At 42.2% G+C, this 144,179-nt stretch overlaps 6 protein-coding genes across 11 annotated transcripts in view; 1 reads left to right on the forward strand and 5 right to left on the reverse strand.

The window, feature by feature from the left end:
* The window catches only part of LOC121527127 (histone-lysine N-methyltransferase 2C-like), a 119,937-nt gene extending 79,643 nt beyond the window's left edge, over window positions 1-40,294 (reverse strand). For 5 of the 6 annotated variants that reach the window (XM_041813858.1, XM_041813859.1, XM_041813857.1 and 2 more), the window contains exons 1-22: window positions 40,159-40,294; window positions 32,392-32,613; window positions 25,719-25,798; window positions 23,887-24,532; window positions 23,234-23,410; window positions 23,078-23,100; window positions 20,179-20,268; window positions 19,972-20,081; window positions 19,732-19,882; window positions 19,013-19,184; window positions 18,815-18,929; window positions 18,561-18,724; window positions 13,917-18,340; window positions 12,948-13,127; window positions 11,666-12,585; window positions 11,220-11,327; window positions 5,515-5,640; window positions 2,257-2,379; window positions 2,067-2,168; window positions 1,820-1,924; window positions 334-515; window positions 1-151 (exon numbers count right to left, since the gene is read on the reverse strand). The exon at window positions 1-151 is cut by the window's left edge and continues 14 nt beyond it. In XM_041813858.1, the coding sequence (XP_041669792.1) occupies window positions 1-151; window positions 334-515; window positions 1,820-1,924; window positions 2,067-2,168; window positions 2,257-2,379; window positions 5,515-5,640; window positions 11,220-11,327; window positions 11,666-12,585; window positions 12,948-13,127; window positions 13,917-18,340; window positions 18,561-18,724; window positions 18,815-18,929; window positions 19,013-19,184; window positions 19,732-19,882; window positions 19,972-20,081; window positions 20,179-20,268; window positions 23,078-23,100; window positions 23,234-23,410; window positions 23,887-24,532; window positions 25,719-25,798; window positions 32,392-32,612 (8,370 nt within the window). In that variant the 5' untranslated portion in view covers window position 32,613; window positions 40,159-40,294. The remainder of the gene's footprint in view (window positions 152-333; window positions 516-1,819; window positions 1,925-2,066; window positions 2,169-2,256; window positions 2,380-5,514; window positions 5,641-11,219; window positions 11,328-11,665; window positions 12,586-12,947; window positions 13,128-13,916; window positions 18,341-18,560; window positions 18,725-18,814; window positions 18,930-19,012; window positions 19,185-19,731; window positions 19,883-19,971; window positions 20,082-20,178; window positions 20,269-23,077; window positions 23,101-23,233; window positions 23,411-23,886; window positions 24,533-25,718; window positions 25,799-32,391; window positions 32,614-40,158) is intronic. The other variant, XM_041813861.1, reaches the window with a different exon arrangement.
* Window positions 40,295-42,169: 1,875 nt separating this feature from the next.
* xrcc2 (X-ray repair complementing defective repair in Chinese hamster cells 2) lies at window positions 42,170-47,561 on the reverse strand. The gene is made up of 6 exons (XM_041814260.1): window positions 47,454-47,561; window positions 45,240-45,321; window positions 45,098-45,133; window positions 44,848-44,997; window positions 44,491-44,767; window positions 42,170-42,624 (listed from the first exon to the last, which is right to left on the reverse strand). Exons 1-6 carry the CDS (start codon window positions 47,472-47,474, stop codon window positions 42,318-42,320), a joined length of 873 nt encoding a protein of 290 aa, XP_041670194.1. The 5' UTR covers window positions 47,475-47,561; the 3' UTR covers window positions 42,170-42,317.
* Window positions 47,562-51,938: 4,377 nt separating this feature from the next.
* On the reverse strand, window positions 51,939-63,391 carry LOC121527453. Its single transcript, XM_041814416.1, has 4 exons — window positions 62,946-63,391; window positions 58,377-58,914; window positions 55,316-55,896; window positions 51,939-55,151 (listed from the first exon to the last, which is right to left on the reverse strand). The coding sequence occupies exons 1-4, from the start codon at window positions 62,952-62,954 to the stop codon at window positions 53,631-53,633; spliced, it is 2,649 nt and encodes an 882-aa protein (XP_041670350.1). The 5' UTR covers window positions 62,955-63,391; the 3' UTR covers window positions 51,939-53,630.
* Window positions 63,392-65,671: 2,280 nt separating this feature from the next.
* actr3b (actin related protein 3B) lies at window positions 65,672-104,116 on the reverse strand. The gene is made up of 12 exons (XM_041813978.1): window positions 103,808-104,116; window positions 79,596-79,651; window positions 75,788-75,912; window positions 75,515-75,625; window positions 74,772-74,867; window positions 74,590-74,697; window positions 74,013-74,156; window positions 73,686-73,859; window positions 72,886-72,978; window positions 72,675-72,800; window positions 72,471-72,554; window positions 65,672-71,008 (listed from the first exon to the last, which is right to left on the reverse strand). The coding sequence occupies exons 1-12, from the start codon at window positions 103,849-103,851 to the stop codon at window positions 70,913-70,915; spliced, it is 1,257 nt and encodes a 418-aa protein (XP_041669912.1). The 5' UTR covers window positions 103,852-104,116; the 3' UTR covers window positions 65,672-70,912.
* Window positions 104,117-106,098: 1,982 nt separating this feature from the next.
* On the forward strand, window positions 106,099-116,052 carry LOC121526981 (zinc finger protein 436-like). The gene is made up of 4 exons (XM_041813599.1): window positions 106,099-106,194; window positions 111,495-111,727; window positions 113,299-113,643; window positions 113,896-116,052. Exons 1-4 carry the CDS (start codon window positions 106,136-106,138, stop codon window positions 115,323-115,325), a joined length of 2,067 nt encoding a protein of 688 aa, XP_041669533.1. The 5' UTR covers window positions 106,099-106,135; the 3' UTR covers window positions 115,326-116,052.
* Window positions 116,053-121,656: 5,604 nt separating this feature from the next.
* chodl (chondrolectin) lies at window positions 121,657-134,159 on the reverse strand. Its single transcript, XM_041814667.1, has 8 exons — window positions 134,078-134,159; window positions 123,986-124,161; window positions 123,724-123,911; window positions 123,480-123,637; window positions 123,123-123,173; window positions 122,905-122,982; window positions 122,730-122,826; window positions 121,657-121,738 (listed from the first exon to the last, which is right to left on the reverse strand). The coding sequence occupies exons 1-8, from the start codon at window positions 134,157-134,159 to the stop codon at window positions 121,657-121,659; spliced, it is 912 nt and encodes a 303-aa protein (XP_041670601.1).
* Window positions 134,160-144,179: the final 10,020 nt, after the last annotated feature.

Below are 144,179 nucleotides of genomic sequence, written 5' to 3' on the forward strand. Positions count from 1 at the left end.
ACACAGCAGGATCAGGTCTTCCTGCGTGTACGCTCTCTGACAGGCGGGACAGCGGCTCAGACTGGCACATGGCCCACACAGACTGTAATTACTCTGCCAATCACAGCGCAGCCCAGGGGAGGTGGAGCCACACTGCACGCACCACACACACCTGAAAAACACACACACACAGGTCATTGACATAAAGATGCTGATCTCTTTTTCCTCTGCCGTTCTGTTCCATGCAGGATGAATCGTATTCATTCATTCATTCCTAAGTAAGGTCAGCTGACTGACAGCTGTATAAATTACAGCTGTATGACTGACAGCCATATGACTGACAACCCGACTCACCACTTGCACTTCCAGGCTCCTTTGGGTACGGTATGAAGGGGCGGGTCCAGGCAGTAGGTGTGGTAGCTGATGTCACAGTCGTCACAGAGCAACAGCCGCCCAGGGTCACTGGCCTCGCCGCACGCCTCACACACCGTACACTCCAGGCAGCGCCACCCTTTGGTCAGGATGACCCGGGTGATCTGAACAGGACATCAGAGGAAGTAAGAGCGTCAGAAGGGCAGAAACATAAGACTAACAAAACACATGGTTTTCAAACAATTTTAAAGACAGGGGAGACCAAAGTCACGTGGACAGTTTCAAAAGATCTTCAATCACAGCTAGAACCTGGGTAATATCCTGTCTGAGCTGTGTTTACATTTGTGAGCTGGAAAATTACACAACATCCGGTGGGTGATGCTACCCAGTCTGCTCATTCTCACTGGTGGTTGTGGGTATTTTGTGGAAGGAACTAGGACCTACAATCCTAAATATCAAAAATCAGACTCAGCCTGCGTAGTTTGTGGCTGTTATTTCTATGACATGCTCTTTATCTTCATCTTTCTGTCAAAGTTCCTACCTAAGCCGACCTCCTCTAGCTTTAATCAACACCTGTACAGGTGAAACCTGACAAGGTGTATTTTGCATAATATGTGACCTCAAAGAGCTTCAAATCAGTCCATGCCTAACTTTGAAGATGTTATCCTTATAAATCTTTTATGGTCTTTGGAAACATTATATCATCCTTTAGAGTTTATAAAACATTCCATCCCTGCCATTGATGATGTCATCTTTTGAAGTCTTTAGAAAAATTATATCATCCTTTAGAGTTTATAAAACATTCCATCCCTGCCATTGATGATGTCATCTTTTGAAGTCTTTAGAAAAATTATATCATCCTTTAGAGTTTATAAAACATTCCATCCCTGCCATTGATGATGTCATCTTTTGAAGTCTTTAGAAACATTATATCATCCTTTAGAGTTTCTAAAACATTCCATCCCTGCCATTGATGACATCATTTTATAAATTCTTTAACAGTCCTTTAAAGATTAGATCCTTATCCTGACAAGTCTTCAGGAAGATAATTTCATCCTTTTAAGCTTGGAAAACATTCCATCTTAGCCTTGTGCATTCTGGCCAGTCTGGGCCCTGCCTTCTTTCATTGTGAAGCTATGCTGTTGTAACTTGTGTAGCATGTGTTTTAGCACTGTCAGTAAGATTGTAGATATTACCCCGGTCATTGCCTTCCATCCCTAGTCTGAAATCATAATTTTACTTTAACTGAACCAGTCACTAAAAACTTGCCAATTTCATGTTTGTACAATAATTAAAGTGTTAGACATGGACCGACAGATCCAGTGGTGTAACAGCTGCAGATAAACATTACATAAAAAGTCAAAGACAAGTACTGAGGCTATGGTACCCATCCCTAGATAAACCAGTGACAGTATTTAGTGATTTTCAGTGGTTACTGATGACTGGGTGGGTGTGTTTTCATTCTTACCTTGACATTGACGCAGTAGGGATGGTAACACTGACCGCACTGGGAACACGCCAACAGTCGGCCTTCAGCACCCTGACCGAAGCTTCCACACACCACACACATGTCCTACACAGAAACACAGCCTCAGTAATAGAGTCAATAATTAAATGGTCCTACCGGTCAGCCGATTTATTCCCTCAACTAAAAACTGAGAAGTAAAAGCACTGACCCCAGGAAGGCGAGTGATTTCTGAGTGGATGAGGCATACCTGTCTGAGGGTGAAGTGGTCCGAGGTGGAGAACATGACCACCGTGTTGTGCATGGAGTTCTCCTCCTCCTCCTTTGGCTGGAACGGCTCCACGTACACAGACTGACAGAGAGAGACCACAGTCTTCAGTACCACTACATCTGGTGTTATACTGGACTATCTATGAGTGTTTACATGTGCATCATCTTACTCCAGGGGAGACAGGAAAACTATCCTGAGTCTTCAGACGACTCCTTCCTCTGCCTCCACGCCCTCCTCCGACGCCACCTCCTCCTCTGGACCTCCTCCTGCCTGGAAACCCTGAACCTCGACCCTGATGGAGAGGGAGAGAGAGCGGAGGGAGGACAGAGGGAGAGGGAAGGAGGAGGAGGAGAGGAGGGATGGAAGAATATTAAAGGTGGAAAGAGGAGGAAAATAAGAACTAGCAACAAACTACATGTCCACTTTACTGACAGGCCTTACATTATAAACTGTGTGTTACCAACAGTGTAGATCAGTGCATGTCTACTTTAAACAGATCTACCCTATCTGAGTCTGTGAGTCCCCCTCACTTTGGTTCAGGAAAAACCAGCGCTATCGCCCACCTGCTAACTGACGAAAAGAAATCTAACTCATGAGCGTGTAGAGAGAGACAAAGCCATAACAGATTGCAGTATTTGTTCATCCAAAGGTGAATGGTCAGATACTGTGCAGCTGCAGACTTGGACATGTTGCAAATGTGAGAATGGATGGGCTGTAACAGTCAGAAATTGAGTGGTAGTGGGCAGAAGAAACAAACTGGATCTTACATAGAGATTTAAAGCATAAGAAAAACATTGGACGAAAAATCCCACCCTTGCTTTTGATGATGACGTCATCCTTTGAAGTCTATTAAAAACCCCACCCCTGCTTTTGATGATTACATCATCCTTTGAAGTCTATTAAAAATCTCACCCTTGCGCTTGATGATGATGTCATCCTTTGAAGTCTATTAAAAACCCCACCCTTGCTTTTGATGATGACGTCATCCTTTGAAATCTATTAAAAACCCCACCCTTAATTTTGATGATGATGTCATCCTTTGAAGTCCATTAAAAATCCCACCCCTGCTTTTGATGATGATGTCATCCTTTGAAATCTATTAAAAACCCCACCCTTGCTTTTGATGATGACGTCATCCTTTGAGGTCTATTAAAAACCCAACCCTTGCTTTTGATGATGACGTCATCCTTTGAAGTCTATTAAAAATCCAACCCTTGCTTTGGATGATGATGTCATCCTTTGAAGTCTATTAAATATCCCACCCCTGCTTTTGATGATGACGTCATCCTTTGAAGTCTATTAAAAACCCCACCCTTGCTTTTGATGATGATGTCATCCTTTGAAGTCTATCAAAAATCCCACCCTTGCTTTTAATGATGATTTCATCCTTTGAAGTCTATTAAATATCCCACCCTTGCTTTTGATGATGATGTCATCCTTTGAAGTCTATTAAAAATCCCACCCCTGCTTTTGATGATGATGTCATCCTTTGAAGTCTATTAAAAATCCTACCCTTGCTTTTAATGATGATTTCATCCTTTAAAGTCTATTAAATATCCCACCCCTGCTTTTGATGATGATGTCATCCTTTGAAGTCTATTAAAAACCCCACCCTTAATTTTGATGATGATGTCATCCTTTGAAGTCCATTAAAAATCCCACCCCTGCTTTTGATGATGATGTCATCCTTTGAAATCTATTAAAAACCCCACCCTTGCTTTTGATGATGATGTCATCCTTTGAAGTCTATTAAAAACCCCACCCTTGCTTTTGATGATGACGTCATCCTTTGAAATCTATTAAAAACCCCACCCTTAATTTTGATGATGATGTCATCCTTTGAAGTCCATTAAAAATCCCACCCCTGCTTTTGATGATGATGTCATCCTTTGAGGTCTATTAAAAACCCAACCCTTGCTTTTGATGATGATGTCATCCTTTGAAGTCTATTAAAAATCCAACCCTTGCTTTGGATGATGATGTCATCCTTTGAAGTCTATTAAAAATCCAACCCTTGCTTTGGATGATGATGTCATCCTTTGAAGTCTATTAAATATCCCACCCCTGCTTTTGATGATGACATCATCCTTTGAAGTCTATTAAAAACCCCACCCTTGCTTTTGATGATGATGTCATCCTTTGAAGTCTATTAAATATCCCACCCTTGCTTTTGATGATGATGTCATCCTTTGAAGACTATTAAAAATCCCACCCCTGCTTTTGATGATGATGTCATCCTTTGAAGTCTATTAAAAATCCTACCCTTGCTTTTAATGATGATTTCATCCTTTGAAGTCTATTAAATATCCCACCCCTGCTTTTGATGATGATGTCATCCTTTGAAGTCTATTAAAAACCCCACCCTTAATTTTGATGATGATGTCATCCTTTGAAGTCCATTAAAAATCCCACCCCTGCTTTTGATGATGATGTCATCCTTTGAAATCTATTAAATATCCCACCCCTGCTTTTGATGATGACGTCATCCTTTGAAGTCTATTAAAAACCCAACCCTTGCTTTTGATGATGATGTCATCCTTTGAAGTCTATCAAAAATCCCACCCTTGCTTTTAATGATGATTTCATCCTTTGAAGTCTATTAAAAATCCCACCCCTGCTTTTAATGATGATGTCATCCTTTGAAGTCTATTAAAAATCCTACCCTTGCTTTTAATGATGATTTCATCCTTTGAAGTCTATTAAATATCCCACCCCTGCTTTTGATGATGATGTCATTCTTTGAAGTCCATTAAAAATCCCACCCTTGCTTTTGATAATGATTTCATCCTTTGAAGTCTATTAAAAATCCCACCCCTGCCTTTGATGATTACGTCATCCTTTGGAGACAATAAAACGCAACACCTTGCATTCTGCATTCAAGCTTGCTTGTGGCAATAACAGCCACCCCCTTATTGCATAAAACTTGTATCCTTCTTCACACCAGATCAGATGAGTTATAACCCCCACCCCCATCCAGTGTGTGTCCATAAAGACACAAGCTATCCTGACTAAAACAGTTTTCAGAACCAAACAGTACATCTGTTTATTTCTGCTGTAAAGATGGACATTTTAACATGGGGTGGATGGCACTAATGCTGCGTCTGAAGACAGCCTCTAGTGGACATGAGATGAAATGCTCTTTTTCAATAGAGGTTGCAGTTTGGTCAGGATTGGAGGATTTTCACTGGTTCGACGGTGGTCTACGTGGTCTGTGGTGGTTGACAGTGGTCAACGGTGGTAGTTAAGGCAGAGGGGCATAGTGCACACAGATGTAAACAGTACGCTGAGGTTAGTAACTGATGCTGTAGCATACAGAGAGGCAAGCTGACTTCAGGGGATGCTTGTTTCTGACACAGTTACGTCCCTGAGGAGAGGGTGGGAGAAAACACAGTACTAGTTGGTTAGTCGTCGGATTTTGCTTCTTTACCACTTTCAGGCTCCAGAGAGGGAAGTCCTGTTGGGGGGGTTTAGGGCTGTCCCACCCTCCCTCCCCCATGGAATCCTGGGAGGACGAGGGGGGGCTCACTGCCCTGCGATTACTCCACCACGAACCCTGAGTGAGGGAGGAGCAGGAGGAGGAGGAGAAAGGTGGGTGAAATGAGGGTGGAGAAATGGTGACGGGGGAAAGTAAGAAGAGGAGGAGGGGGAGGTGGGGGACAAAATGCAGTAACATAAATGCAACAGCCACAAAATAAAATAATTCAAACAGAAACTGGAGAGAATAAATCAGGAAAACCAAAGAGAGTCTTCATGAGACACCAGCATGCAGTCAAACAAGCATTCGTACTGGAAAACACAGACCAGGAGGAGCCAACAAGCGTCATGCTGAAACATGCCAATGACACGTGCTGACCAAAAAGGCTGACAGCACATCCAGTCACTCTATGAGGAGTTTAAACTGTTGATGTGATGTAAGATACATGAGGAAGAGTAGTGGGACCTGTGCATGGTTAAATTTGTAGGGATGTCGGATATGATAGTCTTAACATAATAATCAATAGAGATAAAACCTTTACCATCAAGACTTACGATCAATTTATCTGTTATAAACATGTTTATCAGCTGTAAATATGGGCCTACATCAGTTGTAAATATGGGCCTACATCAGCTGTAAACATGGGCCTACATCATCGGTAAACATGGGCCTACATCATCGGTAAACATGGGCCTACATCAGCTGTAAACATGGGCCTACATCAGTTGTAAATATGGGCCTACATCAGCTGTAAATATGGGCCTACATCATCGGTAAACATGGGCCTACATCATCGGTAAACATGGGCCTACATCATCGGTAAACATGGGCCTACATCAGCTGTAAACATGGGCCTACATCAGCTGTAAACATGGGCCTACATCAGTTGTAAACATGGGCCTACATCAGCCGTAAACATGGGCCTACATCATCGGTAAACATGGGCCTACATCAGCTGTAAACATGGGCCTACATCATCGGTAAACATGGGCCTACATCAGTTGTAAATATGGGCCTACACCAGCTGTAAATATGGGCCTACATCAGCTGTAAACATGGGCCTACATCAGGTGTAAACATGGGCCTACATCAGGTGTAAATATGGGCCTACATCAGGCGTAAACATGGGCCTACATCAGCTGTAAATATGGGCCTACATCAGCTGTAAACATGGGCCTACATCAGCTGTAAACATGGGCCTACATCAGGTGTAAACATGGGCCTACATCAGGCGTAAACATGGGCCTACATCAGCTGTAAATATGGGCCTACATCAGCTGTAAACATGGGCCTACATCAGCTGTAAATATGGGCCTACATCATCGGTAAACATGGGCCTACATCAGTTGTAAATATGGGCCTACATCAATTGTAAATATGGGCCTACATCAGCTGTAAATATGGGCCTAAATCAGCTGTAAATATGGGCCTACATCAGTTGTAAATATGGGCCTACATCAGCTGTAAACATGGGCCTACATCATCGGTAAACATGGGCCTACATCAGCTGTAAACATGGGCCTACATCAGTTGTAAATATGGGCCTACATCAGCTGTAAATATGGGCCTACATCAGCTGTAAATATGGGCCTACATCATCGGTAAACATGGGCCTACATCATCGGTAAACATGGGCCTACATCAGCTGTAAACATGGGCCTACATCAGCTGTAAACATGGGCCTACATCAGTTGTAAATATGGGCCTACATCAGCCGTAAACATGGGCCTACATCATCGGTAAACATGGGCCTACATCAGCTGTAAACATGGGCCTACATCATCGGTAAACATGGGCCTACATCAGTTGTAAATATGGGCCTACACCAGCTGTAAATATGGGCCTACATCAGTTGTAAACATGGGCCTACATCAGGTGTAAACATGGGCCTACATCAGGTGTAAACATGGGCCTACATCAGGCGTAAACATGGGCCTACATCAGCTGTAAATATGGGCCTACATCAGCTGTAAACATGGGCCTACATCAGCTGTAAACATGGGCCTACATCAGGTGTAAACATGGGCCTACATCAGGTGTAAACATGGGCCTACATCAGCTGTAAATATGGGCCTACATCAGCTGTAAACATGGGCCTACATCAGCTGTAAACATGGGCCTACATCAGGTGTAAACATGGGCCTACATCAGGCGTAAACATGGGCCTACATCAGCTGTAAATATGGGCCTAAATCAGCTGTAAATATGGGCCTACATCAGTTGTAAACATGGGCCTACATCAGCTGTAAACATGGGCCTACATCATCGGTAAACATGGGCCTACATCATCGGTAAACATGGGCCTACATCAGTTGTAAACATGGGCCTACATCAGCTGTAAATATGGGCCTACATCATCGGTAAACATGGGCCTACATCATCGGTAAACATGGGCCTACATCATCGGTAAACATGGGCCTACATCAGCTGTAAATATGGGCCTACATCAGCTGTAAACATGGGCCTACATCAGTTGTAAATATGGGCCTACATCAGTTGTAAATATGGGCCTACATCATCGGTAAACATGGGCCTACATCAGCTGTAAACATGGGCCTACATCATCGGTAAACATGGGCCTACATCAGTTGTAAATATGGGCCTACACCAGCTGTAAACATGGGCCTACATCAGCTGTAAACATGGGCCTACATCAGCTGTAAACATGGGCCTACATCAGCTGTAAACATGGGCCTACATCAGGCGTAAACATGGGCCTACATCAGCTGTAAATATGGGCCTACATCAGCTGTAAACATGGGCCTACATCAGCTGTAAACATGGGCCTACATCAGGTGTAAACATGGGCCTACATCAGGTGTAAACATGGGCCTACATCAGCTGTAAATATGGGCCTACATCAGCTGTAAACATGGGCCTACATCAGCTGTAAACATGGGCCTACATCAGGTGTAAACATGGGCCTACATCAGGCGTAAACATGGGCCTACATCAGCTGTAAACATGGGCCTACATCAGCTGTAAACATGGGCCTACATCATCGGTAAACATGGGCCTACATCAGTTGTAAATATGGGCCTACATCAATTGTAAATATGGGCCTACATCAGCTGTAAATATGGGCCTACATCAGCTGTAAATATGGGCCTACATCAGTTGTAAATATGGGCCTACATCAACTGTAAATATGGGCCTACATCAGTTGTAAATATGGGCCTACATCAGTTGTAAATATGGGCCTACATCAACTGTAAATATGGGCCTACATCATCGGTAAACATGGGCCTACATCAGCTGTAAATATAGGCCTACATCAGCTATAAACATGGGCCTACATCAGCTGTAAACATGGGCCTTCATCAGTCGTAAATATGGGCCTACATCAGCTGTAAATATTCTTTATTAGATATAAGCATCAGTCCTATGAACAAGCAAGTGTTTCAGTTATAGTAAGTACCAACAGACAAGGGTTGAAGTCATTTTCTTTGTTAAGGAATAAAGTTTAATTTCTGAACTTTATTTAAATAGCATTATCAGTGTGTATGATTGGAAATATCAGCATATTCAAAATCATTACAAATCAAGTATCACGTATTCCTAATCAATAGAAACATCACTTCAGACTCCTCCTGCTGCCTTCCAAAACATTCACACTTTCACTGACACACACAGAAAAAGAAACCGCTTCAGACAGCCCCATGCCATGACCTCCGTGTGCGTGTGTACTTTAGCGTGTTGTGTCCATGCTGAAGAATAGAGAGAATGGATGCAGCAGGTTCAGTGAGTGTCAGGTGAGGAGGAGGAGGGGAGGGTTCACAGGAACAACTCTATGATGTTTCACTGACTCCTAAACAAAGATGTTAAATATTTCCCATAATCCTCTTGGTGAGGGCTTAATCAGAGTGGGGTTTTACCATGGTTTTCATTAACACAGGTGGCATGTCATCTTTCCTGTCTACCATGCATGACTCTGCATGAATCGTACTGAGAATACCTCGCGGGCTCTGGAAACTGAGGAGTAGGGGTCAAAGTGCGAGATGTGTCTGAGCCTAAGTGAGTGACAGTACAGGAAGAATCTATTCAGAGATCGAGCTTCTTCTTAACCCCAAACAGCTGCTACATCTCTCCACAAACACCAAAATCAGACAATTTATCCCAGCGACACATGAGGCATTTGTCTGCAGCTTCCTTTATTCCTGTGGTTTAGGTGCTGAAAGAAGAGTAATCGTTTAACGCATCAGAGTTCCTTTAATATCCTCATGCATTTGCCATAAAAACTGCAATAAAAACTGAAAATATTATATTTTTTTCCACTTTAACCGAGTCAGTCTTTGAAAACTACTTTAGCCTGAAATACACGGACCGAATATTAATTATATTTTGGGGATTTTAACCCTCTAAAGGCCAGTATGTCTACACAACTCCACTGTTATAATAGAACAAAATCAGAAAACTAAAATAAATTACACATCCATACTTTTTTAAACACACACACCATTAGCCAACATCAGCAGTTACACACACTTATCATGTCAGTATTGAGGCACCCTTACAGAAAACAGCTGAAAGTGGGAAATTTTGCAGCATGCTTTGAAAAGGAAAAAGTAGCGCCATCTGGTGGACAAACATCAAAATTCAAAATAACAGCTAGTAGTCAAAAATGAAACCCTAACACAGTGTTACTTAACCCTACTCAACCAAAGAGCCAAACTGTTGAAAAATACCTTTGCAAGAGCTACAATCTAAGTAGGGAAGTGGCAAAAATGGCTTGACGTAGCAATACCAAAAAGTTAAAGGTGGCAAAAATGGTCAAAAAGCAAAAAAATGGGTGAAAATTGGCAAAATTGGGGAGGAAAAGGTGGAAAAGAGTGAGAAAGTAGCAAAAATGGGTGAGAAGTGACAAAAAAATGAGTTACAGGTAGCAAAAATGGTCCAAAAGTGGCAAAAACTTAGTAAAAAATAGGAAAGAAGTGGTATTAAATGGCAGAAGGTAGCTTAAATGGGTCAAAAGTGGTAAAAAAATGGTGAAAAGGGCAAAAATGGGATAAAAGTGGCAAAAAAGAAGTGGCTAAAATTGGCCAAAAACTAGGAAAAAAAGTGGTATTTAATGACAAAGGGTAAATTCAATGGGTTAAAAGGGGCAGGAACAAAAACTGTACAACCCCAAAAATGGGATAAAAGTGGGAAAAAGTAGGAAAAAAAAGTTGCAAAAATGGGCAAAAAAGTAAGAAAAAAGTGGTATTTAATGACAAAGGGTAAATTAAATGCATGAAAGGTGGCAAAATGGTCACTGCCCTAACATAAAGGAATGCATGAGTTCATGTTGTGGTAAATGTGGGATGAAAAATGTCATTTTCCATGGATAAATGTCGGTTTTTGTGTAGCTTAGCCATTTAAGGCTAACTAAGGAACGGAAAGGAAAATGCTTCACATTTTTAAAAATTAATGTCCTCTGGCATATATGAGCTATATTCATTCAACACAGCCAAACTGGCTTGACAATACAAAACTGAAAAAGATCTCTTAAGGGTTAAGTCCCACGATAACACAAAGTAAGAAGCTGAGGCCAGACCAACATCTCTGTGGGCTTAAATGCCCGTTTTTATCATCAGTGGTGTGGTCGTAGAGAGCGATGGAGTGGCTGTTTTTAGGTGGTCTGAATGGGTCAGGAGCAGAGGGGGTTAAAGGTCACACACCTGTTTGATCCTGGCTCTGCCCGGGGAGAACTTCCTCTTGGAGATGGCCGGTTTCCCCATGCCGATTTTAGGAGTGAGGGGCAGCACTGTGGTGAGCGGGGCCTGGGGCTGGGAAACAAAAAGGTCAGTTACAAAGAAGAGACGAGGAGGAGGGGAGATGCTGACCCTGTTTGCACCATCATTAACATCCATGCTGGCTAATCAGACACTGAGTCGTAAATCTTGATGCTCTGAGTGAATTGGAAATGGTTTGATATCTCAGAGCTCAGTCTGACAGAGGTGGTCTGCGATGTCTTTATTTCAACCTGATCAGTGGTGTGGATGCAAACATGTTAGCTGGCATGATCTGCAGTAGTCCACCAGCAGGTGTAAGTGTGGCACTGACAGCCCAGCACGGATGTTAATGACCCAGGTAAACAGGGTCACTGTGTTCTTCCTGTGTGTACCTTTGAGAGAGGAGGAGACTCCCTGGAGAGGGGGGAGGCTCGGTGAGCATGTGAGGGTGGGGACAGAGGAGGCGGCGTGATGGGCGTCCTGATGGGGGAGGTCTCTGGTGAGGCCTCCGTGGAGAAGGGAGACTGTCTCAGACGGATGGAGAGGTCATCTGAAGGTCTGGAGGAGCTGGGAGGAGCTCTGAGGGCCCGACCTTTACCCCGGCGGGAGAAAGGAGGAGGGCTGGGGGAGGTGAGGTGGAGGAGGGAGGGGGGGGGAGAGGAGGAGGCCATCAGCTCCATCACCTCCATGTCTAGAGACGGGTCCAGATCCAGGACAGGGCTCACTGGATCCTCCTCCTCTATGTCTGATTGATCCTCCTGATCAGCTCCCTTCATCACCTCCTCCTCCTCCTCCTCCTCACGCTGCTCCTCTTCTTCTGTAACCCTCTCCCCCTCCCCTATACTCTGCTGCTCTCTGATTGGCTGTTGATCTACCATCTCATTAACAGCCGATGCTGCTGGCTCTGATGTTTCAGTCGTCTCCTCCTGCTGCTCCTCTGAACGCTCAGCGTGTGATTGGTGCTTCTCTTTGGTGGGTTCAAACAGGCTCTCTGATTGGCTCCCATCATCACAGGGAAGAGTTTCCTCCTCCAGCATCGCTGTCCCAGCTGCTCCCTGATTGGCCAGCTCTTCCTCCAGTAGGCGGTCCTTCAGAGGAGAGGGGGGAGGAGGTGGCGTATGGGGGGAACAAGAGGGGAGTAAGGCAGTCCTGTGAGGAGAGGAGGGGGAGGGAGCTCTGTAGGGAGAAGGAGGAGGTAAAGGTGAAGGGGGGCAGGAGGGCTGCTGAGGGGGTGAGGCTGAGGGAACGGATGGTGGGAGGACGGGGGAGGCAGCGCGGGGGTGAGGAGGAGACTGATGTTCCTGCTGGACTCCTGCGAACAGAGGGAGAGAGTTCCCCTTTCTTAATCAACATCAGCAGCACTACATTACCCACAATCCTAGAGCACCACAGCGACGTCTCTGATTGGCTGATTCTGCCTTGACACGCCAAACTTCCATGTTTAGTTGCATTGTAATGCTGCTTTCTTCTGGACAAGAGTTTTAATGGGAAAATGAAGTACGACAACAACTCCAAAAAAGTTGGGGCGCTATGTAAAATGTTATTTAAACATAAGGCGGCGATTATCAAATCTCAAAAACCCGTGTTTTATTCACAACAGACATAATGATATGTTGTCTATCTTCTATTTTTCATAATTAAAAGACATTTAAAAATATTTCATGTGTTTCCTACCTGCAGACACACAGATGTCCTCCTCTCCTCTGACCTCTGTCCTCTCAGGACTCCTCTTTGTCATCTGATGCTCCTCCTGCTCCTCCTGCTGCAGCTGCGGAGCTTCATTGCCCTCCTCCTCTTCCTCCTCAGTCCTCCTCTCCTGCGCTGGCTGTTCCTGCTCATCCAACATGCTGACATCTAAATGAAAACAAAGAAATTCTAAAATCAGAAAAAACAAATCTTTGAATTCATCTCCATTCATAAAAAGGAGAGGAGACTTATCATGATACCAAAAATTTAACCTTTGACTTGTTTGTGGTCATGTCAATCTTGTATAATGCCACAGCAGCAAAAATACAAGTCCATGTCCAATATGAAGCAGTTCTAAGGCCTGAACGTTTACATTCACACCACCGGGTACACTCTAAGCTGCTCATACATGTTGATGCATGTCATGCTGGGGTTTGCCTGACTTCAACACTTTTTGAAACCTCAGAGTGACAGAAATTGTTATTTTAAAAGAAGGTTTTGAGAGTAAACAAACATTGTGATAACCTTAGACTGGCTAGACAACTGTAGACTGGATTTTATTGTATTGTTATTGTAATTGCATTTGTATTGTCTTCCTTATTCTTGTTTTAATCATGATTTTAAAATCTTGTGTGTTTTTCCTGTTTGGACTTTTATCATTGAAATCTACATGAATGTTTAGTGTCTTTCTTTGTGGACCCGAGAAAGAGTAGTTGCTACTTAGGTAGTGGCTAATGAGGATCCAAATTAATTAATTAATTAATTAATCAAAAAAATTTTGGGCCTGATGATTCCCAAGGCATTCTGGGAGATTTCCCATAGCACCTGGTTTGGAGTGTACCTCTGGAAATTCTCTGTTAAATGGGCTATGTAACCCTGAGACTAAAGTGAAAAATGTAGCAGTAGGGCTAAGTAGGAGTGCAAGGGTCATACTGGAACTGAGCCTTAGTCACTCACCCTGTGTGGCTGCAGACTCGCCCTCTGTTGGAGTGTCTTTTTGCAGTCTGGAGGGACCAGTATCAGCCTGCACGAGGCCAAGGGAACCAGTATTGGGACTGGTTTCATACTGCACAAAGGTGACAGGACCTGGACTTGTCTCACACTGCGTAGGACTAACGGGACCAGGACTAGGATAAGCTCTTGAGAGCACAGGACTTGCAATACATGGACTAGAACTTGCTTCAAACGATGTAGGGCCAGGACTAGTGCTGGCCTGTATGTCTCCTGAGTCCAAGGGGCCAGCTGGGCTACTGTACACAGAGCTAGCTTGTGAAGTAGGTGGGCAGGTTTGAGGAGGGCTGGTGTGTGAGAGGGCAGAGCTTGGGGGACTGGTAACAGTGAGGCTGGAGCTAGGCATTGTAGTGCTATCCTGATCCAGACCAGAAAGGGAAGGGCTAGCATGGCTCAGACTAGTCTGAGTGGAAGAAGTAGGGGTGCACGGTCTTTGACTGCAGGGGATTTCAAGGGCGGTGCTTGGTTGAGCTTCAGCTGCAGACCTGTCCATGGCCTGGGCAGGACTAGCTGGGGACTGGACAGCCTGGCAAAGATTAGCTTGGTTGGGACTACCAGAACAAGAATCCTCAACAAGAGGACTTGCAGATGTTGGACTCTGCAGCCTAATACTGTCTGGAGGTTCAGTCAGACCAGATCCCAGCTGGACCTCATCAGGAAGAACGGGGCTCTGGACTTGTGAGCTGGCCATGTTGTCCTCATGTAAAGCTGAACTGGCTAGAACAGGGCTGTGCTGTACCACAGGGAGACCAGGGCTGGTTCCAGTGTCAGGAGGTGGATTATAGTGGGGACTACCTGCAGGACTATGATACGTTTCACTGGCCTGAAGTGGACTGTGAGGTGGACTAACACAAGCAACAGGAGCATGTGCAGGGCTGCTGTTAGCTAATGAGGGTGATGCTCTTTGGACTTGGCCTGAGTAGGCACTACTAGAGGTGCAATGTATGTGAACAGGACTAGCTTGACCAGCAGGACTAGACCCAGGTGGACTATGGATGTCGCCAACATCAGGTATGCCAGCAGTGCAGGATTGTGTCTGGCCAATGTGGTCCAGACTGTGGCTAACAGAGCTCCAAGCCGGGCTAGTATCAGTCAAACTACAGTGTGAAGGACTAAAGCTAGCTGGACTTGGACGGGGGCTCAGCTGTACCGGAGGGGTCTGGGAAGGCCTACAGGTACTTTGGACCATTGAGGGGCTTGACTGACCAGTATGGGTGGGACTTATCTCTTGAACATCCACCGAGTCCATGGCATCGTGATCAACGTTAGCTTCTGCGTGGACTGTGCTAGTATGAGTAGGGCTAGAGGGAACAGAGTTTACTATGGACTGAGGAGGACTTGGGCAAGTCTCTGAATGAATAAAGGGACTACTGCTTTCCACAGCCTCCTCAGACTCCTGGCCTGAGATGGACTGGGCAGGTTCAGCCGGCGCTGTTGAGGGGCTCATCTCTGCAGTGACAGGGCTAGTCCCCGTGAGGCTAGAACAGGCCTGGAAAGAGTCAGCAGGGCTGGTAGGCATCTTACTGGCATGGCTGGGGCTAGCAGTAGCTGAGCTTTGATGGATATGTACCGGGCTACCTTCGTTGGCTTCTGTGCAGCGTGATTGGCTGTCACAAGAAGGACTCTGATGAACGCAGCTAGCTAGGGGAGGAAGTTCCTCCGGCTCATCAGGAGAAGGTGAGCATGTTAGGCTACTGTGTTCTGTTGAAGTGCTCATGTGAACAAGGCTTTCTGGTGCGGGAGTGAATGGGACACAAAGGGGGCTAGCCTGCTCTGGACTGAGGGTGGTAATCTGAGCAGGGTTAAGATTTGGGAGTTCAGCATCCATGCTATGCATCCTAGGGGTGAGCAGATCAGGGTCGGGGCTACTTTCCAGTGTTTGGCCTTTGAGGTTCAGACTCAGCTGCATGGTGCTCTGTTCCAAGGACTTCATCTCTGTGGATCTGGGTTGGTTGCATTCCTTGGCAACTCTTGGAAGAAGGCTAAGCTGTGAAGGCTCATCAGGCTGTGAAGAGTGCGCCTGTGCTGGACTCGCAGGCTGTGACAGACTACATGGTGCAGCTCTGAACGGGGACTGTGATGGGCTACATGGAGCTGAAACGGGACTCAGTGAGGCACGTCTTCTTGCTTTCTTGGTAGACCTGCAGTAGGCTGGTAAGAGGTCCTGGTCCAGTGTAGACTTGTCATGGGTAGCTCCAGGACACAGCTTTGCAGGGCTGCTCAATCCAGGGCTCTTCTGGTCCAGTGTAGGTTCAGTTTCCTGTGCAGGACTGTGTGAGTGTGAGGTGACTTGTGCAGGACTATGAGGCGTCTGACTATGAGGCGTCTGTGGGGGACTGAGTTGAGGCTGTGTGGTGATGTTTGTAGGACTACATGGTCTGTCTAGCTGGGTCTGTGGAGCGTCCTGCATAGGACTATGGGGTGGAGGGCTGTGCTGTGGCTCTGCAGGCACTGGCTGAAAGTGGACAGGACTCAGACCTACCCGTGTCGGACTGTGGTGTGGAGAGCTGTGAGTGGAATGTACATGGCTACAAGACATGGGACTACCTGGTGTGGGACTCAGCTCAGACTCTGTGGTCATAAGATGATCATGAGAGGAAATGTGGGTAGGGTTAGAGGAAGTGCAACTGATGGGGTCAGGACTATCCTGATCCTGTGCTGAAGTCACATGGGGAGAGCTTTGTTGCTGTTCAGCAGGACTAGGAGGGAGAGGCAGGGGACTTTTAGAGTGTTTTGTTGAATCAGTGTCAGTCTGCATGGGGCTTTGTGGAAGCTCTGCTGGACAAAGGTGAGACGGGATGTGGCTTTCCTGTTCTTCTTCAGCACCTGGGTCAAGTAGCCCAGTGGTTTCTTGGAGCCCTGGGGAGTCCAGATGAGATGGTGCTGGGCTTTGTGGTGGATCAATTTGGCCAGGGTGAGATACTACAGGACTTTCCTGGTGTCCTGCTTGGTCAGGGTTGGACTGGACAGGACTTTGCGGGGATTCTGTTGGATCAGAGAAAGAGGTCCCAGGACTCTCCTGGAGCTCTGGGTGACACTGGGCAGGACTCTGATGGAGCTCTGAAGGGGACTGGTAAGATTGGGGTGGACTTTGAGTGAGTTCTGAAGGATCTGGGTGAGACTGGGCAGGACTCTGCTGGAGTTCTACAGGTTCCTGGTGAGACTGGGCAGGACTAAGTTGGCATTCTGAGGGATCCAGATGAGACTGAGGGGGGCTTTGTTGGAGTTCTGAGGGATCCGGGTGAGATTGGGCAGGACTTCTCTGAAGTTCTGAAGGTTCCAGTTGAGATTGGGAAGGACTTTTGGGGGGCTCAGAGGGGTCAAGGTGAGCCTGGGGAGGACTTTTTTGGAGCTCTGATGGATCCAGGTGAGGCAAACCAGGGCTTTGTTGGATTTCAGGAGACTCCAGAGGAGATGGTGAAGGACATGTCTCAAGTTCTGTCTGATGGGGAGAAGACGGGGGTTGGCTTAGCTGCAGCTCTTTTCGATGAGAATGAGTTGGTGATGGAATTTGCTGGGGCTCTGAGATGGATGGAGCAGGACTTTGCTTGAGTTCTGTGGGATCAGGGTGAGATGGTGCAGGACTAGGTTGGTGCTCAATGGGATCAGAGTGAGATGGTGCAGGACTAGGCTGGCGCTCAATGGGATCAGAGTGAGATGGTGCAGGACTAGGCAGGCGCTCAATAGAATCGGGGTACGATAATCTAGGATCCTGTGGGAGCTCTGTGTGATCAGGTTGAGATGATCTAGGATCTTCTGTGAGCTCTTTATGTTCAGGATGCGATAGCACAGGACTTTGTTGGAGCTCAGTATGTTCATGTTGAGACTGTGCAGGACTTTGTGGGCAGGGTTGTGTAGGACTTTCTAAATGGGATTGCACAGGACTTTCCTGGAGTTCTGCCAGATCAGGAAGAGATGGTTCAGAACTCTCTGGAAGCTCTGTTTGATCAGCTAAAGACTCTGCAGAACTCTCCGTTCGATTGGGGCTAAGTGCAGGACTTTGGTGGGCCTCTTTGGGATCAGGATGAGATGGCTCAGGACTAAGCGGGGGCTGTGGTGAATCTGGTTGAGATGGCACAGGACTTGGATGCACTGGTTCACTGAAAGTCTTGGCAGGACTTTGTGGCAGCTCAGAACAGGTGAGCTGGACCGGGCTGCGAGCGGTACATGAGATGGGTGGAGCTTCTGTGTGATTTGGATTTGGTGGTTGTAAAATGCTAGTGGTCGGTGCCTCAGTGGGACTTTGCAAGGCCAGGGGAGGACTGTATGGGATTGGTTCTTCCTCCTGAGGTCTGCAGGTGGAGCAGATGTAATCTTCAGACCCTGCCCTGCCCTCCCCCGCCTGGACAATACACGCCGTGTGGACACACCTGAAAGGTTTAATTCAAGTCATTATTACAGAAGAAGAATGTGAGAGAAATTTCTGAGCCATAACTTTCCAGAAACCAACATTCTAACCACATTTCACTCCTGGATAATCATATTCCAGCATACGTTTCCATGAAAACATGTCCTGTGCATGCTACAGGCATACACTCAGCTCATATCATTGATTCATTTGATCATATGTATCCATAGAGGTGTGCGTACCTATAGCAGCAGATACATGTTAGATAGTCCTGTGGTGCGTAGAGATCAGGAGCGTGGTCACAGAGAAGGCAGGGCAGGGCCGGGTCACATAACGCGCACAGAAATGGGTGATTGGCCCACTGGCCTGACGACCTCACACCACAGCGGCGGCAGATTCTGCAGTTCTGGAGGAGAGAACAAGAGGTTTTAAAAACACAAACAAATAAAAACAAACATGAAGAAAGTTTGTTTGACATGGCAGGCATCTGTCTCACCCTGCAGCTCCAGCCACTGCCTGGCGTGTGATCCAGGGGGGGTGTGAGGCAGTGTGTGTGGTACGCTTTATCACAGCGTTCACACACCAGCAACACAACATCGTCTCCTCGTAGCCTAATGAACAGAGAGCAGGTTTACTAATCCCTCCACCAACAACCTCAGCAAATGTGGAAATTATCATGAGACACGCGTGTTACCTGCAGCCCTGACACACTCGACACTGAGGACACTGCCAGCCGGCTCGGCACAGGGGGGAGGGGGTCAGAGGGGGGTCCAAACAGCTGCCGTGGTAACAGTTTCCACAGCAACAACACATTAACAGACCGGTGACATCCTCACAGCCGGAGCACAACACGCACTGAGAGGACCCTGCAGAGCGAGAGAAAGTTACGATAACCTTAAAGGAGGAGTGTTCATAAAACCCACTTTTCTGTTCACATAGATGGATATCTGAAGGATCTATTGGCTCATGAAACATGACGTCATTAGAATAATCCCTCCCCCCGACCAGTTACCTCCGCCTACAGCTTCCCAGCTAAACTTAAGAAAATGTGTGCTACGTCTAAATTAAAGAGGGTCCTGTTCTTTAAAAATAAAGGCAAAGAAGCCCAAAGATCATTCTTAAAAAACATGTTTCTGTGATCCCATGCACAGACATGAATGAAGCATGCAGCACAGGCTCGTTCCAGGACAGAAGGAGGGAGCTAGAGTCTGATCATATCTTTTTATGTATTTACATTTGTTCTACTGTGATGAAAGACTGTCACAGCAGAGAGCAGGAGGAATATCAGTGTAAGGTCAAATCTCCCTGCTCTGTGGTTATGATCCTAACAGGAACCTCATCCTGAAGACTGATGATGATTTCAACAGGAAAGGTGTGAAACAGAGTGGGTGGGGCCTAACACAGGTGTAGTACCTATGTGAAAGTGTCGTGCACACAGCGTGTGTCTCTGGCTCCAATCCTGATACGCTCCAGCAGCAGCAGCACAAGGGAAGTGGTAGCTCCTTCCACAGCTCATCTCCCGGCAACGCAGCGACGCTCCAAGCCGTCGACAGAAGGCACACGCCTTGACAGGTGAGAAGAAGGCGGGGCTTTAGTGAGGCTACATTAATCCTGAACTAGCACCGTTATTGATCAGATAAAACCCGAACCCACCTGTGTGCTTCCGACGTCGATGGCTTTGTCAACGTAGAGCAGCGATTGGCCCTCGCCTTGACACACCCCCTCTGACCAAGCAGCACACTGCAGGTGAGCACAGAACTGACCTGTAGGGAAACAGAGATGTTCAGGGTTAGCTAACACACTCACACAGACGGGACAGAGGACAGGCAAGGATAAGGAGGAGGGAGGAGCCTCTTGTACCTGTGGGGTCAAACAGTGATTGGACACTGATGTCATGTGGGAGGCCGATGGGTCCAAGCTGCTCCAAAAACTCACAGGACTCCGACCCTTCTGAAACACAGAGAGACATTTAACACATGATCAAAACCCCTGAGAGGAGAGATGAAGATTGATCTGTTGCCAATCTCTCCGTACATGCAACCTGATATGTTAAAATATCATTAAGCATTTGAGGGGGACCTTTACCAAAGTGAGCTTCCTCATAGTGCTTGAGTAGCAGTAAAGTCACTTAAACTGACTATAATCGCAGACTTCTGACTTTGACCTTTAATTTTCAACTCTGATCTCAGATTTCCAACTCTGATCTCAGATTTCCAACTCTGATCTCAGATTTCCGACTCTGATTTCAGAGTTCTGACTCTGATCTCAGAGTTCTGACTCTAAATTAGGAGTTCTGACTCTGATCTCAGATTTCCAACTCTGATCTCAGATTTCCGACTCTGATTTCAGAGTTCTGACTCTGATCTCAGAGTTCTGACTCTGATCTCAGATTTCCAACTCTGATCTCAGATTTCCGACTCTGATCTCAGATTTCCGACTCTGATCTCAGAGTTCTGACTCTAAATTAGGAGTTCTGACTCTGATCTCAGATTTCCAACTCTGATCTCAGATTTCCGACTCTGATCTCAGATTTCCGACTCTGATCTCAGATTTCCGACTCTGATTTCAGAGTTCTGACTCTGATCTCAGATTTCTGACTCTGATTTCAGAGTTTTGTACACTAAATTAGGAGTTCTGACTCTGATCTCAGATTTCCGACTCTGATTTCAGAGTTCTGACTCTGATCTCAGAGTTCTGACTCTGATTTCAGAGTTTTGACACTAAATTAGGAGTTCTGACTCTGATCTCAGATTTCCGACTCTGATTTCAGAGTTCTGACTCTGATCTCAGATTTCCGACTCTGATCTCAGATTTCCAACTCTGATCTCAGATTTCCGACTCTGATTTCAAAGTTCTGACTCTGATTTCAAAGTTCTGACTCTGATTTCAGAGTTCTGACTCTAAATTAGGAGTTCTGACTCTGATCTCAGATTTCCGACTCTGATTTCAGAGTTCTGACTCTAAATTAGGAGTTCTGACTCTGATTCTTAGAGTTCTGACTCTAAATTAGGAGTTCTGACTCTGATCTCAGATTTCTGACTCTGATCTCAGATTTCCAACTCTGATCTCAGATTTCCGACTCTGATCTCAGATTTCCGACTCTGATTTCAGAGTTCTGACTCTGATTTCAGAGTTCTGACTCTAAATTAGCAGTTCTGACTCTAAATTAGGAGTTCTGACTCTGATCTCAGATTTCTGACTCTGATCTCAGATTTCCAACTCTGATCTCAGATTTCCAACTCTGATCTCAGATTTCCGACTCTGATTTCAGAGTTCTGACTCTGATCTCAGACTTCTGACTCTAAATTGGGAGTTCTGACTCTGACCTCAGATTTCTAACTCTGACCTCAGATTTCTGACTCTGATCTCAGATTTCTGACTCTGATCTCAGATTTCTGACTCTGACCTCAGATTTCTGACTCTGATCTCAGATTTCTGACTCTGACTTCAGATTTCTGACTCTGATTTTAGAGTTCTGACTCTGATCTCAGAGTTCTGACTCTAAATTGGGAGTTCTGACTCTGACCTCAGATTTCTGACTCTGATCTCAGATTTCTGACTCTGACCTCAGATTTCTGACTCTGATCTCAGATTTCTGACTCTGACCTCAGATTTCTGACTCTGACTTCAGATTTCTGACTCTGATCTCAGATATCTGACTCTGACCTCAGATTTCTGACTCTGACCTCAGATTTCTGACTCTGATCTTAGATTTCTGACTCTGATCTCAGATTTCTGACTCTGATCTCAGATTTCTGACTCTGATCTCAGATTTCCCAATCTGATTTCAGAGTTCTGACTCTAAATTAGGAGTTCCGACTCTAAATTAGGAGTTCTGACTCTGATCTCAGATTTCTGACTCTGATCTCAGATTTCTGACTCTGATCTCAGATTTCTGACTCTGACTTCAGATTTCTGACTCTGATTTTAGAGTTCTGACTCTGATCTCAGAGTTCTGACTCTAAATTGGGAGTTCTGACTCTGACCTCAGATTTCTGACTCTGATCTCAGATTTCTGACTCTGATCTCAGATTTCTGACTCTGACCTCAGATTTCTGACTCTGATCTCAGATTTCTGACTCTGACCTCAGATTTCTGACTCTGACTTCAGATTTCTGACTCTGATCTTAGATTTCTGACTCTGATCTCAGATTTCCGACTCTGACTTCAGATTTCTGACTCTGATCTTAGATTTCTGACTCTGATCTCAGATTTCTGACTCTGACCTCAGATTTCTGACTCTGACTTCAGATTTCTGACTCTGATCTTAGATTTCTGACTCTGATCTTAGATTTCTGACTCTGATCTCAGATTTCTGACTCTGATCTCAGATTTCTGACTCTGACTTCAGATTTCTGACTCTGATCTCAGATTTCTGACTCTGATCTCAGATTTCTGACTTCAATCTCAGATATCTTCAATCTTAGTTCACGAAGATTAAAGTTTTATCTCTCTTTTATTGGTCCTAATCCTCCTCTGTACAGCACTGAATCAGAAGCCAGTTTACTCCATTTTAACACAAGTTTTCCAACAGTAGATCGCTCTGTATGAGAAAGATGAGGTGAGTAACTTGAACGCACACTGAGTTTCCTGGTCCTTTTTAGATTGTAAGAGTCAATGAAATTCCATTAAATCCACAAACCTCATCAGCTGTTGTTTATAAAGTTACTCCCAGAAGACAAACAGAGAATGATAGTTCTGACTGTAATGGCTTTCTAACAATGAATCCTTTCTTTTAGTATGAACAAAGAGTACTCACCACACTGATCTGGACTGGAGCTCCTAAAAACACAAACACAGACAAGGTTTAACTGATTTGAGGAAAGTGGAACTAAGTGTCTGATGAAACAGCACTTCTAATCAACCGTCTGACTTTTACTTTGATAGGACATTAACAGGAAATGAAGTAACTAACGTAGGGGCCTGGTTGCCGTGGTAGCAGTGATCATGGCAGTCGTTGTCTCTGTCTGGGGTGGCGCGGTTGTTGAGGATGTGGAGTGGGATGTAGCCCGGTGTCGGGCCGAACACGACCAGGCGACCCTGACCCAGAGGAGGGTCAATGCCGAGGTAACAGAAGGCACACTGCTTCAGACTGTGGGGCGAGCGAGAGAAGGGGGGAGAGAGAGAGAGAGAATAGTGACCTCAATGTTGGTGATGAATCATTAACAGATAACTTTCGTTAAAAGCAGAAACCCCAAGACCAGCTTACCGTGAGGTGCCTAAAGCCCAGTTCAGAGATTTTACAGAGGCATACTGCAAACTGAGTGTTGTGGGAAATCTCCCAGAATGCCTTGTGAATCATCAGCTAGATCTTAGAATTACAAAACAATCTAAAATCATAATTTAAAGTTGTGTCAATGCATTAGGGTCCTTTTGATTTCAAGCAAGCATTTTTTTTTTTAAATCAGTCATAGTAGAAGTGTCCCATACTCTCTGCTCACATAAATGCTGCCGATGAGGCATCGGGAACTAGAAGGGTCGTCCCAATTCATAGGAGGAGATTTCACCACTAAACTTGTAGTTGCTTCAATGGGAAAAGCTAGAAAAGGGGCAGAGCCAAAGTCTCACCGTTCTTCGGTCTGTCCCAGGCTGGCGGTGGGCGACGCCCCCGAGTCCTCCGTCAGACATCTCTGGAGAAGAGGGGACAGCACGTCCTCGTCCTCCAGTTGGGGACACGGGGAGATCAGAGGACCTGAGCATGGACTCAAGATGAGGCTTTGCTCCATGGGACTTGCCCTGCCCTGTTCTGTCTCCAAAGCAACAGGGCTGGGACTGCAGTCCACTTCCATGGGGGCGGGGCTGTGGCTCAGGCTGGGTCGGTCCTCCAGTGCAGGATCGGAGACCGGTCTAGGGCCGAGGGCAGGGCTGGAGGCGGGGCTGTGGTCTGGGGACTGTGATGGAGAGGGGTGTAGTGGACTGACACGAGGGTCCTCCCCTGGACTGGGGGCAGGTGTGGGGCTAGGGGCTGAGGGCGGGGCAGGGGAAGGACCGGATTTCTCAATCTCTGCACTGGGAGCTGGTTCTAGACCAGGGGCGTCAGGGTCAGGGTCAGGGTCTGGGTCAGGGTCAGGGTCTGGGTCTGGATCTGGACTGAGGGGGGGCTCGTTGGGTTCAGGGTTTGTATTGGATTTTCTCCTCGTTGTAGATCGACGGCGTCCTGTTGTCTTCTCCTTCTCTTCTATTTTCTCTTTCTCCTCTTTATTCTCCCTCTCCTCTGTCAACGACACAAAAACGATCAATACCCAATACATCCAGATATAAGCAATACATGACCATAATCAATACCCAATACATCCAGATATAAGCAATACATGACCATAATCAATACCCAATACATCCAGATATAAGCAATACATCCAGATATAAGCAATACATGATGACCATCAATACCCAATACATCCAGATATAAGCAGTACATCCAGATATAAGCAATACATGATGACCATCAATACCCAATACATCCAGATATAATCAATACATGACCACAATCAATACCCAATACATCCAGATATAATCAATACATGACCACAATCAATACCCAGTACATCCAGATATAATCAATACATGACCATAATCAATACCCAGTACATCCAGATATAATCAATACATGACCACAATCAATACCCAGTACATCCAGATATAATCAATACATGACCATAATCAATACCCAGTACATCCAGATATAATCAATACAGATAGATCTAGACTATGGAGTCATTCTTGTCGCAAAACTCAAGATTGCATTGTAACATTCCGACACACATCCTCTCAGCCTGTAACTCCGCCCCAGCTCCTCCCTCTTCATTTAGGCTTTAAGCAGACGTATTACTCAGATATTCAAGCTGGATTCTTTTACTCTCTTTGATTTTTAATGACGACTGAATCTGAAGATGATATTTTTGGCTGGTGGACTTTCACCGTGTGTGTGTGTGTGTGTGTGTATGTGTGGGGGTGTGTGTGAGTGATAGAATGTTGGGACTCTCTCAGTGAGATCAAAGGAGAACAGCATGGCAACAACAGGCAGAGCTAACCTGATTGGTCCATCCTCTACCTATCTCCTATTGGTTGGTTCTTAAAAACTGAACGGGTTGTGTTCAGTTTCATCTGCGCTGGCAGAGAAAGATCAGTCTCAGATTAAAGAGCAGAATCAACCTGAATGAGAGAAGAATGTTGGAGCAGGAAAGTCTGAAGATTAGAGATCCAGCAGACATTTAGAGCACAAAGGAGGTTTGAATGGAAAGACTGAAGAAAGATCTGAGCCCCAAAATCAATGAGCTATGATCTTAAAACATTAAAATGTGTTCTTGAGTTTTGTAACAATAATGACTCCATACAGACGAACAACAAAGCAAAAACTCAGCAGGTCAGAAGCATGAACAAAGACTGGCCCTCATGCTCACCTGTTTTCTGTGGGGGGTTCTTCTCCGTGGCGTCCATGCTTTCTTCATCCTCCATCTGGGCTCGACCCCGACTCCGCCCCCTGCACACAGACGCACAGTTAACAGATCTGACACAAGGAGGTTCTAGAGCGTACATCCACAACAGCGCCACGATGAAGCTGGACGTGGAAAAAAAAATGGAAATCTTGAACAAAGTTAACGGTTCGTGTGCAAAAAGATGCATGAAATCACTGATCAACAGATATCGCTCTGGTCGCCACACTTCAACCTCTTCAGTTTGATTTTGTGACCGTCTGCCATGTTTACTTCCTCGACTTCTTGAGGCACGAGATTGCGTTACACCCCTACCTCCCAGAGCTGCTGTTTTGATGTGAACTGCCTCCCACCCTCATAGATCTTTAGCTTGAGGATGCTCCAAAGGTTCTCAACAGGGTTAAAGGTCAGGGGAGGATGGGGGCCACACCATGAGTTTCTCTCCTTTTATGCCCATAGCAGCCAATGACACAGAGGGATTCTTTGCAGCATGAGATGGTTCATTGTCATGCATGAAGATCATTTTGCTACAGAGGGCACGGTTCTTCTTTTTGTACCATGGAAGAAAGTGGTCAGTCAGAAACTCTATATACTTTGCCGAGGTCATTTTCACACCTTCAGGGATCCTAAAGGGGCTCACCAGATCTATCCTCATGAATCTGGCCCAAACATGACTCCGCCCCCTCCTCGTTGACGTCACAGCCTTGTTGGGACATGGTGGCCATCCGCCAACCAGCCACTACTCCTCCATCTGGACCATCCAGGGTTGCACGGCACTCATCAGTCAACAAGACTGTTTGAAAATGAGTCTTCATGTATTTCTGGGCCCACTGCAACCGTTTCTGCTTGTGAGCATTGGTTAGGGGGGGCTGAATAGTAGGTTTATACACGACTGCAAGCCTCTGGAGGATCCTACACCTTGAGGTTGGTGGGACTCCAGAGGCACCAGCAGCTTCAAATACCTGTTTGCTGCTTTGTAATGGTATTTTAGCATCTGCTCTCTTAATCTGATGAATTAGTCTGTCAGAAACCTTCCTCATTATGCCTTTATCTGCAGGAACCCGTCTGTGCTCTGAATCAGACACTGAAGTCTCCTATGTTAACATGAAACTTGTCCTGTTAAGATGTTTTTGATTGAAATAGCTTTGATTTCAGTAAATATGACCTAATGCTGCAGATTCAAAAAATGACAATTTTCAGTTCTTTACAACCTATAAAATATTCTAAAACTCTGTTTTGCATAATAATGTGGAACAGTGCATTTTGAGGTTTTTATATTTGTAAAAATTATGGTTATCATTATGAAGTTTGTTCAAAAACATTTGAATTATGCTCTCATGGCTGATGACTTGAAAAATATTCTGTCACTTGCATTAATATTTGGGAAAATAAGTGAAAAAAGTCATTTGCATAATAATGTAGAAAGCTGTGTATAGATAAATACATCTATTTATATAGTCATAGACCAAAGTCATGGCACCCCTGGAATTTTTCTAGAAAATTCACCATTTCTCCCAGAAATTGCTGCAATTACAAAGGTTTTTGGTATACACGTTTATTTCCTGTATGTGCATTGGAACAACACACAAAAAAAACAGAAGAAAAAAGACAGAATTGATATAAATTTACACAAAACTCAAAAAATGGGCCGGACAAAATTGTTGTCACCCTCAACTTAATATTTGGTTGCACACCCTTGGAAAAAAATAACTGAAACCAGTCACTTCACCAGTCACACATAACCATCAACAAGCTTCTTACCCCTCTCAACAGTCAAGGCACCCAGTGCCAGAGGCAGCAAAACAACCCCAAAACATCCTTGAAGCTCCACCATGTTTGACTGTAGGTACTGTGTTCTTCTCTTTAGCCGTGTTTCCATCAGGGGGTCCAGTTTGATTCAGTACGGTTTGGTATGGTTTGGTACGCTAAACCCCAAAACAGTTTGCGTTTCCACAGACACCCGTGCTCTCACTTGGTGGGCGGGGCTGTTAAAGCATGCATGTTAAGTCACAGACAGTGCGAGTCAGCTGTTCCAGCTGCAGAGTTATAGAAAGGATAAGTGACAGAAATCAGTCATGAATAACCAGTAAACAGCTTTATTTCAGCTGAAAGTGCTTTTAAAAAAATAACTACATCTTAATGATGTTAACAGCTGTCAGTAAAGATCCTCAGCAGAGACAGTTTGAGTCGTAACGCTACGTTAATATGTATATATATGTAGTCTAGAACAGTTTGTACGACAAAATATGAAAGTTTAGAGCTGTACTGTGAGAATTCGCCGCATTCAAAATAAAGTTAAAGTTCAGTTGGTGTTAAAATCAAACTAGATTAAGTCAGAAATCTGGGGTGCGCTGCTCTCTTATAAAAATAGTCTGCAGCTTGAAGTTTTACGAGCCTGTTAAACAACCACAGAGCGATGTTTTCACAGTTTATCTAACGTAAGACGTAGATTAATAACTAGTTACTGATGAGAATGAACTGTTAAGGCTTCATATTCACAAAACTTCAGCATTAATTTAGTTTCTCATCCATTGCGGATGGATCGGGCTGATGTGAGCCTTCAGGTTCTGCTTTGTGTTCTTAAAATCATCCAGATAAACGTCAGGAAACTTGATTTGTGGCCAGATACCAATATCTATAGACTAGGAAACAGTTTGGATCTCTGTCAAGTCCAGATATTTCCCATTTAGACAGATATTGGTCCATTTTTCTCCCGTTTTCGCCCACTTCTCACAGCAGACTTCCATCTTTGAAGCCCGGAGGCGAGCAGCTGAGTCGCGCGCTGACGTGACGTCAGTGCAGCCCCTATTGTTGTGTGTGTAGCTCCACCTTTTTGGTACGCTTAGATAAGATTTGCACCCCTACAGAAGGGTGCCGAAAAGTGGGATGGTACGGTTCACTTTTTTGGGACCCTTTCTCTATGGAAACGAAAAAAAAGCGTGCCGTCCTGCACCGAACTGAACCGAACTGCTCGGTGGAAACGACCTATTTGTAGGCCTCATTCTGTTTTCTGTAAACAGTAGAATGACGTGCTTTTCCAAAAAGCTCTACCTTAGTCTCATCTGTCCACTAACTGTTCTCCCAGAAGGATTGAGGCTTACTCAGGTACATTTTTGCAAACTCCAGTCTGGCTTTTTTATGTCTCTTTGTCAGCAGTGGGGTTCTCCTGGGTCTCCTGCCATAGCGCTTCATCTCATTCAGATGACCACATATGGTCCCAGCTGACACTTTTGCACCCTGAGTCTGCAGGACAGCCTGAATTTGTGTGGAAGTTGACTGAGGATGTTTATCCACCATTCCAACTATCCTGCATTCATTCTTTTGTCAATTTTTCTCTTCTGTCCACGTCCAGGGAGATTAGCCACAGCTCCATGGCTATAAACTTCTTGATTATATTACACACAGTGGACAAAGGAATATCAGGATCTCTGGAGATGGTCTTTAACCTTGAGATTGTTCAGATTTTTCTACAGTTTTGCTTCTTAAGTCCTCAGACAATCCTCGGCTCTTCTTTCTCTTCTTCATGCTTGGTGTGACACACACAGGCACACAACACAAAGGCTGAGTCAACTTTTAGACATTCTAACTGGCTTCAGCTGTGATTTCTAGATTGCAGCACCTGTTACTGCCACAGGTGAGTTTAAATGAGCATCACATGCTGGAAATAAAATGATTCACCCACAGTTTTAAAAGGGGGACAATCATTTTGTCCGGCCCATTTTTTGAGTTTTGTGTAAAATTATGTCAATTTTGTCTTTTTTTGTGTTTTTTGTGTTGTGTCAACATAAAGGAACTAAACGTGGATACCAAAACATTTGTAATTTCAACAATTTCTGGGAGAAATGGTGCATTATTCTGGAAAAATTTCAGGGGTGCCAATACTGTCGTCCATGACTGTATATAAAATTCTTCTAATCAACATCCCTATGGTGGTATAAAATAAAGCATGATGAGTTTTATCGACAGTGTTAAGAGGAGAATGAACGTCTGATTGAGTTTCATGTCACTGAATTAAACCAGAGGATAAATACTGACGGGATATAGAGAAGACTCTCAGACAAAATGATCTGTTAGCTGACCAAGCTCAACAACACTTTCACCTGAACTTTGACCAGGTGTTCAGGTAAACACGATGACATCACACATGGGGCTACTCCATCCATCAGCGTGTGTGTGTGTGTGTGTGCAGGAGGAGGTAAAACCTGGAGCAGACTCTGTCCAGCACACACTTCCTCCTCCTCTCATTACCCAGCATGCATCTTAACCACTTCCTCTCCACCACGTTTCTGTCAGACAGACACAGGGGCACAAGAGAAGGCTGGAAATCTGAGCTCTGACGCCGTGCAGAGATCGCCCTAGCTGCTGAGATAACGACACAGTGGCGTTGTTCCTGAGGGCCCTCAAAGCCTCAAACTCTGCATGGCCACATCTGACCACAACCACGAGAAATACCTGGCTCCTGGACTCCGCTGCACAGTCCTATAACAACATTGGTGCTCAACTTTGATTTATACAATATGAGCAAAAGAGTGGAGAAAAAGGTCCCTGCCCCTCCACCCCATTTATTTTATAATTCAATCAGGGCCAATGTCATTTGGATTTTTTGACACAAAAATCCCTCTCTAATGTCAAAGTGAAAACAGATTTCTACTCACTAATGTCAGTGAAATAAGTGATGTCATGTTAAATAAGTGACTGATCTAATCCAACAGAGATCCAGATAGTTGGTGCTAGTAGTCTCACAGTTAGGGACTGTAGTATAAGGACACCTGTGTCTGGAAAGTCCAGTCACTGGTTCATCAGTATTCACGTCTACCATTACACTATGAAGACAAAAGAACACTCAGAGAAAAGATTATTGAAAAGTCTAAGGCTGGCCACACTACAGGATTTTAAGTCCGATTCAAGGCAAGATTTGCCTCCCCTGACGATCGTGGGGGAGTATCCCGAGAGGAGCCTCATCACAAACGACTGTTTGTCTGAATAATCCTCGTGTGTGTGGTGTCAACAGGATGGTTTTACTGCTCCAAATCGCATTGTTGCCTCCAAAATCCCAAATCGTAAATATCAAACGGATTCTAGGTCGTAGTGCTGCTGGCGGAGTACCCACAACAACCAATGAGAGCGAGCAGACGGAGTAGCGGCACAGCCAGATCATACGTACTTTCACCACTGCTCACAACCATGAACACAACTTTAACTTAATTCCTGCCAGGGTTTTATCCTGAGTCTTTCTCTTGCTTTATGATTTTTGCTTCACCTGTAACGCACGCCAGGACGGCCTGTTGTGGAGGGACAGCAAGACGGTATCAACATCCCTGTTTTTTTTGTTTTTTTCTGAAGTCACGTGATCACGGGAGGTCGTAGGTAGGTCGGCAGGTGTGTGGTCTCCAGTGATCTGACAGTCTGGCTGAGTCGTCTAGTGTGTGGGTTCAGAAGATTAAAGATGAAAAATCTTTGGAAATTGTCCTGCAGTCTGTGGTCTCTCACGGTTTTAAAATCGTTTCAGATTAAAAAATCGTCTAGTGTGTGGCCAGCCTTAGTCAGTGGATGGAGACAGAAACATCTCCAAGTCTCTGAACATCCCCCAGAGTTCAGTTAAATCCATCATGAAGAAATGAAGGAATATGTGTAAATCTGCCTAGATCAGACCGTCCTCACAAACTGAGTGGGCGTGCAAGAAGGAGACTAGTGAGAGAGGCCACCAAGACACCTATGACTACTCTGAAGGAGCTCCAAGCTTCAGCAGCTGAGATGGAGAGACTCTGCAGACAACAACTGTTGGCCGGGTTCTTCACCAGTCAGAGCTTTATGGGAGAGTGGCAAAGAGAAAGACACTGTTGAAGAAAACTCAGATTCAATCTGGACTAGAGTTCACCAGAAGGACTGTGGGAGACTCCATGGTCAAGAGGAAGAAAGTTCTTTGGTCTGATGAGACCAGAATGGAGCTTTGAGACCATCAGACAAGACGCCAAACACTGACATCACCACAAACACACCATCCCCACTGTGGAGCATGCTGGTGGCAGCATCATGCTGTGGGGATGCTTCTCAGCAGCATCATGCTGTGGGGATGCTCCTCAGCAGCATCGTGCTGTGGGGATGCTTCTCAGCAGTAGGCCCTTGAAGGCCTGTAAAGGCAGAGGGTAACATGAATGTGGAAAACTGCTTAGAGAAGATTTTTTTCCAGTCAGACATAGAGCTGAAGCATCCAGAGAAAGCTACACAGAAATGGTTTAAAGACAACAAGGAGAATGTTCTGGAGTGGCCGAGTCAAAGCGCAGGCCTCAATCCAAGAAAGAACTAGTGTCTGTAAACCTGACCCCTGACCCCTGGCGGAGCTTGCCAAATGACACTGACCATGACTGACTTACAAAATCAGTAAAAGAAAATATCCAAGGTGGTGCAAAACATGAGGGAGAAAAGCTGTTAAAGAGGCACCACTAGCCTCTTAGCTTGGGGCTAACTGGCCCCCATTCATTCTTATCAGCATACAGGGATACCACGCCAGGGTTAGAGTCACAGAAATGATATATGGACTGTTGGTAGAATGGGAGGAGTTTGGTTCATGTGTGGATAAAGCGCTAGTTTTGTGTTTATTGTGCTGAGTTGTGCTTCCTGAACAGCTCGCTACACTTACTTCTTCCTTGATTTGGGAGCCGGAGGAGGAGGCGGAGGCGGAGGGGTGGGAGGCGCAGATCGGCCACTGCTCCCATCCTTCCGAGGACGCCCGCGAGGACGCTTTTCAAGTGCGGGGCTTGTAGCAGCGGCCTTGGCTAGCTGAGCGCTGCGTCCAGCCCGGGTGACGGGAGGGGCTGGTCCTCTGTCCCGAGGCTCCTGAGACTGAGCCTCTGAAGGCATTCTGGGTAATAAGACAGAAAGAAGGCAGGTTAAGTTTGGTCCAAAGGAAGAGGAACGGAGTGAGACATCATCTTAGTATCTTGTCTTTGAATCTGATTTAATATTCTTTAACTTTGAAGGATCTCCTCCCAGAGCTGGCTGAACTGCTGAATGTTTACGGGTTCTCTAAGGTTCTAAAAGAGCTTCTACTGCGTGTTCTCCCTACACTGTGCAGCACATCTTTGCATCAAAACCAAATCTACTAGTAGAGCCTAAATGTTCAATGCTTTGACACTTTTCCACTGATGTTTTCAAGACAAAACCATTTTTGTTTTCATGATCAACAGAATCAGAAAGTACCAAAGCTTCTGAATAATCTAGAGGTGCACAGATGCATCAGTTTAACACCAATATTCACTGATATCAGCCCTTTGGACAAACATCAGCCATCAGCAAAAAACATGGGCACGGACAAACGTCAGCAGCAGATATTTATCTGTTCAGATCAGTTTAATGCTGAAATTAAACACATCGCAGCAGAGCAGAGATGTATAACTGGGCTGAAGATGGGGCGAACTCTGATCTGTTTTTGTGGTCAAACATGAGAGAAAATGCTGGTAGTGTAGGGGTCTGATATTAAAAACCATCAGCCAAACTACAACTTTAAAAATCTCTAGATAAACCACAGATCCTGGGGCCCCGATGGAGAAGTGGTAAGGTAACACCCCAAATACAGAGGCCATCGTCTTCTAAGGCGAACTGTACCATGCCTGAGCTCGTTTGACCCACCCACAATTTCTGCACAGGATGACTGCGCCGCACACCAAAGCGCCGCGGGCTTGGTCCGACTGAAGGTGAGCGACCTTGCCCACTAGAAGTGAGTCTAGAGTGCTGCGCTGATCAGCAGGAAGAGATCACGGAAGAGCTGCTAGTTCACACAGGAATAGTATGTCAACAGAGGACTATTTTACCCTTAGGGGTTAATTTATCATCCTTTCCAGTATAAGTCCATGATATTATTGCTTTCTCCATTGGGTGAGTACATTAGGAAGTTAAAAGGTTAATGTTTGCTTAAAGGATCTGTGGTTTTATGTAAAATTCTTTGGCTAAATGTCCCAAAAAGTTAACTTTTCCTCGTCAATGGCACCGTTGTAGCTCTGTGACCCACTGACCTCTCTGTGACCCTTTGCTCTCGCTGCAGGATGCGACGTAATGTTGATATAGAGATGATTTACGATCAACAGTCCGTGCATTGTGTTTTATTTTGAAAGAACTGGATATTCTACGCTTGTGACTTCCTCTTCTGGAGCATTCTGATCTTCAGGTATTGAAGAGGTTTGGCCGGCGCTGACAATACACCTGCAGCGTATCTCGAATGAAGTGGAGCTAAGTGGCGCTCCAGGCACACGTCGCTGCCGGTCCAGAGCGCCAGCTGTGGAAATGCTCTGATAGACTAGAGAGGGAGCGATGTGCTCCGCAGTAGGATTCGCCAACGGTTCATGGCGTGTTGGCTGTATGTGGAAATTGGAGGCCACACAGTCCACCTGCCAGACTAGTCTAGCCCTCTGTGGACTTCCCAGTGTGGGAACTCATGCAATAGCACAAGCAAACCTGAGGCTGATGCAACCATTCCTCTCAACAATCATTGAGACTATGGTGGCAGACGCTTCCTGTTCTGTCCAGGGCAGGGGTGGTCATTTTTACTGGGACGACAGACATTCAGAGTCAGCTTTACTGAAGTAAACTTAGGGATGATACATGCTGATGTACAGCTGGTCATGATGACATAAGTACGAGAGGTGACCATGCTCGGGTGCGGCTTGAGCAGAAGCAGACCGGCGGAGGACCACCATGCTGCAGGCCGAGTGTTATAGATCTGTGCAGAGGTGCACCGACTGTACACATTAGGGCCCATACTGATGTTTTATTAATACTTCTTAGTGTGATACACACCATATCCTCAACTCCAGTTTCTACATCCTCAGCCTGCACCATGATCCAGGTGTACAGAGCTTTGTGCGAGCTCACTGCGCAGCTCAAGACTAGGCATCACAATATCATGGGAGAACAAGTTTTTGGCCTTTTGGAGTTGATCTGTCATTACTTTGACATGATTCTGTGATGTTTTTTCTTTCTGCCACGGGTGAGTACAGCAGGAAGTTAAAAGGTTTCTGATTTCTCCAGAGGATGTGTGGTTTCAAGTTAAATTTGTGGTAAATTTTTCCTCATCTATGGCACTGTTGTACACCGTGACCCACTGACCTCCTGATGACCTTTTGCTTGTGCCACAGGATGAGGCAGGATGTTGATGTAGTGGTGATTTACTATCAGAGGCTGTGGATTGAGTTGTATTTTGAAGATGACCGGATACTTGGCACATTTTTCTGCCCGTTTGGATTGATCTGCTCTACGTGGATTGATGCATTCAGCACCAGCCGGCACTGAAACAGACCTTGTGCTGCAAAGATTGACTAGAAAAGGAGCGATTTGTTCCGCAGGGTGCTTCATGAGCAGATCCCAGTGTAGGTGGAGTATGTGGAAAGTAAGGGTTAGCTTGTCTTCACCACCCACTCAACATTAGGGCTTAAAAGCGTCACGTCTTGTTTTAAACTGGGGAAAATTCACTCACTTTGCACACGCTACTAGGGTGGCAGTGTGTTTCTGGTATGTTTAGTGACTGGGGAGGGATGATTTTGTATATTTCTGACTGGGTAGAGTATTTGTGCGCCTGTTATCACTCTAATTCATGCTTGTTAAACTCATGTCAAGTCCAGACAGAGGTGCCAGATGCCTTAATGTAAACTAATGCTGGGTTAATTCTTTTTTAAATGAACATTCAGCACTTTACCACTACAATATGGACATTTTCAATAAAAAGGCACTTCCTCTCTACTGGGTCATTTCTATGGCTGTAGACAGAATTCACACCGACCAGTCGGCTGGTTGCAGTTAAAGAAAAAACAAAATCCTTTTATCTGTTGATGAACCTAATCAGTGAGAACTCTCATTTCACCCTCCTGGTAGCATAACTAACCCAAACAAGCATTTTGCAGCATAATAAAACACGTTGCACTGAAATTACACAGAGCCGACCATCGTGGACCTGCTTATATGCCTATGATGTTCCTATGAATATTCCTATGAACTCAGTAACTGCTGGTTTGGTCTCATCACTACAAATATCTATAGGAGCCACTTGTTCCAGCCCATAAGGTCTAATTAACAAAGAGACAGCATGCAGTGGTTATTTACAGAGATGAAGTGAAACTAAATCCATAGGTCGAGGTGTAAAGGAAAACTGTTAGGGACTAGGAGACATCGCTGTTTCTCTCTGCTGCTCTCTATCCATCTTAGCAGACGCCAAAGTTAACATCTGAATTTAGGGAGTAGATCGAGAGCCTAAATAAATCATACTTTATGCCAACTGGTGAATGACACAGGCAGAGGCTTTAACAGAAGGTGGAGCTGCCTCAAAACAAAGGTCGCTGAGCTTCCTGCACGTTTGTGTAGAGTTGTTGATGTATTTCTGAGCCCTTTAGCTCTGCTTTTCAAACATTTTTGGCAAAGGTAAACCTCAAATCAAGCCAAAATTCAAACAGCCTCTTTGACACGTTACAGTCCCTCTAGTTGTTGTAGGCTGGAGTAATAATGTTTGATTGTAACTTCCCCCGGCACACCTCGACTCACCCAAAGTTAATGCTAATCTCTACAGCTCTTGTTTTTGGTAATGTACAGCAGTTTTGTTCTTTAAATTGTTTGTTATTTGTTGTTGTCCTCTGTATTGTTGGGCTGACGGATGGATGTGGTCTAAAAACGTTAGTTTTAGTGCGGACTAAGAACCAAACTGCCCTTTACAGCAATAATAAAGACAACCTAGAAGCCGTGGTTTTTCACCAAAATATCCCATTCTCTAAAGTACTATGTTTCAAAATGATCAAATCTCCATTAAATCACAGGGTATAAAAGTACTAATGACCTTCAGTCATATGTATGATCTAATCAGTGAGCCCTGTTGAAATTTGCATCAGCAACATGTTCCAGCAATTCATATCTAGTTTGTGATACAACTCCAAATAAAAGCATTCTTATTTTAAATCATTCAGGCCTGGTTGAATCTGTCAACTATTGTGTTGGTTATAATACAGATGATTTATTGCTTATGTTTGTTGAAAGCTACAGAAAAAGAGATTAAAAACAATTGTATATTATAAGCTAATGCAATACATGAAAAAAATATTTCCCAATTAGATTATTTTCCCAAATCATTTGGCCCTAAATGAGAAAACTTTCAAGAGTTTGCCTGCAATTTTTGATAAAAATCATAAACTTCCCCATTTCTGGCATCTAGGACTTATTTTGTTTCCATAGATACAAACTAGTATCAATATTATCCCATATTGATTAACAATACAAATTCTACTTAAATAAAATGATGATTCCCAAACATTTGAAAAAAAAAAAAAAATAAAAAAAAACGACTTAGTGATGCACATTTTATTTTAGCAAACTGCAATGACCGGCTGTGCAATAATAACCTTAGTGTCAGTAGTACTTTCAAGGTTTGCAGAAAGGCCTTTACATCGACAACAGTGCCACTGCTGTATAGGTATCGTTGTTTTCAGAAAAGGGAGACTTGCTCTTTAGAGCCTTGGTTCCCAACCTGGGGTCCGGGACCCCCCAGGGGGGGCGCCAAAGATCTCAAGGGGGGCGTGAGGCTTTGTCTGCTTTGAGGCTGCCAAAAATAGATGTGCAAATATTGACTAAAACCATGATAAAACAGTTAGTAAGTAGTTTATGCAAAGGTCTTTAGATAATAAAAGCATTCGTAGACCTCTTTTAGGGTTTTATCATTGAAACAATTCAAATCCTTGTTGATTTTTGGTGTCAGTGTGTCACTTTTTTCTTCACTCTTGGGTCCTGGGGGGGCTCCGCTTTTCTTAGGTGCATGTAGGGGGGGCTTCAAGGAAAAATGGTTGGGAAACACTGCTTTAGAGAATATTTTCTTATTATTTTTAAAGCTGTACTGTTAAAACTTCAGGTTGTGTGTTTTTTATGCTACTTAGTATTTGTTTGTTTGATAATGAAGCAAGCAGACTCATGATACTGTTTATGGACTGAATTATTAACACAACTGCAAAATGCAATATTGTCCAGTATAATTACAGCCCCACATTAACACCACATCCTGCTGCATTAATGTGGTTGCCGTACTTTCAGCAGATACTGGAGACAGAAAATGTCCAAATACTAAATTATGGAATAAAGTTTTTTTGCTAAGTATGTTTTGACATTTAAATGTAGAAATAAGACGAAGGCTCATTTGATAGGACTCATAATGTCTGCAGCATTGGCTGTAGCTAGAGATGCACTGATTGTAACAAACGGGGCTGATAGGCCAGCTCAGGTATGGGGCCACTTTGCCATAAACCTCAGTCCTGTTCTGCTCTGGCCTCCTGATGGCCGTCCTCCAGGCCTGCTCCACGCCCATGCCCCGTCTCTCCAGGTATCCTCCCAGCGGGGGTCTGGACCATACTGGAGCTGATACTGGAGTTTAAAATAACAGTGTAGCTTTTGCTGACGTTTCTTTCTTTGCTTCTTTTGGTGTAAGACTCCCAGTATACCAACATTTCCTCTGACCCTGAACACAGGCCAGTGTTTGTCCAACAGGTCACGAATAATAAATAATTAATCTCTTCCCTAAATCAGCCATTGGGTACGCTAAATGCCAGCTGTAAAATACCAGAACTGAGACAAACATCTGCTACTGATATCTGTTGATGCCACATTATTCGCCTGCCGCTACTGATAATTATAAAACATTTTTAAGGTGCAGTATGGTATTATCTTTTGCAATACAACTTGTGCAATGTGACTGAATAATAACGTGTGATTCCGTCTTTTTATTTCACCCTGTGCTTTAATCGGCATAGACTGCAGTAAATGCACTAGACTTTAGAGCTTTTTCCAGCTTGATCTGTAACGGAGCTCAACAGTGTGGTTCTGGAAAATGCCATACATTTTTGCCATAGCAGATTTGATTATTAGCCACATTATCTGAAATATCCAAGCCAGACTTACCACAGGCTACCTAACGTAAACCCACGGTGTATGCTCCCGTAAGATATTTGTATGATATTAACCTCTGTTTACGGAAAAACATCGTTTATTCACGATCTCTGCCAAGAATACTACAGCACCCACAATCCTCGAGTGTCACAGCAATGTCCTTGATTGGTGGAGTCTCTGGTAACCATGGAGACGTCTGCCCACAAACGATGACTGCTGGCTGGTGATGACGTCTATTCATGTCACTGAAGCAATAAACGCTCAAACTGCGTTATACGCAAACAAAAATAAAGATAAAAGGTACTGATGTGATTTTAAAGCTTGTTAAACCAAACTGAACAACAAACAAAATGAATCACAATGGATTGTGGGAAACGTAGTTCCTTCGGCTTTGTGGGGAAATGTGTACAGTCTTGTACCTCTGCCTGTTCCTCCGTTTTTGAGCGCCGTTCTTGAGCTGAATCAAACGTTTCACCGTCATGAGTGTATAGGTGGCTGGTTAGCTTGGTCTGTGCATTAAAAGTGTTTTAATAATGACTTCATGAAACGTCTATGGGGGATCTGAATGGAAAATTTGACTCCCTGAACCAGAGCCGTGGATACTGCTGAGCTCTAATCTTTTAATTTATACTCTTAGCTTTTAGAAAAGCACAGCAAATTCTGTTGTACTGTGTGCAATTACTTTATGGGCATTAAATAAATCACCCAATGTTGGGCATCCAGGTCTTTTATTTTAGTCGCCATAGAATTAAACCAATATCAATACTATTTGATTTTTAGTATCAATACAAATTCTACTTAAATAAAGAAAATCTAATAAAAAGATGACACCCAAATATTTCAAATATATAATGCTGTGTTATGAAGCATGTTGCTGTTAGCTAGTTTCACTGTAAACAGTGTTTTTACTCAGCATTAGGCCTGACAGTTACCCTTTAAAATATCTAAATCTACATACTAGTACAATCACTGTTATCTTACACCAGAACTCATGGGAGAAAACATAAAGACAGATTTTAAAACTCGCTGTATTGCCCAGCCCCAGGATGTGACTGAGTGGTTAGCATGCTAATCAAACCATCTGTCAAAGATGGTATAACATCGTTTATTAGCCTGTAACAGCTAAGTATTTCGGTAGGTTGTGCTATAAACATTTAAGCTGCATTATTAACATTTCAATCGGGGTGAATGGGCCACCCAAACGTGATGAAGTAAATGTTTTCGTCCTTTTAAATCAATCTGGAGTGTATGAGCAAAGCAGTTAGCCGTTAGCTTCCTCGCACCGCCCAGTTGACTGATCACTTCTCTGTTAGCATTAGCATGAGCTAGCAGGCTAGCTGTTAGCGCGCACTACAAACGAGTGCATCCCGGCTGCTCGCGCGCTTATTCCTCCTCCGCCAGAGACAGTCTGCTGCTGTGGTTCAGGTAAAGCACTAACCTGTCTAAAAACCGCGAAGCAACGCAGCACAGGTGTCGACAGGAAGGTGAAAAGGCTGCTTACTGATTTGATGCAATTCTCTTTTTCCTCTCCAGCTTTCCAGCCAACTTAAACCGATCCGATCAGCGCCAACAGCGAACTTCTCCGAACGATAACATCTGCGTCACACGGCGGCCATGACAGGGTTTTAACTCCAAACATTCCCGTTGGTCGTGGAAGAAGAAAAAGCTGATTTTGCTCTGAAAACTGGCGAAAAATTAAAGTTGAAGCGGTCGCTCCGTCATGGAGGCCATGTTTGGAAGCGACCGAAGCACCGCCTGTCAGCGCCAGCAGGAGAAGTAGGGCCGGGGAAACATACACTGCTGTATCGGGGTGAGGAAGATGTTTACCCGGGAGGTTTGGGTCCTCCGCACGGACAGAGCCCACTTTCTCCGGGGGTTGCCTTTATAAGTGTGAGGTTGTACGGCTATCCGTATCGGCCTGGATTTATTTGTTTGTGTTGTGTAAAAAGTGTGTCTGACCCCGCGGAGGGATTTGTTGGAGGGCTGCTCTGGTGAAGCGGCCACTGTCATCAGACCTGAAGACCCGGACTGGAGCTAGAGGATCCGGACTGCCTCCGCGCGCAGGGGCGACACCACGAACTGTGGGCCCATGGCACATATCACAGGGGCCCCAACTCCACCAAACCCCACACTGACCCTGAAGACTAGAGCTCAGCTGTGCCATCTAGAACATTTAGAAGCAAGGCCAATACAGGCCCGAAGTTTGGAAGCAGCTTCAAGTTTGCCTTTCCTAAAAACCAGTAACACATTCAGGAAAGAAGTGAAACTGCACCTACAGGTGTCCAACAGAGGAGTTCACTACACCCTGAAGAGACTAGAAGAAACGTGAAGTTCTGTTGGTAGAAAAAGGAGAAAGAGGGCTACTACAAAAGCAGAGGACAAAAGGTCAAAGAGGTCAAGACCCATATCTGACAACTGTGAAGACATATGAAAATGCCCCACTTTTAAATTTGGAGTCTTTTTCACCTCTAACAAACCGCAGTAGCTAGCCAACATTACAGAGATGTTAGGACCACAATGCCTGGCACACTAAAGACTTAAAATCTTTGATTTAAGATTAAAACATGAAATTATCCAAGGAAAAATGAATTTGTGATGGACATTAAAGGAAATAAGTGAGCAGTAAAAAGGTAAATGTTCGTTATCATTGTGCAACCAAATATTAAGTTGAGGGTTCCAATAATTTTGTTCCACCCATTTTTTTAGTTTTGTGTGAAATTATCCGAATTTGGTCTTTTTTCTTCTGATTTTTTGTGTTGTTGTAATGCACACAAAGGAAATAAACGTTATACCAAAACCATTTGAAATGGCAACAACTACCGGGAGAAATGGTGTTTCTGGTAAAATTCCAGTGGTGCCAATTCTTTCGTCCATGACTGTGCATACAATTCTTCCAGCAAGTTCTGGGTCTGCCCTGGGGTCTTCTCCCAGCTAGACGTGCCTGGAAGACCTCCACCAGGAGGCATCCTGACCAGACGCCTGAACCACCTCAAATGACTCCTTTCAAAGCAAAGGAGCACCCCACTTCTCGACTTCACACTCTAAAGTTAGAACATTTTAGAAAGGTTTTAAAAATGTGCAGGGGAGCACAGATGGTCGAGCGGTTTAAGGCGCTACCCATGTACGTAGGTGGCAAGGGTTCAAATCCGGCCTGTGGCCCTTTACTGCATGTCTCTCCCCACTCTCTTCCCTGTTTCCAAATCTGTTCACTGTCCTTCCTCTGTCGAATAAAGGCATGAAAAAGCCCAAAAATAAATCTTAAAAATGTGCAGAAAAAAATTATAAACTCTTGAAGTTAAAAATATATATTAAAAAAATGTCCTAGGGGCACCATCATGGTATGAGCGTTTTTATAACACACTTATATGTTTTTAATTTTCAGACTGATAAGATTAAAAATTAACTTCATGTATTGAGCCAGTTTTTAAAGTGCAGACATGAATGTGTTGTCATTTCAGGCCCATCAAAAGCCAGATCCTTGAGGACCTACCCCCTCAAAAGAGTAATCCCTCCTGGTTCACAGCAAGCTTTATTTAACTTTGAAAAAACATTTACACAGTTAGACAGTTCTTTAACAAAGTGCTTCATCCAAACGGATCAAACCAACCACTTCCTGTCTGAGAAACGCCACCTAGAGTCACTTTTACTGCAAGTCTCCGTTTAGAAAAACTCCACTCCTCCATCTGTCACACAGAAGGAGCTGATCTTACAGGTCTTTGTTTTGGAGGAGGAAGACGAGGAGGCCTGGACGGTAAAGACCTGCCGTGCCCTCGCTTCCTTGCTTCCTCCTGCGGTGGCAGCTATGTTGTCAAGAACTTCTTGCCGGGAGCACAACAGCCGGTGAGTCACCAGTCGCTGCCAGGGGCGACACAGGAAGGGCCGGTCGCAGTCGGAGGAGGCAGCAGACGACCCGCTCTGGCTCCTCCTGATGGCGTGGCACGTGGCGAAGATGGTTATTCTGTAATCCCTGAGGAGAAAGAAACAGCAGTTAACAAAACGTTCCATCACGCTTAGCCACTAGGGGTAGGGCGATGATCAGCCTGGCCGATTATTGATGCTGATATTCCCGTTAGCGACATTCATGGTGTTTTTGTTGCTCTGAGCTGTTGACAGAGTTAGCGCTAAAAAGTTTATTTTCCTTAATTTTGAACATGCAGTTTAACTTCTGCTACATTATTATGTTTGCCATAACAACTGTACATCAGTTCCAAATATCTGTGATTGCTCACATAAAATTACAAATAATCTGTAGCGATATCGGCCCTGGAAAGCCAATACTGGCCCTTTACCACAGGGTGGGACTCTTACAGAGTGAGGAGACGGACTGTTTATGTTTGAAAACCTCTGAGCCAACATCCCCCCAGGTCACCTGATGAGCCGCTAAAGCCTCCAGAAAGTCAAGGAAAACAAAAGAATCCTGAAACAAACCTTTTTGGTTCGCATGGTCTACTATACAGCAAAAATAGAGGGAGAGAAAATCCACAGCCTCATGAACATTCCATCCTCTGCCTTTGAGAGATGATGTCATTCTTCGAAGCCTATAAAACATTCCATCCTCTGACTTTGAGAGATGATGTCATTCTTCGAAGCTTATAAAACATTCCATCCTTTGCCTTTGAGAGATGATGTCATTCTTTGAAGCCTATAAAACTTTCCATCCTGACTTTGAGAGATGATGTCATTCTTCGAAGCTTATAAAACATTCCATCCTTTGCCTTTGAGAGATGATGTCATTCTTTGAAGCCTATAAAACTTTCCATCCTCTGCCTTTGAGAGATGATGTCATTCTTTGAAGCCTATAAAACATTCCATCCTCTGACTTTGAGAGATGATGTCATTCTTCGAAGCTTATAAAACATTCCATCCTTTGCCTTTGAGAGATGATGTCATTCTTTGAAGCCTATAAAACTTTCCATCCTCTGCCTTTGAGAGATGATGTCATTCTTTGAAGCCTATAAAACATTCCATCCTCTGCCTTTTAGAGATGATGTCATTCTTCGAAGCTTATAAAACATTCCATCCATGCCTTTGAGAGATGATGTCATTCTTTGAAGCCTATAAAACTTTCCATCCTCTGACTTTGAGAGATGATGTCATTTTTTGAAGCCTATAAAACTTTCCATCCTTTGCCTTTGAGAGATGATGTCATTCTTTGAAGCCTATAAAACTTTCCATCCTCTGCCTTTTAGAGATGATGTCATTCTTTGAAGCCTATAAAACTTTCCATCCTTTGCCTTTGAGAGATGATGTCATTCTTCGAAGCTTATAAAACATTCCATCCATGCCTTTGAGAGATGATGTCATTCTTTGAAGCCTATAAAACATTCCATCCATGCCTTTGAGAGATGATGTCATTCTTTGAAGCCTATAAAACATTCCATCCATGCCTTTGAGAGATGATGTCATTCTTTGAAGCCTATAAAACTTTCCATCCTCTGCCTTTTAGAGATGATGTCATTCTTTGAAGCCTATAAAACTTTCCATCCTTTGCCTTTGAGAGATGATGTCATTCTTTGAAGCCTATAAAACATTCCATCCTTTGCCTTTGAGAGATGATGTCATTCTTTGAAGCCTATAAAACTTTCCATCCTTTGCCTTTGAGAGATGATTTCAAAAATACCTGCTCTAAACGCTTTAGGGAAATTTCTTCTCCTACTCTTTCTTCTTTAACCTCACCATCGACAACAACAAACGTATAATTTACTATGTCCAATAATCCAAAAGGTCATCGAGGATTATTTGAACCTCCCTGGTGACCTACAGGACAATTATAGCTAAAAACATAAAACATCATTAAAATGATAAGTAGAACATTGTTTGTGATAAAAGGTACCTCAGCAGTCGACTCAGCAGTTCTGCACACTTGCTGAGCCTCTCTTCCTGCCTGGCAAAGCTGGCCCCGCCCTCACTGCGGTCCAGCCAATAGAAGGCGGAGATGCTGTCGATGAGGAGGAGCGCCAGGCCCGGTCTTGATGTCAAGGTGGTCTCCAGGAAGTGGAGGGTGAGGAGGAGCTGGGAGGAGGAGGAGCAGTGGACGACCAGGAGACGAGACAGACACGAACGTAACACCACCTCGTCTAAAGTGGCCGATGGCGAGCCGGTGGAGCGAGCTACACCCAGAGAGAGAGACTAAATTAAAGGCTGCTGGTTACTGTGCTTCTTCTTCTATGGTGTCTGAGAGCGCGTGTACCTGTGTTCAGCCTGTTGTCCAGGATACTGACGAGGCGTAACATGTCCAGGCTGTAGTCGGTGTCCACAAACACGACGTCCACCTCCAGACCGCCACTCGCCTTCGGCAACACGCAGCGACACAGCAGGTGGTAGAGCAGCTCGGTCTTACCTGGCACACAGAGCCTGGTTACATTCACTGATAAAGTCTGTGATGGAGAATCAGATACCAAGGTGACTGTACTTCAGTGGTACCTGTAAAAGTAGCTCACCTGTTCCCTCCAGCCCGTACAGCTCCACCACCTCACCTGGCAGAGAGAAACACCTGAGCTGATCAATCACTGTGAGCTTTAACTGTCTGATCGATCATGTCATGTAACAGTATGCTCAGGAGAAGTGGGCGTGGTCACGTACCATGGTTTGGTCCTCCATCTTCAGGAAACAGGCGAGGCTCGATGTCCTTCAGACAACGCCGCGCCTCCAGACGAGCAAACAGCTGCAGAGACAACGAGAGACGGTTCAAGTCCCGGTATAGACCAGAGGGTGGAGAGACACCGGTCCACTTTCCAAGGACCGCACAGGAGAACCACGTGGCATTTCCCCGCTGTGCTCCAAGTAGAGCTGGGCATCGAATAGAAAGTTAGATTCAATCCCAATATGGCCTCCTGTAGTTTTCTAAGCACAAACAGTGCGATATTTCTTTAACCTGAAATGTGTCTAAAAAGAAAAAAACCTACTAGATTATTGTCCCAAATAAGGTGTGCCAGTGTGTTAGTCTGTTTGGAATCCACTGAAGTATCAATATTCCGTTAAAAGTGGTTTCCATTCTAGTTTAAAATTTCAGTGAGTGAATCAGATCAGAGGAGACGGCCTTCACCGAACTGTTGCCACACAGTTGGAAGCGTAGCATCGTCCAGAATGTCTCGGTCTGCTGAAGCGTTGATCGGCCTTCACTGCAGTGTTCATTTTGGCAGCTACTTTTTATTTGAGTCTTTAGATGAAATGTCTTTTAGTTTGAGTCACATTTTAGTCATTTCTGTCCTTTTTAGTTTAAGTTGATGAAAACTCAAAAACATTTTAGTCTAGTTTGAGTCCATAAAAAGTCCTCACATTTTAGTCTTTACTTTTAAACCAAGCATTTATTTTCTTGTCTAAATCTGGTGCCAAACCATGGTAGTGTGTTCTCTGCCAAACCTGGGGTCCCTGCTCTCTACAGCTGAGAGGCAGAATAGATACAGATGCATTGTTTTTGACAGATTTACCCACAGTGGAGAAATATCACAGATTTTTACTGTCTGAAAAAAACTGAATTACATTTTAGTCTGGGTTTAGTCTTGATGAAAACTAAACTTAGTTTTTGTCACTTTTAGTCATCACAGATCTATGTTTGTTAGTCTTAGTCTTGTTTTTGTCATGGAAAAAAAGGCTGTTGACAAACAGTTTTAGTTGATGAAATTAACACTTCTCCACTGGAGATGAGGAATAAGGAAAGTAGGATGCTTTTTAACTATTTTAAAAAAAATAACACTTCAATGTTTGCATGATGTGTAGAGCAAATCTCTGCTAAAAATGTAGTAAATTGGTATTTTGAGAAAAATATCTAATTGTGATATATTTTCCCCTTAGTATTGTGATTTGATATGTGATTATTTCTTAAGTTCTCCATCTTATATATTTTCCAACAAACCCAAGCAACCAATCATTCTGTGCAATAACACATTATATTAAACTAGGGCCGAACAGTTTGAACAAAAATGAATGAATGAATTGTTTTATTGAAGGGAGTGATCATTTTTATGTAATTCTCAAATTGGATAATAAAAACGTACAAAAATAAGAATTTAGGTTTTGTTGTAAACTATATTAAAACGGTGCTTGAATAATTTCATGTCATGCGTAACAGCAATTTTCTTTATTATTATTTTTTATCTAAAGTTTGATTCATTACCCAGCCCTACTTCTGTTCCAGTAAGTTCTGAGCAGAGTAACTGTCCTTTTACTGAAGTAAAATACGTTACAACGCATTAAAATAGTCAAAGGAAATCTGTTAACTGAAAGCAGAATAAAAACGAGGCTTTATAGATGAAACTGTAAGTTTGTATGTGCTGACAGAACTACCAGAAATACAATCAGAGACAGCAGAATACTGACAGGGTAAAAACGTCTGACTGGATTTAAGACTTGATGTCTGGAGTTGATTATATTACATTTTAATAATTAAATGAGGAGCTAACAGTAGCCTGTCAGATTTTTTCATTAATAGATGTTTACTGAATAAAGTCCAAACCTAATAAAACGAAACTAAACTAACAGTCAGAGCTAATAAAACTAAAATTAAATTGAAAACAGAAAGGCTCAAACACGTTAAAACAACAGTTTTTAACTGTCTATTCAGCTGTACGACCTCAGCCTGGATTCAGTCTGTCCGAATATAAACGACAGCACAAAGTCACCGTAAAAACTCAGGTAAAGAGCCATCTACGAGTCCTGACCAAAAGACTCAGACTCATGCCGTTTCATGGATCATTTCTGAAAATAACCCGGGTTAAAATGTAAAAACCGGGTATTTGTGACAGTTAACCTTCACTAAAGCCTCTCTGTTCGCTCTTAAATGTAAATTTCAGTAACCTGAGCTCCACTTTCAGTCATCTCAGCGTCGAATTCGTCTTCTTCAGCCTGACAACATCGAAAACACCGCCATTTCTCCGTGAGTTCACTTCCTGTTTGCGGTTTTACCGTAATGGACGGCAGGTCACACTTTACCGTAATACGGCTAATAGTAGTAGTAGTGGTTTCCAAAAGTGTGCAAATTAGGGCAATGAGAACCTCGCTCGATAGATTTGTTTCACACATCCAGTGAGAAACACGGACACGGGCGTATCCATCTGCTTTGCAAGGTTAGGGCTATGGAGGAAGATAAATTCTACAGCAGTGTTATAATTATAAAGTTCACACAGGCTTCTCACGGTGCACATCTTTCCTTAAAGTTTTGTTTTCTTTATTTGATTTTTTGAGAAAATTATATTAAAGCAGCTATACATGTGGGGTTCAAACGTTATACAACTTCTTAATATATAGAATTTCTTCATATTGTAACCAACAGATGAGTAGTTATTCGTTCTCTTGTTTGTTCTCATTATTTCTCGTTTGATTTGGAACTGTCTTTTGTAAATGACTTTTTAAAATCAATAATCAACAGTAAAGTAAAAATAAACATGTATTCTTTACATTTCCTCATTAATCAATCATAACATTCAATGTCTCTCCTAGACTCATTTAAATTATTACAACAGTAACAGTACGGACATATAAAACAATATGGAGAAAATCCCAAAGAGAGACAGAAGGCAAAAATGTTGAAACATAGTAATCGCTAGCTAAAAAACATTGTTTCATTTTCATCAACCTTTCAAGTTTCTAAGAGTGAATAAAAAAACTAAACACAGTTGTTTTTCCGTTTTATTTATCACAGATCTATGTTTGTTAGTCTTAGTCTAGTTTTTGTCATGGAAAAATAGTGTCATTGTTTTAGTCGACAAAATTAATGCTGCAATGATGGCATCTTCAAAGGACAATATCCATCTTCAAAGAATGACATCATCTTTAAAGGATGACATCATCTTCAAAGGATGACATCTTCAAGGGAAGACATCATCTTCAAAGGATGACATCATCTTCAAGGGAAGACATCATCTTTAAAGGATGACATCATCTTCAAAGGATGATATCTTCAAGGGAAGACATCTTTAAAGGATGACATCATCTTCAAAGGATGATATCTTCAAAGGATGACATCATCTTCAAGGGAAGACATCATCTTCAAGGGAAGACATCACCTTCAAAGGATGACATCATCTTCAAGGGAAGACATCATCTTCAAGGGAAGACATCATCTTCAAAGGATGACATCATCTTCAAGGGAAGACATCATCTTCAAGGGAAGACATCATCTTCAAAGGATGACATCATCTTCAAAGGATGACATCATCTTCAAAGGATGACATCATCTTCAAGGGAAGACATCATCTTCAAGGGAAGACATCATCTTCAAAGGATGACATCATCTTCAAAGGATGACATCATCTTCAAGGGAAGACATCATCTTCAAAGGATGACATCATCTTCAAAGGATGACATCATCTTCAAAGGATGACATCATCTTCAAGGGAAGACATCATCTTCAAAGGATGACATCATCTTCAAAGGATGACATCATCTTCAAGGGAAGACATCATCTTCAAGGGAAGACATCATCTTCAAAGGATGACATCATCTTCAAGGGAAGACATCATCTTCAAGGGAAGACATCATCTTCAAAGGATGACATCATCTTCAAAGGATGACTTCATCTTCAAGGGAAGACATCATCTTGAAGACTGTTACTGTGATTGTTTTTAGCTACATGGTTAAGGGCATCATGTTGGTCTTTGCCAGAGCCTCCATATTACTAAAACCAGTCGTGCTGTCTGCAACCTGAACATTCTCCTTACCGGCACTGTGAATAGTTGTTTGATTAAAAGAAAAAGGCAGAGCAGACATGGATCAGACACATTTGTTTATAGGAACATTTGGATGAACTATTGTTGTTGACATGCAATGATCAACCAACAATTAAATGGATTCATGTCCCATCCTGTTGCTTTAACAGCGTTTATTCAGCATCAAAAACATGCTGCAGTGAACAATAACCAGCTGGAATAATGTTACTTCACAGGCGGTTTGTTACATCTATAGAATAAGAGTGCACTCATACCAGGCAGTCTGCACCGTGCCCAGACACTGCATAGACTAGCTGGATCCTACTTTCATATTTTGGCCTCATTGGTAGTGGCAGGTCAGCTCTGTAAGCAGAAACAGACGTGAAAACTGTGAGTTTTGAGACTGGAGGGCAGGATAAATGTGCATCAGTACAGTACGGGGCAGCTGAACCAAGTATGAGTGCACCCTGATAAATGAACCTCTGACCTGCTCTAGGATCACTCCTCTTCCCAATATGAGCCCTGCAGTATCATAGAGTCATTCTTGGAATGAATTATTAGGATATTATATTGTTGTTTAACTCGTATTGTGTCTGATTGAGAAGATTCAACATTAATATAATTTAATAAAACAGATATTAACTACGGAGTAGATTATTGCACAGAAAAAACTAACATTAGTGCTGATATGGCACCAACATTTCAAATTCTGATATGATTCCAGTAAAAATGAATCCATACCACTGCAACTAAAACAAGTCCTGGTCAAACAACACCAAGTTATTCTGTCAGAAACGACAACCAAACTCCTGCAGTCAGTCTGAGTTAGGGGCCGATAGGTGTCGTTTATCAGGGTCAATACAGACTACTAACAGTTTGTGAGACCAATAACTGACTTTGGAGCTGATATGTTTCTATCATGACAAATAAAATGTATTTCATGTGACAAAAAACACAAAATAATGAAAAATGACCAACTTATCAAAATCTCTGACAAACAGCAACAAGAGCAACAACTCAGCAGCAGGAAAACAGGAGGTGATATACAATCATTGTGTCAGTGGCACTCAGGCCTCTGTGCTGATTGGCTAGTGCATCTGAGACATCTAGCCAATCAGATAGTGTTGTGGGCCGGCCATCAGGGGAGACTGTAGAGGGGAAGAGGGGAAGACACTCCTCACAGCGGAGTTAGTGACACACTTTTTAATTTTATTGATTATTGGTAAGATTAAACGCCGATATAGATAATGCAGAGTCTATATTGGTAATCTGCCCAGCTGATAAAAAGCCAACTGTTAGTCTAAATTTAACAACACTGGCAGCAATAAAAATTGCACAAACATTCACAATGTTTCTGCTAATGTTTTATGAAATTTAGGTATGTCCACACATGGCGGTTTATTCTGCATTCTGACTTTCTGTACACCCAAACTGTTTTAGGGCGCTGGAAGTGCCCTTTTTGTCCTTAAAGGCCTCCTGTAGTATCTCTTCAACATCAACCAGAGGCATCTGAAGAAATTCTGCAAATGAGGTCCTCTGTAAGTTAGTCAGAGCTTCTGCAATGACCACGAGAACCAGCCACCAAGACCTGTAGTCCACATGTGGGCGGATATTTTTAGGTTTTTCTGTGCGTTTTATCCTTTCAAAAGCTTGGTCCACATGGGAACTTTCCTCAGTAGAAGAAGCCTAACTGGACTTTTGGCATGCTTACAAATAAACAGTATCTCTCCTGCTATGGTGATGAACAGAGACGCCTGAGTGGACAACAGAGGTCACTGCTGCTTCAGACATCACTACAGACACAAAACAAGAAACAGAGAGTGGCGACACTGAGGAGGTCAGAACCCTCCAGACAAACAGCAGCAACACGCTGGCTTCTAGTCAAATCAGCCACGGCCCTGCTTATTCAGAGAATTAAGCTTACATCAGTTTCAGAACATAGAAATACCAACAATCTTTCCTTATCTTGACTGTCCTTTGTAGGCAAACTCTCACTCCTCATCAGTCCCATCCACTTTTCCAGAAGTTGCCACCTATGGTCTAACATTTCGGCAAAAATGGAGGGAAAAGGCCCCAATATTCTAAGCTTCAGGAACCCCTCAACCCCTCAAGATATTATCTTTTGAAGTCTTTGTTTTATGTCACAATGTAACAAATGTAATATAAAGCATTCCATCCCTTCCTTTGATGTCATCCTTTACAACTTATGTAGCATTCTCTTCTTGCCTTTGAAGATGATGTCATCCTAATAAGTCTATAAAACATTCTGCCGTTTCCTTTGAAGATTTCAGTTTTCAGAGGTTATATAAGTGTCTATCCTTGCCTTTGAAGACTGCCATCCTCTGAAGTGTTTACAACATTCTGTCCTCTGCCTTTGGAGATGTCATCCTGAAAGCCTACATAACATCCTATTCTTGCCTTTGAATATGATGTCATACTTTTAAGTCTATAAAACATTCTGTCCTTTCCTTTGAAGATTTCATTCTTTAAAGGGGGAATATCATTCTATTTCTGCCATTGAAGATGATTTCATCCTTTGAAGTTCATAAAAACGTTCCATTCTTGCCTTTAAAATGATGTGAGAGGAGACTGCTGGTCTAAGCTAAAGTCCACTGCCCTCGATGTTGGCAGTTTAGGCTCAGTTTAGGTCCGGTTTAGGCCCAGTTTAGGCCTGGTTTAGGCCCAGTTTAGGCTCGGTTTAGGCCCAGTTTAGGCCTGGTTTAGGCCCAGTTTAGGCTCGGTTTAGGCCCAGTTTAGGCCTGGTTTAGGCCCAGTTTAGGCCTGGTTTAGGCCCAGTTTAGGTCCGGTTTAGGCCCAGTTTAGGCCTGGTTTAGGCCCAGTTTAGGCTCGGTTTAGGCCCAGTTTAGGCCTGGTTTAGGCCCAGTTTAGGCCCGGTTTAGGCCCAGTTTAGGCCTGGTTTAGGCTCAGTTTAGGCTCGGTTTAGGCCCAGTTTAGGCCTGGTTTAGGTTGGTGGGACAACGTTGAATAAAAATGTTGAGGGAAGCGCAGAGAAAATGTAAACATGTCAAAGATCTGTCCGGTTGTCTGAGAGTGAGCTACTTCACTCTACAGTGTAGGATGGACTACTGCTGACACAGCATGAAATAGTACAAATTTTATTTTAAACCTTTGGTATTTTTAAAAACGTGGATCATAAAAATCTGTTTTGTTTTGACACTGAAAATAAATAAAACAACCTTCTGTCAGCACATTTCATCACTATGTAAGAGTTCAGCAGTCAGATTTCTCTGATTTATGACAAATATGTGATAAAACACAAACACAGTCCTGAATTCTGTCCAAAAAGATCATTTCTTAGTTTAAATTATGATAACTTTGTCTGTGTGGTGAGACGTGTGATGGACGGTCATGTTTATATCACAGAGGAGCATAAAGAGCAGAGAAGCTGCACACATGCATGTTTGAGAACGCGTGTCCACTGCAGCATCTCTGCACTGAAACTCCAGACCTGTGCTGTGGTTTACTGAGCGGACAGCAGCATGCGTCTACGTGTGTATTTAATGCTAAAGGAAAGCTTGCATATTCAGACTGAATGACCTTACACTAACAAAAATGTCTTTTATATATGCTGCACAACAAAAACCACACTCTAGATTTCTACATTTGGAGAAGATTTAAAACATATTCACATGAAGGCTGTCATTGCTGTGCATTGCATTCTGGGTGGTGATGTCAAATGGTTGCATTGTTCTTTCCACGTCTGTCTACATTACAGTAACTTCCTCCTCTTTGTCATCGTCACTAAAACGGCACTCAGGCTTAAAAACTAGAACAGGGCCCAGGTCTCTCTCCTCTGCTCTGTCTGAAACAGACGCCAACGTTATTAACCTCTGAGGCCATGAAGAGGCTGTGCCAATATTTACACATTTATTTTAGCTGATATCAACACTGACGTATAAATACAGTTCTAACGTTTCAGTCCTGTAACGCTCTTTAAAGCTTAAGAAACAAACGTTAGTCCTTTACACAGACTTTAGAGTCAAATCCTCCACAGCCTGTCCCAACTATAACGGCTGCTCTCACACTAGACAGACACTGTCAGCTTTACAGTAGCAAACAAAGGGACCTGGAATGAGGCTATAAATTCATGGCTCTATTTTCATTTTTCAGCAGCATACCAAACCCAGACTGAACCGTGAATGCTGCCGCTGCAGAAACCGTTGGCCGTGGACGCCGGCCCTACGCCTGTTTCTCTCCAGGTCAGAACTGCTGTTGAACGTTAACTTTTTAAATATTATATCACTAAAGAACGGAATATTTCAAAAGTCCAGGCCAGTCTGGTGTTACACCTTCACTCATAAGCCAATCAGACGAGGCGCTGCAGTCTGACCCAGCACGGAGAGAGGACGGTCATCAGTCTGCTCTGAGGGTCGACGTAGATCAGGTGGGAGGAGTCTAAGTAAGAGCGAATCTCCTCTTCATTGTGCTTCAGTTCTGCATCCCCAGGGCTGTCAGTCATTACTGTATCATCCAAAGCCCCGCCTCCTGCTGCACTCTTCTTCCGTGGTTTGCTACTAAGCTGAGATGCCTGTGCTCTCTCCTGATTGGCTGTTACCAGACGATGCGGCTGCTCCTCTGACTCCAGCAGGTATCTGATCGGTGGACCAACCATCGTCCTCCTCGACCTCCTGGGCTCCTGCACCTCTTCCTCACTGTGTTGCCCCTCCTCCTCCTCTCTAAGCCTCTTCTTCGTCTGCTCCGCCACCATCTCAATTGGCTGATCGGTGCTCTCCGAAGCCCCGCCCCCTGTCACACTGTCAATCACCACCTTTCTCGGTCGTCCTACTCTGCATTTAGGTCTGATCTCTGTGACCTGATTGGTCAGAGTTTTCTGTCCATCATTCCCCGTTGTTCCCAGCTCAGGGTTAGGCCTGTCAATCACTGCTGTCTCATCTGAAGCCCCGCCCTCACCTTTGATCTTTGTCTCTGGTTTCCTTGGCGATCCTGGTCCCTCTGCTCTTTCCTGATTGGCTGTTAACAGGCCACGTGGCTGCTCCTCTGACTCCAGGAGGTATCTGATTGGTGGACCAACCATCGTCCTCCTCGGCCTCCACGCCAGCGTTCGCGTTCTTCCCTCTTCTGTCTGATTCTCCTCCTTTTCCTTCTTCAGGTGCCCTTTTGGCTCCTCCTCCTTTTCAGGCTGCTTCTTCTCCCCTGTGGTCTTTTCAAGTTCCTTTGTTTTAACCTCACCTGTCTGTTTCTCTTCAGCCTCACTCAAAGCGGTCGTCTCTGAAGCCCCGCCCCTCATCTCATCATCAACCACCACCTTTCTTGGTCTTCCTACTCTACGTTTGGGTTTGATCGCTGCCTCCTGATTGGTCAGCACTGTTTGATTCTCTGTTGTCTTTGTGTCCATAGGCCTGCCAATCATCACTGTGTCATCCATAGCCCCGCCTCCAACATGAGTTAGCGACTGAACTTCCTCCGCTCTCTCCTGATTGGCTGTTACCAGATGATGCGGCTGCTCCTCTGACTCCAGCCGGTATCTGATTGGTGGGCTGTGCTTCCTCTTTGTGGTTAAGTAGTCCATCCACCAGCTGGGATTTCTGTGAGCACGCTGCCTGTGCCTCGTCCAATCAGGAGCCTTGGTGGGAGCTGGGGGGAGGGTCTTCTTCTCTTTCACTTTGCTCTTTATTTTGACCTCCTCCCCCTTCTTCACTTTAGTGTGAACCTCCTCCTCCAGCCTGTCATCAGCACCTCGGACACCAGTGGGTGCTGCCTTGTTACCTTGACGACTGCCTCTGTTTCTGTAGTGATGGCGCCGACGCAGAAGGAGAGCGGGCTTGCGGCTGAATCGGCGTCCTGCTCGGTGGACGGACAGGTTGAGCTGCAGGGAGGCAGACAGATGTTATAAACGCACAAAGGAGAAATGCTGACCGCGTTTAAAGTCAAACCCGCCACCGTGGATGTTCAACCCCTTCACTGATTTTATAAATCAAACATGGCCGCTGGTTTAGACACACCTGTAACAGATTTTTGACATGCACTCACCTGACTGAGCTGCCTCGCTCCGCCCACTGAGGGCTCCACCAATCTGCTACCGCTCTTCTCTGCTGGCTCCTCCCCTCCTCTCCTCTCTGGCTCCTCCTCCTCCGTCACCTTCTCCACCTTTTCTCCTTTATCTTTGCTGTGATTGACCGCTGACAGGCCATGTGACTTCTCCTCATACTCTAGCAGGTATCTGATTGGAGGACCTACTGCCTTCCTCCTTGGCCTCTCCTTCGGCTCTGGTTTTATCCTCACAGCTTTGACTCCGCCCTCCGCCTCTCCCCATCTTTTGGTGCGCTTGATTCGCGCTTCAGGTCGTCCTTTTTGGATGCGTCTACTCCTGCAGGGCTGCCGCGTTGCAACACGCCGGTTCTTTATTCCGATTTTTCTCCTCTTCTCTGATTGGTTGGGTGTCTTCTTCTCATCTTTCCTACTTCTGCTCTTCTTCTGATGGGGGGTGGAGGTACTGGATCTGGGCTTGACTCCTCCCCCCCTGGGCTTGTTCAGCTCAGGCTTCCCCTTCCTCCTTTCCTTTTTCTTCTCTGCTTTAATCGTGGATTGGACGGTAACACGGACACGCTCACCTGCAGAGAGAGGTGAAATAAATCAGTGACATCAACTAGAGAGGCGGTCTAATGATGGACGTCAACCCGATGGATTCTTTTCTGAAACCCTGTCAGAAAAACACGTGCATGGCCCTTTAAGAGGGCCACATATGTTCCGAATATTAAAGCTCTATTCAAGGGTGCTTTTTAACATTTTGAGTGCTTCACTTGTTAATTTAGGGCTCAGATTTTCTATCAGTCTTTCCATTAAAACCTGCCTCTGTGCTTTATAGCTGCAGGAGAACAAACTCAGAATTGCAGCGTTTAAAAAGTTGGAACTGTAAAAGAAAAAAACTTAAATTTGTGAATGTTTAACTGTGTAAAGTCAAAAGAAACCAAACTGAACACAGTGGTTGGATGTTCCACCAGTGGACTTTCAAATCTCAAAATTCAAAGTATTGGTTCACACACATTTTTGACTTTTACAGTCAAAATTTTGCATTTTTCTAGAAACTTCACAGATCCTCTTCATTGTTTTTCTAGAATGACCCTTATACCCCCTCATAATAATGGATTGTTTATACCAGTGATACTCAACGTGTGGCTCTTTTATGTCTTAATTTAAATTATTCCCCCAGAAAACCTTAAAAAAGGGGAAACTTTTTTGCTGCTTTTTACCATTTTTGCCACTTTTCACCCATTCAAGTTACCTTTTGTCATTAAATAACCCCTTTTTTTCTCATTTTTGAAACTTCTTTTCAACAATTTTCCCATTTTTGCCACTTTTATCCCATTTCATCTACCTGTTGCCATTAAATACCACTGGTTTCCTATTGTTTGCTCCTTTTGTCCACTCTTGAGCCTTTGCCTTGTTTTTGCAACTTTTGGATAATTTTTTGCCACCTTTAACTCAATTTTTTTTAACCTCTCACCCAATTTTGCCACTTTCTGACTCTTTTTTCACCTTTCCTCCCCATTTTCGCCCCTTTTCATCCGTTTTTGCGACTTTTTGACCATATTTCCCATCTTTCACTACTGTTATTAGCCGTTTTTGCCACTTTTATTGCTTAGATTGTGGCTCTTGCAAACGTATTTTTCCACAGTTTGGCTCTTGGCTCTGGTTTAGAGATGTGAGATTCACGAACGATCCGAATCATTTGAACGGCTCTTTAACACGAACGACGGGAACCGAGTCTCAGCTGTTTGTTTTTTTTAATCCCTATTTTTCAAACAGATGCTACTCCATAGAGTGAGAAGACTATACACCCATAACTTTTTTATAAAGCAACTAAATGCACTCCAACAGGTCACCAGTCCATTGCAGTGTAAATACCAGTAGTACCAGTAGGCTGTATGTACATTTTTCTCCCATTTATTATAGTTCTATACTACTTGAAATATTGTTTTGTAAAAGTATTGCGTTTTTCTATCAAAATATTCTTGTATGAAATGTTTTCTCTAAAATTTGCACTAATACTACATACATGTATGCAATACTAACAGTACAGAACTATTGCAGTATGTGTTTTTTTATTTTTCTCTTGTAAACTAGATTTCTTAAAGACGTTTTCAGTGATTTTATTACCAATAGAATATATAAACATAAAACAAAAAGTAAGGAAATTTGTGTTTGGTAGATTACTTCTTTGTGGTAACACTGCTTCTTGGTAATAAATCTTACACTGTTGGAAAGCCTGTTTATTGCCCTTTTAAATGGTGCCACATTTGTAAGGATCATGCATTTGTGGGATGAGCAGCAGAGCTGAGTATCCGGGTTGCGCCCATGAAAAATTTGCCAAATCTTCTCTGCCAATGCCAAACAGCTGATTCTGCTGTTGCTACTGCCTCATAAGAGGGGATTAAAAAGTGGCTAAAATGGCTTTAAAGTGCAAAAAGGGTTGTAAAAAGTAATTGATAGAGGCAATATTGATTTAACAGATGCAACATAAGGCAGAGAGTGGCAAGAATTGGTCTAGAGGTGGTTGGTGTTACAAAGTGATTAAAAAAGTGTTTACATTTGGTAGAGTTGGTGTGAAGTGGCAACAGAGTAATTTAAAAAATGTTATTATTTTTTAAGGCATCTGGTGACCCCCCAAGGTTGAGAACCATTGATCTAGACTCTATCTGGATGAAATCAGCAGAAATATTCTTGGAAATTCCCCAGGAGTGAGGTGGAGGGTGAGGATATTTATATCTGGGACAGTTTGATGGTGACTTCCTGCAGGAGGCTGGACCTCCGTATGTGTTTGTTTTAATCACGCTCTGTTTAAAGGACAGGTCGGCATGATGAAGGCTCGTCTTTGTAGATCTGTTCACCCCCCCCACCACCACCAAGACATGGCCTCCTATAACAACACTGCTGGATGAAGGAGCTCTCCAGTCCCAGGCATCATCCTCTCTCAGGTATCAGTGTTTATTCTTTACGAGGACTGTATAGGACGTTAAAAGTCTCGTATGGAGACGACTCGGCCAGCAAACATATAAAACACTGTCAGAAAACTACTTTGACTAAAACTCACTGATTTCATGTTTTAAAGCGCCCTCCTCCTCCTCCTCCTCCTCCTCCTCCTCCTCCTCTTCAGCCAGGCGGGGGCTAAGAGGAGCGATGAGTCCAGGGGGAGGAGCAGCTGAGGCGTCTACGGCAGGCAGAAGGGGGGGCTGCTCACACAGAGGCATGCTGGGTAACGAAGCGGTGTGTTGGAGGTGTTTGGTCTCTGACTCCTGGGGGTCTGGAGGAGCAGCCGGCCTCTGTGTGCAGCAGTGGTGCAGCAGAGCGCCCCCTCCTGGATCATCGGCTCTGACGGAGAAGCACCTCCACGCCACGCCACACAGCTGCTGAGTCAGCAGGTCGACCTGGACGGCGGCGTCCCTCCTCTCCGGTGAGTCCATCTGACAGCCCACCTCTTTCTTCACCTCCTCCTCTGGACTCTCCCATTGACAGCCCACCTCCTTCTTCACCTCCTCCTCTGGACTCTCCCACTGACAGCCCACCTCCCTGCACCTCTCCTCCTCCTCCTCCTCCATCATCCCGTCGCTCTCCAGGATCATCTGAAGCACCTGTAGGGGGGCGGGTCAAGGACAGGACGTCAGAACCATCAGATCCAGACAGCAGGAGGTCTGGATTTTATTTTAGTCGTGGTCACCAGTCAGACACCATTTAAATAATTAAACCTCCACCATGATGGTGTCTTAGTTTAAAGATGTTCAGACATGCATGAGGGTGTGATGAAGGCTGACTCTGATGAAGTTCATTCTTCTTTTGGTTCAGACTCTCAAACATTTTCTCTCCTAAACCCCTTCATTCTCAATAGAACGACATATCTGGTGTTAAACTAAGACATTTTCACCTTTCAGGAAAATATTAGCTCATTTTGGATTTAACGGCGGCAGCACATCTCAAAGAAGTAGGGACAGGGCAACAAAAGGCTGGAAAAGTAAGTGGTACTAATGAAAAACAGCTGGAGGAGCATTTCACAGCTAATTAGGTTGATGATCAGCAGGTCAGTAACATGACCGGGTATAAAAGGAGTATTTTAGAGAGGCAGAGTCTCTCGGAAGCTAAAATAGGAGCCGCTGTATTAAAAACAGGTATGATTCTGTAGTCAAATCCCTGCATGGGCTCAGGAACATTCCAGAAATCATCGTCTGTCAACACAGTTGGCCGTGCCATCCACCAATGACAGTTAAAGCTGATCATGGAGAGAAGAAGCCATATGTGAACAGGATCCAGAACCACCGCCGTCTTCTCTGGACCAAAGCTCATTTAATATGGACTGAGGAAACATGGAAAAGTGTTCTGTGGTCAGAGGAAACATGGAAAAGTGTTCTGTGGTCAGAGGAAACATGGAAAAGTGTTCTGTGGTCAGAGGAAACATGGAAAACTGTTCTGTGGTCAGAGGAAACATGGACAACTGTTCTGTGGTCAGAGGAAACATGGAAAAGTGTTCTGTGGTTAAACATGGAAAAGTGTTCTGTGGACAGAGGAAACATGGACAACTGTTCTGTGGTCAGAGGAAACATGGAAAACTATTCTGTGGTCAGAGGAAACATGGAAAACTGTTCTGTGGTTAAACATGGAAAAGTGTTCTGTGGTCAGAGAAAACATGGACAACTATTCTGTGGTCAGAGGAAACATGGAAAACTGTTCTGTGGTTAAACATGGAAAAGTGTTCTGTGGTCAGAGGAAACATGGACAACTGTTCTGTGGTCAGAGGAAACATGGACAACTGTTCTGTGGTCAGAGGAAACATGGACAACTGTTCTGTGGTCAGAGGAAACATGGACAACTGTTCTGTGGTCAGAGGAAACATGGACAACTGTTCTGTGGTCAGAGGAAACATGGAAAACTGTTCTGTGGTTAAACATGGAAAAGTGTTCTGTGGTCAGAGGAAACATGGACAACTGTTCTGTGGTCAGAGGAAACATGGACAACTGTTCTGTGGTCAGAGGAAACATGGACAACTGTTCTGTGGTCAGAGGAAACGTGGACAACTGTTCTGTGGTCAGAGGAAACATGGAAAACTGTTCTGTGGTCAGAGGAAACAGAAAACTGTTCTGTGGTCAGAGGAAACAGAAAACTGTTCTGTGGTCAGAGGAAACATGGAAAACTGTTCTGTGGTCAGAGGAAACATGGACAACTGTTCTGTGGTCAGAGGAAACGTGGACAACTGTTCTGTGGTCAGAGGAAACATGGAAAACTGTTCTGTGGTCAGAGGAAACATGGACAACTGTTCTGTGGTCAGAGGAAACATGGAAAACTGTTCTGTGGTCAGAGGAAACATGGAAAACTGTTCTGTGGTTAAACATGGAAAAGTGTTCTGTGGACAGAGGAAACATGGACAACTGTTCTGTGGTCAGAGGAAACATGGACAACTGTTCTGTGGTCAGAGGAAACATGGAAAACTGTTCTGTGGTCAGAGGAAACATGGAAAACTGTTCTGTGGTCAGAGGAAACATGGAAAACTGTTCTGTGGTCAGAGGAAACATGGACAACTGTTCTGTGGTCAAACATGGAAAACTGTTCTGTGGTCAGAGGAAACATGGAAAACTGTTCTGTGGTCAGAGGAAACATGGAAAACTGTTCTGTGGTCAGAGGAAACATGGAAAACTGTTCTGTGGTTAAACATGGAAAAGTGTTCTGTGGTCAGAGAAAACATGGACAACTATTCTGTGGTCAGAGGAAACATGGAAAACTGTTCTGTGGTTAAACATGGAAAAGTGTTCTGTGGACAGAGGAAACATGGACAACTGTTCTGTGGTCAGAGGAAACATGGACAACTGTTCTGTGGTCAGAGGAAACATGGACAACTGTTCTGTGGTCAGAGGAAACATGGAAAACTGTTCTGTGGTCAGAGGAAACATGGACAACTGTTCTGTGGTCAGAGGAAACATGGAAAACTGTTCTGTGGTTAAACATGGAAAAGTGTTCTGTGGTCAGAGGAAACGTGGACAACTGTTCTGTGGTCAGAGGAAACATGGAAAACTGTTCTGTGGTCAGAGGAAACGTGGACAACTGTTCTGTGGTCAGAGGAAACGTGGACAACTGTTCTGTGGTCAGAGGAAACATGGAAAACTGTTCTGTGGTCAGAGGAAACAGAAAACTGTTCTGTGGTCAGAGGAAACAGAAAACTGTTCTGTGGTCAGAGGAAACATGGAAAACTGTTCTGTGGTCAGAGGAAACATGGACAACTGTTCTGTGGTCAGAGGAAACGTGGACAACTGTTCTGTGGTCAGAGGAAACATGGAAAACTGTTCTGTGGTCAGAGGAAACATGGACAACTGTTCTGTGGTCAGAGGAAACATGGAAAACTGTTCTGTGGTCAGAGGAAACATGGAAAACTGTTCTGTGGTTAAACATGGAAAAGTGTTCTGTGGACAGAGGAAACATGGACAACTGTTCTGTGGTCAGAGGAAACATGGACAACTGTTCTGTGGTCAGAGGAAACATGGAAAACTGTTCTGTGGTCAGAGGAAACATGGAAAACTGTTCTGTGGTCAGAGGAAACATGGAAAACTGTTCTGTGGTCAGAGGAAACATGGACAACTGTTCTGTGGTCAAACATGGAAAACTGTTCTGTGGTCAGAGGAAACATGGAAAACTGTTCTGTGGTCAGAGGAAACATGGAAAACTGTTCTGTGGTCAGAGGAAACATGGAAAACTGTTCTGTGGTCAGAGGAAACAGAAAACTGTTCTGTGGTCAGAGGAAACAGAAAACTGTTCTGTGGTCAGAGGAAACCACAGACGCTGTGTCCTGTGGACTAAAGAGGATCTGGAGCATCCAGCTTGTTCTCCTGGCTCAGGTCTAAAGCCTGCATCTCTGATGGTATGGGGTTGCATTAGTGCCTATGGCGTGGGCAGCTCTAACATCTGGAGAGGAACTATCAATGCTGGACAGTAGAGAGAGCTTTTAGAGACACATATGCTCCCATCCAGACAACGTCTCTGTCAGCAAGACCACGCTAAACCACAGACCACATCCATCACAACAGTATAGCTCCACAGGAGAAGAGTCCGGGTCCTGAACTGGTCTGCCTGCAGTCCAGACCTTCCACCCAGCAGAATAAGAAGACCCAGCTAGAATCTTACATCAGAAAAGAATGGGACAACACTCCTCTCCTCACCTCTCAGACATTTACAGACTGTTGTTAAAGAGGGGATGCTATATAATGGTACTGTCCCTACTTTTCTGAGCTGTGTTGCTGCCATTTAATCCAAACTGAGCTAAACTTGTCCTGAAATGTCTCAGTTTGACATCTGTTGTGTTTTTTCTGTTCTACTGTGGTTTATGAGATTTGACAGTCTCTGACTTCCGTTTTTAATCACAGTGTCCCAACTTTTATGGGATTACTACCTTTAAAAGAGAGTGTTCTCTGTAGTAATGGTGATTTTAAACATGTAATGCCAGGTTAAGGCTACTGCATATTAAATAACGGTACATTTGTCTGAAACCTGTTCTATTCCTGTATTTGTTGGTAGAAACTCCATTAGCAGAGATAAAACCTGGAGTAAATCAGTAAGTATCGATCTTTAACGGGTTTTTATCAGAAGTTAACCGTAAATAAGTGGTTTGAACTGGAACAGCACTCACCGAGAGCATCCTTCACGGAGATTTTTCCCGCCCTCACATCCAGAAACTAACGTCAGAGATGAGCCGTGCGTTCTGACGTCATCGTGTCAGTTTTACTGCGTCATGAGTGAATCTGTGGAGCTGAAATGATAAAGTTTATCTGTGTTGGCTGGAGCTGCTCGGAGGTCTTCGCTCATTCTTCAACACAACAGAGTGAAGCTGCCGCTGCTGCTCTGCTGCCCCCAGCGGCCTGGAGGCTCCCTGCCCCCCATACCTGCTCCTGTCCCCCCTCTGACCTAAAAACAGCCCCGTGCATGGTTTCTTTCTCCTGCAAGACCTGCATTAATATCAGCGCATGTGCATCAGATCAGCAGTTAGCCCTGTTAGCCCTCTGAGCTAACATGTTCAGCTCGGTGAGTGAAGCAGGGCCGTCCTTCCTCCTGCTGCAGCAGCCTGGCTCTGTTGTCTCTTCTTCAAAGGTTTATTTTGGGGCTTTTGTGCCTTTGGTTGACAGAGAGGACGGAAGTTAGAGCCAGAGACTGGAGAGAGAGAGGCTGGACATACAGCTCTGTCGACTACGGTGGCCTGGGAGTTCAACACAACTTTTAGAAAGCTTTAAAAAAAATGTACGTTATCCAAAACATTCTAGCATTTCAAAAAACAAATTCACATCAATTAAAACATTTTTACAACGCTTGAAACAAAAGTACATAAAACCCTCAGAAGTCTGAAACGCTTTAACAAAGCTTGAAACAATTTTACATTTACAATTTTACCTTCATAAAACACATTTTCACATCAAACTTACAGAAATGTGATAAAAGATTACAAACTGAGAAACGCTTTCACAGAGCTTGAAACTAAATTTCATTTTCAGAACAAATGTTCATAAATTCCTATAAAAAACTAAAACATGAACAAAACTTCAAATAATTTTACAAGAAACCTGATAAAAACTTACAAGGTCTGAAACACTGAACACAGATCTCTGTCCCTCTGGATGCAGGAGTGACAGCAGGTCAGGTCAGCGTGTCCAGGTTAGTTAAGAGGTGGACTCGAAATAGACTCGCGGACTCGGGTACAGAACGTGACAGATGTGAACAATTCCCCTCTGCATCAAGAGGAGTCAGTGGGGTTCCCCCTAGTCTGGAGTCCTCAGCAGGTGTGACCTCTGACCTGGGCTCTAACAGTAAACCATGAGAACCCTCATGGTGGACTACTCTGGGCTAAAGAGAGGAGTCAGTGGGGTTCCCCGTAGTCTGGAGTCCTCAGCAGGTGTGACCTCTGACCTGGGCTCTAACAGTAAACCGTGAGAACCCTCATGGTGGACTACTCTGGGCTAAAGAGAGGAGTCAGTGGGGTTCCCCGTAGTCTGGAGTCCTCAGCAGGTGTGACCTCTGACCTGGGCTCTAACAGTAAACCATGAGAACCCTCATGGTGGACTACTCTGGGCTAAAGAGAGGAGTCAGTGGGGTTCCCCGTAGTCTGGAGTCCTCAGCAGGTGTGACCTCTGACCTGGGCTCTAACAGTAAACCGTGAGAACCCTCATGGTGGACTACTCTGAGCTAAAGAGAGGAGTCAGTGGGGTTCCCCGTAGTCTGGAGTCCTCAGCAGGTGTGACCTCTGACCTGGGCTCTAACAGTAAACCATGAGAACCCTCATGGTGGACTACTCTGAGCTAAAGAGAGGAGTCAGTGGGGTTCCCCGTAGTCTGGAGTCCTCAGCAGGTGTGACCTCTGACCTGGGCTCTAACAGTAAACCGTGAGAACCCTCATGGTGGACTACTCTGGGCTAAAGAGAGGAGTCAGTGGGGTTCCCCGTAGTCTGGAGTCCTCAGCAGGTGTGACCTCTGACCTGGGCTCTAACAGTAAACCGTGAGAACCCTCATGGTGGACTACTCTGGGCTAAAGAGAGGAGTCAGTGGGGTTCCCCGTAGTCTGGAGTCCTCAGCAGGTGTGACCTCTGACCTGGGCTCTAACAGTAAACCATGAGAACCCTCATGGTGGACTACTCTGAGCTAAAGAGAGGAGTCAGTGGGGTTCCCCGTAGTCTGGAGTCCTCAGCAGGTGTGACCTCTGACCTGGGCTCTAACAGTAAACCGTGAGAACCCTCATGGTGGACTACTCTGGGCTAAAGAGAGGAGTCAGTGGGGTTCCCCGTAGTCTGGAGTCCTCAGCAGGTGTGACCTCTGACCTGGGCTCTAACAGTAAACCGTGAGAACCCTCATGGTGGACTACTCTGGGCTAAAGAGAGGAGTCAGTGGGGTTCCCCGTAGTCTGGAGTCCTCAGCAGGTGTGACCTCTGACCTGGGCTCTAACAGTAAACCGTGAGAACCCTCATGGTGGACTACTCTGGGCTAAAGAGAGGAGTCAGTGGGGTTCCCCGTAGTCTGGAGTCCTCAGCAGGTGTGACCTCTGACCTGGGCTCTAACAGTAAACCATGAGAACCCTCATGGTGGACTACTCTGAGCTAAAGAGAGGAGTCAGTGGGGTTCCCCGTAGTCTGGAGTCCTCAGCAGGTGTGACCTCTGACCTGGGCTCTAACAGTAAACCGTGAGAACCCTCATGGTGGACTACTCTGGGCTAAAGAGAGGAGTCAGTGGGGTTCCCCGTAGTCTGGAGTCCTCAGCAGGTGTGACCTCTGACCTGGGCTCTAACAGTAAACCGTGAGAACCCTCATGGTGGACTACTCTGGGCTAAAGAGAGGAGGAGAGCTGTAGAGGAAAAGGACGACATGGAGAGCTGGTGTTGGAGGAGAGTGTTTATTGACAGCCGCTCAGAAACATTCACTCTGAATCCACTGCAGCTGCACGGACATGACTACGGGTCTGTGGAGTCACTCGGTACGTTTACATGCAGACAGATGTGGTTAAAGCTAGATTAAGATATTTAACTGGAATATTCTTCACGGCTCGTCTGCTCTGGTGTGAAGGATTCCTTTAATTCAGAATAGAGGTGTGGCTGCTGAGACTCTAAGACGGCGTGTTGTCGCTGTTAGAAGGCCTCAGCTCCGCCTCTCTGTTTCTAGGTTGATCTGAACTTAGCGTGAGGCCTTTTCTATGTGGGAGTCTGCAGATTAGACTCAGAGGTCCCCTTCAGTGACCAAACAGCTGACATCTACTGTGCTGTGAATCCTGATCAGAGCGCCTTTAATCCAGTTCGGGTCTGACTGAGGTGAGAACATAACCTAATCTCCCAGAAAGCCTGTCTCAGTTAGCCACGGCTATGTATCTAACATCCATCGGGCAACCCCCCAGAGACGCTAGGAAGGGCAGAACCTTTCAGAATAAAACTCAGAGGGTGGCTGAACTAACTTCTTCCTGTCACATTCATTACCGGCCAATCGGATCAAAAACGTGAAACTCTAAACTGTTTAAGATGAGCTCTGCAGGCAGCCGTAGTCCTGCCAAAACATTTTCTCCACCAAGAAGGTCTTCCACTCCGGTTCTTTGCTCCTCTTTTAGGGGGACACATTACGTAAAAATCACTTTTCAGGCTTTTCTAACAAAAATATGTTCCCCCTGCCTATCCACATTCCCCTCAAGTACCAGAACCCCCCCCCCCCCGTCAGAAGGTACAGATTTTCCTCTCATGGTGTCTAGTGGGGAGTTAGCCCCACCCCCAGGTTCAGTTGGCCCTCCCATCTTGAAAGAAATTTCTGCCCTCCCCTCCAGATCCTCAAGAGAGCAACATCCATTAAGCCTTAGCTATTTCCTGAGAGGGGCGTGGTCAGAGGCGGAGTCAGACAGCTCAGTAACATTAAAGCCACAGAAACAGCTGGTTCTGAGCAGAGCTGAAACACAGGAGTTTTAGACACGCTACAGTCCAATACTGGAGTGTTTTTACAGGCATGTTCTGGGGACCTCTGAGACCAATATAAACTGGTCTTAAAGGGTAAAATATGTGACCTTTAATAAAAGAATGTTGTCCAGTTCTGATCAAACTGCCGCTATAGCTACATTCACGCTAATCTCTTCAACAGCCACCTTTGTTTACAGGATTGCAGTCACTTCAATTAAACCTTGCCTGTAGCTCCGCCTCTTTCTACGTAAATGCAGAGATTGGTCCGGTCATTCTCTGGAACGAGCCTATCAGCTTGAAGCTTTCAGAGATGGATCTGGACGATCCATTGACCTGAAGTAAACAGGTACGTGATGTGGGCGTTAGTCCGACTGAGTAATTAAATTTAGTATGATTTCAGTCACGCTGACATGTTTAGATGATTCCTACAGACCAGTTTCGCTAACGTGACCTGCTATAACTGCATGTAAACGCACCGAGCTGTTCTCTCAGAGAGCCGCAGACGGGGTCTAAACCAGCAGGTACATCAGGTGACAACCAGAGGACAGGACACAGGAGTACTATTAGCTTCCTCTCAAGCAGTGATGCTAAATATTCGTCTTTAACAAATACAAAGCCTTTATTTTATCACCAGAAGATCCTGTCTCAGTTTTAGAGAAATACGTCGACTTTTAAACAAAATATAAACTCTAACTTTTCTTTCAGCGTCTTTACTGTAAACTTTAACTTTTTCCTTCATGCATTTTACAGAAAATACGTATCTGTTTATTATTTTCTCTTGAAATCTTCTGTTGTCTTATAAATAAACTCACTTTACATTTGTCCTTAAAAACACGCTTTCTGCTGAATGATGAATTTCACACGAGTGTTTTTTCGTCATGCTCAGAGCAGGTAGAATAATATTCACTGGATATACTTGAACATGTTTGGTTTCATGGCACCGGGTTGTAAAACTTTACTGTGACTATAAATGAAACACTGATGTCAGTCTGAACTCATGTCTGAGCCCTGCACACGGTCAGGGCGATGTGCAGACCTCTACCTGCACCCACACCTGTTCCAAACACGCCTCAGACAGTAGCTGTTTTTAAGTTTTCTACTTTTTTAACTACCAGTGATTAAAATAACAGCAACTGGATCATTCTGCAACATGTGGTATCAAAAGTATTGAACATTTAGACAACAATAAAGCATAGGTGTCTTTATCATCATAATATATGTGATCTGATAATTCTCTTCTGTTAAACTCTGTACAAATATAGACGCTCTGAGTGCATTAGCTTATGATACACACAAGCTCACACACACGTATTCACAGTTCATGATTCAGAGTCCCATCAGTCTCTTCTGACTCTTAATTCTCTGTAAAATATTCATAAAACCATGAAGGTGGATGTTTGAATTTGAAGAACACGACTCTCCTGGTTAGATGTCTCTCTAAGCTGATGATGTGATGAACCAAAGACTATATAAACAATGGACATCATGACAACTCCCTGAAAGTGAAGCCAAAAATCGCCCTGGTTGCTGCAGTATGGTGCTTTTGCAGACAGGTGACTACTGTGACATCACTTCCTGTAACATTGCTGTTTGCAGGGTAAGGGCCCATTCAATGCTTTTATTTATTTAACCTTTATTTAACCGGGAATTTATTCCCATTTTACAGCTGAGATGGTGCAAAAAAAGATGCCATCTGGTACCGACATTTCAAGCTTTCCACGTGCAAAATGTGCACTACATAGAATCTTTGGGAAATCTGCAGATTCAGAAGTATTTTTTTAGCTTAACAGTGGCCGCCCAGGTTTTCAGCAGCTCTGGTTCCAGAAGTTAAATCCCCCATAGACATGTAGCTAAATCCACATTTCAGCGTCTAAAACATGAACCAAGCCAACCAGCTACCTGAAGACTTGTGACTATAAAACAGCTGATTTGGTGCAAAAATGAGACTGCAGGCACATTTCCTCACAAGGATGGAGAAACTATATATCCCACAATCCATTGTGATTCATTTTAGTCATTGTAAGTGATAGCTTTTCAAGCTTTCAACCCATGAACGTTTTTCTACACTACTCTTTCTTGTAGTGTTTTTATTTTAAATGAAAATGTCTACAGTCACCATTGGTCACAGGAGAGCCCACCAATCAGACTTGTACCTATGACTCTCTAGGATTGTGGGTACTGTAGTACTTTGGCCAAGATCACAACTAAACTATGTATCTCTCAAAATAATGTTATTTTATGAAAATTTGTTTTTTAAAGGAGCATATACTGTCGTTTAACACTCAGCTAGCTCGTGGTAATTCTGACTTGGATATGTTGGCTTCTAACCAAGTCCACTATGGTGAAAAGTTAGTTTTTTACTTCCAGAACCACACGCTTTTAGGTTATAAGCTCCACCATCTCCATGTTGTTAATGTTACATGGTAACATGACCCAACTTTGAAATCTAAATACATGTCAGGGGTTAAAATGCACTTTGTCCTTATTGGTTCACTATTGTCAATCCTTTTTGACTCTTCTGGCACAACATCACTGCAACATTCTTTTTTGTCCTGTATGTGTGACCACTGCAGGTGTTCTAAAAAAGAATGTTACATCTCCAGTGTTCCGTTTTTTTCCGTTGGCCTTAAATTAACCATCCAAATAGCAGCATGAATGGCGAAAGCATAAGATCTAATTATCTTCACCCACAAACTTCTATGAGGGCACGAGCAGTTTTTTGGCTTCACTTTTGTACAGTTAGAGTTGGAGACACTGTCTCTGCAAAAACGTGAATGTTCAGATCTATAAAATCTGAGGTGACCAATGTGGCGTAGGAAACAGAATACTTAAAGGAGAAGAAAGTTCACAGTAGAACTGAAACTGGATTGTGTCCTTGGCTTTCCTTAAAGTCAGCAGCATGACGTCATTAAAAATGAATCTTATTTTTCCTATTTCGCAGAGCATAAACATAAAATCCATCTGTATGCGATCATACCTTAGTCTACATGAAAAGGTCTGGATCACTATATGGGATCCTCAGCATAAACTGTGTCTAAACTAGGGTGACCATACATCCTGTTCAGGCCGCTGCTGTCCCGTTTTTAAGCTCCAAACAAAAATCACAGATATATCCCACTTATGAACAGCACCTGTCCTGGTTCCAACCTACGGAAAACAATGCACCAAGCCAGCCATTGCCGTGGCTGTTTCTATAACGCACCATGAGTCAAAGTTTGATCCGTTTTAAGTTTTGTCACATTGGCTACGTGTCATGATGGAAAGAGTGTCAGTGTTTTCCTAAAAGATCCAGGAAAGGTACAGCTTTCCTCGGAAAGTACCAGTCAGTGAATATGCTGAATTCTGCACCCTGCAAGCTTCCATTTTCAGTCACCCACGGTGAAAACACTGATGTACAGCATCATATTAAAACAAGCAAACACAGACAGGGGATACAGAGCTGTTGTGACCAACTTCAGTGAGGCATACGCTGATGTCAGCTATTTCCCACGGTGCTGAATGGTTCAACAATGAAAACATCTGGTAGCACCATGGCCTCATACATGTGGGTTTAGGGTAAAATTAATTTGGAGCTCTGATAAATATGATCACCCTCGTCTAAACGTCTGTAAAACGATTCGGTTTTCAGCTTCACATCGAGCAGAAAGAAAAACTCAGCGTGTGCCTTTGCTGTGAACATTTTCCTGGCAGCTCCAGGCTGAATCTCTACAGGCTAACAGCTTCAAAGTCACAGACATGCCTAGCATTAATGAGGACGGCTAACAGGCTAGCAGCTAGCAGACTCTCAGAGAGCATGTGTTCAGCTCTGGAGTATTTTCAGCTGTCAGTAAGGTTGCCTCTAGAAAAAGGAGCTTTGTTTGGTTCCTGAAATTAAAACACCATTCTTTGTTTCACGGCTTATAAATGTACTCTTGTGCTTCATTTTCTCCAAACCTCCACATGCTAAATGAGACGGAGCTAGCATGCTAACCATCTGTTAGCCTAATGGGACAGAAATTAAACAGGAAGAGAGATCATCAGGCGATTGGCTGGTGGCTAGCAGAAAGCAGGTGAACCGGCCAGCAAGCTGCAGAGTCCACGGGCTAACAGGCTAGCTGGCTGGCTATCTCGTGGGCAGCAGGCTGGAAGGCCAAAGGGCTAACAATGTAGCACGCTAACAGGCTAACAGGCCTTCAGCTGCCTCCGCCATCAGGACATGATGCCGAAGACAGGGTTATGGCGACAGATGCTCGGGCCGATCTCATCGTAGTCCTTCTTGGAGTGACACACCTGGTGGAACTCGGGCTAAAGAGATACAAATACAAAAAAGTCAGTCAAAGACTGGTCAGACCGACCAGTCAACTAACTAACTAACTAACCAACTCAGTTATTGGCTAACTAACTAACTAACTAACTAACTAACTAACTAACTAACTAGCTAGCTAGCTAACTAACTAACTAACTAACTAGCTAACTAACTAACTAACTAACTAGCTAGCTAACTAACTAACTAACTAACTAACTAACTAGCTAGCTAACTAACTAACTAACTAACTAACTAACTAACTAACTAACTAAATAAGTAACAACTAACTAACTAACTAACTAAATAACTAACTAACTAACTAAATAAGTAACTAACTAACTAAATAAGTAACAACTAACTAACTAACTAACTAAATAACTAACTAACTAAATAAGTAACAACTAACTAACTAACTAACTAAATAACTAACTAACTAACTAAATAACTAACTAACTAACTAAATAAGTAACAACTAACTAACTAACTAACTAAATAACTAACTAACTAACTAAATAAGTAACAACTAACTAACTAACTAACTAACTAACTAGCTAGCTAGCTAGCTAGCTAGCTAGCTAGCTAACTAACTAACTAACTAACTAACTAACTAGCTAGCTAACTAACTAACTAACTAACTAACTAACTAACTAACTAACTAAATAAGTAACAACTAACTAACTTACTAACTAAATAACTAACTAACTAACTAAATAAGTAACAACTAACTAACTAACTAACTAACTAACTAACTAACTAACTAACTAACTAGCTATTTAACCAACTAGCCAACTAACTAACTAACTAACTAACTAACTAACTAACTAACTAACTAACTAACTAACTAACTAAATAAGTAACAACTAACTAACTAACTAACTAAATAACTAACTAACTAAATAACTAACTAACTAAATAAGTAACAACTAACTAACTAACTAACTAAATAACTAACTAACTAACTAACTAACTAACTAACTAACTAACTAAATAAGTAACAACTAACTAACTAACTAAATAACTAACTAACTAACTAACTAACTAGCTAGCTAGCTAACTAACTAACTAACTAACTAACTAACTAGCTAACTAACTAACTAACTAACTAACTAACTAACTAACTAAATAAGTAACAACTAACTAACTAACTAAATAACTAACTAACTAACTAACTAACTAACTAACTAACTAACTAACTAACTAACTAACTAACTAACTAACTAACTAACTAACTAGCTAACTAACTAACTAACTAACTAACTAACTAACTAAATAAGTAACAACTAACTAACTAACTAACTAAATAACTAACTAACTAACTAACTAACTAACTAACTGACTGACTGACTGACTAGCTAACAAAATTAGTAACGACTAACTAACTAACTAACTAACTAAGTAACAACTAACTAACAAACCAACTAATTAACTAACTCGGACAGGACCAGGTGTGTATGCTGTTACCGTGGACGCCAACATGGAGCCTCCAAACCAGACAGCGTAGCGCTGCATGTGGTGTGTCACGACCTGGACTTCCATCGGCTTTGGCTAGAAACACGGAAACAGGACATCACTAAGACTGTTGCACCTGAGATGGTTTTCAGACCCTTAAGACCGTGGTAGACCAGGACAATTCAGCCCCCCCACCCTAACCCTCTGGGGTCTCACCTTTATTCGCCCCCCGCTAAGTTCCTCGCTGAGTTTTAGTCGTGCGTCTACGACTCTCTTCAGGTCCCTCTGCAGCCGCCGGCCAAAGTCTCTGAACATGGTGGATCCTCCTGACAGCACAATGTTCTGACACACACACAGACACAAACACACTGTGATAGAATACACAGAAAATTCTGGTGTCAAGCTAGGTTGTTCTCTGCTGAGCTACCTTATAGAGCGGCCTCCTCACATCGATTGGACAGCTCTGAATGACCTCATCGACAACATCAGAGATTGGCTGCATGAAGTCTGGGTTGGCGAACTGTAGACATACAATTACATCCTCAGGAACATTTACATTATCTTTACTGGGTTAGTGGTAGGGCTGTTGATAGATTAAGAAGGGATTATGATTATGATGACCCTACCTTGGGGTGTTCATGTTGCCATTAAAACCCTATCCTGGGGTGTTCATGATGCCATGATGACCCTATCTTATGGTGTCCATGTTGCCATGATAACCCTATCTTGTGGTGTCTACGTTGCCAAGGGTCATCATGGCAATATGAACACCACAACATAGGGTCATCATGGCAACATGGACACCACAACGTAGGGTCGTCATGGCAACACAGACACCACAAGATACATGATGATGACCCTATCTTGTGGTGTCTGTGTTGCCATGACGACCCTACGTTGTGGTGTCCATGTTGCCATGATGACCCTATCTTGTGGTGTCCATGTTGCCATGATGACCCTATCTTGTGGTGTCCATGTTGCCATGATGACCCTACGTTGTGGTGTTCATGTTGCCATGATGACCCTACGTTGTGGTGTTCATGTTGCCATGATGACCCTACGTTGTGGTGTTCATGTTGCCATGATGACCCTACGTTGTGGTGTTCATGTTGCCATGATGACCCTATCTTGTGGTGTCCATGTTGCCATGATGACCCTACGTTGTGGTGTTCTTTTTACAATCATGACCATTACTATGGAATGTTCTGGTTTCAACAATTACCCTACCTCTGGGTGGAAGAAGATCTCAGGGCCCAGGAAGCGTTCGTACCCGACATCGATGTGGAAGGCGGTCTTACTGACGGCGTTGATTCCTCGATACTGTTTGATCCACTTCCCCGGGTCACAGTCGTACTTTGTGAACTCCTTCACTATGTCTGGACAGATGTAACAGTACCGCTCCTAAAGAGAAGGAGCCAAAGTAGGAGATGGAGAGGGGCCAGTAGCGGAGCAATAGAAGAGAAAAGAGTAGACATGAAGAAGAAAACAATTAGTAGGCAAAGATAAGAGGAGTGAGTAAAGGAGGAAAGAAGAGCAGGAGAGGAGGCGTGGTACCTTTACAGCCTTGGCAGTCTCCAGAGATTGTTCGGGAGGAATCCCAGCCTCTCTGTCTCTGAGCAGCTGTTGGATGAAGAAGGTGATGTCCCGCCCTGCGATGGGGATGTGCTTTATGCAGCTACCAATCACGTATCCTTCAGCCTGTGACAGACAGCCACACCAACCAATCAGAGAGCAGGAAGACTCCTAACTGGCTTTGTTTGTTTGTTCACGCCCACTAGGGTGAGGAACACACAGTAATGGGGTGATTTTTTGGGCCGGATTCTCTCCTTTAGCCAAGGTCAGCGATGGCCTCAGAGCTCTGTTTAGAAACAGTAAATACTAAACGCTCAGGAATGAGGATCTGAAGTCCTGTAGTGTGTGTGGGGGGGGGGGGGGGGGGGGCACCAAGAACAGCCAAACAGGCTCTGTGTGGATAAAACGTTAGTCCCTCACAGCTAACCTGTAGTGGCTCCTAAATCTTCTAATCATTTCATTGACAGAACATATGAAATGTCGGCTCCTCCTCTCTGGCTGAAGAGACGAAGTGGTGTTAACTGTGACACAGAAATAAGAGACAGCTGGCTCTGCTCACCACAGGGATGGCATGTGTGACTCCGTCCCCGCTGTCAATGACGATGCCTGTGAGAGTTCTCTGTCCCACCTGTCGAGACGTCCAGGACGCCGCCAACGCCAACACAGCCTGACAGAGACACAGGAGTGAGGTCAGAGCGTCACATGGCACAGCAGCTGGGTCCACCCCTGTCAGTGTCTCACCTGGACGGCAATGTAGAGCCCCGGGATGTTGAAGGTCTCGAACATGATCTCTGCCAGGTACTCCCTGTTCTCTGGAGTGTTGAGAGGAGGCTCCGTCTGAAAAACAAACCAAGACCAAGAACGGCAAGTTTTTAGGAGGATGAAGGCACTACACATCCCAAAATACAATGTGTTTATGGGCATGTAGAAGACTCAATATCATGTGTGACGGACCTGATTTTAAGAAAAATGTGATTTATTTGTGATCTCGGTCAACAGTACTACATTACCCACAATCCTAAACTGTCACAGTGACGTCATTGGTTGGCCAATCCCGCCTTTCATGCTAAACTTTTACATTCTATCCGAAAGTGTCATAGGAAATTAATTTAGATGTCATTTCTGGGGGCTCGTCTGGGATCCGAACTGTTCACGTCCCCTCCAGCAGACCAGTGGAGCTAAAATCCTCCATGAGGGAGTCTGGGACTCCTGAAAGAGGGACATCCGCCACCGCGAGGTAAGACCCCAACATTTAAACTTTGAAAAGCCAGCTGACCCTGTGAAGAGGACTGAGCAGTGACAGGATCGGGGGACTGGGAGCCCAGCAGAGCTAAGGTCAGGGTATAAACATCCTGGGATAGTTTTAGAGTCTGGGACTCTAAGATAGGAACGAGATAATCAGATGACCATGTCTGATTTGTTAGGAATCTCCAATCAGCTGTTAGAGGGGTCAGATGATAGAAAAGGACCAATCAGAGACTCACCATCAGGAAGCTGTGGTCCTCCGGCTCTGCTCGTAGATATTTAAAGATGATCTGCTCCATGAACTTCTCCATCAGATCCCAGTCCTCCACCATCCCGTGACGGATCGGCCACTACACACAACAGGGAGACCGCCGTTTTTAATAAGGACAAGGAAGAGCTCTCCCTCCTCCTCCTCATCTCCCCTTTTATTCCTCCCCCTTTACTCCTCCTAGACGAGGAGGAGGAGAGGACTATTAGATGATAAGGAATCAGAAACCTCCCCCTCCTCTCACCTTGGTTGCATAGTTCGGTTTGTCGACAGCTTCGTCTCCGATGTAGAAGTCGAGGTCGTCGACTCCTCGCACCAGCCTCCTCTGGGCCTGTTCTCCTACGCTGGCCGACTCCTTGATGGAGATGCCTGTAACGACATGGTTTCTTCTTTTTCTTCCTCTACTAAAATTTAAAGGCAAACTTAAAGATCCACTCCCTGTGACCGTCTGACCCTAACCCTCCTCTGTCGATTCATTAAAAAAATAATAAGCAAAATAAAAAAGGTAAAGTATGGAAGTCAGTAACCGCCAGGTATAAAGGAAAAAAGTACATGACAAAAAATCATAAATATGCCTCCCAGCATAAACAGTCAGTTAAATGTTGTGTTTGTTCATCGTGAGGTAAATTTACTGAATCTATCAGCCACAGTGGTCTATGGATCATTTACAGCAGCAGGACAGAGAACAGACTTTTTTCTTCTCTGGCACAGAGCCAGGCAGCTGCGCTCTGATCATAAGGTCAACATAAGGTCAAGGGGCAGGTTCATGGTGTGAGAGCTTTCTTCCAATGAGGTTGTAGCATTTTTTACATCTAGGTGAGTTCTCCTGAGTGGGCGTGGCTTAAGCTCATTCAACAGACACACCCACACCATCCTGGAGCAGATTTTACTGCCTCATTTTTCATGATTGTGAAGTTTAATAAACTTAGAGATGTTTTATTTAACTGAAATTTGACCTGGAGATTCATAACACAGTGACCTGTCATTAAACAAACCTAAATACAGATTTATCATCCCATCACAGGGTCTCTGAACACGCTGTAGGCCCCACTGTCATTATACAACCAAACACTTTGGACTGTTGCGGATCATGAAGATCCATCCTGATGAAATCCATGGGAGTTCTCTCAAACATGCAGGAGTTTATTTACTTTTATGATGTATATTTCTGTATGAAAAAGTCACATTTATGATATCAAATGTCACAATTATGAGATTAAAACTCAATTATGAGGAAAAAGTTGTTCTTGTGTCATAAAAAACAACAAAATTATGGGATACATACATTAAATAATGAACAAATGTCGTCATTATAAGATTAATTTACAAAATTATAAGACAAAATCACGTAAATATGATGGGGAAAGTTGTAATGTGTCATAATACTGATAAAATGTTTAATTTTCAACATTACATGGTGTAAACCAAGGCTGAAGGATTTGGGAAAAAAAACACTATTCATATTTTTCCCCAATATTGCAATAAAAACCCAATCATCCTTTAAGTTTCTCCTCTTATGTATTTGTCAACAAACAAGCAATAAGTCAGTCTGTATCATAATGAACACAATAACAGGAAATTTAACTAAGGCTGAACAATGATGATTATTTTGACTTGGTGCAAATTTGATAAGAATTTTTGTACTAAAGGGAATGATGATTTGATGTCTTCCTCATTTTTAGTAAGCTAAAAATACAAAAACAAGGAAAGTAGGGTTTTTACGCAAACTGTTCTAAATGAACTTAAAATCTGAACATTTGCACGATATGAAGAGCTGAACATCTTTGCCTCAAAATGATATTTTCAAACCAAGCTGCAGCCTCCGGTCCTGAAAAGGACAATGCAGAAATGCAAAAAATTGCAATACCGCGAATGTCCACTTGAGGCTGGCTGCAGGAACACCAGAATAGTGCCCTGCATGGGCCTATTATCTGGGCCCGAGTCCGGCCCTGGCCCGAGAGGGTGGAGCCCCAGCCCGCCCGGCCTGACAGGTTTTCAGAATTATCAGGCCCGAACCCGTATCAAGCCCGACTTTTTTTTGCGCACACGATGCAGCAGCTCACAGCAACAGCTGACCTGCATATCGCAGCAACTGTAGGCCTATTAACAAATAAACGCTTCTATTCTATAGTAGAGCTATTAATCTAGTCTGAACGTGGTGACGTCTTATTCAACAACAGTGAGCTGCTTCACATGGCCAACTCCGTTCTTTAAACACCACAAGAAGAACAGTGTGTTTACTTGGCATCATGCAGAAAAAGAATAGCATCCACAGTTTCAGGGGCAAGTCCACTCCTCCTTTCTTCCATCACTCTTCCAGCTGCACTGAAAGCATGCTCGCTGCTGCTACCGCTGGCCGGGACACGTAAAGCAGACACGTAGAGCAGGAAGGGAGGGGGCAGAGTGGCTGCTGCGTTCAAGTGTTGCCATTTAAAATGGTTAAACACAAACACGACACATCGCTCTAATTGGCAGGTTAAAAACAAAAGAGCCCGAGCCCCGCCCGTGTCCGTGGTAATGATATGGTCACTGGCCCGAAGCCCGGCCCTCGGGCTGTTGGGATCCTCGGGCCCAGGTCTCCAGTGCAGGGCTCTACACCAGAAGTCCCATCTGGACACCTGTTAAAGAACTGGTTTTTACACTAGAAATAAACTGGTTTACAGCCTGGTTCTCATTAGCTAGTGTCTTCATGTGCTCTCACTGTACGGGGGCGGGGGGTTGCACCACATTGGTTTAGATTATATTTAGGATAAACCTCACTGTGCACTGATTGGTGCTTCTCATTTGATTGACAGATAGCTCAACAGGCAGAAGCTACGTTTCTGTCAACCAGAATGCTAGCTAGGTAACAGGAAGTCGAGTAAGTGGGCGGGCCGTTAGGTTGATCCAAAGTTTGGTTGTTGACAGTGATTTCAACACAGAGGCCGCCGCAGATTGACTTCAAGAGCTGGCTGAGTCCGCCTATTGTTATCAAACAGACCCTCACCATTTCTGTCCACTGTCTATGTTTCAAACACATTCAGGTCAAAGACATATGCACATCCTGAGATTTGAAAATTGCAGTCCAACATAATCAGATTTAATCCCAGTTTCGACTGATTGCCCAGCCCTAATAAAATCTCATAAATGAGGAAAAAAGTTGTAATTCTGCTAAAATTATGAAGTAAAATTGAAAATCACAAGCTAAAACTCATTATAATGGAAAAATAATGAAATTATCAAGCGAAATCTCACAATTATGAGATTTAAAATGCAAAATTTTAATATAAAAAATTCAGGGGAAGGGAAGGGAAAGGTTGAATTATTACATGAAATTATCAAGCGAAATCTCACAATTATGAGATTTAAAATGCAAAATTTTAATATAAAAAATTCAGGGGAAGGGAAGGGAAAGGTTGAATTATTACATGAAATTATCAAGCGAAATCTCACAATTATGAGATTTAAAATGCAAAATTTTAATATAAAAAATTCAGGGGAAGGGAAGGGAAAGGTTGAATTATTACATAAAATACAGTATTATATCTATTCCATAAAATAGAAGTATTTTGAGATAAAAACACATTAAATAAAAATGGTTGTAAGTATAAAACCCAGTGTCATTAAATGGTCTAAATAGTCATTATTATGGGATAGAGAAGAAATCATCAGACAAAATGGCATTAAGGTAAAAAAACATAATCATGAGTTTAAAAGTCAAAATTATGTGTAAAAATACCAGGATGAAAATGTCATAATTGTGAGATGAAATGAGATTATGAACATACACAAGGTGACAAATATGAGATAGTCATAGTAAGATAAAAGTTTTATGTCAACATTTCAGCGTCTTATATCGTTGCTCTGATTAATCTCTCACATGTAACCCCATAGTTCTGACCTATGAGAAGCATGGGTTAACCATCAGTCCTTAGCTGCCACACGCACACAGGTTCATGTATGTTTTTAACAGCAGCAGTCAAACAGAGTAAATTTATATTGTTAAATATCAGAAGTGTGCGTGGATTAGAAAGTGGGCGTGTCCTGCAGAGGTTTGTGTGCGTGCTGCTTACAGGACGGCATGATGAACTGAGGCTCCGTGTTCCCGGCATATCCGATCTTTGTGTACCTGCAGACGGAGACACAACAAACGCTGTTAGAGGATGAAGAGCTCCACTGTTCCTCTGAGAGCTCTGTCTGACATGAGGAGCTTCTCAACACCTGGCTCTGGGCCCAAAAACGGCCACTAAGGAGTGAAGAGGGTCCAGGAAACCTTGAGGGCAAGGGTACATTAATGCTGTTGTTCCGGCAGTGTCTTTATTCTGTGTGAACCAGTGGAGCTCAGTGATCTCAGCACTCAGAGTCCTGATTGGAAAAAAGCCTCAGCATCATCAGAATCTAGTCATTTATTCTAGTCTGATTCTACTCATCTATTCTAGTCTGATTCTAGTCGTCTATTCTAGTCTGATTCTAGTCATCTATTCTAGTCTGATTCTACTCATCTATTCTAGTCTGATTCTACTCGACTATTCTAGTCTGATTCTACTCAACTATTCTAGTCTGATTCTACTCAACCATTCTAGTCTAATTCTACTCGACTATTCTAGTCTGATTCTACTCAACTATTCTAGTCTGATTCTACTCATCTATTCTAGTCTGATTCTACTCAACTATTCTAGTCTGATTCTAGTCGTCTATTCTAGTCTGATTCTACTCAACTATTCTAGTCTGATTCTACTCATCTATTCTAGTCTGATTCTACTCAACTATTCTAGTCTGATTCTACTCATCTATTCTAGTCTGATTCTACTCAACTATTCTAGTCTGATTCTACTCATCTATTCTAGTCTGATTCTACTCAACTATTCTAGTCTGATTCTAGTCGTCTATTCTAGTCTGATTCTACTCAACTATTCTAGTCTGATTCTACTCATCTATTCTAGTCTGATTCTACTCAACTATTATAGTCTATTTCTACTCATCTATTCTAGTCTGATTCTACTCAACTATTCTAGTCTGATTCTACTCATCTATTCTAGTCTGATTCTACTCAACCATTCTAGTCTAATTCTACTCGACTATTCTAGTCTGATTCTACTCAACTATTCTAGTCTGATTCTAGTCGTCTATTCTAGTCTGATTCTACTCATCTATTCTAGTCTGATTCTACTCATCTATTCTAGTCTGATTCTACTCAACTATTCTAGTCTGATTCTACTCATCTATTCTAGTCTGATTCTACTCATCTATTCTAGTCTGATTCTACTCAACTATTCTAGTCTGATTCTACTCATCTATTCTAGTCTAATTCTACTCAACTATTCTAGTCTGATTCTACTCATCTATTCTAGTCTGATTCTACTCGACTATTCTAGTCTGATTCTACTCATCTATTCTAGTCTGATTCTACTCGACTATTCTAGTCTGATTCTACTCAACTATTCTAGTCTGATTCTACTCAACCATTCTAGTCTAATTCTACTCGACTATTCTAGTCTGATTCTACTCAACTATTCTAGTCTGATTCTACTCATCTATTCTAGTCTGATTCTACTCAACTATTCTAGTCTGATTCTAGTCGTCTATTCTAGTCTGATTCTACTCAACTATTCTAGTCTGATTCTACTCATCTATTCTAGTCTGATTCTACTCAACTATTCTAGTCTGATTCTACTCATCTATTCTAGTCTGATTCTACTCAACTATTCTAGTCTGATTCTACTCATCTATTCTAGTCTGATTCTACTCAACTATTCTAGTCTGATTCTAGTCATCTATTCTAGTCTGATTCTACTCAACTATTCTAGTCTGATTCTACTCATCTATTCTAGTCTGATTCTACTCAACTATTCTAGTCTGATTCTACTCATCTATTCTAGTCTGATTCTACTCAACTATTCTAGTCTAATTCTACTCGACTATTCTAGTCTAATTCTACTCGACTATTCTAGTCTGATTCTACTCAACCATTCTAGTCTAATTCTACTCGACTATTCTAGTCTGATTCTAGTCGTCTATTCTAGTCTGATTCTACTCAACTATTCTAGTCTGATTCTAGTCGTCTATTCTAGTCTATTTCTACTCGACTATTGTAGTCTGATTCTAGTCATCTATTCTAGTCTAATTCTACTCATCTATTCTAGTCTAATTCTACTCATCTATTCTAGTCTGATTCTACTCAACCATTCTAGTCTAATTCTACTCGACTATTCTAGTCTGATTCTAGTCGTCTATTCTAGTCTGATTCTACTCAACTATTCTAGTCTGATTCTAGTCGTCTATTCTAGTCTATTTCTACTCGACTATTGTAGTCTGATTCTAGTCGTCTATTCTAGTCTGATTCTACTCATCTATTCTAGTCTGATTCTACTCATCTATTCTAGTCTGATTCTACTCAACTATTCTAGTCTGATTCTACTCATCTATTCTAGTCTAATTCTACTCAACTATTCTAGTCTGATTCTACTCATCTATTCTAGTCTGATTCTACTCAACTATTCTAGTCTGATTCTACTCAACTATTCTAGTCTGATTCTAGTCGTCTATTCTAGTCTGATTCTACTCATCTATTCTAGTCTGATTCTACTCATCTATTCTAGTCTGATTCTACTCAACTATTCTAGTCTGATTCTACTCATCTATTCTAGTCTAATTCTACTCAACTATTCTAGTCTGATTCTACTCATCTATTCTAGTCTGATTCTACTCAACTATTCTAGTCTGATTTTACTCATCTATTCTAGTCTAATTCTACTCAACTATTCTAGTCTGATTCTACTCATCTATTCTAGTCTGATTCTACTCAACTATTCTAGTCTGATTCTACTCATCTATTCTAGTCTGATTCTACTCAACTATTCTAGTCTAATTCTACTCATCTATTCTAGTCTGATTCTACTCATCTATTCTAGTCTGATTCTACTCAACTATTCTAGTCTGATTCTACTCATCTATTCTAGTCTGATTCTACTCAACTATTCTAGTCTGATTCTACTCATCTATTCTAGTCTAATTCTACTCAACTATTCTAGTCTGATTCTACTCAACTATTCTAGTCTGATTCTACTCATCTATTCTATTCTGATTCTACTCAACTATTCTAGTCTGATTCTACTCATCTATTCTAGTCTAATTCTACTCAACTATTCTAGTCTGATTCTACTCATCTATTCTAGTCTGATTCTACTCAACTATTCTAGTCTGATTCTACTCAACTATTCTAGTCTGATTCTACTCAACTATTCTAGTCTGATTCTACTCAACTATTCTAGTCTGATTCTACTCAACTATTCTAGTCTAATTCTACTCATCTATTCTAGTCTGATTCTACTCATCTATTCTAGTCTGATTCTACTCAACTATTCTAGTCTGATTCTACTCATCTATTCTAGTCTGATTCTACTCAACTATTCTAGTCTGATTCTACTCAACTATTCTAGTCTGATTCTACTCAACTATTCTAGTCTAATTCTACTCATCTATTCTAGTCTAATTCTACTCAACTATTCTAGTCTAATTCTACTCATCTATTCTAGTCTGATTCTACTCAACTATTCTAGTCTAATTCTACTCATCTATTCTAGTCTGATTCTACTCAACTATTCTAGTGTGATTCTACTCAACTATTCTAGTCTAATTCTACTCGTCTATTCTAGTCTGATTCTACTCAACTATTCTAGTCTAATTCTACTCAACTATTCTAGTCTGATTCTACTCAACTATTCTAGTCTAATTCTACTCATCTATTCTAGTCTGATTCTACTCATCTATTCTAGTCTAATTCTACTCATCTATTCTAGTCTAATTCTACTCGTCTATTCTAGTCTGATTCTACTCAACTATTGTAGTCTGATTCTACTCAACTATTCTAGTCTGATTCTACTCGTCTATTCTAGTCTAATTCTACTCGTCTATTCTAGTCTGATTCTACTCAACTATTCTAGTCTGATTCTACTCAACTATTCTAGTCTAATTCTACTCGTCTATTCTAGTCTGATTCTACTCAACTATTCTAGTCTAATTCTACTCATCTATTCTAGTCTGATTCTACTCAACTATTCTAGTCTAATTCTACTCATCTATTCTAGTCTGATTCTACTCAACTATTCTAGTCTAATTCTACTCATCTATTCTAGTCTAATTCTACTCGTCTATTCTAGTCTGATTCTACTCAACTATTGTAGTCTGATTCTACTCGACTATTCTAGTCTGATTCTAGTAGTCTATTCTAGTCTAATTCTACTCGACTATTCTAGTCTAATTCTACTCAACTATTGTAGTCTGATTCTACTCATCTATTCTAGTCTAATTCTACTCATCTATTCTAGTCTGATTCTACTCAACTATTCTAGTCTAATTCTAGTCGTCTATTCTAGTCTAATTCTACTCATCTATTCTAGTCTGATTCTACTCAACTATTCTAGTCTAATTCTACTCATCTATTCTAGTCTGATTCTACTCAACTATTCTAGTCTAATTCTACTCATCTATTCTAGTCTAATTCTACTCGTCTATTCTAGTCTGATTCTACTCAACTATTGTAGTCTGATTCTACTCAACTATTCTAGTCTGATTCTAGTCGTCTATTCTAGTCTAATTCTACTCGACTATTCTAGTCTAATTCTACTCAACTATTGTAGTCTGATTCTACTCATCTATTCTAGTCTGATTCTACTCAACTATTCTAGTCTGATTCTAGTCGTCTATTCTAGTCTAATTCTAGTCGTCTATTCTAGTCTAATTCTACTCATCTATTCTAGTCTGATTCTACTCAACTATTCTAGTCTGATTCTACTCAACTATTCTAGTCTGATTCTAGTCGTCTATTCTAGTCTATTTCTACTCGACTATTGTAGTCTGATTCTAGTCATCTATTCTAGTCTAATTCTACTCATCTATTCTAGTCTAATTCTACTCATCTATTCTAGTCTGATTCTACTCATCTATTCTAGTCTGATTCTACTCAACTATTCTAGTCTAATTCTACTCGACTATTCTAGTCTAATTCTACTCGACTATTCTAGTCTGATTCTACTAAGCTATTCTAGTCTGATTCTACTCATCTATTCTCGTCTGATTCTACTCATCTATTCTAGTCTGATTCTACTCATCTATTCTAGTCTGATTCTACTCATCTATTCTAGTCTGATTCTACTCATCTATTCTAGTCTGATTCTACTCAACTATTCTAGCCTGATTCTACTCATCTATTCTAGTCTGATTCTACTCATCTATTCTAGTCTGATTCTACTCATCTATTCTAGTCTGATTCTACTCAACTATTCTAGTCTGATTCTACTCATCTATTCTAGTCTGATTCTACTCATCTATTCTAGTCTGATTCTACTCAACTATTCTAGTCTAATTCTACTTGACTATTCTAGTCTAATTCTACTCGACTATTCTAGTCTGATTCTACTCATCTATTCTAGTCTGATTCTACTCATCTATTCTAGTCTGATTCTACTCATCTATTCTAGTCTGATTCTACTCATCTATTCTAGTCTGATTCTACTCATCTATTCTAGTCTAATTCTACTCATCTATTCTAGTCTGATTCTACTCAACTATTCTAGTCTAATTCTACTCATCTATTCTAGTCTGATTCTACTCAACTATTCTAGTGTGATTCTACTCAACTATTCTAGTCTAATTCTACTCGTCTATTCTAGTCTGATTCTACTCAACTATTCTAGTCTAATTCTACTCATCTATTCTAGTCTGATTCTACTCATCTATTCTAGTCTAATTCTACTCATCTATTCTAGTCTAATTCTACTCGTCTATTCTAGTCTGATTCTACTCAACTATTGTAGTCTGATTCTACTCAACTATTCTAGTCTGATTCTAGTCGTCTATTCTAGTCTAATTCTACTCGTCTATTCTAGTCTGATTCTACTCAACTATTCTAGTCTGATTCTACTCAACTATTCTAGTCTAATTCTACTCGTCTATTCTAGTCTGATTCTACTCAACTATTCTAGTCTAATTCTACTCATCTATTCTAGTCTGATTCTACTCAACTATTCTAGTCTAATTCTACTCATCTATTCTAGTCTGATTCTACTCAACTATTCTAGTCTAATTCTACTCATCTATTCTAGTCTAATTCTACTCGTCTATTCTAGTCTGATTCTACTCAACTATTGTAGTCTGATTCTACTCGACTATTCTAGTCTGATTCTACTCAACTATTGTAGTCTGATTCTACTCATCTATTCTAGTCTAATTCTACTCATCTATTCTAGTCTGATTCTACTCAACTATTCTAGTCTGATTCTAGTCGTCTACTCTAGTCTAATTCTAGTCGTCTATTCTAGTCTAATTCTACTCATCTATTCTAGTCTGATTCTACTCAACTATTCTAGTCTAATTCTACTCATCTATTCTAAGCTGATTCTACTCAACTATTCTAGTCTAATTCTACTCATCTATTCTAGTCTGATTCTACTCAACTATTCTAGTCTAATTCTACTCATCTATTCTAGTCTAATTCTACTCGTCTATTCTAGTCTGATTCTACTCAACTATTGTAGTCTGATTCTACTCAACTATTCTAGTCTGATTCTAGTCGTCTATTCTAGTCTAATTCTACTCGACTATTCTAGTCTAATTCTACTCAACTATTCTAGTCTGATTCTACTCATCTATTCTAGTCTGATTCTACTCAACTATTCTAGTCTAATTCTACTTGACTATTCTAGTCTAATTCTACTCGACTATTCTAGTCTGATTCTACTCATCTATTCTAGTCTGATTCTACTCATCTATTCTAGTCTGATTCTACTCATCTATTCTAGTCTGATTCTACTCATCTATTCTAGTCTGATTCTACTCATCTATTCTAGTCTGATTCTACTCATCTATTCTAGTCTGATTCTACTCAACTATTCTAGTCTAATTCTAGTCGTCTATTCTAGTCTGATTCTACTCATCTATTCTAGTCTGATTCTACTCATCTATTCTAGTCTGATTCTACTCAACTATTCTAGTCTGATTCTACTCATCTATTCTAGTCTAATTCTACTCAACTATTCTAGTCTGATTCTACTCATCTATTCTAGTCTGATTCTACTCAACTATTCTAGTCTGATTCTACTCATCTATTCTAGTCTGATTCTACTCAACTATTCTAGTCTGATTCTACTCATCTATTCTAGTCTGATTCTACTCAACTATTCTAGTCTGATTCTACTCATCTATTCTAGTCTGATTCTACTCAACTATTCTAGTCTAATTCTACTCATCTATTCTAGTCTGATTCTACTCATCTATTCTAGTCTGATTCTACTCAACTATTCTAGTCTGATTCTACTCATCTATTCTAGTCTGATTCTACTCAACTATTCTAGTCTGATTCTACTCATCTATTCTAGTCTAATTCTACTCAACTATTCTAGTCTGATTCTACTCAACTATTCTAGTCTGATTCTACTCATCTATTCTATTCTGATTCTACTCAACTATTCTAGTCTGATTCTACTCATCTATTCTAGTCTAATTCTACTCAACTATTCTAGTCTGATTCTACTCATCTATTCTAGTCTGATTCTACTCAACTATTCTAGTCTGATTCTACTCAACTATTCTAGTCTGATTCTACTCAACTATTCTAGTCTAATTCTACTCATCTATTCTAGTCTGATTCTACTCATCTATTCTAGTCTGATTCTACTCAACTATTCTAGTCTGATTCTACTCATCTATTCTAGTCTGATTCTACTCAACTATTCTAGTCTGATTCTACTCAACTATTCTAGTCTGATTCTACTCAACTATTCTAGTCTAATTCTACTCATCTATTCTAGTCTAATTCTACTCAACTATTCTAGTCTAATTCTACTCATCTATTCTAGTCTGATTCTACTCAACTATTCTAGTCTAATTCTACTCATCTATTCTAGTCTGATTCTACTCAACTATTCTAGTGTGATTCTACTCAACTATTCTAGTCTAATTCTACTCGTCTATTCTAGTCTGATTCTACTCAACTATTCTAGTCTAATTCTACTCAACTATTCTAGTCTGATTCTACTCAACTATTCTAGTCTAATTCTACTCATCTATTCTAGTCTGATTCTACTCATCTATTCTAGTCTAATTCTACTCATCTATTCTAGTCTAATTCTACTCGTCTATTCTAGTCTGATTCTACTCAACTATTGTAGTCTGATTCTACTCAACTATTCTAGTCTGATTCTAGTCGTCTATTCTAGTCTAATTCTACTCGTCTATTCTAGTCTGATTCTACTCAACTATTCTAGTCTGATTCTACTCAACTATTCTAGTCTAATTCTACTCGTCTATTCTAGTCTGATTCTACTCAACTATTCTAGTCTAATTCTACTCATCTATTCTAGTCTGATTCTACTCAACTATTCTAGTCTAATTCTACTCATCTATTCTAGTCTGATTCTACTCAACTATTCTAGTCTAATTCTACTCATCTATTCTAGTCTAATTCTACTCGTCTATTCTAGTCTGATTCTACTCAACTATTGTAGTCTGATTCTACTCGACTATTCTAGTCTGATTCTAGTAGTCTATTCTAGTCTAATTCTACTCGACTATTCTAGTCTAATTCTACTCAACTATTGTAGTCTGATTCTACTCATCTATTCTAGTCTAATTCTACTCATCTATTCTAGTCTGATTCTACTCAACTATTCTAGTCTGATTCTAGTCGTCTACTCTAGTCTAATTCTAGTCGTCTATTCTAGTCTAATTCTACTCATCTATTCTAGTCTGATTCTACTCAACTATTCTAGTCTAATTCTACTCATCTATTCTAAGCTGATTCTACTCAACTATTCTAGTCTAATTCTACTCATCTATTCTAGTCTGATTCTACTCAACTATTCTAGTCTAATTCTACTCATCTATTCTAGTCTAATTCTACTCGTCTATTCTAGTCTGATTCTACTCAACTATTGTAGTCTGATTCTACTCAACTATTCTAGTCTGATTCTAGTCGTCTATTCTAGTCTAATTCTACTCGACTATTCTAGTCTAATTCTACTCAACTATTGTAGTCTGATTCTACTCATCTATTCTAGTCTGATTCTACTCAACTATTCTAGTCTGATTCTAGTCGTCTATTCTAGTCTAATTCTAGTCGTCTATTCTAGTCTAATTCTACTCATCTATTCTAGTCTGATTCTACTCAACTATTCTAGTCTGATTCTACTCAACTATTCTAGTCTGATTCTAGTCGTCTATTCTAGTCTATTTCTACTCGACTATTGTAGTCTGATTCTAGTCATCTATTCTAGTCTAATTCTACTCATCTATTCTAGTCTAATTCTACTCATCTATTCTAGTCTGATTCTACTCATCTATTCTAGTCTGATTCTACTCATCTATTCTAGTCTGATTCTACTCAACTATTCTAGTCTAATTCTACTCGACTATTCTAGTCTAATTCTACTCGACTATTCTAGTCTGATTCTACTAAGCTATTCTAGTCTGATTCTACTCATCTATTCTCGTCTGATTCTACTCATCTATTCTAGTCTGATTCTACTTGACTATTCTAGTCTAATTCCACTCATCTATTCTAGTCTGATTCTACTCAACTATTCTAGTCTGATTCTACTCAACTATTCTAGCCTGATTCTACTCATCTATTCTAGTCTGATTCTACTCATCTATTCTAGTCTGATTCTACTCATCTATTCTAGTCTGATTCTACTCAACTATTCTAGTCTGATTCTACTCATCTATTCTAGTCTGATTCTACTCATCTATTCTAGTCTGATTCTACTCAACTATTCTAGTCTAATTCTACTTGACTATTCTAGTCTAATTCTACTCGACTATTCTAGTCTGATTCTACTCATCTATTCTAGTCTGATTCTACTCATCTATTCTAGTCTGATTCTACTCATCTATTCTAGTCTGATTCTACTCATCTATTCTAGTCTGATTCTACTCATCTATTCTAGTCTGATTCTACTCATCTATTCTAGTCTGATTCTACTCATCTATTCTAGTCTAATTCTACTCATCTATTCTAGTCTGATTCTACTCAACTATTCTAGTCTAATTCTACTCGTCTATTCTAGTCTGATTCTACTCAACTATTGTAGTCTGATTCTACTCAACTATTCTAGTCTGATTCTAGTCGTCTATTCTAGTCTAATTCTACTCGTCTATTCTAGTCTGATTCTACTCAACTATTCTAGTCTGATTCTACTCAACTATTCTAGTCTAATTCTACTCGTCTATTCTAGTCTGATTCTACTCAACTATTCTAGTCTAATTCTACTCATCTATTCTAGTCTGATTCTACTCAACTATTCTAGTCTAATTCTACTCATCTATTCTAGTCTGATTCTACTCAACTATTCTAGTCTAATTCTACTCATCTATTCTAGTCTAATTCTACTCGTCTATTCTAGTCTGATTCTACTCAACTATTGTAGTCTGATTCTACTCAACTATTCTAGTCTGATTCTAGTCGTCTATTCTAGTCTAATTCTACTCGACTATTCTAGTCTAATTCTACTCAACTATTCTAGTCTGATTCTACTCATCTATTCTAGTCTAATTCTACTCATCTATTCTAGTCTGATTCTACTCAACTATTCTAGTCTGATTCTAGTCGTCTACTCTAGTCTAATTCTAGTCGTCTATTCTAGTCTAATTCTACTCATCTATTCTAGTCTGATTCTACTCAACTATTCTAGTCTAATTCTACTCATCTATTCTAAGCTGATTCTACTCAACTATTCTAGTCTAATTCTACTCATCTATTCTAGTCTAATTCTACTCATCTATTCTAGTCTAATTCTACTCGTCTATTCTAGTCTGATTCTACTCAACTATTGTAGTCTGATTCTACTCAACTATTCTAGTCTGATTCTAGTCGTCTATTCTAGTCTAATTCTACTCGACTATTCTAGTCTAATTCTACTCAACTATTGTAGTCTGATTCTACTCATCTATTCTAGTCTGATTCTACTCAACTATTCTAGTCTGATTCTAGTCGTCTATTCTAGTCTAATTCTAGTCGTCTATTCTAGTCTAATTCTACTCATCTATTCTAGTCTGATTCTACTCAACTATTCTAGTCTGATTCTACTCAACTATTCTAGTCTGATTCTAGTCGTCTATTCTAGTCTATTTCTACTCGACTATTGTAGTCTGATTCTAGTCATCTATTCTAGTCTAATTCTACTCATCTATTCTAGTCTAATTCTACTCATCTATTCTAGTCTGATTCTACTCATCTATTCTAGTCTGATTCTACTCATCTATTCTAGTCTGATTCTACTCAACTATTCTAGTCTAATTCTACTCGACTATTCTAGTCTAATTCTACTCGACTATTCTAGTCTGATTCTACTAAGCTATTCTAGTCTGATTCTACTCATCTATTCTCGTCTGATTCTACTCATCTATTCTAGTCTGATTCTACTTGACTATTCTAGTCTAATTCCACTCATCTATTCTAGTCTGATTCTACTCAACTATTCTAGTCTGATTCTACTCAACTATTCTAGCCTGATTCTACTCATCTATTCTAGTCTGATTCTACTCATCTATTCTAGTCTGATTCTACTCATCTATTCTAGTCTGATTCTACTCAACTATTCTAGTCTGATTCTACTCATCTATTCTAGTCTGATTCTACTCATCTATTCTAGTCTGATTCTACTCAACTATTCTAGTCTAATTCTACTTGACTATTCTAGTCTGATTCTACTCGACTATTCTAGTCTGATTCTACTCATCTATTCTAGTCTGATTCTACTCATCTATTCTAGTCTGATTCTACTCATCTATTCTAGTCTGATTCTACTCATCTATTCTAGTCTGATTCTACTCATCTATTCTAGTCTGATTCTACTCATCTATTCTAGTCTGATTCTACTTGACTATTCTAGTCTAATTCTACTCATCTATTCTAGTCTGATTCTACTCATCCATTCTAGTCTGATTCTACTCATCTATTGTAGTCTGATTCTACTCATCCATTCTAGTCTGATTCTACTCATCTATTCTAGTCTGATTCTACTCATCCATTCTAGTCTGATTCTACTCATCTATTGTAGTCTGATTCTACTCATCCATTCTAGTCTGATTCTACTCATCTATTCTAGTCTGATTCTACTCATCTATTCTAGTCTGATTCTACTCATCTATTCTAGTCTGATTCTACTCATCCATTCTAGTCTGATTCTACTCATCCATTCTAGTCTGATTCTACTCATCCATTCTAGTCTGATTCTACTCATCTATTCTAGTCTGATTCTACTCATCTATTCTAGTCTGATTCTACTCATCTATTCTAGTCTGATTCTACTCATCTATTGTAGTCTGATTCTACTCATCCATTCTAGTCTGATTCTACTCATCTATTCTAGTCTGATTCTACTCATCTATTCTAGTCTGATTCTACTTGACTATTCTAGTCTAATTCTACTCATCTATTCTAGTCTGATTCTACTCATCCATTCTAGTCTGATTCTACTCATCCATTCTAGTCTGATTCTACTAATCTATTCTAGTCTGAGTCTACTCATCTATTCTAGTCTAATTCTACTCATCTATTCTAGTCTGATTCTACTCATCTATTCTAGTCTGATTCTACTCATCTATTCTAGTCTATTTCTACTCGACTATTGTAGTCTGATTCTAGTCATCTATTCTAGTCTGATTCTACTCGACTATTCTAGTCTAATTCTACTCATCTATTCTAGTCTAATTCTACTCGACTATTCTAGTCTGATTCTACTCATCTATTCTAGTCTGATTCTACTCATCTATTCTAGTCTGATTCTACTCATCTATTCTAGTCTAATTCTACTCATCTATTCTAGTCTGATTCTACTCATCTATTCTAGTCTGATTCTACTCATCTATTCTAGTCTGATTCTACTCATCTATTCTAGTCTGATTCTACTCATCTATTCTAGTCTAATTCTACTCGACTATTCTAGTCTGATTCTACTAAGCTATTCTAGTCTGATTCTACTCATCTATTCTAGTCTGATTCTACTCATCTATTCTAGTCTGATTCTACTTGACTATTCTAGTCTAATTCCACTCATCTATTCTAGTCTGATTCTACTCAACTATTCTAGTCTGATTCTACTCAACTATTCTAGCCTGATTCTACTCATCTATTCTAGTCTGATTCTACTCATCTATTCTAGTCTGATTCTACTCATCTATTCTAGTCTGATTCTACTCAACTATTCTAGTCTGATTCTACTCATCTATTCTAGTCTGATTCTACTCATCTATTCTAGTCTGATTCTACTCAACTATTCTAGTCTAATTCTACTTGACTATTCTAGTCTAATTCTACTCGACTATTCTAGTCTGATTCTACTCATCTATTCTAGTCTGATTCTACTCATCTATTCTAGTCTGATTCTACTCATCTATTCTAGTCTGATTCTACTCATCTATTCTAGTCTAATTCTACTCATCTATTCTAGTCTGATTCTACTCATCTATTCTAGTCTGATTCTACTCATCTATTCTAGTCTATTTCTACTCGACTATTGTAGTCTGATTCTAGTCATCTATTCTAGTCTGATTCTACTCGACTATTCTAGTCTGATTCTACTCATCTATTCTAGTCTGATTCTACTCATCTATTCTAGTCTGATTCTACTCATCTATTCTAGTCTGATTCTACTCAACTATTCTAGTCTAATTCTACTCGACTATTCTAGTCTGATTCTACTCATCTATTCTAGTCTGATTCTACTCATCTATTCTAGTCTGATTCTACTCATCTATTCTAGTCTGATTCTACTCATCTATTCTAGTCTGATTCTACTCATCTATTCTAGTCTGATTCTACTTGACTATTCTAGTCTAATTCCACTCATCTATTCTAGTCTGATTCTACTCATCTATTCTAGTCTGATTCTACTCATCTATTGTAGTCTGATTCTACTCATCCATTCTAGTCTGATTCTACTCATCTATTCTAGTCTGATTCTACTCATCTATTCTAGTCTGATTCTACTCATCCATTCTAGTCTGATTCTACTCATCTATTCTAGTCTGATTCTACTCATCTATTCTAGTCTGATTCTACTCATCTATTCTAGTCTGATTCTACTCATCCATTCTAGTCTGATTCTACTCATCTATTCTAGTCTGATTCTACTCAACCATTCTAGTCTGATTCTACTCAACTATTCTAGTCTATTTCTACTCGACTATTGTAGTCTGATTCTAGTCATCTATTCTAGTCTGATTCTACTCGACTATTCTAGTCTAATTCTACTCGACTATTCTAGTCTAATTCTACTCAACTATTCTAGTCTGATTCTACTCATCTATTCTAGTCTAATTCTACTCATCTATTCTAGTCTGATTCTACTCATCTATTCTAGTCTGATTCTACTCATCCATTCTAGTCTGATTCTACTCATCTATTCTAGTCTGATTCTACTCATCCATTCTAGTCTGATTCTACTCAACTATTCTAGTCTATTTCTACTCGACTATTGTAGTCTGATTCTAGTCATCTATTCTAGTCTGATTCTACTCGACTATTCTAGTCTAATTCTACTCGACTATTCTAGTCTAATTCTACTCGACTATTCTAGTCTGATTCTACTCATCTATTCTAGTCTGATTCTACTCATCTATTCTAGTCTGATTCTACTCATCTATTCTAGTCTGATTCTACTCATCTATTCTAGTCTGATTCTACTCATCTATTCTAGTCTAATTCTACTCATCTATTCTAGTCTAATTCTACTCGACTATTCTAGTCTGATTCTACTCATCTATTCTAGTCTGATTCTAGTCATCTATTCTAGTCTAATTCTACTCAACTATTCTAGTCTGATTCTAGTCGTCTATTCTAGTCTAATTCTACTCGACTATTCTAGTCTGATTCTACTCATCTATTCTAGTCTAATTCTACTCGACTATTCTAGTCTGATTCTACTCATCCATTCTAGTCTGATTCTACTCATCTATTCTAGTCTGATTCTACTCATCTATTCTAGTCTGATTCTACTCATCTATTCTAGTCTGATTGTACTCATTTATTCTAGTCTAATTCTACTCAACTATTCTAGTCTGATTCTACTCATCTATTCTAGTCTGATTCTACTCATCTATTCTAGTCTGATTCTACTCATCCATTCTAGTCTGATTCTACTCATCTATTCTAGTCTGATTCTACTCATCTATTCTAGTCTATTTCTACTCGACTATTCTAGTCTGATTCTACTCATCTATTCTAGTCTGATTCTACTCATCTATTCTAGTCTGATTCTACTCATCTATTCTAGTCTATTTCTACTCGACTATTCTAGTCTGATTCTACTCATCTATTCTAGTCTAATTCTACTCAACTATTCTAGTCTAATTCTACTCATCTATTCTAGTCTGATTGTACTCATCTATTCTAGTCTGATTCTACTCGACTATTCTAGTCTAATTCTACTCGACTATTCTAGTCTGATTCTACTCGACTATTATAGTCTGATTCTACTCATCTATTCTAGTCTGATTCTACTCATCTATTCTAGTCTGATTCTACTCGACTATTCTAGTCTAATTCTACTCGACTATTCTAGTCTGATTCTACTCGACTATTCTAGTCTGATTCTACTCATCTATTCTAGTCTGATTCTACTCATCTATTCTAGTCTGATTCTAATCATCTATTCTAGTCTAATTCTACTCGACTATTCTAGTCTGATTCTACCCTAACCCTAACCCTATTCTAGTCTGATTCTACTCAACTATTCTAGTCTGATTCTACTCATCTATTCTAGTATAATTCTACTCATCTATTCTAGTCTGATTCTACTCATCTATTCTAGTCTATTTCTACTCCACTATTCTAGTCTGATTCTACTCATCTATTCTAGTCTGATTCTACTCGACTATTCTAGTCTGATTCTACTCAACTATTCTAGTATAATTCTACTCATCTATTCTAGTCTGATTCTACTCATCTATTCTAGTCTATTTCTACTCGACTATTCTAGTCTAATTCTACTCATCTATTCTAGTCTGATTCTACTCATCTATTCTAGTCTATTTCTACTCAACTATTCTAGTCTAATTCTACTCATCTATTCTAGTCTGATTCTACTCATCTATTCTAGTCTGATTCTACTCGACTATTCTAGTCTAATTCTACTCGACTATTCTAGTCTAATTCTACTCGACTATTCTAGTCTGATTCTACTCATCTATTCTAGTCTGATTCTACTCATCTATTCTAGTCTGATTCTACTCATCTATTCTAGTCTGATTCTACTCATCTATTCTAGTCTGATTCTACTCGACTATTCTAGTCTGATTCTACTCATCTATTCTAGTCTGATTCTACTCATCTATTCTAGTCTGATTCTACTCATCTATTCTAGTCTGATTCTACTCATCTATTCTAGTCTGATTCTACTCATCTATTCTAGTCTGATTCTACTCATCTATTCTAGTCTGATTCTACTCATCTATTCTAGTCTGATTCTACTCATCTATTCTAGTCTGATTCTACTCGACTATTCTAGTCTAATTCTACTCGACTATTCTAGTCTGATTCTACTCATCTATTCTAGTCTGATTCTACTCATCTATTCTAGTCTGATTCTACTCATCTATTCTAGTCTGATTCTACTCGACTATTCTAGTCTAATTCTACTCGACTATTCTAGTCTAATTCTACTCGACTATTCTAGTCTGATTCTACTCATCTATTCTAGTCTGATTCTACTCATCTATTCTAGTCTGATTCTACTCATCTATTCTAGTCTGATTCTACTCGACTATTCTAGTCTAATTCTACTCATCTATTCTAGTCTGATTCTACTCATCTATTCTAGTCTATTTCTACTCAACTATTCTAGTCTAATTCTACTCATCTATTCTAGTCTGATTCTACTCATCTATTCGTGTAAAATGTAGATCCAGACATTGAAACTGAGACATTTTACCATTTCAGGAAAAATATTAGCTCATTTTGAATTTGATGGCAGCAACACATCTCTGTCTGATTCTACATCTATTCTAGTCTGATTCAAAAGGCTAGAAAAATTAGTCTAATGAAGAACAGTCTAATTCTAACCAGGGATTCTAGTCTGATTCTACTCAGTCTATTCTAAAGTCTGATTCTACATCTATTCTAGTCTGATTTACTCGACTATGCAGGAGATTTTCTGACTATTCTAGTTGTAATTCTACTATTTACCCAGTCTGGGTATCTACTCATCTATTCTAGTTGCTGTGGTTTCAAACTCAGAATTTGATTCTAGTTTAAAACTATCATCTATTCTAGTCTGATTCCACTGACTATTCTAGTCTGATTCTACTCATCTATTCTAGTCTATTTCTACTCAACTATTCTAGTCTAATTCTACTCATCTATTCTAGTCTGATTCTACTCATCTATTCTAGTCTGACTGAGGATTTATTCAGGATTTACTCGGCTGAAGCAGTCTCTGGTCAGTTTTACCACATTTTAAAATGTCTGTCAGCACACTGGGGTAAAATGTAGATAAAAGCAGGAGGAGCTACTGATTGTCAAATCTCTTTGAAAATACAAAAAGTCTGGGTCTGAAATGAAAATAATACATTTAATCAATACATTGAAACTGAGACATTTTACCATTTCAGGAAAAATATTAGCTCATTTTGAATTTGATGGCAGCAACACATCTCTGCTGCACATCCCTTCAAGTAGGGATGGTCTGAAACAGGCCCTAGATTACAGTGAACTGTCCCTTTAATGTCAGGGTCTGAACAGCTAGATTACAGTGAACTGATCAGTGGACATCATAAAGTCTTCTCACAGTAGATTACAGTGAACTGTTATTTTGCAGTCTGACAGCCCTAGATTACAGTGAACTGTCCTTTAATGTGGTTGGACTATTTACCCAATATTTATCAGTGAACTGTCCTTTTGCTGTGGTTTCAAACAACAGAATTTGATTGAACTGTCCTTTAAAACTATCTGACAGCCTAGATTACAGTGAACTGTCCTTTAATGTTTTGGGGTCTGAGAGGCCCCTGAACGCCCCTTTAATGTGGTGGTCTTCCCATAGATCCTGCTGAACTGTCCTCTGTGGTGGTCTGACAGCCCTAGATTACAGTGAACTGTCCTTTAATGTGGTGGTTCTGCAGCTGTCCTACATTCACACATTTGGGACCAGAATAGACCACAGACCGATCAGTGAACTGCCCTTTAATGTGAACACAGCCTAGATTCAGTGAACTGCATTTTAATGTCTGTCAGCACACTGGGACAGTGAACTGCAGCAGACGGAGTGGTCTGACCAGTCTGTATGTTTGAATACTTTAATGTCTGGGTCTGAAATGCCTAATACAGTTTAACTGTCCCTTTAATGACGAGGTCTGATGTTGTGGTTACAGTGAACTGTCTGGAGGAAGGCCTAGGTGGTCTGAACACTAGTGATTACAGTGAACTGTCCTTTAATGTGGTGGTCTGACAGCCCTAGATTACAGTGAACTGACCCTTTAATGTGGTGGTCTGACAGCCCTAGATTACAGTGAACTGTCCCTTTAATGTCAGGGTCTGACAGCCCTAGATTACAGTGAACTGTCCCTTTAATGTCAGGGTCTGACAGCCCTAGATTACAGTGAACTGTCCCTTTAATGTCAGGGTCTGACAGCCCTAGATTACAGTGAACTGTCCCTTTAATGTCAGGGTCTGACAGCCCTAGATTACAGTGAACTGTCCCTTTAATGTCAGGGTCTGACAGCCCTAGATTACAGTGAACTGTCCCTTTAATGTCAGGGTCTGACAGCCCTAGATTACAGTGAACTGTCCCTTTAATGTCAGGGTCTGACAGCCCTAGATTACAGTGAACTGTCCCTTTAATGTCAGGGTCTGACAGCCCTAGATTACAGTGAACTGTCCCTTTAATGGTGTGGTCTGACAGCCCTAGATTACAGTGAACTGCCCCTTTAATGTGGTGGTCTGACAGCCCTAGATTACAGTGAACTGTCCCTTTAATGTGGTGGTCTGACAGCCCTAGATTACAGTGAACTGTCCCTTTAATGTCAGGGTCTGACAGCCCTAGATTACAGTGAACTGCCCCTTTAATGTCAGGGTCTGACAGCCCTAGATTACAGTGAACTGTCCCTTTAATGTCAGGGTCTGACAGCCCTAGATTACAGTGAACTGTCCCTTTAATGTGGTGGCCTGACAGCCCTAGATTACAGTGAACTGTCCCTTTAATGTGAGGGTCTGACAGCACTAGATTACAGTGAACTGTCCCTTTAATGTGGTGGTCTGACAGCCCTAGATTACAGTGAACTGTCCCTTTAATGTCAGGGTCTGACAGCCATAAATTACAGTGAACTGTCCCTTTAATGTCAGGGTCTGACAGCCGTAGATTACAGTGAACTGTCCCTTTAATGTGAGGGTCTGACAGCCCTAGATTACAGTGAACTGTCCCTTTAATGTCAGGGTCTGACAGCCCTAGATTACAGTGAACTGTCCCTTTAATGGGGTGCTCTGACAGCCCTAGATTACAGTGAAGTGCCCCTTTAATGTGGTGGTCTGACAGCCCTAGATTACAGTGAACTGTCCCTTTAATGTGAGGGTCTGACAGCCCTAGATTACAGTGAACTGCCCCTTTAATGTGAGGGTCTGACAGCCCTAGATTACAGTGAACTGCCCCTTTAATGTGGTGGTCTGACAGCCCTAGATTACAGTGAACTGTCCCTTTAATGTCAGGGTCTGACAGCCCTAGATTACAGTGAACTGCCCCTTTAATGTGGTGGTCTGACAGCCCTAGATTACAGTGAACTGTCCCTTTAATGTCAGGGTCTGACAGCCCTAGATTACAGTGAACTGTCCCTTTAATGTGGTGGTCTGACAGCCCTAGATTACAGTGAACTGTCCCTTTAATGTGGTGGTCTGACAGCCCTAGATTACAGTGAACTGTCCCTTTAATGTCAGGGTCTGACAGCCCTAGATTACAGTGAACTGTCCCTTTAATGTCAGGGTCTGACAGCCCTAGATTACAGTGAACTGTCCCTTTAATGTGGTGGTCTGACAGCCCTAGATTACAGTGAACTGTCCCTTTAATGTGAGGGTCTGACAGCCCTAGATTACAGTGAACTGTCCCTTTAATGTCAGGGTCTGACAGCCCTAGATTACAGTGAACTGTCCCTTTAATGTGGTGGTCTGACAGCCCTAGATTACAGTGAACTGTCCCTTTAATGTCAGGGTCTGACAGCCCTAGATTACAGTGAACTGTCCCTTTAATGTCAGGGTCTGACAGCCCTAGATTACAGTGAACTGTCCCTTTAATGTCAGGCTCTGACAGCCCTAGATTACAGTGAACTGTCCCTTTATTGTCAGGGTCTGACAGCCCTAGATTACAGTGAACTGTCCCTTTAATGTCAGGGTCTGACAGCCCTAGATTACAGTGAACTGTCCCTTTATTGTCAGGGTCTGACAGCCCTAGATTACAGTGAACTGTCCCTTTAATGTCAGGGTCTGACAGCCCTAGATTACAGTGAACTGTCCCTTTAATGGTGTGGTCTGACAGCCCTAGATTACAGTGAACTGTCCCTTTAATGTGGTGGTCTGACAGCCCTAGATTACAGTGAACTGCCCCTTTAATGTGGTGGTCTGACAGCCCTAGATTACAGTGAACTGTCCCTTTAATGTCAGGGTCTGACAGCCCTAGATTACAGTGAACTGTCCCTTTAATGGTGTGGTCTGACAGCCCTAGATTACAGTGAACTGTCCCTTTAATGTGGTGGTCTGACAGCCCTAGATTACAGTGAACTGTCCCTTTAATGTCAGGGTCTGACAGCCCTAGATTACAGTGAACTGCCCCTTTAATGTGGTGGTCTGACAGCCCTAGATTACAGTGAACTGTCCCTTTAATGTCAGGGTCTGACAGCCCTAGATTACAGTGAACTGTCCCTTTAATGGTGTGGTCTGACAGCCCTAGATTACAGTGAACTGTCCCTTTAATGTGGTGGTCTGACAGCCCTAGATTACAGTGAACTGCCCCTTTAATGTGGTGGTCTGACAGCCCTAGATTACAGTGAACTGTCCCTTTAATGTCAGGGTCTGACAGCCCTAGATTACAGTGAACTGTCCCTTTAATGTGGTGGTCTGACAGCCCTAGATTACAGTGAACTGTCCCTTTAATGTGGTGGTCTGACAGCACTAGATTACAGTGAACTGTCCCTTTAATGTCAGGGTCTGACAGCCCTAGATTACAGTGAACTGTCCCTTTAATGTGGTGGTCTGACAGCCCTAGATTACAGTGAACTGTCCCTTTAATGTCAGGGTCTGACAGCCCTAGATTACAGTGAACTGTCCCTTTAATGTCAGGGTCTGACAGCCCTAGATTACAGTGAACTGTCCCTTTAATGTCAGGGTCTGACAGCCCTAGATTACAGTGAACTGTCCCTTTAATGTGGTGGTCTGACAGCCCTAGATTACAGTGAACTGACCCATTAATGTGGTGGTCTGACAGCCCTAGATTACAGTGAACTGTCCCTTTAATGTCAGGGTCTGACAGCCGTAGATTACAGTGAACTGTCCCTTTAATGTCAGGGTCTGACAGCCCTAGATTACAGTGAACTGTCCCTTTAATGTGGTGGTCTGACAGCCCTAGATTACAGTGAACTGTCCCTGTAATGTCAGGGTCTGTCAGCCCTAGATTACAGTGAACTGACCCTTTAATGTGGTGGTCTGACAGCCCTAGATTACAGTGAACTGTCCCTTTAATGTGGTGGTCTGACAGCCCTAGATTACAGTGAACTGTCCCTTTAATGTCAGGGTCTGACAGCCCTAGATTACAGTGAACTGTCCCTTTAATGTGGTGGTCTGACAGCCCTAGATTACAGTGAACTGTCCCTTTAATGTCAGGGTCTGACAGCCCTAGATTACAGTGAACTGTCCCTTTAATGTCAGGGTCTGACAGCCCTAGATTACAGTGAACTGTCCCTTTAATGTGGTGGTCTGACAGCCCTAGATTACAGTGAACTGTCCCTTTAATGTCAGGGTCTGACAGCCCTAGATTACAGTGAACTGTCCCTTTAATGTGGTGGTCTGACAGCCGTAGATTACAGTGAACTGCCCCTTTAATGTGGTGGTCTGACAGCCCTAGATTACAGTGAACTGTCCCTTTAATGTCAGGGTCTGACAGCCCTAGATTACAGTGAACTGTCCCTTTAATGTGGTGGTCTGACAGCCCTAGATTACAGTGAACTGCCCCTTCAATGTCAGGGTCTGACAGCCCTAGATTACAGTGAACTGCCCCTTTAATGTGGTGGTCTGACAGCCCTAGATTACAGTGAACTGTCCCTTTAATGTGAGGGTCTGACAGCCCTAGATTACAGTGAACTGTCCCTTTAATGTCAGGGTCTGACAGCCCTACATTACAGTGAACTGTCCCTTTAATGTCAGGGTCTGACAGCCCTAGATTACAGTGAACTGTCCCTTTAATGGGGTGCTCTGACAGCCCTAGATTACAGTGAACTGTCCCTTTAATGTCAGGGTCTGACAGCCCTAGATTACAGTGAACTGTCCCTTTAATGTGAGGGTCTGACAGCCCTAGATTACAGTGAACTGTCCCTTTAATGTGGTGGTCTGACAGCACTAGATTACAGTGAACTGTCCCTTTAATGTGGTGGTCTGACAGCACTAGATTACAGTGAACTGTCCCTTTAATGTGGTGGTCTGACAGCCCTAGATTACAGTGAACTGCCCCTTTAATGTGGTGGTCTGACAGCCCTAGATTACAGTGAACTGTCCCTTTAATGTCAGGGTCTGACAGCCCTAGATTACAGTGAACTGCCCCTTTAATGTCAGGGTCTGACAGCCCTAGATTACAGTGAACTGTCCCTTTAATGTGGTGCTCTGACAGCCCTAGATTACAGTGAACTGTCCCTTTAATGTGGTGGTCTGACAGCCCTAGATTACAGTGAACTGTCCCTTTAATGTCAGGGTCTGACAGCCCTAGATTACAGTGAACTGTCCCTTTAATGTGGTGGTCTGACAGCCCTAGATTACAGTGAACTGTCCCTTTAATGTGGTGGTCTGACAGCCCTAGATTACAGTGAACTGTCCCTTTAATGTGGTGGTCTGACAGCCCTAGATTACAGTGAACTGTCCCTTTAATGTGGTGGTCTGACAGCCCTAGGTTACAGTGAACTGTCCCTTTAATGTCAGGGTCTGACAGCCCTAGATTACAGTGAACTGTCCCTTTAATGTCAGGGTCTGACAGCCCTAGATTACAGTGAACTGCCCCTTTAATGTCAGGGTCTGACAGCCCTAGATTACAGTGAACTGTCCCTTTAATGTGGTGCTCTGACAGCCCTAGATTACAGTGAACTGTCCCTTTAATGTGGTGGTCTGACAGCCCTAGATTACAGTGAACTGTCCCTTTAATGTCAGGGTCTGACAGCCCTAGATTACAGTGAACTGTCCCTTTAATGTGGTGGTCTGACAGCCCTAGATTACAGTGAACTGTCCCTTTAATGTGGTGGTCTGACAGCCCTAGATTACAGTGAACTGTCCCTTTAATGTGGTGGTCTGACAGCACTAGATTACAGTGAACTGTCCCTTTAATGTGGTGGTCTGACAGCACTAGATTACAGTGAACTGTCCCTTTAATGTGGTGGTCTGACAGCCCTAGATTACAGTGAACTGCCCCTTTAATGTGGTGGTCTGACAGCCCTAGATTACAGTGAACTGCCCCTTTAATGTGAGGGTCTGACAGCCCTAGATTACAGTGAACTGTCCCTTTAATGTCAGGGTCTGACAGCCCTAGATTACAGTGAACTGTCCCTTTAATGTCAGGGTCTGACAGCCCTAGATTACAGTGAACTGTCCCTTTAATGTCAGGGTCTGACAGCCCTAGATTACAGTGAACTGTCCCTTTAATGTGGTGGTCTGACAGCCCTAGATTACAGTGAACTGTCCCTTTAATGTGGTGGTCTGACAGCCCTAGATTACAGTGAACTGTCCCTTTAATGTCAGGGTCTGACAGCCCTAGATTACAGTGAACTGTCCCTTTAATGTGGTGGTCTGACAGCCCTAGATTACAGTGAACTGTCCCTTTAATGTGGTGGTCTGACAGCCCTAGATTACAGTGAACTGTCCCTTTAATGTGGTGGTCTGACAGCCCTAGATTACAGTGAACTGTCCCTTTAATGAGACTGACCATAACAACACTGACAGGCCTGCTCTCTCCAAACACCACCATGTTGAACAGCCACAGTAATCTAGCTCCACATGACGTCACGACCCATACAGCGTGTGCACCCATGCGTGTTTGTGTGCGTGCGCTTGTCTCACCCAGTCCCGCAGTCTATCACGCACGGAGGGAGCTGCACGGACATGTCTCTGTCTCTGGCGTTGCCGTTGCTGTCGTAGTTGCTGTTGTTGTCCTTGTAGTTGCTGTTGTGCTCGAGCTCCGCTCTGTCCTCAGTTAGTGCGGAGTTTGATGTGATGGAGAGAGAGTCCTCCACCGTCCCCTCTCTCTCTCTCTCCCTCTTTCCCTCTGCCAGCACTTCCGGGTCGAAGGGAAAGATGGAGAAAATAGAAACACATCTGACACTGCCCCGGTAACCGAATGCACGTCTGTGTGTGTTTTTTTATGCTTCGTTCACGTGACGACAGCTGCACCGAAAATACCCTTACGGTGACCAAACGGTTCGACCCCGCCACCCTGTGGTCAACATAAGCAACTGCATCATTAATGATAACAGGCCCCGCTGGTCCAGCCGGTCATTAAAGGGTTAACTCCATGGTCGTGTGTGTACAGGATCAATCAGTGCATCAGGAAGAACATCCGGTAATTAAGTATAATTACTGTAATTAAAAATAAAATAAAATAAAATAAAATAAATTATAGAAATAATAATAACAAGAACAAGAACAATAATAATAATACTAACAATAACAATAACAATAATAATAATACTAACAATAACAATAACAATAATAATAATAATAATACTAACAATAACAATAATAATAATACTAACAATAACAATAACAATAATAATAATACTAACAATTACAATAACAATAACAATAATACTAACAATAACAACAATAATAACACTAACACTAACAATAACAATAATAATAATAATACTAACAATAACAATAACAATAATAATAATACTAACAATAACAATAATAATAATACTAACAATAACAATAATAATAATACTAACAATAACAATAACAATAATAATAATACTAACAATTACAATAACAATAACAATAATACTAACAATAACAACAATAATAACACTAACACTAACAATAACAATAATAATAATACTAACAATAATAAAAATACTAACAATAACAATAATAATAATACTGACAATAACAATAACAATAATAATAATACTAACAATAACAATAATAATAATACTATCAATAACAATAATAATAATAATAATAATAATAATAATAATAATAATAATAATAAATGAATGAGAATAAACTTCATATGGGGTCTTTGAGCTGTTAAATATCTTTGATAAATTTCACTCCAGTCTCCCTAACACTGAAACAACTCTCCTCAAAGTAACTAATAACATCCTTTTGCAGGCTGATAACGGTGAACTGTCTGTCTCGGTTCTATTGGACCTCACGCTGACCTTTGACACCACTGACCATACACTTGTATTTGATCATTTAGCAAATTGGTTTGGTATCTGTACCTGACAGACATTTCAATATGTACATCAATAATTCCAAGTCTTCCTCTGCCCCCTTTCTATATGGAGTCCCACAAGGGTCAGTTCTGGGTGTGGGTGCTCTGCTCCCGCCACAGCTCTGCTGGTGATGCACACTTATTTTCATTTAAACCTAATCGTCCTTCATGACTTTCCTTTTCTGTATCTGGATATCTCAAATGTTCTCAGTCTCAGGGAGACTAATAATCGGCCCTGAACTCTTCAGTATGGAGGTAAGTCGAGGGGTCCAGAAGTCCCCTAGATGTCAAATCCTCCGCTGACACTGTTGTGTTCAGTAATGGTAACGCTACAGTTAGAAACCTCATAACGGCAGAATTCTGACTTTTTTCACTGAATCTTGGGGCGGATGCCTTCGTGTCTTTAATAAATGAGAATAAAAAGATTCAGAAGTAAAATATCCCGTATTTCCCTTACCGCCCTCCCTCCTGGAAAGTGATGATGAGCCTGTAGTGTGTGGTCTGGCCTTTAGGGGGCACCGCCGACCTCCTCCTTGTACTTCCGGGCGGAACTGTTGACTAACAGTAGAAGAAGAAGAAGAAGTGTTCGGACTGGCCCGTGGTGTTTCAGGTATTTTGGTGTTTTCAGTCAAACTTTGTTCTCTTTCTGAATTTCAGTCTGTCTTGATCGACACACCGACCTCACGCGCACACAGCGACCCGCTCACCGCGCGAAGGTCACACGAACAGCTTGACGTCATCACCAAGGCAGAGAGCGGGAGTTAGCTCCTGTTAGCATGGAGCTAATGTTAGCATGAGAGCTAAGATTAGAGAGAGTTAAAGTTTTTAATGTCCTGAAACCGACCTTTAGTTTTTATTACAGGGTGGGTGCACCGTCGGGTTAACATCAATGATAGGGCAGGGCGAGAAGGGCGATTTAATACTCGGTATTTTTAGTGAGAAGATGATTCATGGATGAAGACTCAGTTCTTCTTCATAGAGGAACAACGCTTGTCATGAAACCAGAATGGTAAACTCTGAAGACATTCAGTCCAAATCAAATCGTGTTGAATCCGTTTGATATCATCTCATACATGTAAAGTCAAAGAATATAAATATAATGCACCTAAACAACCTGAGTGGACCAAAGTGCTTCCCAGCCTTTAAACTAAAGGTTAAAGGTTAAAGGTTAAAGAGGAGAAAGCGCTGTGAAGATCAGGGATGAACGATTTAGGAAAATAATCTAATTGTGATTTAGCTTGCCTATATGCAATTATGATTTAACCTTCAACTATTTTTAAAGTTCTTAATCTAATTCTTGTTTACACGAGCAGTAAGTAAATAATGAAGCTAGCGCTGAATTACTGGTGATTATTTTGACTTGTTTTGTAAATTATATATGAAAAACTGAGGAGATGATCATTTATTATTCACTTATTTTAAGAAAAAATATATAAAAAGTAGAAACTATTCCAAAAATCAGATTTGAATGTTTGCAGAATGTGTAGACCCTAGTTTATCTGCTGCAATAAAAACCAAACTGGTATTTTGACACACATTTCAGGTGGTGACAAAAAATGCACCTTCTGCAACTTAAATTTGCAGGCTGGCTATATTACGATTTAACCTAGATTTTAATTGATTGCCCAGCCTCAATTTAAGATGTTTATATTCAATATAAGAGCATGAATACGCCAAGATCTCAAGAAGCCAACAGTATTTACTTCTTTTCCAGCAAAACAGGATACAATGGAACCAGTGGGAACATGTCTACTTAGGGCTTCCATACATCCAAGGAGTCTTAATTTTGGCAGCTATTTTTAATTTTAGTCTTAGTTTTAGTCTTTAGATGAAATGTCTTTTTGTTTTAGTTGCATTTTAGTCATTTTTACCCTTTTCAGTTTTAGTCTAGTTTGAGTCCATAAAAAGTCCCAACAGTTTAGTCTTTATTTTTAGGCCAAGCATTTATTTTTGCCTAAATCTGGAACCAAACCATGGTAGTGTTTTCTCTGCCAAACCTGGGGTCCCTGCTTTCTACAGCTGAGAGGCAGAATAGATACAGATGCATTATTTTAGACAGATTTACCCACAGTGGAGAAATATCACAGATTTAGAATGTCTGATGAAACCTACATTACATTTTAGTCTAGTTGTAGTCATCACAGATCTATGTTTGTTAGTCTCAGTCTAGTTGTAGTCATCACAGATCTATGTTTGTTAGTCTGAATCTAGTTTTAGTCATCACAGATCTATGTTTGTTAGTCTCAGTCTAGTTGTAGTCATCACAGATCTATGTTTGTTAATCTGAGTCTAGTTGTAGTCATCACAGATCTATGTTTGTTAGTCTGAGTCTAGTTGTAGTCATCACAGATCTATGTTTGTTAGTCTCAGTCTAGTTGTAGTCATCACAGATCTATGTTTGTTAGTCTCAGTCTAGTTGTAGTCATCACAGATCTATGTTTGTTAATCTGAGTCTAGTTGTAGTCATCACAGATCTATGTTTGTTAGTCTGAGTCTAGTTGTAGTCATCACAGATCTATGTTTGTTAGTCTCAGTCTAGTTGTAGTCATCACAGATCTATGTTTGTTAGTCTCAGTCTAGTTGTAGTCATCACAGATCTATGTTTGTTAGTCTCAGTCTAGTTGTAGTCATCACAGATCTATGTTTGTTAGTCTGAGTCTAGTTGTAGTCATCACAGATCTATGTTTGTTAGTCTCAGTCTAGTTGTAGTCATCACAGATCTATGTTTGTTAGTCTCAGTCTAGTTGTAGTCATCACAGATCTATGTTTGTTAGTCTCAGTCTAGTTGTAGTCATCACAGATCTATGTTTGTTAGTCTCAGTCTAGTTGTAGTCATCACAGATCTATGTTTGTTAGTCTGAGTCTAGTTGTAGTCATCACAGATCTATGTTTGTTAGTCTGAGTCTAGTTGTAGTCATCACAGATCTATGTTTGTTAATCTGAGTCTAGTTGTAGTCATCACAGATCTATGTTTGTTAGTCTCAGTCTAGTTGTAGTCATCACAGATCTATGTTTGTTAATCTGAGTCTAGTTGTAGTCATCACAGATCTATGTTTGTTAGTCTCAGTCTAGTTGTAGTCATCACAGATCTATGTTTGTTAGTCTCAGTCTAGTTGTAGTCATCACAGATCTATGTTTGTTAGTCTCAGTCTAGTTGTAGTCATCACAGATCTATGTTTGTTAGTCTCAGTCTAGTTGTAGTCATCACAGATCTATGTTTGTTAATCTGAGTCTAGTTGTAGTCATCACAGATCTATGTTTGTTAGTCTCAGTCTAGTTGTAGTCATCACAGATCTATGTTTGTTAATCTGAGTCTAGTTGTAGTCATCACAGATCTATGTTTGTTAGTCTCAGTCTAGTTGTAGTCATCACAGATCTATGTTTGTTAGTCTCAGTCTAGTTGTAGTCATCACAGATCTATGTTTGTTAGTCTGAATCTAGTTTTAGTCATCACAGATCTATGTTTGTTAGTCTCAGTCTAGTTGTAGTCATCACAGATCTATGTTTGTTAATCTGAGTCTAGTTGTAGTCATCACAGATCTATGTTTGTTAGTCTGAATCTAGTTTTAGTCATCACAGATCTATGTTTGTTAGTCTCAGTCTAGTTGTAGTCATCACAGATCTATGTTTGTTAATCTGAGTCTAGTTGTAGTCATCACAGATCTATGTTTGTTAGTCTCAGTCTAGTTGTAGTCATCACAGATCTATGTTTGTTAGTCTCAGTCTAGTTGTAGTCATCACAGATCTATGTTTGTTAGTCTCAGTCTAGTTGTAGTCATCACAGATCTATGTTTGTTAGTCTGAGTCTAGTTGTAGTCATCACAGATCTATGTTTGTTAGTCTCAGTCTAGTTGTAGTCATCACAGATCTATGTTTGTTAGTCTCAGTCTAGTTGTAGTCATCACAGATCTATGTTTGTTAGTCTCAGTCTAGTTGTAGTCATCACAGATCTATGTTTGTTAGTCTGAGTCTAGTTGTAGTCATCACAGATCTATGTTTGTTAGTCTCAGTCTAGTTGTAGTCATCACAGATCTATGTTTGTTAGTCTCAGTCTAGTTGTAGTCATCACAGATCTATGTTTGTTAGTCTCAGTCTAGTTGTAGTCATCACAGATCTATGTTTGTTAGTCTCAGTCTAGTTGTAGTCATCACAGATCTATGTTTGTTAATCTGAGTCTAGTTGTAGTCATCACAGATCTATGTTTGTTAGTCTCAGTCTAGTTGTAGTCATCACAGATCTATGTTTGTTAATCTGAGTCTAGTTGTAGTCATCACAGATCTATGTTTGTTAGTCTCAGTCTAGTTGTAGTCATCACAGATCTATGTTTGTTAATCTGAGTCTAGTTGTAGTCATCACAGATCTATGTTTGTTAGTCTCAGTCTAGTTGTAGTCATCACAGATCTATGTTTGTTAATCTGAGTCTAGTTGTAGTCATCACAGATCTATGTTTGTTAGTCTCAGTCTAGTTGTAGTCATCACAGATCTATGTTTGTTAGTCTCAGTCTAGTTGTAGTCATCACAGATCTATGTTTGTTAGTCTCAGTCTAGTTGTAGTCATCACAGATCTATGTTTGTTAGTCTGAGTCTAGTTGTAGTCATCACAGATCTATGTTTGTTAGTCTGAGTCTAGTTGTAGTCATCACAGATCTATGTTTGTTAGTCTGAGTCTAGTTGTAGTCATCACAGATCTATGTTTGTTAGTCTCAGTCTAGTTGTAGTCATCACAGATCTATGTTTGTTAGTCTCAGTCTAGTTGTAGTCATCACAGATCTATGTTTGTTAGTCTCAGTCTAGTTGTAGTCATCACAGATCTATGTTTGTTAGTCTGAGTCTAGTTGTAGTCATCACAGATCTATGTTTGTTAGTCTCAGTCTAGTTGTAGTCATCACAGATCTATGTTTGTTAGTCTCAGTCTAGTTGTAGTCATCACAGATCTATGTTTGTTAGTCTCAGTCTAGTTGTAGTCATCACAGATCTATGTTTGTTAGTCTCAGTCTAGTTGTAGTCATCACAGATCTATGTTTGTTAGTCTGAGTCTAGTTGTAGTCATCACAGATCTATGTTTGTTAGTCTGAGTCTAGTTGTAGTCATCACAGGTCTATGTTTGTTAGTCTCAGTCTAGTTGTAGTCATCACAGATCTATGTTTGTTAGTCTCAGTCTAGTTGTAGTCATCACAGATCTATGTTTGTTAGTCTCAGTCTAGTTGTAGTCATCACAGATCTATGTTTGTTAGTCTCAGTCTAGTTGTAGTCATCACAGATCTATGTTTGTTAGTCTCAGTCTAGTTGTAGTCATCACAGATCTATGTTTGTTAGTCTGAGTCTAGTTGTAGTCATCACAGATCTATGTTTGTTAGTCTCAGTCTAGTTGTAGTCATCACAGATCTATGTTTGTTAGTCTCAGTCTAGTTGTAGTCATCACAGATCTATGTTTGTTAGTCTCAGTCTAGTTGTAGTCATCACAGATCTATGTTTGTTAGTCTCAGTCTAGTTGTAGTCATCACAGATCTATGTTTGTTAGTCTCAGTCTAGTTGTAGTCATCACAGATCTATGTTTGTTAGTCTCAGTCTAGTTGTAGTCATCACAGATCTATGTTTGTTAGTCTGAGTCTAGTTGTAGTCATCACAGATCTATGTTTGTTAGTCTCAGTCTAGTTGTAGTTATGGGAAACAAGGCCGTCGGCGAATGGTTTTAGTCATAGTTTTAGTCGACAAAATTAACACTGCATCCAAGAAACTTTGCCACATTTTTTTCCCAGGCAGCCAAAAGTGGGTCGCATCTTTTTCAAGGCTGGTTTCATAACCGGCCTGGGTGTGATTGCTTGTCCTTTCACATTCATGGCATCTCTTGTGTTTGCACTCAGGAGGTGGCGATATGAAGGTAGTTGGTTTGAAGGATGGAACAATCTAAAGTTAAAGGGTCAGTTTTCAGAGGATATCATCAAAGGCAGGGATGGAGTGTTGGTGAAGCTGGGGATGCTGGGGGCTTTCTCCCTCCATTTCTGCCTAACAGTAGGCCATAGCTGGCAGCATTTGGAACAGTGGGTGGAACTGACAATGGGGACAAATCCAGGACGTCCCGGCTAATGTGGGACAGTTGGCAACCATGCTGCCAGATAAATCTGTCTGGGATATTGTGGTATGTCATAATTATGATATTACTTCAATTAGCATTTAGAAAAAAAACACCTTTGAATAAAGCTCAGTTTTGTTGTTACCATGACTTTGTTTGTCACCAGTTAACCCGGTGACTCTTTGAACTGTAACACCTCCTTGTGAGCATGCTCAGTGTCCTCTGTTGTTGTCCAGGTGTGTGAAGATGTCGTCTGGACTCCTGGAGTCTCCTGAAGGAGATCAGCTGTGTGCCTTCCTGCTGAGGGGGGGGGGAGAGGGGGAGAGGTGGAAGGAGGTGGGCTGTCAGTGGGAGAATCCAGAGGAGGAGCAGAGGAGGGAGGTGGGCTGTCAGAGCGAATCAGCGGAGAGGAGGGACGCCGCCGTCCAAGTCGACCTGCTGACTCAGCAACTCAGCTGGAGACACACGGGTGAGTCGGCTGCAGCACGCACAGAAACCCACATAAATAACACACACAGAGGTGCGGGTTGCACTTTAAGATTGTTGACATGTTTGGTACTCTGGTCAGAGAATGACCGGACCAATCAGCATCGTTAGAGGAGGAAGAGGTGTGGTTTAGTTAACAGACCAACTTTACTCTGTTCTCTTTCTCCCGTGAGGATCGTTCTCATTTGAATCACATGATTGCAAACAACCTATTAGGGGGAAACACCTTTGAATGAAATTCATCACTGACAGTGGTTAATAATTAGTACATACACATTATAGAGGCCAGGTTTTATTGAAACGACTCCTTAATTGTGAAAAGCAGGTTAAAGTCGGCATGTTATTTAGATGCAGTTGAATTTTTCCACCAGCAGAGGGCAGCATAGCTCCTCAGACTGATCACACATCTGAGCTATTAGTGTCTGTTTTTAATCCTCAGGAACCAAAGTTCAGTGTTTGACTCAGATAAGTTCAAGAAGTCTTTGACCCACAGTGATGGGGCTCAAAAGGAAATCAGCGTCTCCATAAAAGTTGTCAGCAGAAGAAGCACTAAGGTCTTTAAAATCTCCTGTTAAGCCGGGGGTACAATGTGTGATTTCAAGCCGACCATACAACAATCATGGTAGAATGTCATCTCATACCGTATGACTGAATCATTTATGATGTACGACCATCACGTACGACCATCGCGCTCACACTGTGCGACTGAAATCAGGACAGACTGTGAAAGAAACCTGTGGAGTTTCCTTTCTCAAAAGTCTCAGGGTCTGAGGGTGAAGTCTTTCCAGTCTTATTCTCTCTCTCTGCCGCTTTCTCTCTCTCTCCCTGTTTCACACATACAAACAGCATCATCTCTGTGTCAGCAGCAGGTCTGCGAATAGGAATATTTCCTGCTTGTTTATTTCCTTTATCATAGCGGGGTTGCATCAGAACGTGATTCCAGTCGTTGTCATGGTAATGTAGGACGTTGTCTGACCGTTTACAAAGGAAAACAATCCCCCAAAGTTGTTTATTCTGCTCGCGTTTCTGCTCTCCTTGTGAAGTGTCTGAAGTCGTATGACCAAAATCTTGAACATGCCAGAAATCCTCCCGACCAGTGGAAGCAGGTCGTCAGGTCGTAGTCGGGCCGTGGTCGGCCGTTGCACCCCCTGTACACAGCACAACAAACAACACCCGATCCGACTGAAAGTCGGCCCGACTTCAGAGTGAGTCATGCGACTCTAAATTGGTGGCTGAATCACAGGAAAATGGCACAGTGAACACCCGGCTTTAGACGGCTGCTCTAAGCCAATCAAACATAAGGAAGCAGCAGCAGACGACATGGCGTCTAAATGGTACATCATTCAGAGGTCAGTCGCCTTTTCAGATGGACGTAAATTCAGCATTTCATTTATAAATCACGGTCCCAGAGTCTGGAGGAAGTTCCTGTGTACACAAGAATTAACAGGGATTTATTTCTGTTGGTGCTTTGTGTGGACGCACCTTCAACGTGGATCTCTGCACCCACTGGCTGACATTTTATTGCCACTAACTGCGCCGTACGTTTGTCTGCAGGTTCCTCTCAGATGCTGCTTCAGTGTTTTGCGGTCAGACCAGACGGACCAGATGGGGGCGCTCTGTTGCAGCACTGCACCCCCAACCGGACCAGGACCAGGACCATCCAACCGGCAGTCAAACTGTCCCCTGAACTCTACCCAACCAAGCCCAGGTCCCAGAAGAGACCGCCCCCAAACAACAGCAATACCACCAAGAGAAGACGAGGCCGCCCCCGCCGCCGTGTGTCACCTGACCCTGAACCGCTGCAGGAAGAAGAGGATGAGGAGGGGGGGCAGGAGGAGGAAGACGGGGAGGAAGAGGAGGGCGACACAGGTGATCCCAACTGGTCTCCACCTCAGAGAGGTGAGTGAGGTCATCACATAAACATGTAACAGCACTACACATGTCAAAATGAAGTTTTTATTTAGTTTGACATGAAGTTTTTATAGTACAGTGGATGTGTAATTAAGAATTTCACGCTGTGATTCCTCTGACCACAGAACAGTTTTCCATGTAGCCTCAGGCTGTTTTAAATGAGCTTGTGCCTGTTTTTACTGCGGACTCTTGTTTTAAAGTATGGACTCTTAAATCTCCCCTGTGTCTCCCCATCTCCAGATGCCGTCTCTCACCCGTCTCCATCAGCTCTGGCTGATGTCCAGCAGGCCTCAGAGTCCCAGCATGCACCTCTTCACGCAGTGAAGCTGGAGCCCGACAGCACCATGTGTGACGTTTGTGGTAAAGTGATGAAGAATAAGTCGAGTCTGGCACGACACTCGTTCATCCATACGGGGAAGAAGCCGTTCGCCTGCCATCTTTGTGACCTGCGCTTCAACCGCCGCGACAACCTGCAGCACCACCTGACCCGACTCCACCCCAACGGCGTGGCCAAGCTGGAGAAGCAGCGTGAGGTGCAGGCGTGGCTCTGCGCGGTCTGCGGCAAAACCTTCAACTGCAGGTCACGCTTAAAAACCCATGAGGTCATCCACTCAGGCGTCAAACCTCACCGCTGCGACCTCTGCCCCAAAGCCTACATGAGGACCAACGACCTCGAGCATCACAAGAAGGTCGTACATGTGGACGGTGGTGCCGAGCCTCAGCGGTCCAGCTCGCTTCTCTGTGACCTGTGTGGGAAGGAGTTCAAGTGTAAGTCGCAGCTCGCCGTCCACTTCCAGTCTCACACCGGAGAGAGGCCTCACCTGTGCGACATCTGTGGCCGCAAGTTCAGCCGTCAGTACCAGCTCAAACGCCACAAGATCCTGGTGCACGCCAACCGAGTAAACGGCGAGGAGAGCGGGACGCCTGACTCTCCGTTTGCATGTGACGTCTGTGGGAAACGCCTGAAATCTGAAGCCCTCCTCGCCGCTCATGCTCGCATCCACTCGGGAGAAAAGCCTCACCGCTGCGGCGTCTGTCTGCGCAGCTTCCAGCGCGCCGTCTGCCTGAAGCAGCACCACGTACGGGTTCACCTGAGGGTCAGAGTCAACGAGGGGCCGCGGGCAGGTGGGGGCAGGAAGAGCTCGATGGAGACGAAGGAGTTCCCCTGTCCCGTCTGCGGTAAGGTGTTTAAGTTCAGGTCTCTGCTGACCAGTCACTCGCTGATCCACAGCGAGGTCCGACCGTACGCCTGCGACTTCTGCAGCCGTAGCTTCAGGCGCCTCAGCCACCTGAAGCGGCACCGCGAGGTCGTTCACGCCAACGGGGAGCGCCTGCCCCAGAGCTTCATCTGCCACATCTGCGGCAAAGACAAGAAGTGCCGCTCACAGCTCGCCAGACACGTCATCATCCACACGGGGGAGCGGCCGTACGCCTGCGACATCTGCCCCGCCCGCTTCAACCGCAGCGGGAACCTGCAGCAGCACAGGAAACGCATGCATGGCGTGGGGGTGGAGCCTGCAGAAGAAGCCCCGCCTATCCTGTTTGATGATGAACTCATTCCCGCTCTGACTTACAAACAGGAAGAAACGGTGGTCGCCGTAGACACCACGGCTGAAGTCTGTGAGATTTTAGCCACTGAAGAGACGGTTCAGCAGCTCGCCAACACATGAGCGAAAGAAACATAAGTGAACTGAGCACGCTCAGAACGACACGCCTCCTGGTAGAACTTAAACTCTGAACTGCTCTGATGTTCTAAAGGGTTCTGCAGAGAATGGAACAGGAACATCTCAAGGGACAGACCCGGGGAGAGCATAGGAAGAACAGGGACTGAACGGGGAGAGAACTGGGGGAGAACTGGAGGAAAAAACACGGACAAAAAGGGGGAGCACATTCATGACAGATGGGAGAACAGAAGGAGAACGAGGGATAGGCAGTGATTGCTGAATTTTTGTAGACTCTTTAATTTATTAAACTATCAAAGGTTGGACTGTTCGCTGAGTTTAAAGGTTTATTTTTCCGTTATTCTGGCCGGTGCCTGGTTCTAATGTGGTTCTACCTCCTGGTGCTGTTAAGTAAACGGTTGTTTTTACCCGTTCAACAAAAGAACAAGAGAGCAGAAATGTGGAGTGACACGCCGGAGGAGCTGACAAACTTCCCGTGCTTCTTCTAAGAAAGGAATCAATCAGTTTGATCGTTTTCATGGAATCGATCTGTGAATTGATATTTTGAGGTCTGTAATTTGGAGTTGAATTTATCATTAAATAAACCCAAAGCAATGCTAAATCTGTTAGCCTGCCAATGGGAATTGACATTGTGTGTTAGCATTAAGCTAAAAAAATAAATGTACATCACAATCCATCTGTAAGAAATTAAAATTTCCATCAAATAATTGGAGAACCCTCAGAGATGTTCCTCCGAGTCAGCGGAACTGTTCTACTGAGTCAGGAGAACCCTCAGAGAGGTTCCTCCAAGTCAGTGGAACTGTTCTACTGAGTCAGGAGAACCCTCAGAGATGTTCCTCTGAGTCAGCGGAACTGTTCTACTGAGTCAGGAGAACCCTCAGATATGTTCCTCCGAGTCAGTGGAACTGTTCCTCTGAGTCAGGAGAACCCTCAGAGAGGTTCCTCTGAGTCAGTGGAACTGTTCTACTGAGTCAGGAGAACCCTCAGAGAGGTTCCTCCAAGTCAGTGGAACTGTTGTACTGAGTCAGGAGAACCCTCAGAGAGGTTCCTCCGAGTCAGTGGAACTGTTCTACTGAGTCAGGAGAACAGTCAGAGAGGTTCCTCCGAGTCAGTGGAACTGTTCTACTGAGTCAGGAGAACCCTCAGAGAGGTTCCTCTGAGTCAGTGGAACTGTTGTACTGAGTCAGGAGAACCCTCAGAGAGGTTCCTCCAAGTCAGTGGAACTGTTGTACTGAGTCAGGAGAACCCTCAGAGAGGTTCCTCCAAGTCAGTGGAACTGTTCTACTGAGTCAGGAGAACCCTCAGAGAGGTTCCTCTGAGTCAGTGGAACTGTTGTACTGAGTCAGGAGAACCCTCAGAGAGGTTCCTCCAAGTCAGTGGAACTGTTCTACTGAGTCAGGAGAACCCTCAGAGAGGTTCCTCTGAGTCAGTGGAACTGTTCTACTGAGTCAGGAGAACCCTCAGAGAGGTTCCTCCAAGTCAGTGGAACTGTTGTACTGAGTCAGGAGAACCCTCAGAGAGGTTCCTCTGAGTCAGTGGAACTGTTCTACTGAGTCAGGAGAACCCTCAGAGAGGTTCCTCCGAGTCAGTGGAACTGTTCTACTGAGTCAGGAGAACCCTCAGAGATGTTCCTCCGAGTCAGTGGAACTGTTCTACTGAGTCAGGAGAACCCTCAGAGAGGTTCCTCCAAGTCAGTGGAACTGTTCTACTGAGTCAGGAGAACCCTCAGAGAGGTTCCTCTGAGTCAGTGGAACTGTTGTACTGAGAGAGGTTCCTCTGAGTCAGTGGAACTGTTCTACTGAGTCAGGAGAACCCTCAGAGAGGTTCCTCCAAGTCAGTGGAACTGTTCTACTGAGTCAGGAGAACCCTCAGAGAGGTTCCTCCAAGTCAGTGGAACTGTTGTACTGAGTCAGGAGAACCCTCAGAGAGGTTCCTCTGAGTCAGTGGAACTGTTGTACTGAGTCAGGAGAACCCTCAGAGAGGTTCCTCCAAGTCAGTGGAACTGTTCTACTGAGTCAGGAGAACCCTCAGAGAGGTTCCTCTGAGTCAGTGGAACTGTTGTACTGAGAGAGGTTCCTCTGAGTCAGTGGAACTGTTCTACTGAGTCAGGAGAACCCTCAGAGATGTTCCTCCGAGTCAGTGGAACTGTTCTACTGAGTCAGGAGAACCCTCAGAGAGGTTCCTCCAAGTCAGTGGAACTGTTCTACTGAGTCAGGAGAACCCTCAGAGAGGTTCCTCTGAGTCAGAACTGTTCTACTGAGGAGGTTCTGTGGAACGTCTCTAAAAAACACCAAGAATGGATCACTTGTGTTAGGAGGAGTGTTTATTTCTGAGATCCTTCCTCTCATCACTTCCTTTCCGTCTTAACTATGCTCCTGTTCTTTGGTCTTTGATACCCTCAGCTTCTCTACCTCTGCCTCCTTTACATCCTTGTCTCCCTCTCTACGTCCTCTCCTCCTTTACATCCTTGCCTCCTTCTCTTCTCTGCCTTCTTAATATCTTTGTCTCCTTCTCTACCTCCTCTTTACATCCTTTCCTTAGCTACCTTCTCTCCTCCTTTCATGTCCTTGTCCCCCTCCGTCCTTTTTGCCTTCTTTACATCCTTGCCTCCTTCTCTTCTCTGCCTTCTTAATATCTTTGTCTCCTTCTCTACCTCCTCTTTACATCCTTTCCTTAGCTACCTTCTCTCCTCCATTCATATCCTTGTCCCCCTCCGTCCTTTTTGCCTTCTTTACATTCTTGTCTCCTTCACTATCTCCTCTCCTTTTCCATCCTCGTCTCCTTTCCTCCCTCTAACTTCCTCATTTCTTTCCCCATCTTCTTCTCTACCTCCTTTTCTGCCTACTTTTCTCTTTTACATCCTTGTCTCCTTCTGTATCTCCTGTCCTCACTACATCCTTATCTCCTTCCTTCCTCCTTTCCTCCTCTACATCATTGTCTCTTTCCTTCCTCCTCTCCTCCTTTACATTCTTGTCTCCTACCTTTCTTCTCCTTCTTTACATCCTTGTCTCCTTCTCTACCTCCTTCTCTGCCTACTTTCCTCCTTTACATCCTTGTCTCCTTCTGTCTCCTGTCCTCACTAAATCCTTGTCTCCTTCTTTCCTCCTCTCCTCCTTAACATCCTTGTCTCCTTCCTTTCTTCCTTCCCTCTTTATATCCTTGTTTCCTTTTCCTTCCTCCTCTCCTTTATATTCTTCACCCTTGTCTCCTTCTCTACCTCCTTCTTTACATCCTCGTCTCCTTTCCTTCCTCATATTTCTTCCCTTATTTCCTTCCACAGCCTCTTGTCTTGTTATTTCCCCCTTTATTTGTGTCCTTTTCACCTCCTTGTCGTCTCCTTCCATCAGGCGTTATTATTGATTGAATCAAGGCAGCTGATTGGCTGATTTTTTGGCATCTGTTGTTCCAATAAGAGACACTCGGGAGACAGGAGATGTTTTATTCTGGACCAACATGAATGCACATACAAAATACAGGAACAGGACGACAGAGTGTATAATGTTCTACAGCTGATGGATCACATGATGGTGGACGTTACCATGGCAACATGAGCAGCCCCCCCCCAAACATCCTGGGATATGTTAGTGGGACAGTCGATGAGGGATGGCTGGATTACATGAGTTCAGAGATTTCTAGCTGAACCAGGACTTAACAGCTGATTGTAAATGAAAGTTTGAAGCTGAGAGCAGCTTTGATCCGAGGATTTCAATCATTTTAATATTAATGAGATTTTCTCATTTTAACGATTCCTTCAAACAGAAAGTCTCTGAACACCAGAAAGAGTTAAAGAGTAAAAACCAAGCTGAGATGTTTCTCAAACATTTAGAATAAATCCAAGAATAAATCATTTCACACAGTATTTAAAATGTCATTTACATGGATGAGAATTTTTACATTTAATAAAAATAAACATAACACCCTTTAGACGCAAATAAAAATATAATTTAGGATTATAACACATCCACAGATCAGAACCCAGACAGCCAACATCACAGATTTTCAATTTACAATATATAACATAAGCTCCAAAAAAGATGGGACGCTGTGTAAAATGTAGAAACAGATGTCAATGATTGTCAAACCTCATAAACCATATTTGATTCACAATAGAACACAAACAACTTATCACATATTAACCTGAGATATTTTAACATTTCAGGAAAAATACTAGCTCACTTTGAATTTGATGGCAGCAACACATCTCAAAAAAGTTGGGACAGGAACATGACCGGGTATAAGAGGAGCATTTCAGAGTCAGTAAAGACGTGCAGAAGTTCACCAATCTGAAAAAAAGAGTCCAAAAACTGGAACAGTGTCAGATTTTTTTTATTTTTTATTTTTATAAATAAATAAAGAAAACACCACTGTCTTGTTTAGCATGGACTGAGGAAACAAGGAAAACTGTTCTGTGGTCAGAGGAAACATGGAAAACTGTTCTGTGGTCAGAGGAAACATGGAAAACTGTTCTGTGGTCAGAGGAAACGTGGAAAACTGTTCTGTGGTCAGAGGAAACCAGGAAAACTGTTCTGTGGTCAGAGGCAGAGCATGTGAGCGGAGTGGGGAGCGCGAGCGGAAGGATTTTGGCCAGAGTGCGGAGCGTTTTTTTCAAAAAGCTGGACCGGCACCTTATCTTGTGCTCCATCCCGCTCCAATTTCGCTCTGGTACCACTCACACCATGCGTCTGAAGCATGTCTCCCCCAGAATGCATCTATGTATAATTTGCTGCTCAGACGCCCACACTATTTTCTATAGGCAACTGGACAACAACTCTCCACCATGGACTTTACCAAGTACTTCAGAAAGGATGCGGAGAAACCGAGAAGATGGTAATAACAGGTTAAGCGCGATAGCGCCTTCATTGCCACTGTGAGAGGATTTACAGACGTATCTTTTTTCTTGATCTTTTAGGAGATAGGGTGTCTAATTTCTCTCCTATCCAGTGAATGCAATGCACTTCTGTGTTTTCGTTGAGTGAGCGGTGAGTGATCTGAGTGGAGCGGGTAGAAATTTGAGTTGAAGGTGGAGCGATAATGAGTGGAGCGGCGTTAATCCCCTCTGAGCGGACGAGCGGGCGCAAGGAACAGCTCTGTGAGCAAGGAGCGGGAAATCTCATTGCTCCACTCCGCTCACATGCTCTGGTCAGAGGAAACATGGAGAGATGTTCTGTGGTCAGAGGAAATGTGGAAAACTGTTCTGTGGTCAGAGGAAACGTGGAAAACTGTTCTGTGGTCAGAGGAAACATGGAAAACTGTTCTGTGGTCAGAGGAAACGTGGAAAACTGTTCTGTGGTCAGAGGAAACGTGGAAAACTGTTCTGTGGTCAGAGGAAACGTGGAAAACTGTTCTGTGGTCAGAGGAAACGTGGAAAACTGTTCTGTGGTCAGAGGAAACATAGAAAACTGTTCTGAGGTCAGAGGAAACCAAAGATGCTGTGTCCTGTAGACTAAAGAGGATTTGGAGCATCCAGCTTGTTCTCCTCAGCTCTAAAGCCTGCATCTCTGATGGTATGGGGTTGCATTAGTGCCTATGGCGTGGGCAGCTCTAACATCTGGACAGAAGGAGGGAGGGAGCATGGAGGATGGACAGAAGGAGGGAGGGAGCATGGAGGACGGACAGAAGGAGGGAGGGAGCCATGGAGACCAGACAGAAGGAGGGAGGGAGCCGTGGAGGACGGACAGAAGGAGAGAGGGAGCCGTGGAGACCAGACAGAAGGAGGGAGGGAGCCGTGGAGGACGGACAGAAGGAGGGAGGGAGCCGTGGAGGACGGACAGAAGGAGGGAGGGAGCCGTGGAGGACGGACAGAAGGAGGGAGGGAGCCGTGGAGGACGGACAGAAGGAGGGAGGGAGCCGTGGAGACCAGACAGAAGGAGGGAGGGAGCCGTGGAGGACGGACAGAAGGAGGGAGGGAGCATGGAGGATGGACAGAAGGAGGAGGAGCCGAGGAGGACGGACAGAAGTAGTGAGGGAGCCGTGGAGACCAGACAGAAGGAGGGAGGGAGCCGTGGAGGACGGACAGAAGGAGGGAGGGAGCATGGAGGATGGACAGAAGGAGGGAGGGAGCATGGAGGATGGACAGAAGGAGGGAGGGAGCCATTGAGGATGGACAGAAGAAAGGGCAGCTGAGGTCAGAGGTCAGAGGGTACCTGTGTGTGTAGCTGAAGCAGGTTTTTGTGTGTTTGTACGACAGGAAGTTGAACTAGCAGCAGCTGTGATGACATCACTGTCCAATTCAAGCCCCGCCCCCCTTCTTTCCTGTCCTGAAGCTTATTGGCTGAACTGTAAAATGTTATCAGTGTGCAGCCACGATGTCCTGGTGACGTCAGACATCCATGCTGTCCGGTTTTGGCGTCCTGGAGATCCACAGGTTTGATTGGTCCAGGGCGGTCTTTGTGCGGGGAGAGCTGTGGGGGTGGAGCATCATCCAGGTTACCAAGGTTACAAAGACCATTTTCACGGACTGTGGTGACATGGTCTTGAGTATCATGGTTTCTGTTTTATGCAGGTAAACATTTCAGAGGAGGGGATAGGCCCTGATCCTGGTTTAGAACCTGGTTTCTATACTGATACTGGTACTGGGGCAGATGCTGACTGAGAGACGAAGTGTTCTTAGCAGTCAGCCTGTCTGCCCGTCTCTTCTCCTGCTGTTGGAATGAGGAGGAAACCGTACCTGTCTACAGGGATATGAATAACCAGGGTTAGAAAAACCAGGATCAGGATCAGTGGTACTCAAGTCCATGTAAACACAGCCACTGTTGTAGTGGTAACAGACCAGCATCACTGCTGCATGACAGCTAACATTAGCATCAGTGTTAGTCAGAGACCAGCATGACTGTGATTCCTGCCTCACACCCCATGTATGAAGATGGCACACTGCAGCTAGAGGTCGTTCTGTCATCGAGCTCTGTGATTGGCTGAAACGAGGAGCAGATCCCCATCATTGCTGCTCTGACTCTGCAGCTTCAGGCTGAACCCAGACGGTCTGAGAGCTCAGCGAAAAGAGCCAGAATCAGCAAGAAACACCTGAACTGATGCCAGGTACCCTCTCACAGACACGGCGGGGCAGGGAGCCAATCAGGCTCTAAATCAGCTCTCGTTAACGCCACATGTGAGTGTCTGAGTGGTCATAATCACTGAGTAAGCACTTCAGATGGGGGTGCGTCCTCAGCAGTCAGCGACACTCTCACCCATCCATGCGGGCATAAAAACAGCCGGATTAGTGTTAGTGGGACTACAGCTGGACGTTAAACTCATCTGAACATCTGAGAAGCAAAGATCTTACTGTGGGCTTTCACAAGTCAGGTAATCAGACTGAGCTCTACCTAAAGCTCAGCTGAGCTGTGTGGAAAATGAAGTAGATGCAGCAGCAGGGGCTGCTGGGAGTCGTAGTCTCACCTCCTGCTGAGCATCTGAAAACAACACGTCCCAGAAGCCACCAGGATGAGCAGCAGCAGGGGGATTGTGGGAATGATGACGTAGATGAGCAGCACACCTGGACAGAGAGGAAAAGTGAGGACATGAGAGCCGAGAAGACTCAACCCTATGAGTCAGCGATCGCGGCAGGTCGTACCTGAAGCTCCGGCCACCGTCACCTGAGGGGGAACATCCCCACCTGTAGGCTGTATGACCACGCCTCCACCTGTGGCTTCTGAGCACAGATGCAGGGTTGGCAGACTTTAGGCTACGTTCATGAGTGAATATTTATGTAAATGTGTTTACAGTGGTGATATTTCTGTACCTGTAAGAGGAAACGTTACATTCAGACCTTAAAAGGAATTTCCTGCTCACCTGTGCCCCGTCTACCTGGTCTGTCAGTCTGTGTCCCAACAAGCTGGCTCTCTGAAAGAGAGAACGAAAGACAAAGCAGCTGATGGAGTATGAAAAATGATGATTCTATCTGATTGGTTGTTTACCTAGAGCTTGAATATCATTGGTTGTTTACCTAGAGCTTGAATCTGATTGGTTGTTTACCTAGAGCTTGAATCTGATTGGTTGTTTACCTGGAGCTTGAATATCATTGGTTGTTTACCTAGAGCTTGAATCTGATTGGTTGTTTACCTAGAGCTTGAATCTGATTGGTTGTTTACCTAGAGCTTGAATATCATTGGTTGTTTACCTGGAGCTTGAATCTGATTGGTTGTTTACCTGGTATATATTTACAGATAAAGTTGTGCTTCATGTTGCAGCGGTCGTCATTCCATTGGTAGAGATAAGCCCCGCCCAGACCGTGAAGCGCCGTTGGCTGATGGTACATGACGACGCAGGCCTCTCCTCCACAAGACGGCTCATCAAAGTACCAGTTCCTGTCATCAATATTGATACTTAAACCACTGATCATGATCAGCCTGTCTCTGATTGGTCTGAGCTGATCACCTGTTTCGGCACTCACCTGAAGGAGGCGGGGCTTCCATCAGTCCAATGGTAGAGCTCTGGACAGGAAGTGAAGGTGTTGCTGAGTTCAGGGTGAGTCTGATCGTCTCCGTCCTCGCGAGTCAAACCGATCCAGAAATCACCATCAGATATACCTCCTCCTGTGACTCCACCCACTGCCCCTCCCACTGCACCTGAACGCAGCTCCTAGAAGGGAAGAGGAGGATGAGAAGATGGCAAAGAGGAGGAAGAGGAGGAGAGGATGAAGGCAGGTGTTTTACCTGCAGCAGGTGTTCGATGTCTCTCTGCTCGTCTGGACTCTCGATGCTCAGCAGCGCCCCCCCGTCCATCTCACAGGCCTGACACGCCTCTCTGAACGCCACACGGCTTGACACATCGTGGAAATATGCAATTTTATAACAGGGGCGGTCCGGACCTCCCAGACAGACCGTCTGACCTGGGACAGGAAGAAGGAGAATGACGGACACTCAAAGCTGGTGTGTACCCGAGGCTAAGGAGGTATCGGTATCATTTAGATCCAGACTGGGTGACAGAAGAACGACGGAGTTCGTCATCTAAAATCTTGGGGACAGAGCAATAATACCGCTAAGGTCTGAGGTAAACATCCATCCAGCTACTGAAGAAATTAGTTCCTTTGATTCTCACCAAAAGTCAGGGCAACAGAAAACAATCACCCTCAAAGAAAATTATTCATTATTATAATATAATAGGTAATATAATAGAATAACACCACATTTTCAATTCAAACTGCTGAGAAGCATCCCCTCAGCAGGATGCTGCTGAGAAGCATCCCCACAGCACGACTCTGCTGAGAAGCATCCCCACAGCATGATTCTGCTGAGAAGCAGCCCCTCAGTGTGATGCTGTTGAGAAGCATCCCCTCAGCATGATGCTGCTTAGAAGCATCCCCACAGCACAATGCTGCTGAGACGCATCCCCACAGCACAATGCTGCTGAGAAGCATCCCCACAGCACAATGCTGCTTAGAAGCATCCCCACAGCATGATGCTGCCACCAGCGTGCTCCACAGTGGGGATGGTGTGTTTGTGGTGATGTCAGTGTTTGGCGTCTTGTCTGATCGTCAAAAAACTCCATTCTGGTCTCATCAGACCAAAGACCTTTCTTCCTCTTGACCATGGAGTCTCCCACAGTCCTTCTGGTGAACTCTAGTCCAGATTGAATCTGAGTTTTCTTCAACAGTGTCTTTGTCTTTGCCACTCTCCCATAAAGCTCTGACTGCTGAAGAACCCGGCCAACAGTTGTCTGCAGAGTCTCTCCATCTCAGCTGCTGAAGCTTGGAACTCCTTCAGAGTAGTCATTGGTGTCTTGGTGTCCTCTCTCACTAGTCTTTGTGAGGACAGTCTGATCTAGGCAGATTTACACATGTGACCTAGTCCTTCATTTCTTCATGATTGATTTAACTGAACTCTGGGGGATGTTCAGAGACCTGGAAATGTTTCTGTCTCCATCCCTGACTTAGACTTTTCAGTAACCTTTTCTCTGAGTGTTCTTTTGTCTTCATGGTGTAATGGTAGCCATGAATACTGATGAACCAGTCACTGGACCTTGTCTACAATCACTAACTGTGAGACTACAAGCACCAACTGTCTGGACCCCCCTTGAATTAGATGAGTCACTTTAAAGGGTGAATATTTATGCAGTCACTGATTTAACATGACAGATTTTTATTTCACTGACATTACTGAGTAGGAATCTGTTTTCACTTTGACATTAAAGAGGGATTTTATTGTTATTTCTTGGTCAAAAAAGCCAAATGATGCTGATGATGATTGACTAATGAAATCACTAAAAGGGTCAAACATGTCGGGTGAAAACTTTGATAGGAGCTGTGCAGCAGAGGTCGGCGTGCTGTGAGAGGCTCGGTGACTAACATATAAAGAAGTGATCAGTGTTTGCTGATGGCAGCAGAGCAGAGAGAGGCTGCAGTGATTAATACAGAGTCTGTTTAAAACGTCCACTCAGAGCTACTTTAACTGATTAACTTCTGCTGCACCATCATCACTTTACTCAAACACACACCAGCACTGTATATCTCTGTCTGTGGGTGTGTATGTCTCCTCCTCTCTCTCTTTCATTGGCCTCCTGTGGATCCTTTAAATGTTTAGCAGTGAGAGCTCTTAGATTTTAGAACTATTCATCACTGTCCAGTCAGAATGAGATCTGTTTCTTTTGTGTAGGTTTGCTTCCCGGCATGTTCTGCAGCTTTAACGGCAGCGTGTAACATTCACAGATCACCAATATTAGAGAAGAGGAGAAGACGAGGAGTAAAAGCTCAGGGAAAACTGTCAACGTGAGAATACAGGGAGGGCCAAACATGAACTAAGAGGTGAGACGCAAAGAGTGTAGAAACCTGGGACGATGGGAACTGCTGGGTTCCACAGAGAAAAAGGGAACGACATGATGCTTAACAGTGCAAAAAGTATTTAATTTTCTCTATTTAGTCTTAAAAAGCCTTAAATATAAATCTGAAAAGTGAGCAACAACCCTGGGACCATTTTACATGAACCCTCAGGAAGTCCTTTAATATCCTAGCCTGAATTAGCCAAAAATAACTAAGCTACCCAAAAACCCACACATTTGGACATTTGGATGAAAAATGCCCACTTTCCGAAATCAGCTGTAAAAATCTGAAATGATAATATTTTATCCTCCACTTTAAACAGGTTCATCTTTTAAAACTACTTCAGCCTGAAATATTCAGATCAAAAATGTCATTTTCAGTGGGACCGTTTTTTGTCCTTAGGAACAAATGTGTCAGTATTTCTGTAGCTTAGATATTTTAGGCTAATTTAAGGAACAGAACACATAACACACAACAAAGAAATGAATAACCTCTTGCAAATCTGAGCTGTTTTCATTCATCACAGCCAAAATGGCTTGAAAATAAAAATTGAATGGAACAGAATGTCCCTGGGATTTCTTAGGGGCTAATAAACAAAATGCCTGGATTTATGGGGATTGTGTGTCTTTTTAGAGATCTGGGTTTTTGTCCCAGCTTAGTAATCAGAGCCGGTCTTTCCGCTCCCACGGGCTCCTGATTTGGTACCATTCTGCCTGTTTTATGTCTTTAGAACCATAATTAAAAAGGGAGAGAAAAGGAAACCTTCTCTCGATCGAGAGCCAGCTCCCATCATTCATAAAAGCAGCCAGCTCTGAGAACAGGCACAGGAGTTTTTGACTAATCGATATTTCAGCATGGCCTTTAAAAGCATCTTTATAACAATATGAGGGGGAAACACGGTTAAAGAGGCACTGCTAGCCTCATCAGCTCTCTTCTGTGTTTTTAATTGAAAGAGTTCTGTCAAAGACAATCATTGAGAATTCTGCTCCAATCTAACATTAGATCAACCTGGAAACAGACAAAAAGGCAGAGCTGGGGTGGGGCGTCCTCGCCTTTAATGATAATGTCATCCTAAAGCTCATAAAACATTCCATCCTTGCCTTCAAAGATGACGTCATTCTAAAGCTTATAAAACATTCCATCCTTGCCTTTGATGATGACATCATCCTAAAGCTTATAAAACATTCTATCCTTGCCTCTGATGATGACATCATCCCAAAGCGTATATAACATTCTATCCTTGCCTCTGATGATGACATCATCCCAAAGCTTATAAAACATTCCAGTCTTTCCTTTGATGATGACATCATCCTTCTCTTGACTGCTTGAGCACCCCCCCCCACCATTCCATCCCGTAGGTGTCCATAAAGACATGAACAATTCTGACCAAAAAGACTCACTAAACCAGGCTGAAATGTTTTTATTTCTGCCGTAAAAATGAATTTTTTTTCATGGTTGTGAATGGGACTGATGCTGCTTCAACCACAGGCTCTAGAGGACATGAAAGGAACTGCAGCTTTTATACACTTCAGCATTGGCTTCATTTTTTAACCATGGGCCATTAAACACCAAATACCGGGGGGTCACGTGACCATGGCTGACTGAAGGCTGTGTCTTTGTGGGGCTCCTGCTCCTGTCCGACTATTTTCCGTTTAAAAGTTCATTCTTAAGTCTGTTTTTTCTTCCTGGTGATGCTCTATTATGGCCTCTAAACCGTGGTCACAGTCTCTGAGAGAAAGACCAGCCAATTTAAGGCAAACAACTCAATCGAAGATCACCGACCACGCGCCGCTAGCAACAATAGCATCTAGCCCAACCACCACGGAAGCTAACGGTATGGACATGTCCGAGCTAGTGCGGGAAGTGACTCAAAATATAAGTGAAGTCATGGAGCAGAAGCTGTCTAAACTCTCAGAAGCTTTGGAGAAAATTGCCAGTAGCTTGGAGGGACAGTCTAAACGCATCACCGAAGCAGAACAGCGGGTCTCATCCGTGGAAGACCAGGTCGCTGCTCTTGAACTACGTTTAGCACAAATGGAGAACAAGCAGGCGACCATGTCCGAACAGCTAGACGACGCGGAGAACCGAAGCAGACGTGACAACCTACGAATCCTTAACCTGAAGGAGGGTTCGGAAGGCGAGAACCCAATTCAGTTTTTTGAAACCTGGCTGCCATCGCTGCTCGGCCTGTCTCCTGCTAAAGGACGGATAAAGCTGGACCGGGCACACCGTACTGCAGGACCGAGGAGTGACCACCCCCGCCCGGTGATCATCAAGCTTCACAACTCCCGGGACAAACCGCGAATCCTTTCGGCCGTAAGGAGGATGGGAAATCTGGAGCATGGGGGATCCCGCATCTTAATCCACCAGGATCTCTCTACTGCGGTGCGGCTGAAACGCCGATCTTTCAACAGTGTTGTACAAAAACTCATTGACAAGAAAATACGATTCAGGATGCTGTTTCCTGCCAGGCTTGCAGTGCAACACAACGGAACGGAGCGCAGTTTCATCACCGCCGAAGAGGCTCTGGACTTTTTGGACAAGCTTAACTGGATATAACTACCGGTGAGATATGACTTAGATACATGAGAGAAACGATGTTGCAAGTATACCGGCTGACAGTTACTTTGGATGTTATTGAAGTTTCCATCTGATTGTAACTTAGGGCTGGTTTCATTTTCCTGGGTTTTTTTTTAGCAGCCACTTTGCTGAAGTCTTAAGCCCGTTTTGAACATCATTAGCGATTATTTGGTGCAGATTTCTAGTTTCTGTATTTTGTCAGATATTTTTTATTGCTCTAAATATAGGGGGAAAATAGTTTTTCATAGGCATTGGATATTTATGCCTTTTGTTGCTTACATATTAAAGGTCTACCCATTGCCTTATATTTCATTTTGAACAGTACAGCAGCATGCCATTTCCACTTATATAGTTTTCCTTTTTTTCCCCTTGGAATTAGAATATGGAAAGAATGTAATTCTGTGCAGCACTTTGGTTTGAGGATATGTTCAAGATGGTCTGGGTGATATCTCATACTCGTCACTTGATGCCCTGGTTATGCATGCTTGAGAGGGCCATATTTAGGTTTTGCAGAATGAACATAGGTTGTTTAATGTTTTTTTAGGGCAGGTGTGGGGGCTCTGGGGAGGACCTTTGGTTTTTCTTCATTTCTTTTCCCTGTGGTGCCCTCTCCTCGGTAATGACCTCCTTTGGAGTCGTGTCCTCTGTAATACCCAGTGGGTGTTTCTTTGCTTACTGTTTGGATGTTTGTCTCTCTTGACATGTCTGGTTGGGATCTCAGGGGTTTTGGTTCCTTTTTGTGTTCTGTTGTCGTTCGGGGAGGGTTTTTTTTCACATGACAGCACAATTTACTGGTTTTTATTTTCTAGATTTACGTATAACAGAGCTCTAGCGTGGTGTATTTTGAAGTACGTGGTATTTTTATCACTAGTAAGATGAGTGTTACTAAAGTAGTCACTTGGAACATTAGGGGAGTCAACAATGTAGTTAAGAGACGCAAAATTCTTTCATCACTCAAAAAAGAGGGGACCCATCTGGCTTTTTTACAAGAAACGCATTTAAATGACCTTGAGCATTTGAAGCTGAGAAGAGACTGGGTGGGCCAAGTTTTTCATTCTTCCTTCAACTCCAGAAGCAGAGGGGTTGCAATCCTGTTGCATAAGAGACTGCCCTTTACACTAGATAAATGTATAAAGGACTCTGAAGGTAGATATGTATTAATCTCAGGCTTTTTATACGGTGAAAAGCTTACTTTGGGATGTATTTACTCACCTAATACCTACGAAAACTGTTTTTATTCTAAACTACTGGCTGACTTATCCTCTATTATCTCACCTCTTGTTATTATTGGTGGAGATTTCAACTCCTGCTTGGAACCAGAGTTAGACCATAGTCCTCTTAAATCCTCACGCCCATCTAAAATGGCTTTAGCTACTCGAGAGCTCTGTAATGACCTTAATTTATTTGATACATGGAGGATTATGCACCCAAAAGTGAAAGACTACACGTTTTTTTCCCGTCCACATAATTCGCAGTCAAGAATTGACTATATTTTTTCCTCAAGGCAAGCACTGGACAGGGTTAGTTCTTGTAATATAAAATCAATGACCATTTCAGATCATTCACTAATTAACTTAGAACTCACACCTCCTTATTTTGACCCCTCTACAAGACACTGGAGGCTCCAACCATCCTTGCTCAGTAACCCTAAGTTTCTTACTCTCTTAGAGGAAGAACTGACATTATTTTTTTCCATTAATGACACTCCTGATGTTTCAGCTTCCACACTTTGGGAAGCAGCTAAAGCATATATAAGAGGAGTAGCCATATCTTTCACTTCAGCAAAAAGAAAGGAAGCGCTCAAACAACAACTAGAGCTTGAATCTCAGATTGCTGACCTGGAGAGGGTATATGATCACTCACTCTCCGGATCAGTTCTGAAGAAGCTAGATGCTGCCCGCTCAGCCCTTGATAATCTTCTTACCAATAAAGCAGAAATGGCCATTTTTTATGCTAAGCACCGTCTTTTTGAATCCGCTAATAAGCCGGGAAGACTTCTGGCCCGTTTGGCAAAAGGTAGGGTGGACTCCAATATAATACCTTCACTAAAAGATGACAGGGGGGTTAAACACTTTGAAACTAAACATATGGTTAACATTATGAAACTCTTTTACCAAAAATTATATTCTCCTGAATGCCATGATTCTGCCAGTGACAGGGCCAGTTTTCTAGATCATTTAAATTTGCCGACTCTAAAGGCAGAGGGCAGAGAAGATCTATGTAGTCCAGTCACTAAGGAGGAGGTGTTAAATACAATTAAATTCTTACCAAATGGGAAAGCCCCAGGCCCTGATGGGTTCTGCCCTGAATTTTATAAGAAAATGGCTAAAATAATAGTGGATCCACTCACTAGAATGTATACAGAATCTTTTCAACAGGGAACTTTACCCCAGACACTTAACCTTGCCAATATTTCTCTTATATTAAAGAAGAATAAGCCCTCAGATTGTTGCTCTTCATATAGACCAATTAGCTTGATAGGAGTGGATTGTAAATTGCTGTCAAAACTTCTTGCCAGGAGGTTGGAGGTCCACCTCCCAGCCTTGATAAAACGCGATCAAACAGGATTCATAAAAAATAGGTTTTCACACTCAAACGTTCGGCGCCTTTTAAATGTAATACAATATGCTCGCTCTACTCAAGAAAGAATCCTATGTGTAGCTCTGGACGCAGCTAAAGCATTTGACAGGGTGGAGTTTGACTATCTTTTTGATGTGCTTGAAAGATTCGGACTTGGACCTGATTTTATTAAATGGGTGAGACTGCTGTATAGTGCCCCAGTGGCAAGAGTGTTGGTTAATGGCTGTGCCTCTGACGCCTTTAAACTGGGACGAGGAACGCGGCAGGGATGCCCCCTGTCCCCGCTTCTCTTCGCATTGGCTATCGAACCGCTTGCAGAGGCTGTAAGGTGCTCTAAAGATATCTCTGGTGTATGTCTTGCTGGAACTGTGCATAAGCTAGCCCTATATGCGGATGATGTCATCCTCTTTATGACTCAGCCTGAAATGTCTATTCCTGCCCTTGTTAAAATTATAGATGCATTTGGCAGCTTTTCTGGTTATAGAATTAATTATGACAAATCTGAGGCCTTGCCTTTGGGAGACTTTGGGGACAAAAGTACCTTGTTGAACTTTCCATTTAAGTGGTCTGACTCTGGCTTTACATACTTAGGTGTCAGGGTCTCAGCCGATTTAGGCAGTCTGTTTAAAATGAATTTTCTTCCCATTATTTCTGCCATTAAAAGTGATCTTCTTAGGTGGTATGACCTCCCTCTCTTGGTTTGGTAGAGTCAGTTTAATTAAAATGAACATTCTCCCAAGAATCCTGTACCCAATGCAAATGCTCCCACTGAGGATCAATAAATCAGTTTTCACTGACATTGATAAAGCTATTTTGAAATTTATCTGGCATGGGAAAAATCACGTCTCAGTCTTAAAACACTGAAATTGCCAAGAGAGAGGTGGTTTGTCAATTCCGGACTTAACTTTTATAATTGGTCATGCCACATGCGCATAGTGTCAGATTGGCTGAGACATTTTCTTGATCCCAAGCAGGAGACCCATGTTGATACCTGGCACTGCCCCTCTTTATCTTTAATTGGTCTCATCACAAATAAATTATCTCTTCTTCCAGCTGAGGTACAAAGCAGCCCAATTTTAATGAATACAATCAAAACCTGGGAGAGGATTGTTAAATTTATTCAGAGAAAGAGGTCCTCATCTGTTTTACAACCTATCATCCACAACCCGGCCTTCCCTCCAGGTTTGGGTGCAAATATTTTCCTACACTGGTATGATTGTGGTGTTAGGATTGTTGGAGATTTGTTTGAAGCTGATAAGTTATTATCATTTGAACAAGTCAGAAACAAATATAACATACCCTCTAAACATTTTTACGGTTATTTACAGGTGAGACATTTCATCAGCAGCCTTGACCTACCTGAAACTTTGCCTAAAGCTTCTGACATTGATTCATTTTTGTTACAATTTTGCCTCAATAAAAAATTCATATCCCATGCCTATAGGAAGTTACAGTCTCTCAAGACATTGAACATCAACAAAACTAAACGTTTATGGGAGAGGGACCTTGGGATTGAGTTTGGGGAGCAGGCTTGGTCTGATGCTGTAGAGTCCGTAGGGAAAACTTTTTTGTGCAACAGGATATCAGAAAGTCAGTACAGAATCCTTCACAGATTGCAACGTACACCCCAATCCCTTAATACCTTTTATCCTGAGTTGTCTCCCTTTGCATAAAGTGTAAGAAAGAGGTCGGTTCTTACATTCATTGTATCTGGAGCTGTTCTGAAGTATATGATTTTTGGGTAAAAGTTTCACAGGAATTAAATCTTATTTTTGGTAAGACAATACAGGTAAATTCCAGTTTGTTTCTTTTAAACATAGCAAGTGAGAAACTCTGTTTGACAAATGTCCAACATAAACTTTTGAGCAAGCTTACTGTCTTGGCAAGAAGATGTGTTTTATTTCAGTGGATTAAATCCAGACCTCCAACTATCAGTCAGTGGCATGGAGAAATTCTTAAAGTTTTGCCGATGGAACGTTTAAGTTCAAGGTTGAAAGGAAATGAGAAGTCTTTTGACAAGCTTTGGGGCCCTTTCTTGACTACCTTCCAGACTGCATCACAGACTTAATAAAGAAGGGATGTTGTGATGTAAACTGGCGCCCCTCATGTACTCTTCAAAATCCTTGAGGTTCTCTAATGTGTATCTTATTTTAATATTAGGTTATTTTATTGTGCTTTATTACCTTTCCTGCTTTGTGGATTCATTGAACCACATTTGATATCCAATTACAGTGATATAGAAATGTCTACGTGGAACCGCCTGTACTAGTACATCATGCTTGTTATAGGGATATTTTGACCATTTCGTTTTATTTTGTATGTATTGTCTGATCCCACTTGGTTTATACTCTGCTTATTTCAGTACTTGCTGTCATGTGTTTTTCGTTTTCTTTTTTCTTTTCAGTTTTCCTCCTTTTTTCCTCTTAAATGTTCAAAATTCAATAAAACATGTTAAAAAAAAAAAAAATAAACACCAAATACCACCTACAATTAAGTAAAATATAGGATTTAAGTCATAAACATTTTATCCACAGAAATATGATTTCAAATAAATTATTTAAATATCTCGTTGACAAAAAGTGATGGATTAAAAGAATTAAATTAAATATAAAACGGTGCATTCAAACTTTTTAAATGTAATTCTCTGATGAGATAAATTTGTTTTATTTTAAACTCAGTTCTGACAGCTTTTTCCAGTCACAGTTAGTTTAAATTTCCTTTTATTTATAGATGAATTGATTATGATTAATGAAGTGTAAATGTGGAGTCACCACAGCAGAACTGAGCATGAATAACCAAGAATATGAACTCTAAGAATTTAAAAACTCACCGCTCACCACTCGCGCCTCAGCATCCCAGCTGACCATCTCCATGACCCCGACTGTCAGCACCAGAAAGTGAAATGACGTCATTCTGAGTCGATTTGGAACAAGAAACAAATCTTTGAGGGTAAATAAAACAAATCTTTGAGGCTGAGTAATGTTTATCCTCTGTGTTTTAGTGTCTTTCAGGTTTTTTAGGATTTCTGATGAATGTTCAGTAAAATCCTCTCTGCCCATTTGTTTCTCTCCATGTCGCCTGCTTGTCCCTCGCTCGTCCCTCTCTGATGTGAAGTGAGGGAGAGAGAGAATGTCCCGCTCTGATCAGCCCTCCCCCTCAGATCGATCCTCCCACAGAGCCCAGATGCTCCCTCCTCTTTCATTAAACCCTGGGGGGCCACACACTCCTCTCTTTAATTCACTTCTTCACACTGGGAGCTGATTGGTTCCCATCAGATCAGCTGATCGAACAGTTATGACAGAGCTTCACATCTTTTTATTCTTTATTGATAAATGTGACGGTGTGAGCGCCGTCCGATCACCGCAGAGATGAAAACATCTCGTCCTAAAGCCACAGTTATTCTGAACATCATCAAATCACGATCAGCTGTTCTGACTTTGTTTACATGTCTGAAACTAATCAGCCAATCAGATCATCAGCTGGGCCTCTGTGACATCAAAGACAAATGAAGAAACAGCCCGCTGGTGCAATCAGAGATGTAGGACTAAAGCTCAGAGGAATTCTTCTCTTCACGTTCATGTTCCTGAATCAGCAGCAGGGTCTCAGCCCAAACACTGCCAACATATTTATGTCATTTAGATACTTTCAGGAGGTTTCCTGCAGATTTTGAAATTCAAAATTATTAACTGAACAACTATTAATTATCAGTCCATATCAATATTCCACCAAAATCATAACATGTTATAAAAATCTGGGGATGGACTGTGTTGTCCTGACTGATTATCAAGCCAAACTGCTGCATCAGCAGATTATTGACTGGCTGCTTAACAAATAAATTAATTAAATAAGTGCTTCACTTGGCTCCACTGTAACCTGCTCTATTCTCTCTGGCTCTGGTCACTCTCCAAATTCTCATTCTATCTGCTAACCACAACGTGCTCTGATTGGCTGGACATCACACAAGACAAAGCCAATTAACTGGGAGGCCTGGCACAGTTACCGTTTTATCACCTCCTGTTTTCTCTCTTACTTAAATCTCAGATTTCTGACTTTGATTTCAGAATTCCAAATTTGATCTCAGAATTCTGACTCTAATCTCAGATTTCTGATTTTGATCTCAGAATTCTGACTTTGATTTCAGAATTCCAACTTTGATCTCAGAATTCTGACTCTAATCCCAGATTTCTGACTCTAATCTCAGAATTCTGACTCTAATCTCAGATTTCTGACTCTAATCTCAGAATACTGACTCTAATCTCAGATTTATGACTCTAATCTCAGAATTCTGACTTTGATCTCAGAATTCTGACTTTGATTTCAGAATTCCAAATTTGATCTCAGAATTCTGACTTTGATCTCAGAATTCTGACTTTGATTTCAGAATTCCAAATTTGATCTTAGAATTCTGACTCTAATCTCAGAATTCTGATTTTGATCTCAGAATTCTGACTGATCTCAGATTTCTGACTCTGATGTCAGAATTCTGACTCTGATCTCAGATTTCTAACCAAACTCAGAATTCTGAGTCTGATCTCAGAATTCTGACTCTAATCTCAGAATTCTGATTTTGATCTCAGAATTCTGACTGATCTCAGATTTCTGACTCTGATGTCAGAATTCTGACTCTGATCTCAGATTTCTAACCAAACTCAGAATTCTGAGTCTGATCTCAGAATTCTGCTTTGATCTCAGAATTCCAACTTTGATCTCAGAATTCTGACTCTGATCTCAGATTTCTGATTTTGATCTCAGAATTCTGACCTTGATTTCAGAATTCCAAATTTGATCTCAGAATTCTGACTCTAATCTCAGATTTCTGACTTTGATCTCAGATTTCTGACTTTGATATCAGATTAATGACTGATCTCAGATTTATGACTCTGATGTCAGAATTCTGACTCTAATCTCAGAATTCTGACTTTGATCTCAGATTCCTGATTCTAATCTCAGAATTCTGACTTTGATCTCAGAATTCTGACTTTGATTTCAGAATTCCAAATTTGATCTCAGAATTCTGACTGATCTCAGATTTCTAACCACACTCAGAATTCTGACTGATCTCAGATTTCTGACTCTGATGTCAGAATTCTGACTCTAATCTCAGATTTCTAACCACACTCAGAATTCTGACTGATCTCAGATTTCTGACTCTGATGTCAGAATTCTGACTCTAATCTCAGATTTCTAACCAAACTCAGAATTCTGACTCTGATCTCAGATTTCTGATTTTGATCTCAGAATTCTGACTTTGATTTCAGAATTCCAAATTTGATCTCAGAATTCTGACTCTAATCTCAGATTTCTGACTTTGATCTCAGAATTCTGACTTTGATATCAGATTTATGACTGATCTCAGATTAATGACTCTGATCTCAGATTTATGACTCTAATCTCAGAATTATGACTTTGATCTCAGATTCCTGACTGATCTCAGATTTCTGACTGATCTCAGAATTCTGACTCTGATGTCAGAATTCTGACTCTGATCTCAGATTTGTCACTGATCTCAGATTTCTAACCGAACTCAGAATTCTGAGTCTGATCTCAGATTTCTCACCGATCTCAGATTTGTGACTGATCTTAGATTTCTGACTGATCTCAGAATTCTGACTCTGACCTCAGATTTCTCACTGATCTCAGATTTGTGACTGAACTCAGAATTCTGACTGATCTCAGAATACTGACTCTGATCTCAGATTCCTGACTGAACTCAGAATTCTGTCTTTGATCTCAGAATTTTGACTTTGATCTCAGATTTCTCACTGATCTCAGAATTCTAACTCTGATCTCAGAATTCTGACTCTGATCTCAGAATTCTCACTGATCTCAGAATTCTGACTTTGATCTCAGAATTCTGACTCTGATCTCAGATATTTCACTGATCTCAGATTTGTGACTGATCTCAGATTTGTCACTGATCTCAGAATTCTGACTCTGATCTCAGATATTTCACTGATCTCAGATTTGTGACTGATCTTAGATTTGTCACTGATCTCAGATTTCTAACCGAACTCAGAATTCTGACGTTGATTTCAGAATTCTGACTCTGATCTTAGATTTCTCACTGATCTCAGATTTGTGACTGATCTCAGATTTCTGACTGATCTCAGAATTCTGACTCTGATCTCAGAATTCTGACTCTGATCTCAGATTTCTGACTGAACTCAGAATTCTGTCTTTGATCTCAGAATTTTGACTTTGATCTCAAATTTCTCACTGATCTCAGAATTCTGACTCTGATCTCAGAATTCTCACTGATCTCAGAATTCTGACCTTGATCTCAGAATTCTGTCTCTGATCTCAGATATTTCACTGATCTCGGATTTGTGACTGATCTCAGATTTCTCACTGATCTCAGAATTCTGACTCTGATCTCAGATATTTCACTGATCTCAGATTTGTGACTGATCTCAGATTTGTGACTGATCTCAGATTTCTGAGTCTGATCTCAAATTTCTCACTGATCTCAGAATTCTGACTCTGATCTCAGATTTGTGACTGATCTCAGAATCCTGACTCTGATCTCAGATATTTCACTGATCTCAGAATTCTTACTGATCTCAGAATCCTGACTCTGATCTCAGATATTTCACTGATCTCAGAATTCTGACTGATCTCAGAATTCTGACTCTGATCTCTGATTTCTCACTGATCTCAGATTTCTGGCTGATTTCAGATTTCTGACTCTGGTCTCAGATTTCTGACTCAGGATTTGGGAACAGACAAACTTTGGTTCTGCTTTGTTCTTCAGGGATCCTTGCCTCCTTCCTTCTCTAGTATTAGTTAATTCTTCAGTCTTTAGTGATGAAGCTAACTGCTGAGTTGGACTCAGACAAAGGCGTGTGACTTTTGGGGAGAAAATGGGTCGAGGTTCTTTATCGCCTGCAGCAAGAAGATTCAAACAGCTGAGATCATCCTCATCATCATCATGGGTTCCATCTTCATCATTGTCGTCTTAATCTTCATCAGTGGTGTCATATGTGCAGCAGAAGCAGAATCAGTGTCTTTGCAGCTGGAGGCAGAAAGTCTGAAGATAAGATAGGGACTGTCTGACCAACGGAGCTTCAAAACCTGAGCTGGAGTATAAAAACATGTATTCTGTGGTCTCAGGTTCATTTGTTTGAGTTTGATTATAACATTTAGGATTTATTTAAGGTTTATGTCTCTGTGCTCTCTTATTTAGAGAGGGTTTCTGTATGAATCTATGAAATAATGACTCACACAAACATCTGAATGAATCCGTCCTCGTCTTGTGGCAAGGGTCGATCATTTGTTTGTAAGTGTCTGAGAGGAAAACGTGCGTCCACGCGACAAACACACGTTATGCTTTCTCTGATGGAGATCAGAAATCAATAACAGTCCGAGCTGCTTTCAGTGACCCCCCACTAAACTGGATTGACCGACCCCATCTGAGCCCACGGTCCCTGAACGCAGCACAAACCATTAAACACGCCATCTCCAGCCTGAAAATATAGACAATAGGTCTGTCAGTCATCAGCCAATCACAGATCGTTTAATCATGTCTGCTTCCTCCATTCTCCTAATCAATCACAGAAAACAGATCAAATATTAGAATATGAACTCTCCTGACTTATCAGAGCCTCTGTGTACCAACACTGCAGTTAAATCTTCCAAACACACACTTCTGCCTTGCACGGGTCAGGGACTGGTCTGATGGAGGTGCAAACAAACCACAGCACCTCCGCTCACTCTGCTGCAAAGATCCGGATCGCTCTGCTGCAAAGATCCGGAATGCTCTGCTGCAAAGATCCGGATTGCTCTGCTGCAAAGATCCGGATCACTCTGCAGTTTCATGCAGGTACCTGGGTGAGAAGAATAAAGACATAACCTGCAGGTTTTTGTTTTCAAAGTTCCCACATGGAAGTAGTTCTCTGAAAGGCTGACACTAAGACTCAGCTCAGACCTCCTGAAGTCAGAGGTTAACCTGCATGTTACATCAGATATTACCATAAATGGTCGTTTGGAGTCTAAACTCTCTTGTTTTTATCTCTTCTTGCTTTGCAGGGAATTAGTGGTTCTTTTTATAATCTCGTTGTCTGTTATAAAACAGTAGAACATACCAACCTCACGTCCATGTTCTCAGGATGACCCCGGGTCCAGAGACGTCTGACTAATCCATATCCATTGTCCTAAGTAAACGGGGATGCACTGGTTAGTTGCAAATGGCCACGCCCCCAAATACCTGTATGTGTCTGAAAGCATAACCTCACAGAAACTCAGGATCAAATGTGACTGAAAGAAGAACAGACATGGAGGACGCCGAGAGGCCCACCGCCTTCATGCAACTCATCTGACCGCTGCAGTGTCAGGAGGACTCCCCGTATGCAGGTCTTTCATGTGCAGTTTAAGGGTGTGGGCGTGCAAATCCCCCCCCCCCCCCATTAGCTGCATTAGCAACTGTAGTGATTTGCTAAACGGTTTTGCTGGTTTTCTGAAAATGCAGAGAAAATCTCAGACATTTTCCACGAGGTTTCAACTCATTTATTCCCCCTGATAACAAAGCTGGCGTTGCCAAGACAACAAGCTAATTCCTCGAGAAAGTACTGAATTTAAATGTTGTCTCTGGAAACTGCAATGAACTAAAATCCTTAGCGTATGCTGCGGAGCAGATCTGACCCAGAAGCATGAATCAGCTGTAGCCTGCTGCCACGGTGACCCGTCTCAGGACGAGGAGGAGGCAAACGGATCTTTAGGATGATTCATCGTGTGGGTCAGAAACCGGACTGATGTGTTTTTATTCTCTGACAGGAAAGTGTGCGATCAGATCATCTTACTGACACACTTAGACACAGAAACTCTAGCTGTGTTTGTCAGTAACCTGATTATGTGTAACAGGAGGACGCTGTGCTGATGCATTAAAGGTGTAAGAAGGATGAAGGTAAAGATTTATCAGATCCAACAACCTGCTCTTAGTCCTCTGTGTGCATGTGCAGGTTTAAAGACCAGCTAACCCCTCAGAGTCCTTTATTCAGGTCTAAACCTCTCTGAGTAGTTAGGGTCCAGATCTTCACATCTGAGCACAAAGTATTTTAACATTTGAAATTAAAATGTGCACCATGACTGCGATCTACAGGCTGAAACAACTGAATTATGTGATTTTTTTCCCACAGGCTGGTGTGTTGCTCTGTGATCTACAGGTGCATCTCAAAAAGTTAGAATATCATGAAAAAGTTCAACATTTTTTGTCACTTTTCTGAAAGGTAAACCCATATATTATATAATCTTGTTAGACATAGAGTGAAATATTTCAAGCCTTGATTTATTGAAATGTTGATGACTATGGCTTACAGATAAGAAAACCCAAAATTCAGCGTCTCAAAAAATTAGAATATTACATAAGATCAATTAAAAAAGATATTTTACACAGAAATGTCAGGCTTCTGAAAAGTATGTCCATTTCTATGCCTTTAATACTTGGTTAGGCCTCCTTTTGCATGAATTACTGCATCAATGCGGCGTGGCATGGAGGCGATCAGCCTGTGGCACTGCTCCGGTGTAATGAAAGCCCAGGTTGCTTTGATAGCGACCTTACCTGACAAAAATCTTGAACTTTTTCATGATATTCTACTGTTTTGAGATGTACCTGTATGTGGTGCCATCGTCATCACCATAGAGCTCAGCTGTTACCGCCCACTTTCACTGCTGTTAACTTCACTCACGGCAGCACACAGCTAAAATTCATACTCCACCTATCAGGGACATTTCTGTGACACTCTTGGATTCTGGGTAATGTTGTGATGTTGGCAAAGACTACCCCCCCCCCCCCCCAAAAAAAATCTTTTCTTAAAAAGACAAAGATTGAAGTGTCCTGGTGTAGTAAGTCAGCCGTCGGTAGTTCTAACATTACGGCTAAGACTGCAGGATGATGTGGCTGATGAGGGACAGAAGTCAGGATGGGTGGGCGTGTCGTAGCCCCATCCCTCCCTCCAATGAAACGAAAGGCATGTGATGTCATAAAGGCACCCTTTTTTTTTTTTCTTTTTTCGGGGTAGGAAAACCTAAAAAAAATCTGGCTTTAGTTACTCTATAGATCAAACTCTAGCTTTAGTTACTCTATAAATCAAACTCTGGCTTTAGTTACTCTATAAATCAAACTCTGGCTTTAATTAATCTATAAATCAAACTCTGGCTTTAGTTACTCTATAAATCAAACTCTGGCTTTAATTAATCTATAAATCAAACTCTGGCTTTAGTTACTCTATAAATCAAACTCTGGCTTTAATTAATCTATAAATCAAACTCTGGCTTTAGTTACTCTATAAATCAAACTCTGGCTTTAGTTACTCTATAAATCAAACTCTGGCTTTAATTAATCTATAAATCAAACTCTGGCTTTAGTTACTCTATAGATCAAACTCTAGCTTTAGTTACTCTATAAATCAAACTCTGGCTTTAGTTACTCTATAAATCAAACTCTGGCTTTAATTAATCTATAAATCAAACTCTGGCTTTAGTTACTCTATAAATCAAACTCTGGCTTTAATTAATCTATAAATCAAACTCTGGCTTTAGTTACTCTGAATAAAACTCTGACTTTAGTTACTCTATAAATCAAACTCTGGCTTTTGTTACTCTATAAATCAAACTCTGGCTTTAATTAATCTATAAATAAAACTCTGACTTTAATTAATCTATAAATCAAACTCTGGCTTTTGTTACTCTATAAATCAAACTCTGGCTTTAGTTACTCTATAAATCAAACTCTGGCTTTAGTTACTCTATAAATCAAACTCTGGCTTTAATTAATCTATAAATCAAACTCTGGCTTTAGTTACTCTATAAATCAAACTCTGGCTTTAGTTACTCTATAAATCAAACTCTGGCTTTAGTTACTCTATAAATCAAACTCTGGCTTTAATTAATCTATAAATCAAACTCTGGCTTTAGTTACTCTATAGATCAAACTCTAGCTTTAGTTACTCTATAAATCAAACTCTGGCTTTAGTTACTCTATAAATCAAACTCTGGCTTTAATTAATCTATAAATCAAACTCTGGCTTTAGTTACTCTATAAATCAAACTCTGGCTTTAATTAATCTATAAATCAAACTCTGGCTTTAGTTACTCTGAATAAAACTCTGACTTTAGTTACTCTATAAATCAAACTCTGGCTTTTGTTACTCTATAAATCAAACTCTGGCTTTAATTAATCTATAAATCAAACTCTGGCTTTAGTAACTCTAAAAATCAAACTCTGACTTTAATTAATCTATAAATCAAACTCTGGCTTTTGTTACTCTATAAATCAAACTCTGGCTTTAGTTACGCTATAAATCAAACTCTGGCTTTAATTAATCTATAAATCAAACTCTGGCTTTAGTTACTCTATAAATCAAACTCTGGCTTTAGTTACTCTATAAATCAAACTCTGGCTTTAATTAATCTATAAATCAAACTCTGGCTTTAGTTACTCTATAAATCAAACTCTGGCTTTAGTTACTCTATAAATCAAACTCTGGCTTTAATTAATCTATAAATCAAACTCTGGCTTTAGTTACTCTATAGATCAAACTCTAGCTTTAGTTACTCTATAAATCAAACTCTGGCTTTAGTTACTCTATAAATCAAACTCTGGCTTTAATTAATCTATAAATCAAACTCTGGCTTTAGTTACTCTATAAATCAAACTCTGGCTTTAATTAATCTATAAATCAAACTCTGGCTTTAGTTACTCTGAATAAAACTCTGACTTTAGTTACTCTATAAATCAAACTCTGGCTTTTGTTACTCTATAAATCAAACTCTGGCTTTAATTAATCTATAAATAAAACTCTGACTTTAATTAATCTATAAATCAAACTCTGGCTTTTGTTACTCTATAAATCAAACTCTGGCTTTAGTTACTCTATAAATCAAACTCTGGCTTTAGTTACTCTATAAATCAAACTCTGGCTTTAATTAATCTATAAATCAAACTCTGGCTTTAGTTACTCTATAAATCAAACTCTGGCTTTAGTTACTCTATAAATCAAACTCTGGCTTTAGTTACTCTATAAATCAAACTCTGGCTTTAATTAATCTATAAATCAAACTCTGGCTTTAGTTACTCTATAGATCAAACTCTAGCTTTAGTTACTCTATAAATCAAACTCTGGCTTTAGTTACTCTATAAATCAAACTCTGGCTTTAATTAATCTATAAATCAAACTCTGGCTTTAGTTACTCTATAAATCAAACTCTGGCTTTAATTAATCTATAAATCAAACTCTGGCTTTAGTTACTCTGAATAAAACTCTGACTTTAGTTACTCTATAAATCAAACTCTGGCTTTTGTTACTCTATAAATCAAACTCTGGCTTTAATTAATCTATAAATAAAACTCTGACTTTAATTAATCTATAAATCAAACTCTGGCTTTAGTAACTCTAAAAATCAAACTCTGACTTTAATTAATCTATAAATCAAACTCTGGCTTTTGTTACTCTATAAATCAAACTCTGGCTTTAGTTACGCTATAAATCAAACTCTGGCTTTAATTAATCTATAAATCAAACTCTGGCTTTAGTTACTCTATAAATCAAACTCTGGCTTTAGTTACTCTATAAATCAAACTCTGGCTTTAGTTACTCTGTAAATCAAACTCTGACTTTCATTACTCTGTAAATCAAACTCTGGCTTTAGTTACTCTGTAAATCAAACTCTGGCTTTAGTTACTCTGTAAATCAAACTCTGGCTTTAGTTACTCTGAAAATCAAACTCTGGCTTTAGTTACTCTGAAAATCAAACTCTGGCTTTTGTTACTCCGTAAATCAAACTCTTGCTTTTGTTACTCTATAAATCAAACTCTGGCTTTAGTTACTCTGAATAAAACTCTGACTTTAATTAATCTATAAATCAAACTCTGGCTTTAATTAATCTATAAATCAAACTTTGGCTTTAGTTACTCTATAAATCAAACTCTGGCTTTAGTT

The sequence above is a fragment of the Cheilinus undulatus genome, linkage group 19, assembly GCF_018320785.1.
Source record: "Cheilinus undulatus linkage group 19, ASM1832078v1, whole genome shotgun sequence".
Lineage (NCBI taxonomy): Eukaryota > Metazoa > Chordata > Actinopteri > Labriformes > Labridae > Cheilinus > Cheilinus undulatus.

Excerpts from the sequence above, each read along its gene's own strand:
- xrcc2 (XM_041814260.1), bottom strand. The coding sequence starts at position 47,474 with ATGACTGAAAGTGGAGCTCAG. Across the intron at positions 45,322-47,453 it reads TGACTGAAAGTGGAGCTCAG|CTGTTTGCTCGTCTGGAGGC; the intron begins GTTACTGAAATT and ends TTGTCTCTGCAG. Across the intron at positions 44,768-44,847 it reads GGACAACAGGCTGAACACAG|CTCGCTCCACCGGCTCGCCA; the intron begins GTACACGCGCTC and ends CTCTGGGTGTAG.
- LOC121527453 (XM_041814416.1), bottom strand. Across the intron at positions 55,897-58,376 it reads CGCTTTAAAACATGAAATCA|GTGAGCGTGTCCGTGTTACC; the intron begins GTGAGTTTTAGT and ends CTCTCTCTGCAG. Across the intron at positions 55,152-55,315 it reads GAGCGAGGCAGCTCAGTCAG|CTCAACCTGTCCGTCCACCG; the intron begins GTGAGTGCATGT and ends GCCTCCCTGCAG.
- actr3b (XM_041813978.1), bottom strand. The coding sequence starts at position 103,851 with ATGTCCGTGCAGCTCCCTCCGTGCGTGATAGACTGCGGGACTGG. Across the intron at positions 75,913-79,595 it reads TCAGTTCATCATGCCGTCCT|GCATCTCCATCAAGGAGTCG; the intron begins GTAAGCAGCACG and ends ATGTCGTTACAG. Across the intron at positions 75,626-75,787 it reads AACCGAACTATGCAACCAAG|TGGCCGATCCGTCACGGGAT; the intron begins GTGAGAGGAGGG and ends TGTTGTGTGTAG.
- LOC121526981 (XM_041813599.1), top strand. The coding sequence starts at position 106,136 with ATGGATGAAGACTCAGTTCTTCTTCATAGAGGAACAACGCTTGTCATG. Across the intron at positions 106,195-111,494 it reads CTTGTCATGAAACCAGAATG|GTGTGTGAAGATGTCGTCTG; the intron begins GTAAACTCTGAA and ends GTTGTTGTCCAG. Across the intron at positions 111,728-113,298 it reads ACTCAGCTGGAGACACACGG|GTTCCTCTCAGATGCTGCTT; the intron begins GTGAGTCGGCTG and ends GTTTGTCTGCAG.
- chodl (XM_041814667.1), bottom strand. The coding sequence starts at position 134,159 with ATGACGTCATTTCACTTTCTGGTGCTGACAGTCGGGGTCATGGAGATG. Across the intron at positions 122,983-123,122 it reads ACCAGGTAGACGGGGCACAG|AAGCCACAGGTGGAGGCGTG; the intron begins GTGAGCAGGAAA and ends ATCTGTGCTCAG. Across the intron at positions 121,739-122,729 it reads TTTCAGATGCTCAGCAGGAG|CTCTCCCCGCACAAAGACCG; the intron begins GTGAGACTACGA and ends CCACCCCCACAG.